At 40.4% G+C, this 144,179-nt stretch overlaps 2 protein-coding genes and 1 non-coding gene across 8 annotated transcripts in view; 2 read left to right on the top strand and 1 right to left on the bottom strand.

Moving 5' to 3' along the window:
• The first annotated feature begins 11,695 nt into the window (after positions 1 to 11,695).
• Positions 11,696 to 11,768, top strand: trnar-ccu (transfer RNA arginine (anticodon CCU)). Its single transcript has one exon. It is a non-coding gene; the product is annotated as a tRNA-Arg (tRNA).
• Positions 11,769 to 35,484: 23,716 nt separating this feature from the next.
• cfap46 (cilia and flagella associated protein 46) lies at positions 35,485 to 98,355 on the top strand. 6 transcript variants are annotated; one of them, XM_086180742.1, is made up of 61 exons: positions 35,882 to 35,912; positions 36,080 to 36,175; positions 37,770 to 37,860; positions 37,941 to 38,053; positions 41,015 to 41,146; positions 41,469 to 41,533; positions 43,044 to 43,208; positions 44,841 to 44,964; positions 45,311 to 45,405; positions 47,094 to 47,237; positions 47,434 to 47,533; positions 48,485 to 48,583; positions 49,037 to 49,227; positions 49,523 to 49,751; positions 50,049 to 50,166; positions 51,277 to 51,403; positions 51,805 to 51,920; positions 52,086 to 52,192; positions 53,154 to 53,266; positions 53,770 to 53,982; positions 55,027 to 55,228; positions 58,287 to 58,436; positions 62,813 to 62,923; positions 63,692 to 63,873; positions 65,307 to 65,438; positions 65,852 to 66,011; positions 66,812 to 66,884; positions 68,140 to 68,275; positions 68,361 to 68,544; positions 68,890 to 69,043; positions 70,329 to 70,543; positions 70,641 to 70,763; positions 70,958 to 71,119; positions 72,011 to 72,159; positions 72,424 to 72,522; positions 72,606 to 72,666; positions 73,504 to 73,656; positions 73,819 to 74,019; positions 74,108 to 74,214; positions 75,171 to 75,353; positions 75,507 to 75,645; positions 77,265 to 77,459; positions 81,300 to 81,488; positions 82,042 to 82,158; positions 83,859 to 84,041; positions 84,269 to 84,442; positions 85,369 to 85,466; positions 85,956 to 85,993; positions 87,793 to 87,971; positions 88,192 to 88,295; positions 88,805 to 88,881; positions 89,166 to 89,348; positions 93,308 to 93,387; positions 93,733 to 93,793; positions 93,943 to 93,975; positions 94,651 to 94,738; positions 94,859 to 94,971; positions 97,087 to 97,165; positions 97,294 to 97,430; positions 97,553 to 97,657; positions 97,931 to 98,355. In XM_086180742.1, the coding sequence occupies exons 3-61, from the start codon at positions 37,812 to 37,814 to the stop codon at positions 98,035 to 98,037; spliced, it is 7,716 nt and encodes a 2,571-aa protein (XP_086036868.1). In that variant the 5' UTR covers positions 35,882 to 35,912; positions 36,080 to 36,175; positions 37,770 to 37,811; the 3' UTR covers positions 98,038 to 98,355. The 6 variants fall into 6 exon arrangements, with proteins under 6 accessions (XP_086036867.1, XP_086036869.1, XP_086036866.1 ...); XM_086180741.1 differs by lacking the exons at positions 35,882 to 35,912; positions 36,080 to 36,175 and adding an exon at positions 35,485 to 35,767; XM_086180743.1 differs by lacking the exon at positions 36,080 to 36,175 and having other exon boundaries at positions 35,819 to 35,912; positions 82,081 to 82,158.
• A 35,083-nt stretch (positions 98,356 to 133,438) lies between these two features.
• The window catches only part of valopa (vertebrate ancient long opsin a), a 21,685-nt gene continuing 10,944 nt past the window's right edge, over positions 133,439 to 144,179 (bottom strand). Inside the window, exons 4-5 of the mRNA XM_086179758.1 lie at positions 142,608 to 142,841; positions 133,439 to 136,442 (exon numbers count right to left, since the gene is read on the bottom strand). Of these exons, the coding sequence (XP_086035884.1) occupies positions 136,206 to 136,442; positions 142,608 to 142,841 (471 nt within the window). The 3' untranslated portion in view covers positions 133,439 to 136,205. The remainder of the gene's footprint in view (positions 136,443 to 142,607; positions 142,842 to 144,179) is intronic.

The following is a 144,179-nucleotide window of genomic DNA, read 5'->3' as shown; positions in this document are numbered from 1 at the left end:
CTTTAGGCACTTCAGTATGGATGTATATCTGGAGACTGCAGTTACCTGGGCTTAATGGATTTTCTGTTGAAGTAATGACATTGTCAAGCATGAATCTGTTGTATCTTCTAATATCCTCCTCCTCTCCTGTCCCTTGTATGTGACACATCCAATTAAAGAGATGATAAATTTGACTCAGTGCTGATTTAGGTTACAATGTTATAAGATGACATTTAATCAAGGCTTAATTATGTGTCTTGAGTTTTGCTGAAATATAAACACCTTTACCGCCCCAGTGTATTGAAATTTTTCATTTTGGTGCTCATGTATGAATAGAACTTAAGTAAAATGTGGTATCGTTTTTTTATTAACTTACAAGAAGATGTTTCTTTTTACGCCCCATTAGGGCAAATGAGGAGACAAAGCAAGTTAGTTTGAGACCAACTTCTGAACGTCCAGATGTTGTTTTTGGAGCTCAATTTCCGTGAATACACAGAGGGATTAAGAATGTGATTCGTGGTAAGTGATGAATGGATCATCGTTTCAAACCTCGTCTCTCTGGAGCTTAAGCCTAGTTTAGTCAAAGTATGCAATTAAAAGTGCTTTGCACAGAAATGAAATTTGAAAAAGTATAATTTATGGTAGTCCACAAACAGTAGTCTGGACTATTTCCGATCATGATGACAACCCCATTACTTTCTGTACGAAAATATTGCATAAGCATACTGCAAAACATTCAAAGTAAATGCCAAATGATTTATTTATTTATTTTTTGGCTTCATCTTAGAAAAGCAGCTTGACTGTACATAGATTCTTCTAGAGAAACTGGTCGTGTTCATGGGCATTTTTTTAATCACAACAACTTTATGAGACCAGCATGTTTTGGAAGCTCTCAGTGTCCTTCGGGGTTCACATGTTGTGGTCGAGATGATGGATGCTGCCTGGATTCCTTGGATGCTCTGTGAAAAATTCTGGGTGGAAGATCACACAGAGATAAACCCAAATCAAAGAAAGAACTCTGAGCCCCCCAAAAAAATCAGAAATAACAATCAGCACTTTGAGAGGATTAAAGTCGAACCCCTAAGAACAAAGTACAACAACTGAGATCAAAGTCAGAGAAAACGAGAGAGGTGTTGTGACATCGCTCGGCCCACGGCCCCTCAAACAACAGTTACTGCGCATAAAATGGAGTTTTACACCTCACGTGTTGACATTTGCAACTGAAGGAAAGACACAATTTGATACTGATATATTGAAGTAATTTGGTCGGACACATTCGAGTTCAATACTCAGCCCTAACTCAGCTCATTGTTGCTATCTGGAGCCTATTTGTTGCTGCTGTTGCTCTCCCTGCCTTTTGCTTTCCATTTATGCCCCCGGAAGTGGTGGGATCTCCTAAAACAGTGCTCTATCACCAGATTCAACTTACTTTAATGGCAACTGAATGTTCTGACTAACCTTCCTTTGACAACAATTCCCTGCACTGGTGACGTGTGAACCAGTCGGCACAGTAGAGCGTTGGGAAGGGAACCGCAGTATCGAGGTCTTGTCTTCATTAACAACACTAACATAGAGGGGGCAGGGTTTATTAACTTTGCTACAATCAGGCATCTTTTGGGATTCTTACAGGAAGAGGAGGGTTGTTTATTAAGGTCAGTCAAACTGTTAAACAATCGCGTTAAGATTCTTGACATGAGCTTCCAAAAAAAAACCTGTCCCCATTTGCAGCACTTTAATTACCTCCCCGAGGACGTTATGTGTGCATTGCTCTTTGACTCCCCATCAACAAGATTACACACAAACTGTCCAGATGGACCGAGGAAGAAGCCATTTTAGGTCAGTGGGGATTTTTTATTTGTTTGTTTAAATTCTCTTTGTCATGGCAAGATAGGATTTTTTTTTTCCATTTACATTTTGATTCAATGTATCAGAAAAAAAAGATGAGTGAGCCACTTGTATTGGTGAAAGTTTGCATTCCTAGCAGTGTTGTTTTTGGCAGGCATTTTAGATTTAGTTTTAGTCTTAGTCTTTTGGACTAAATGCTTCTTAGTTTTAGTCACATTTTAGTCATTTCTCGCCTTGATAGTTTTAGTCGACGAAAACTCAAAAAGGTTTTAGTCAAATATCAAAGATACCTATAAATAAAAAAAATATATGTGTAAGTACTTAATAGGCCAATACAGGTTTTAGGATGAAGCACTGAAACTGATCTCACTTTCAAAGGTGAGTTTTTCCCCCTCTTTTTCTTTCTCTACCTTTTACTTTTATTATTTTGTTGCGGATGCAGACAACACACCGGCACACAATAGGAATATTGTATCACAATAAAATACGATTAGACAAAAAATAAAAGCACACTTGACTTCCATGTGAAGTAGGATGGGAACACAAAGTGCAATTCTACTGGAATATGAGGGTTGAGCAGCAGTCTTCTCTTTTCACGGCAAACAAGTTTCACAACCACAAGTCAAGTTCTGGAGACATTCAAATCTCCACACGGCCATGAATGGCTTTACAATTATGTAAACATCAAAACAAAATTCCCTGCTCTGCATATATAAAAACTATTTATGGCAACCAAACAGAAGCCACATGGAAGCACGGTAAGACCTGTACTATGGCACTAGTCAAGCAACAACTTGCCGTTAGGTAGCCTACCGGTTCAATATGACGACAGCGCTTCTCTCTTGAATGACTCTGGCTCTGTTACGATGGCCACGACTGAGGTCACCTGTAACGCTAAAGACTCTCTCAGCAAATGTTTGTCGTATTTTTTCCTGAGAGTTTGAAGCCACAACATGAGGAAGCTGTGGTGGCTCCGTCGTCTGACTCGTCTCCTCGGGCCCGTACAAGGCATTCTGTTTTATTGTCCCTCGAACTGTATCTGAAGTTCGACCATAAGTCATCCCTCTTTTTACACCGCTGCTGCTGCCTTGGTGTGTGTCTCGTCCGCTGCAGACAGGCAGGCCCAGACTCGACTGTGTGTGTGCTTGTATGTGCGCGCGAGGGAGGCTTTTCGTGCGCGTGTACTGATGATGGGGGCGTGACCATTAGGACCAACAGCCGCATTTAACTCCATTCTGTTGTTTGAGCTCTTGATTGACATTGCACGCATGTTATACTTGGCGGAAAAAAACGCATGTTTTGAAACTTTGATCGTCCACCCACTAACAATTTAGTTTCGTCTCGTTCTAGTTAGACGAAAATGTACACAATTTCGTCACATTACTTTACAGGGCTATGCTGACGTTCGTGTTAGTCTCATTTTCGTCAAGGAAAAAAGGGGTCTGACGTCGTCATTTTCGTTTTCGTCCAGCGTGACGAAAACAACACTGATTCTTAGGTTATTTTCCGCAGCGGTGTTGTGTCTGTCAACTCATGTACTCCTGCCAGGAGGTCTACAAGGTTAATCTGCTGAATTCAAGTCATAGTTGTAGCGCCACCTAGTTGCCAGTGAGCTAACATACCTGCACTCTCATCTCTGTTGAATGACAGATTAATTTATATTTTTCCGACTCGTATTCCAACCTGCCAACTCTTGCTTTGATTTGCCTTTGATTGCACCAACCTGAAGTCAGTGGTTCAGAAGACATTAGAGTGTTATTAATGTTTTTTGCTCTTTATTCAGCTTCATAAAGCAGCTCATATTTCATCAAATAGGGTGAGAGGGAAGCACTGCAGAGTCATCATAACAGTACAGGCCATTATCAACACACACCTCCCATCTATCTACAGCTCCCAATGCTGACGATGAGCCAACAACACAATAAAAGACTCATCGTACCCAGGCAACTCCCTCTTCACTCTCGTGCCCTCTAGAAGGCAGTATATATGCGTGACAACCCGAACATCAAGATTTCTTAACAGCTTCTACTCTTGTGCCATCAAGGAGATGGGCAGCAGTTTTAAACAACAGTGAATAGACTCTGCAATAATATAGATACGTGCAATAAACTCTGAACAAGTGCAATATCGTGTGCAATACCGCAAAACTTTGCAATATTTCTACTTTGATAATGTCTTCAGGTTTTACTATCTTTTTTATCTCTTCTTGCTTTTATATGTTTATGTTGCACTGTCGCACCAGTGAGGGTTTGCACTGGCATTTTATTGTAACAGTAATGTTCAATGACAATAAAAGGCATTCATTCATTCATTCATTCATTCATAAAATTACATTTTCTCAGTCATAAACAGTTCTGAATGCCCCTGAGCAGGGGAGTTCAACAGTCGGGATGATGTAACATCCACTGACAGTTTCCAAGTCCAGCCTGCGGGATGGGGCTTGTCAACCGGATGAGTTAACTTTTCAGTTTTTTGGGGTGGAGAGAAACATCCTTTGATTGGCTAGGATTAGGGTTAGGCCCACCCCATCCTTCAGGCTACAGGCTGGGGTTTTTCACAGTTTCTGCTGCTCCCATGAGCCCCAGGCAAGATCCTTTGGACATTTCACTCATCCCTGTTTTTCGCAAGCTAGGCAACATGTTGGGCCTAACCGGACTTCATTGGACCCATTAGGTGTGCATCACCAGAAGCTCTGCCTGCAGCCCTACCTTGCCTCTGACTGTCTAGTTCCTGGCACACCCGATTGGAGGAAGACAAAGTCGAGAAAAAGCACCTGCAATAATCTAGATTAGTCTGCTGCTGTCTGGGGCGAGGCAGTAACAAAACAAGGCCTCATACTAAAACATGATTAAATCATCTCATCAAACACAAGTAATTAGGGAAAAAAGCCATATATTAATAGCCACGTTACACTTATTAAAAGAGGCGACTCCTTTGATGCAGTGACAGTGCTGTCTTCTTTTATCTCAGGTAAAATTTGTCTGGAGTCATTGGGATGAAAATAGTTGAATAATAATCGATATAGACAGTTTAAATATAACCCCCTCATTGAGGGGGCTATAACATGCCAAGTTAGTAAACGGGTCGTGTCAATTTGTTCTCCCTGACTGGATAATGGGGATGTGTTTGCTCCATTGCTCCAACGTTAAATTGCCTGTTAACATACAGCTTAGTATGAGAGCTGTAAATAGGTAGATAGATAGATACTTTATTGATCTCCAGGAGAAATTTGCATATAAACACAAAATAAATAAACACACTATACACATATTGTTGCTTTAGAGAGAGTGTGAGAGAACATGCAATAGGAAAACTGTAGGAGTACAGAAGGGGGGGTTAAGCTGTATATGTCCTTCCTCTGACCTACTATATGGTATATAATGTACTTCACTCTCACAGACATCATTATCCATGAAAGCAGAGCGAACTGGTGACTCAGTTTTTCAAAAGGTTCTCAAGCAGCACTTTTAGAATCTGAATAAAAGCTCAGCTTTCAGTATCAAATCAACAGATTCTCAGTTTCCACCAAACTGTCATTACTGTACAAAAGTCCTTAAAAGCATGTCTGTGAAAAAGACTGAAAATGAGTGGGTGTTGAGGAAGTGACTAAAACAAAGGTCTCGGTGACCATGGCCGTATGGCTATCGCACTTTTGTTGCCTATGGCAGTGTTATGACAGGTCCTTTAAACTGCCATCGTTGTTTTGTTTCCATTTTGGATTGTCAATGGACACGGCACAAAAGAGGGTTTTCAGAACCACAAGCGTTGAGACAAAAAGTTGCAACGTTCAGTTAATTAACAAGTTAGTGATTATTTGATCTTTTAGCAAGTTTTTCAGTCAGTGATGCAATATTGCTATGGAGCATTAATTAGCTATTACCTTTGCTCAGTGCAAGAGACGTGATGGATGAGCAGGAGAGGGCAGGAATGTAGCTATGCTCAGGTTATGAGAGTGATGAGGCACAGGTGGTTGACTCAGGTTTCAAGTTTACTGAGGCTCAAGTGAGCAGAAGGAGGGAAAGTGAAGTGGTCTTGTCCTGGAACTTTTCTTACAAGTTCTTATTATGTAGAGACGTCTTTGGTTACGCTGCTGTCCTATTTGATGGAAATATCAAGACTGGATACTGGCAGACCCAGACTAACTAAACCGAGGACTTAGGCTTTGCCCACACAGAGATGAAAATGATCTCATTTTAAAATTGTTTTCTGTAAACACGGCATCGTCTCAAAAAATGTGTGTCTACACCAAAACACTGTAACACTGCCACAGAAATAATAATAATAGAAATAAACAGAGACGACTTGGAATGTGCACATAAAACTCAAACAAGTAAACAAACACTGCAATCTGCTATAACTGCTGTTGTTGGCAGGGTCAGCACATGCGGGTTACAGGAGACGTGAGGCTATGGAATCATCATCTCAGAAAGGATGCATATAGGTTGCAAACATCGAAATGCAATTTGTTCACCCTGGAAACCCGTTTAAAAAACAATCATATTCGGGTTCCCAAAACGCCAGTTCCACGTAGATGAAATGCCCATGCAATGAAAAAAAAACCCAACTTTTGCGGATACTCCTAAACTCGTCTCCATGTCGACAGCCCCTTGGCTATGGAAAACTAAGGAAATGTACTGGTAAATCAAAGAGAAGACACGGCTGGAAAAAGGAAGAGGTAACACTACAGGATGCCTAGACAATCTAAAAACAATTGAAATGAGAAACTGAACTTAAACTACTTATGATGTAACAAGGTTGGCTGAGGAACTCAGAAACAGGGCTGTGGCTGACAAGGATGAACAAACGAGATGCAGTTGATGGCAGAAAAAAGGAGGGAAAACAGACCTAACAGGATGTAAGACAGATAAGACACAGGAGGGAGAAGATTTCAAAATAAAACAGGAACTGCAACAAAAAAAAGGGGGGTTGATCAAATCTGAGATGGGGGAAGTGACAAAGAAGGAGAGAATACTGAGAAATAAAAAAAAAATAGTAAAACTCAAGAGTTTACAGAGAAGTTATTGATAATAAAAAAGTTTTAAAAAATCTGTAATAATGCAGTCCAGACAAGCTGTGACAACCTAACAACACTCATGGCTAATTACGCGATGGGGTAGCCCCAGCCATAACACTGACCAGAGAAGTAGTTAACTCACAGTAGACTGCCATAGCGAGACAAAAATACTAACTCAAAAGCTAGAGACATATTCTCAGCTGCAGGTGTAGCTTAAAGCATTGCCTCAACCATGGCCCAGGGTGGTGTTTCAGCACCCACACAAGCTTAGCCGGTTACAGCTGTGATCGCAGTCGGTGGTTGTTGCTGTGGTAGCTTTCTTCATCTCGAAACACTGATCACAGGTAATGCAAAAATTACTGCATGAAAACTAAAAGTATCACATGACAAAAAAACTTAATATATTGAAAAGGCCCTTATAAGTAGCGCAGGAAAAAAAAAAATTCCGCTGACTTCAAGGGCTTCATCGAGCAAAAAACAAAGGACAATAATGGCAAACTGTTCTTTAGAATCAGAATCAGAATCAGCTTTACTGGCCAAGTTTGTAGAACAAACAAGGAATTTCACTCCGATATACTAAGCTCTCTTGAAAACAAAGTTGTGAACACAAAGTACCAGTGTCAAATCAATTTCTACATTGCACCCATCCACCATGTTTTGAAGTCATCTCTTCAAGTCTGGAAATTAAAAACAGACTCGTGAACAAAAGAGAAATTCTATTCTGTAATATATCCACAGTAAATAAATTCGATGAGGGCTTGTGAAACATATGGCTCATCACGTCAATGCAATGGGTAAGTTTTAAGTCTGTCTAATCCAGTGCTGAGAGTAAAAATGTATCACCTTGCATTGCTCATCTATCATGCATGCACCATCTGTCTGAGGATTCATTCCAGTTTTTCTCTCCCCTCATACATATTGTTGCTCTCGCCGTCTGTCTCCCTCACAAGGAGATGCTGTCATTTTAATATCAGGATCCTGCCAGTGATCAGGTGACAGGGCTGTACACCATGTCAAATTAGTAAGTCTGCCACATTATCCAGAAATGTGTGGGAGACTACAAAGCTCTGTCAAGTGCCAGAGAGCCACACTAATCTCTAAACTCTGCCGCAGGACACAGCGGCTGTTTTTCTTTTTTTTCTTTTCTTTTTTTTTCTGTAACACCACGGGAAAGGAGAAGGACGGGTGACCATTCTTTACTCCCGAGCTTCTTTACTCTCCAGCTTATTCAGAGGATGGTTTTCAAAGTAAAAAACAAATAATATCCGCGGACATGACTAGAAGGGTTGTTCATTAGAGGGGACAATTGAGTATCATAAGGAGATGACAAATGCTACGCTGTCAAACGTCTCCCAGCCTCATCTAGCTTGTGCAGCTTTTATTAGACAAATCCCTCTTTTGGGAGGAGAGAACCAATCTGGTTTAGACTACCGCAGGATTGCATAATTTTTCTTTCTTTACCAGCCAGACATGTCTGAAAATTATTGTTACTAATGGGATACTGAAGACGGTGAGCTTCTTCCCCATTACATTCATCATCTGTCTAGTCATCCGTCTGACTGGAGTCTATTTCCAGAGTGTTTTCTGCATCGACGTGTCTTCAGAATCAGAAGAAAAAAAAACTATTGATCAGGAACATTTCTCTTTGCTTTGAGACAGGTGCTCAACTTTTTAAACAGGAAAATATCCAGGTGTAAATAATATCAGTAAAATGGCAAAAACAAGGAACAGCAAAGTACTGCAGATTGCAGTATTTTAATATAAATGCCACAATATAGTGCTGAACATTATCCCATAAGCCCTATTGTAGCATACACCGTTATTTCTATTTCAGCTACAACTGCTAATAAACTTCCCCTGAAACATTTAGAAAACCTAGAAATGCCAAATGATTCAATAATTTATCCACATTCAAATTAGCTGAGGGAAGTAAGGAGAAGCAGTGAACTCAGCCAGAATGTCACTGGTCCTCTGGTGTCCTCACAAGATGTTTATCCGATGAAGATTATAATTCTGTTTTAGTGTATTTTTTCAATGTTTAAACTGTTCAAGAACGCATTGCGCAGTGCTCAGTTCAACCACTTGTCGGAGGTGATGAGTGAGCAGTGGCATTGACTCTAGGGAAGAAGAAGGAGTGTGTTTTTGTCCTTTTTATGCAACTCAAAGCACTTCCCTGTGTTTTCCGGAGTCTCTCACTGTAACATATTTCATATATACTCTAACACCAGCTTTGTGCTTCCAAAGATTGCATTTTTGCTTCAAAAATAATAAAAGGTGTGTTCATTCGGGATTATCTTGCTGAGCAAAACATGTGCATCATATAAAGATACGTATCCCACAAAGTTTCTTTTCAGCAATTAAAAGATGCTAACTTCAGGGGTGGCTCAACAAAAAGAGGCGATCCCTCTTCTCAGAATCACATTGCATATCATGTTCACATTCTGGTAGTGGAGTCTTGGACAAGATGGGATGTAAGAATTTAATCGAATGCCAAAGCAGCTCCACTCAAGCAGAAGAATGTAGATAGAACTGTTTAAGTTAGCATATTTTAAATTAAATCTAATTATTTGTGGAGTACTGAGCTTCCCACAGGATAAAGAAGACTTGGATTATACAGGTATATGCATTTTAGAGTTTGTACATTGATGTTAAGTCTAATTTTGCTGTGGGTGTTCGGCAGTCTGCAGTAGAATAAAGTAACATGTATGTTCTTTTATCAGTCATCACACGAAGGGAAAAAAGATTTCCTTCCACAACAGCAAATACTTGATAAACAAATTACACTTTTGGGTAATATAACCATACACAAGAAGAATGAAAAAAAAAACTGTAGTTTTAAACAAAAGCACTAGTAATTCATCATTTTGGACTGGGCTGTTTTGGATGCTCAGTCAAACTGCTCTACAGATAGGAGCGGTACTAGTATAAAATGTATCTTCAAAACTGGAAGGCACCAAAGTCACCGTACTTCATAAACTGGTTGCGTGAACTTATTTTGGTTTAACACATGGAGAAACTGTGGTGTGATAGCTTAAACTGATATCACAAATGGGAAGAATCTTGGGCTCCCTGAATATGATATGTGCACTAAATTTGACCGTATTGTATGATTTATATTGCTTTGCTTCTACTGTATGTATTTACAATTGGATGAGTTGTAATATGTAATAATTGAGTCAATCTTGTGTGCGTATATGTGAGTGTTTGTGTGTATGTGTGTTTTCGATAAGTTTAAGTTTTGTTTTTTGTATTTTTCATTTTGTTTTTTGTGTGTTTTCTCGTTACATAAAATATGACAATAAAATGATTAATCACTAAAAAGAAGTACAAATCGAGATCTGCAAACTGCATTCACAATATAACCGACGTCATGAGAAACCACTTCACTGCTCCTCCTTTCAAAGCCTGGCCTAATCAAAGTCAAGGAGGCAGCAGGAGTACATCTAGAAAGTTCACGATGAAGAGAAGCTAGTTTTCACGGATCCAAAACACCACAAATTGACTCTTCAAAGCTCAGTGGGTGACCTACTTTTGTGCAGCCAATTATATTATGTCTCCCTCTTGCATCTTTTTTAAAGTGGGTCAAGAAATACGAGAAATCCGAAAATAACTGACGGCATTTGTACTAGTTTGTACACAGAAGGTGTGGCCTTTCCTTCTGTTGACTGATGATTAATACATTTCTTGGTTTGTGAGTGTATGTTAAAGATTAATTACTGACAAACAGGAGATTGTTGGTAGAAGTAGAGAAGTATTGAAGACATTGAGGTCATCGACTACAATGAAGATAAGAAAGTGTAGGAGATGAATATCAGCCTCTGCTCTGATGTAGTGGTTGTATCAGTCACAGCCATTTGTCTGCATTAGCCTGATTTAACATTTCCATAAAGCTCTGTTATTTTTCTATTTGTGTTATGAATACCTTAAAATCTTTAAAAGACTGTACTTTCATGAAAACAACTGGAAGCACGATAACCGTCAAATTCGAGCCAGACAGAAACTGATTACCTCTCTTTGTGTAGTTTTGTGGGAACCTTGGCGACCCCCCAAACAATCTGCTACAAAACAATTGCCTGGACATGATAAATGAAGGCGAAGCAGCTGCCTACCAACCAGTTGACTTCCTGTGTACCTCTGAGTTATGATAAATACAGCAGACCTGGTTGTCTTTTGATAATGTCTCAAAGCTCAAGGGGCCATACTTTATAATAACATAGTACATATACATTTGCGTTTATGATGCACCTACTAACACGCAAACTGTGAAATAGAAAAACTAAATCATTATAATGTGGGCTGGCTTTTGTTGTAGTCGCAGGATTCAATGAGACGTTAAAGTTTGATGGCCCTTAACGCATCACGGGGGGGGGGAGGGGTCATTGAAACTGTCCCTGCATCTTCTTTAATGTCTGGGTGTTATTATTTCAGGCTGCCTGAGGAGGCGAACTCCTTTCATGCTAATGTACGTGATGTTTCTGACACACTTTAAGCAGCTTGCCAATAAAAACGGGGAGCTTAAACAGTTTCTGACAGTGACAAAAGTGCGCTAAGGAGTGTCTGGTAACCCTGATGTAGTCACAACTTTAGTGTTTTAAGGCAATTGTTCCTCTGAATGCAGAGTTCTATGAGACTCAGAAACTTCGCTTCTTTGCCTCCTAGTTTAGCTGCTGCTATCTAGTTTGTCATTACGCTCAATCGCCTTTGCTTTCCCCCGGATTGGCAAACCAATACTTGTTAGTGTCTGTCAAATGCATGTCACTGAGTGGCAACACAATGTAGATTCATTTATATGTAGAAGTCATCTGCGCTAGGCTTAATGTGTTATATATCCTTTTACTAAGATTCAAGCACTGAATAGCCCTAGTGGCCTAATGGATAAGGCACTGGCCTCCTAAGCCAGGGATTGTGGGTTCAAGTCCCATCTGGGGTGGCTGGTGAAGTGCAAAGTGATGCTCAACTTGAAAACCTGTCTTATTAAAGTAGCATGATTTGATGTTCAGACATAATTAAAAACTACTTAATTTGGCAAGATGGACAGAGAGGAATGGGATCATGCTAATGCCTGAGTTTAGAGGATGTTGTTCTACTGCGACATGCTCAGTGTTGGCAGTAATGCCGCAACTTGTGGCAGCATTACTAACTTAGCTACATTCTGTAGTCGTATGGCGGTAGTGTCACTGCTTTCTTCGAAAAATCACTTTTTTCTGGCTCAAGTAGAAGCATCGGCCAAAAGTATATTTCCTGAACATTTAAAACCTAGGACTATAGAAGTCCAGGAGAGGAATAATCAGTGCTTTCTCCCTCCGACTGAAATGAAAATCTGAAGCACCTCCATATGATAGTGATATCATGTACCGGTCCAGTCCTTCTTGGACTTTCAGCTGCAGGAATACGAAGACATGAACTGGTGGAGTCGACTTCTCCTGTGTCACATAAAAAAATCTCGTTGTGAAGAAGGAAGGAGGGCAGAAGCTTGTTTCCATGGAGAGAGGGAGAGAGAGAGGAGAGACAGAGAGATCCCACACTGATTTCATTTGGAGCTGAAGATCGTCACTCTTCTGCTTGCTGTGGCTCACTCACTTTCAGTTTGTTCTGAAAATGTGTCTGAAAAAAATCCAAAGTGAGCATGTGTCCTACGTAACAGAGGTGCACATTAAACACATAAAAACACACACAAACCACTGGGACCTACTCTACTTATAAAATGTCAAAAATTACTTTTGTTGTGATTTGGTTCATTACAAATAAAATTGACTTCACACACACACATGCACACAGTTGAGCAGAAACACTCTGCAAACCTGCTTTTTTTACTCTTACAGTATGTGGAGCATGGGTTTGTTGTTGTTGTCAAATTGGTTATGGAGCTTTGAGAGCGGAGTGGCACCTAGCTAGTAAGTCTCAAATCAGTCATTATAATGTATTTTTGACTGTTTTTGGGAGATAAACAATTGAGCTGACATTAACTTCAAATGAAGTCGCTCACCACTTTTTGCTTATAGTTTCATTAATTTGGTACCTCAGCTGCAGTTTTGTGCCTCACTATGTTCACAGGGTTCAATAGCCGCTATCCTGCCATTGGCGTAGCTTAACAGTTAGCATACAGCCAGTTAGCGAGATGCAGCTTAGAAATGACGTGGATAAGAAAAAAAAAAAAAAAAAAACGAGTGATATAATTTTGTGCAAATGTTGTTAAAAAAAAAGAACACCTGACATGCTTCAGATACCTATGGAATTTTAAATCATTTTCAACCAGCTTGGTTTCTTCCAGTCATATACAGTGCATGTATCTGTGTCTTTGTCTCTGGCTGCCCCGTGCAGCACAATCAGAGCTGTTTCTATGTAGATTGTCATTTTAAATGCTTATAAAAGCCCCCCCAAAAAAAGAAGATGAAGAAAAAAATGCAGTGGTTTATGTTTCTGGAGAACTGATCGCAAAAATTATCGATTCCAATGACTTTCACTGTGTGTTTGATGCCGTAGGGAACTGTAGAGTCAGATAACAATTCTCTGTTGGTATCTTTACATATCGCAAAGCTGTCTGACCCATTTTTACATCCGCCAAGGAGGTTTTTTGGGCCAACTGTTTATTAGTAAGATCATGCAAAACCATGGATGTCGATTTTCACCAAATTTGGTGGAGGTTCTCTGTGACGGCCCTCTAGCTAATCAGATATGTTTTCAAATCGACACTGTTATTGTTGCCAGTTGATCTAAAGTTATTCTTGTACTCATATGTCTTGAACAGTGTGTTTGATCATTTTCCACTTACAGTTAGAAGAGTATCCCACAGTATTAAGATAGAACAAAAGTGAACAATGAGAACCTTCTTCAAATTGAGTCTAATTCTGATTTGCGTGCGGCACGGAAACCTTTAGATTTGTTAAATTACCAGGAGAATGGGTTATCAAGCAACAGAAACAGTATGAGTCTTTACTAGTTTCAAAATGTCGTTTAGAACTGAATTGAGTGAGTGTGTTTTTTGTAGAAGTGTGTGACTTTCATATGCACAGCAGAAAACTGGAAATGTCTCTTTCCCCTCCTCTCCATTCTTTCTCAAAGGCTGTAGAAAAACAATCTGCTGAGAAGAAAAAAAAAAGAGGATGACTTGGCAGCAAAGCAGTAAACTCCATTACTGTCCAAATCCCTAACAAGACACAAGACAAACAGACATCTGAGTAGAGTTTTAAATTCTGAGGTGAGGCTTAACAGGGGATAAAACTGCTCAAAAAAAATCATTTCAAGTTTCAGTTTCTGGAAGAAACACGCAGTTTACACCTCTGCTGTAAAAATCTGCTTGCTGGAGTCTCTTGTTAACACGGCATGAAGTCTGTTCCAGCTGATATCTATCCTTCCACCCTGCTGTCTCTTTTCAACTTTGTTTCCCTCTTCTGAGACACTTTGATGAATCGAAGATGAATTAACTAAGAGTGGGTATCTCTAAAAACCTGCCAACTAATAATTCTTCCATGAAATGTGTCTATGTGTGACATGTTTACAGTGTCAATATCACTCAAGTTGGAGTAACTTTGTGTGGGTGTGTGTGTGTCATAAAGGCAGGCTCATGGGCACAGATTCCCACCAGCATTATACTACAAGTCTAGGACATTTGGCAAGCAGGACTATAGCCTTGGTCACCAGGAGGAATATGCATACGAGCCTGAGGAGGGAAAGAAGCAGAGGAAGGCAAAACGCCAGCATACACTCAGAAATAATCACTCTCTCCCCCGTCACCCACACACTGAGCTCTGTCATGCTGCCACCCACTCCCTCAGTCCGAAGTCCTACTAACACTGCAGGACCAAACCAACAGAGTTCGTGGGGGAACGTCTATTTCTTGTAAAAACAAAAAGTTACATCTCCTTCCTCAAAACAAAATGGCACATGAAACCATGGCAGTAAACTAAAAACAATTTAAATGTTTAATGAGAACATCTAAGTTACATTCTGTAGAAGTTTGACCATTTTTTTCTGATTCAGTTGATGATTTATTGTCAACTAATTTGGCCCCTCTCCCCTTCTTTTCATTTTGATCTTTTGTGTTCATTTTTTTGTCACTTATTTTCCTTATGCATCTTTTTTTTTTTTTTTTTTTTACCATGGATCATAGTCCTGTGCCAGCTCAGATACTGAACCAGAAAAGGAAGTGGCACTTCCATCTTTGGAAGTAATCAATGTTATGTATAATTCAATGTGGTGGCACTCTGGGGAAAAGCTCAGTATTTTGCCGTGAAACAGCAATAATGGCTACCATCAGATTCATACAAGAGGAAGAGGAAGTCTTTCTTGTCACATTTACTTACTACGTACTGTACAGCAAAATTTGTCCTTCGACTTAAACCTATCTTCTACAGAGCAGTGAGAGGTTGCGCACAGTGATGAGGAACCAACTCCAGATCCAAGTACCCTGGAGCACGGACAAGGGTATTTAACCTAGCATTCATGGTTTTGATCTGTGCTAGACAGAAGATATGGCTACCATTTTACCCTTCATTTGGACACCCAAAATCTTGCTCCTCATTCTGATGGACTTTTTGAAAAAGTAATCAGCAGTCAGAACTAGCTTCCTTTTCTACAGTCCGTCTTCAAGTCGGCTTCTTCCTTCATCTGCCTTTAAAACAAACGACCATCCTGCCTACCTTGTCTAGTGACCTGTGCACATGTACATGAATGGACTGGAAGGGTTAGGGTCCAGAAGAATTTAAATTGAAGGCACAGCCACAATGGCCGGTGACATCATTTGTATCACTCAATCTCAAAATTCGAGTTCTTTCGAGCCACGTAAACGGACCCATTTTTATATAGCACCTTTGTAACTTAGCTTACTGAAAGTGCTTTACAATGTTGCTTCATTCACCCATTCATACACACACTGATGCTGGAGGCTGCCATGCAAGGTACCATCCAATGCATCAGGTGCAAATAGGTGCTCAGTATCTTGCACAATGACACTTACATACAACACTTTGACACACAGTAACTAGGAGAAGTACTGTAAGGTTCACACCAGTGACCCCCCTCCATTTATGTGGCTCCCGATTTGTTCTCATAGTTGATGACATTGTTGGCAAAACAGAATCGCAGAAAATGGCATCTCAAAGAAATATGAGGTAACATTAACACTTATCTCCTCTCCTGGAGATAACCTACTCCTTAGCATTCATCCTTGGTTCAGCAGCTTCACCACATTGCACTCTTAATAGTATTCCACGTGTGACTGAAAATTGGAAGTGAGAACTTGAATAGTTCAGTATGGGCTGGAGAAAAAAAACACACACACTTGTAAATTTCCAGTAATATTTTACTTCACTCGTAACCCTTGGTGCCTTAGGAGATAAAGTTAAAATATGTCTTTGAAATGGCAAATACACAGGCTATCACAAATGGCAGCCAGTGCTCAGCTTTTGCTGGTTTGAAGGCAACATCAACAGAACAACAGAATGAAGAAATGTACCGTGTCAAGCCTGCCTTGAAATTACACGCCACCCCACCTGAGAGAGATGTTTCAATTAAAACAATGACAAGGTTTGCAAGGCATTCTTTCTTCCAAGAAGTTGTTCCTTTCCATTTTCTCCTCTGTGCTTTAGGTGTTTGAAAGTGCACTGATATGAAAACACTCAAGTGAGGATTGTGAAATGGCATTTTAGTCAAATCAAATTAAAAGTAAATGCTCACGGTTGAAAGTCTTGCTCCCTTAAAGGTATTTTTCTAGTGTAGGGGAATGACAGCAGATGCTTTGATGACTGTATTTTTGAAGGAAACGTTCCTAAATTGCATGAACAGAAAGGTTGGAAAAGAATCATGTTGTGCATCTGTCCTATATCAGGCATACATGACTGTCATCGAGCCCACATGTTCTTATTTGTGAAGGAGAATGCATGAACCCCATTGGCATTGTGTGAGAGAGAAAATGTGTGTGAGCGAGCATAAGTGCGGGCACTGGCAGGAGCTGATATTCATTTTTGGGCTGCATATGGTAGGAGGACAGAGAGGGTGGGTGGAGAGGATGAGAGCGAGAAATTCTAATTTGCTCATGCTTGCATGGCAAATATTTCCGTGCTGACAGAAATAACAGGCTGGTGGCATACTTGGTGCTTTTTTTTTCCAGAGCATTCACAACTAGCGCACTCTAAATGTAAGACTGTGTCACAATTCAATGTGCTACACTGTTACTGCACATCTGTCATGACAACAAAACAAAAAAGAGCATTTTCTTCACTCAGAACTAACAGTGGGGGGGGGGGGGGGGTGGTGTTCTTTGCTGATGTCCTTTGCATCTAACTTTGGCATGAGAACCCATGCATCACTGGAGACTTGGGGTTCATGCCACATGTTCATGTCCCACTATTTGTAGCACTTAAAGAACCACTGTTAAGGTTTTTGGCAGTGTGTAATGGTTGATGCTGGGAAAAGAACAGTGGTAGACAGACGTGCACAGCTTGGTTTATTACTCAAGAATGGCATCATCCTGAATGGCACCAATTTACACTATTACACAACCATTCACACTCCCATTCATAACTACGGTTAGAGTATCAATAAGCCTAATCCCCAACTGCATGTCTTTGGACTGTGGGAAGAAGCCGCAGTACCCGGAGAGAACCCACGCAGGCACAGGGAGAACATGGAGACTCCACACAGAAAGATCCCACGCCCGAGCCGGGACTCTAACCCAGAACCTTCTTGCTGTGAGGCGACAGTGCTGACCACTGCACCACTGTGCAGCCTTCTGGATTTACCTTTTAATCAATCTTTGAATTGTTTTTGGAACAATCGTGTGTGTCAGTGCAAGAAAGAGAGATGATCTGTTATTTCGAAATCTCCTGAAGGGAACACATTCATTTCCGTAAAATTTTCAATCTAAAAAACAAAATAACTGGAGGAATCAAAATTATTCACAAATTTGAAGTACATTTCTTTGGTTTTGTGTGGAAATTGGAATTCAAGGTATTTTTACTTAACTTGGATATTATTGGCTAGTCAAAAATAGAGTGTTGTTTCTGTTAGATTGAGCAGGAAATGTATTCTTGGTTTGAATAGATCTTGTGAATTTGATAGTACATGTAAATAAAGATTATGCATTCATCAAAAGTGCAGGAACGTGGTGGCAACCGAGAGTGCAATTACATTTTACTCATCAAACAGGGCATGTGTCAGGTATGGCCTTTATAAAGGAATTCAATTTTTTTGTCATTACAAATAAAACTAAATTTTCCGCGAAAGTCACTGACGGATAATCAATCCTCACTTGCGTCTGAAAGATCTAGTACATGCCACGTATTTCTAAGCAAATTAATAACGACTGCAGAGAACTTCTAATAAATAAATAATAACAATCAGTGCGTTCCTACAATCTGGATGTTGTCGTTACACTGTGGGATTTTGGGTCGTGTAGTATTTCTTGATTACATTTTCAGCATTAAAACACATTGTGTTTTCAGAGCTAACGGTTTGGAAGTGATGTCACTGACAAGCATCAAGCAAAATATCGGCGCTCTGCTAAAATCCAAACAATACAGTAACTGTCAGTTATTGTAACATTAAATATAGTTGCATTTTGAATGTATGGCCATGGCATCCGAGAATCAAAGGATCAAAGAAGCCCCATAAGAGATGACAATATATCATTGTGACCCAAACTATTGGTGCTCAGTAACTTACTTACTTTTAGTGAGCCAAGACATTTTGGCTGAACTCCAGCATTTTTAACTTTGCACCTCTACATATCAAGGACTGACTTCAGAGTCAAATAAGGGACAAAATTAAACTCCTATACAAGATATAAATTAGACGATAAATTAAACTGGTGAGATCCCTGAGACACCTGTCCCGGGTGAACCCCGCCTCTCGCCCGTAGATGCTGGGATAGGCTCCAGCCCCCCTGCGACCCTTACTAGTAAGGAATAAGCGGAAGATGACGATGGATGGATCCCTGAGACTGCTTCATGCAATAGAAGGAGGCACATCAACAAGTCTGTATTAAAACATGTGCAAGCTAACGAATCACAGTCTGGCACACGTACAAATGTACAAGTTTGACCTTGTTGTCACTTCATGTTTACAAGCTTTACTCATATTAATTGTTTTTTTAATAAAAATCAATACATTTTGATTGGCTTTTCTTTGTTAGAGTGAAAGGTGTTTTAAAATATTATACTATATTTCAGAGTAGATGAACATGAGAGGTGGGGTCCCAGCTCATGAAAAATGTTTCATGGAAAAACAATGTTGTTTAACTAATAACGCAAGTGGAGTTTGTATGTGAAGTTAGAGTGACAGGAGAGTCAGTTCTCGGGGGTTGACGGTTTGAAGTAGCCTCCATTTTCTGCTGTTTTCCTCTCAGGGAAAATCTTTTGCTTGAAAATCAAAGCTGTGTCCCAACATGTTCTCACAGCATCATCAAGATCAGCCATTTGTCAGCAGTTGACTCCACTCCAGTTCTTCCCCTTACCAGGTGCTGTCTCTCCTGGGGCAGGGTGCCTTCGGCTGTGTCGCCAAGTGTCTTACAATGACCATCAAAGAGACGGTTGCCATCAAAATGGTTTAGAAGGGTTGTATATCTAACAGGTCCAACAGGGGGTAAGAAAACACACAGAGCACACGTTTGTTACCACACGTTTGTTACCACACGTTTGTTACCACATACTGGATCATTCTTGTGTTTCCAATAACAGCACAGGTTATAGGGAACTTGCTAGCCAGATAGTTCTGACTAAACTTTTAATTTATTCAGTTCCAGCGTGCTGTTTCCATCAACTCTACAAACAAAGCTGCGGAAAAAGCTTTTGTCCACAGATTTGTGGACATGCTGCAGCTGGACGCAGTCCACAGGATGACCCCCCCCAGGAAGTCACAGAGCATCCCTTCACACAAATGGCCTGGTCTAGTTCCTATGCAATAGCTTCCAGTAAGTGAACATATTGTTTAAACAAGATTTTAACATCCATCCATTCATTTTCTTCCGCTTATTCCTGTTAAGGGTCGTGGGGGGGCTGGAGCCTATCCCAGCAACTACAGGTGAGAGGCGGGGTTCACCCTGGACAGGTCACCAGTCCATCACAGGGCCAACACATAGAGACAGACAACCATTCACACTCACAGTCACACCTATGGTCAATTTAGAGTATCAATCAGCCTCGTCCCCTCTTGATGTCTTTGGACTGTGGAGGAAGCTGGAGTACCAGAGAGAACCCACACAGGAACAGGGAGAACATGGAGACTCCACACAGAAAGTGTGATGACAGTGCTAACCACTGCACCACTGCATGGCCCAGCCACAATATAAAGTATGTGTGTATATCTACATGCATGTACAAACCAAACAGGAACATGTAAGTTTATTAGTGTATTTAAAAGTTCTAACACACAATAAACTTAAGAACTTACATCTCTTTGTTTCCAGGACAGCCAGTCCCAGTTCCGTCTCCTTAAGGCTGAAGAGGAAGCTTGAAGACGGAAACATCACACCTCAGCCCCCTCACAGACGGCCAAAGATTGAATGTTATTAATAGGAATAGGTTAGGAATATACAGGCCAGTGCTCTATTGCTCATACAATCCCTCGACCCAGAGACCAGGCTTACAGTTAAGAGTAATTTAAGTTAATTGAAGCAGTATGTCACAAAGTTCTAGCATTCCTTATTAATTCTTGTCATCATTTTTGGTTTCCTGCAGTACAGCAGTATTTTAAATTTAAAAATGTTGTTTATATAAAACCCAGACATATAACACCAATTGTAAAAATGTCCAAACTGATCATAATTAAAAACCAATATGCCACAATCTAACCTGCTGACACTCATACGCTGTTGCTACTGCAAGTTTCGCTTTCCCATCCATGTAGAGTCAAAAAGCACAAAGACACTGGTAGTGGTACTCCTGGTTTACTGGGAAGGGGTTCGATTCCCTACAGTGTCGTGCTAACTGTTTGGCAATAACATGAAAGCCCACAATTTCCTCTCCACCAATTGTAACAGCTGTTACAAACGTCCAATATAATGTCTGGCACGTCCTACATTTACTACTATTTACAACTTTTAGATCGATAGCTGAACCCATAAAACACTATGGGTGCCACATCTACTACCAACAATAGGAGGAGCCAAGAAATTAGTCTATTCCCAGCAGGCACATATCCTGAACGGGCGTTGTACTCGTTAGTAAAAATCTTTTACCGTCTCATTCGGTTTCATTTTTATTGCTTTATGTGTCAGATACCATTTCAAACTTAAACACATGTCATGCAGCTGTGACAATAACTGAGAGGATGCATGTCTTGTGTGGTCGGGTCTTTTGGCAGGTAATTCAAAGAGGCAATAATGCAGGCCATGGAAGTGTGATGCTTAAGACTCAATGAATGAAACTTAAATAAAATGATGAAGTTGTATTGTTTTATTATTGGTTCAGTTTTTACATTTTTAAAGGATTTTTTAAAAATCAGAAATGATGTAACAGCCAGCCTATGCTGTAATAACTGATTACTTTGTGGGGAAAACTGCTGGCAATCTAGGTTCATGACTTTTATTACATTACTGGTAAGCTACTACATTAACGGCTTTAATTATATTACCTATGTAATTATGCTTTATTTTTATTAACATATTTAGGAGAACAGGAAACAGTCAGACTCCTGAAGTGGTATTTTACATACTGATGGCAACTAACACGATAGAAAATCCAGGAACAAAATGTCCTCGACACCCTGGCAATTTAATAACGCACTGGGACTGCAGTGGAAGGATATATTAACATTTCAACAAGTAATAAATAAATGAAAATCTATTCTAAAACTCCATTTAGGTATGACTCTAATCAGCCTTATGATCCCAGCATGAAAGCAGAGAAACATTCCTTTCGCAGTTTATTTGAAACTGAGAAGATCATTTAGAACAACAAAACAAAACTACACAAAGTTGGAAGCTTAATAGGCTATAGCCAGCAGTGTTTTCAGTTTGATGTCTTTGCATCTGCTGTAAGCAGCAAAGAGGCTGTCTGTTCACAGGAGGTGTCGGCAATATCCCTCTACAACATCATACACATCAAGCTGGGATCTGAGGACCTGGGATCCGTGGGGTTTAGGCGCATGGAGGGAGAAACATTGTTGTATCAGACTGGATCAGTTCTCCTCGAAAAAATAAATGCTGTGCACAGTGTATTATAGCAATATTCTCAGAGAACTCAACTTTCCTTATGAATTCAAGAAAATGATACTGGTGCTAACTGTATAACATTGCTGCATGATTGTAACAAGACTCCATTTTCAGTTTGTTTTTGTTGTATTGCCCCCAATTTAATGAGCATTTCTTCTTTGCATGATAATAAATCTTTTGCACAGGGGCAGTATACCAAAAAAAAACAAAAAAATAGAGGCTGTAATCAGCACACAGGTGTTCTCCACGATAGGGGCCAACACAATGTCTCGACAAATCCTCCAGACATCTGTAGCACTTCCACACTTAATCAGGGAGAGTTCAGCAGGCTATGTTGCAATCTGTCATGTCAGCTCATCAAATGCTGCAGTTGTCAATGTTATTTTGAAAAAGATAAGCTAAGTTTAGTTGCTTCCAACAGTTTGGCATCACAGCAAATCAAGAGTATGACAGAGGGTGTGTCACAACACCAGTTCGGGGTGGGAACATTCGTCTGTATCTGCATGAACGTTTGTGTCATGCAGCTAACGAAGTTCATTGTTTGAACAACAAAATAATCTCTAAACAGGCAGTTTACAGTGACGGAGGGCATTAACCGAGACGAATACCTGTGTTTTTGTGTCTGGCAGTACTCGATGAGGTCACTTGTCAAGTTCAGCCTCATGAAGGTAGGTTGTGCACACAGGTCCTGGATTCCAAAAACATCTCTGTTCTCCAGTGTCATAAGTAGACCAGAAATGTTCTCTTTGGAGCATCTGTTGGATGTTCTGGACTGTTTCATCAGCATTTTCCTGTCCTGAATGTCGGCAAGCTTCAGTTAGTAATTTCATTCATTCTATGTTAAGGTGGTTACACACACACACGATTTAAATTTGATTATGACTTCTTGAATTGTGATAGATGGTTTTGGTAAAAAAATACAAAATAAATAATAATAATTACTGTGGTGCATTATACGACAGGTCTTCCCCCTGAAACTTGATTGTTAGAATCACGTCAGGAAGCACCCTGTGTCGACTGGGATTCTTAGAGTCAAGTAATCCATAAATTCCAGTTTGTCCGTTTCTTCACTTATCAGGCTCCAGGATAACTGTTATTTAAAAAGTATTATTCTCTCCAAGAAAAGAGGAAGAATATTGCTTATGTCATAGATTTTAAGTTGAGTTGAGTAATCTGTTTGTTTCAGGTGTTGCGTGTAGCATACATCACTGCTCTTAAGAGGTAGTGAAAGTCCTTTGAAATACTAGGAACAACGGGAAACTACCACTTCTCATTGTGTCAATTTTTACAGAAACAGTCATTTACAACGCTGCAACCAACATTTCTCATCAGAGACAGCTTTACTGTATGTCTCTTTAATCTTCTACCATCTTTATAGCACTGTCAAGCTTGTGTATGCTGAAGAGAAATTGCTGGATGCACGGGTCACGACTGGACCGCTCTGATAATATGACATGACCATGACAGTTTGGTCAGAGTAAACCTGATCCAAGGAAACTCTGAATGAGGAAGTAGCAGCATGACCTTTGATGGATGAAGCAGGCAGAGAGCACTTAAGGTCACTGTGATGTCATTGGAGGAGGAGGGTGAAAAAGAAGGAAAAGTCATCTTTTGGGGATGTGCAGGGCTCAGAACATTCATTGCCCGAAGGATCCTCAAAAGAGGCAGTTGAGCGACAGAGTTATGGAGGATGTGGACATGAGAGAGCAAGGAGAGAAAAAAATGAAGAAGTGAGAGATGGAGGGGGGTGAGAGGGCATGGTAATAGTCTGCGTAAGATTGAACTTGATGTCTTAGCTCACAGGGGATAGACTTTCAGGAGCATAGCAGCCCATCTGTGTCCTTACATAAAGTGTTTCCCTCAAGTGGGATTGTGAATTGAGAGGGAAATGCCCTAATCTGTACCATTCAGTCTGGTGAAAGAAAAGCGTCATGAACCATAAAAAAGCTCCAACCACCCTGAAGGGCATGGGATGACAGAGAGGTATCACACGTCCCTCTTCCCCCACCCCCCCCACTCTTCTGTTTGATGCCTTGATCCCTGCAAGGCTTTAGTCAGTGTATTTACGGTAAACACCAAGTATAAAGACACACATGCAAAGCTTTGTTTTCTACTGTCTATGCTACATTGGGATATAATTACAGTAATATGATCACAGCTTGTTTCATTTTTGGAGTGGATCTGAATCAAATTGTGGATCCTGAAAGCTTCAAGCAATCAGGAGCTAATAGGTATCAGCAGTGTATTTCTAAACAGGTTGTAAAAAAATTTACCTCAAATTCCATGTATGAGACACAATTAAAGACGGATTGAATTATTAAAAATTATTCTGGATCTGAGATCAAAATACTGAGACTTTATATTTTTATATTTAGGAAATACTGTGAGGATTAAGCTCCCAGAGATGGTATGGATTGTGTTCTGGATCAGTGATCTGGAAGACCTATTTCTGACGGTAGCCTCCTCCTACTCTCTGGGTGCTTTCTAGTTTGTATTGGTTTGGACTGAATACACGCACACGCACACACACACACACACACACACACACACACACACACACACATCATATATGTATATATATATAAATAAATAAATAATTGTCCATTGCAGATCAATGTGCACAATTTTGAATTACTGAGTTATTTTTTGGGGGCTAGAAATTACTTACCAATATTGCATGATTAAATTGATACATTTGTGAATACATTTGCATAATTAGATGTCATTGCATTAATTAACATCTGCTTAATTGTGCAATTTTTCTAAATTTATTGAAATTGCAAGACTGCATTCAAAATAATGCCGCCGTTTCTGCTACATCTTACAGTAGGTCATGATTTATATTTGTAAGATTGCACATTCTTCTTAAGAAAAAAAAAATTTTTTTGGACTAGAAGGGAAAAACTGTTGAAAAACTCTTTTTAATATGCATTTATTTTGGAGTTGCTGCATTGTGAATAATCCATGAGTGCCAGTGGGATGCCTTATTTTGGTGAGGTCCTTGAGTCAATCCATTGGGCAAACAGCCAAAAAGCAACTTTAAAGGCAAAGTACCAGCCAGTTTTCAGAAATATCATGAGTGTAAAAACATTATGACAAGATGGCATCATTATTTTTTCAAATAGGTTACTTTTTTTATCATCAAACAAAAAGCAGCTGGAGAGACGACTTGGAGAGAGGGAGGCAGCTGCTCTCTTTAATAATCTGAACTTTGTAGTCAGAATAGCGTAGCAACAACTCTCCATCCGTCGCTGCATCGAAACGTTATCGGCCTGATGTCCAGTTGCTTGATATCACGAGTTCACCAGTTCACACAGAGCAGAATCTGTGGGAAAAGGTGAGGAGGAGAGGAGATAAAATGAGAAAGTGTCATTGGCGAGAAGGGAGGTTGGAGGGAGGGAGGGTCTCGCTTGTTACCATGGTACCGGAGCTCAGCTATGTTGCAGAAGTATTAAATAACACTGAGGGTCCTTTTGCTTTTGATCCAACTCTTCCAGACGCAGGCTGCTCCTCCTCCACATCCTGGCAGGAGCAGCACCTGGCTGGAAGGATAGATCTGCCACATGAGAAGAGACAGAGCTACATTCAAGCACACATTCAGCAAATACGTACATGTTAGATAGGAGAGCTTTTATCAATGTACAAGTTTAGGTGTGTTCCTTTTGTTACAGTTGATAGCTCTCTTATAATTTGCAGTTTTCCTCTTCCATGTTTGATATTTTGAATTACTAGTGAGGAATTTTCCTTCAAGAGGGATTGCAGAATTAATGGAATTCACTGATGCTACTGATGCACGTGAGTGGCAGCATTGCAGGAGCTCTTCTTACTGGGTTCCAGAACAGCTGTAGATTGGTGGCAGTGCATCAAATCAATTTCACATGTAAAACATAATAATACAAAATAACATGACCATACTAAAATGTTCATAGAACACCAAACAATATAGGTCCTGGCAATAGACTGATATATAAATGTAAATTAAATAAACTAGACTACTGATCCATTGTCCTCCTTGTGTATACATTATTTCATTCGTAGGGGATTTGCATTTAAACACACGAAAATACTAAGTATTGAAGTCATGACATATGCATGAAGCTCTTAAATACTTACATAAAAATATGACAGTGACAGACTGGCGACCCATCCCCCATACCCCGCCTCTCACCCAATGTCAGCTGGAATAGGCTCCAGCCCCCACCCCACGAACCTTTACGGATAAGCGGTATAGAAAATGGATGGATGGATGGAAAACATGCATTTATCCAGGGAATTTAGAACACTTACAATGCATTCTCAAGAGAGTGGAGAACAACATGTCTGTAAGGTCCAAGCCACAAAGTTGGCAGGAAGAAGAAAAAGCTCCAAATGTCTTCCAATTTCCTTGGCAAGGAGAATATTTTTACAATGCAGTAGATCAGCTAAGAATTGGCAACGAAAGTTAGCTGCATGCTGTCACACATGCTCACCAAACCTAACAAGCAAACACATTTTTCATTTCAATCGGTATGGCCCTCAGGAAAAAAAGACCACGCCTGTACTAAAGTCATGACAGTTCATGCAACAGTTGAGACGCTTCATCTCAAGTGTCACAGTGAGGTGACTGCATCATCAGATCCAGGGTCTGGATTAGCATAACATGAGTGGATGTAGCTAAAATGACTTAATGTGTGCTGGGAAATGCTGAGGTACTTCCTGATTGCGACCAGCACCACTGTCATTGCATCTCACGATTTTATTTCTTCTCTCACTTCTATTTATTTCTCATTGAAGTTTTCATGAATTGATTGTTTTGCCTAATTTGTATGCAGTTCAAATCAAATATTTAAAGAGAGAGTGAGAGAGAGATATAATGCTAATTCCTAATTGGATGCAAGTGAGCACACTGAAGAGTGAAGATGAGGTTCTTTCCATTATTTCCAGTGAGGACATCCTAACCAGCACTGTGCATTCTTATGAGGGCATCTTGTCACTTATATTCAAAAAATAAATCCTATACAGCACTCATTTACAGAGTGAGTGAGCAGAGTGGCACATCAAAATAATATTCTCATTCCCTCCTTGTGCAGCAGTGGTGCTCATCAAAAATGGAGCAAAAAAGATGGATAAACCCAGGCAGAACTTGTAACATTCTTTGGGTTCTTTGTCTTCGACAGAAGGGAAACATCAGTGAAGTAAAGAGAGAGAGACATTGAAAAAGAGAGAGAGAGAGAGAGAGAATGATGTTTAAAGGCACCTTACACATCATCCCCTGCAGATTTAATGAATATTGTGTATGCTGTGATTAAGGTCAATCAGCCGGACTTTAGAGGACTTTTGTTGTTGGTGGTTTTGTTTTTTAACAGCAAATATTCCAGTGTTATCTTTGCTTTGTGAGTTTTATCTTATTTGATTTCATTATTTTATTTGTCTGGTGCATTCTGTGAGCTCTCCACTCCTCCTGACCTGCAGAAACACCATCCATCCAGTGTTCCAGGACTTCACGTTTTACAAATTGAGCGCTGATTTCATCATGTTGCATTACAGAACACTCGAAACTACTGTAGCAATTAAATCAAATAAAGTCATAAGTATTGAAGGACAGCTGTCACCACCAGACAGACCATCTATCAAAGTCTGTTGCCAGGTAAATAGGCTCTCAAAAGCCTGAAGAAAAGTAAATTCTGATGAGGAGTAGCTATTTTCTGTGGTGGTTAACGCACAAGCACCAGTACATTAAACATGAAAGAACATGAATGATAAGTCCCTGGGTGAAATGACTCTGAATGTGGTTTATGCAGGTGGAGCTGTTCTGAAGCACTGTCAGGCCACAGAAGATGGGAGTTGGAACCACTAGCGTGTGTCTTTAAAGAGGTTTATTGATGCCTGTCAACGGGGAACTAGAGTGTTGCTAATCACAGCTGACGCCCAGTCTCTATGCCAAGAGGATGACTTTGAGATGGAGGTGTTGGAATCTCTTAACATGATCAATGAGCGCAGCTTATTCTCACAGCAATCTAAATGGAGAGACGTCTTGAAGTCTTTCAGAACGCCGCAGCCTCGAGAGGCTGTGCTGCTGCTCATTGTACATCAGAAAACTGTTGACAGGATGAAAAAGTCTGACAGCTAAGATTGTTACCATTAATGGGGCAAAAGTTGAAAGGGAATTGGTTTATTTTGTTGCCCTGGATGAGATTAAGCTTCAAAATGCTTTACTTCTTCTTCTCTGAATGGCTCTGAAACAGCTAGAAGCACTTTTTGCACAGTAGAAACTCATTGATTTGAGAAGCTATAAAAGGCTGTGAGCATGAAAATGTGAAAGAGCTAATATCCTCTCCCTCAGCTGAGTATAATCAGTAAGTGGTCAGAACCAATATTTGCTTAAATAGCTGCACGTTTAGTCAGATAATGTGGTTGAAGTGCTGCTTCATTCCTCTTCATCATTCCCTGTGATGTTGAGTGCATTCCATATGGCCTTATAAAATCAACTACAATTAGGCTACTGTATTAGAGTATCCACAGCCAAGCAGTAGTTCACAGCAGTTTGAACAGAAAGTTGTTCTATAATCACTACAGAACAGGTTGGATAAGAGTCAACAAACATTTGGAGTGATAGCTCATTATGTGAGGTGACAGTTTACTTTGGCCCCAATAATCTTCCAAACTGTAATTGAAATTCCGGCAAATCGGAATGAAAAACACCCAAGCGACTCCTCTAGGACGCAGCTCTGCTCAAGAACGGTCAGTGATGCCAAAAATGTTTGAGCTTTTTCAAGCTTCTTGGAAGGATTTTGGGAAAGCTAGAATCATCCTCTGGCTGAGCAGGCTGACTTCCTCCTGGCTCCTCACACCGATGAAAATGAATGAAAATTAGCTTTTCAAAATTTGGTTACATTTCTGGTTCTTTGCGGCTCTACAAAAGCACAGTGCATGTTACATTCCCATTTGGACTGTTTAAGTGTTGGACTCTGAAGTTGTCAATATCATGGGTTCATTAATTGTTATGGTTTTTCATTTGTATTCTGTTATTCTCTTCACACTAGCCTGTCCGCCAGTGACGCTCCTGCCTCATCCTGCACTTGAAGACTGGTGTGTCACATTATCTCGCATGACACCAAAATCCCCTCAAATCCCAGGTCTGCTCCTGGTGTCACACCCCAGCTCTGCTTATGACCTTCAATTTGATGAATGTGCAATTGAATGAAAGTTCAATTAGCCAGGCAGGCCTGTCTTTACTTACAGTATATTAGGGCATCGGCCCAATCATGCAACACTACAAAATTACATCAATTCCTCACTGCACTGTCTATAAATTGTCCAAAATGCTGCTGTCAAACAGTGCACCAAGTCTAATCTCTTTATCTGGCTTCCTGTTAATTTTAGAATACATTTTGGTGCTCACTAATAGAGCCCTACATGTCCAGGCTGCTCCTTGTACACAGAGACTCCTCCACCAATACACCACACATGTCCACATAGGTCCTCCTCCCTGGGTCTAAGCATTCCTCAGACCCATTTCAAGTCTTAGGGTGACAACTCCATTCAGTCAGCTGTCCCACAGGGCCAACTGTTTTCAAAAGCAGTTAAAAAAAACAAACCCTTTCCTGAGATTTTTTATATCTTAATTTTGTTTTTTATCAATTCTGTGAAGCACTTTGTGACCTGCATCTGTGAAAGGTGCTATATAAATGTATTTTGCTTGCTTGTTTTACATTATAAAACTTAGGCGAGCTTCCATACTAAACATATGCACCATTCAGATCAAATGGTCATGAATAGTATGAAGCATCCTAAAGAAGCCGTGAGCAATTGCTTGAGAAGTGTAAAGCTTCAACTTTTTGGCTAAAAATTCAGTTTGTAGAATCTTTGAATTAGGTCTGTTTGATGGTGATTCATCCAATATAGATGCATGGTTACTTCGTGATTTTGTCACACTAACTGACTGACCAAAATTCCATTTCATCGGAAGACTGAGCAGTCATTCATCTTTCGTGCATCTACTCCAGATGAGTCTAGGAAAAGATCCTCAACCTCTTTCATCTGTTGACCATCTGCCGTAAAATTAAAAACACACATCATCACCACCATCACGTCTGGTAATGATTGAGATGTTTTTGAGGGACCCCGACCAGAGAGAAGACATTTTTTATTTCGATAGCTAGGAGATAATCACAATCCTAAACAGTTGCACAATCAACAGGCCAATATCTGCCGTTTCTTGTGCAGTTTTTACTATCTTAAAGCTGTCAACGGGGCTGCCTAAAAGCTTCAGAATCCATCAACCATTATACATGCATCTATTTATTGTCTCATTCATCTCGCATACAGTATGGTAAATCTGTCTTTAAATTATAAGATTCATGCTTGATTATATGCAGTTTGAGCATCGCCTCTGTTCAAACTTGATATAAATGACTAATCTCTATGGACTGCAGCCAAATCAGCAAATGCACACACTGTGTAGAACTGGGCATCATGTCAGTTATTGCTAAGTAGACATGCAGGGTGCTATCAAATCCGATCCCCACGCTGATGGTTTAAACAAATCAGTGGCATCCATCATCTGCAATGAGAGCGCGGGCAATGAGTCAATACCCACATTAGCCACTGGAACACATGTTTGCATAGATAAGAAACAGTGTGTTTGACGATCCGGCTCTGACACTCCAGATTATTTTTCAAATCTTGGACCGTTTGGATGGCAAATGGGAAACCCAAGTCATCTTAAGGCTATGTACGCTATTATTGTGGAAGGACACTTGAAGGTGACAGAAGCAGTTTCCATCTTCAGGCTGAATGTCTCCAATCTAAACAATTCAGTGGGTGAGGGGATTCCATTGTCCAAAACCAATCACTCAAGACCAAAGTATCCACCCGAATCCGATGTCTTTTTTGGTAGCAGACAGATAACAAGCATGCAGAGTTAAACAGAAATAGACAGCTAGACAGCAAAGATTGACCTTATTCAAATTAGGAATATCAATTTAAGTGTTTTAAATGTGTTTCTCACAGAATGTTCCATTCATATTCTTGTTTACATGCTATCAAGCAAAGTCTGGCTAACTAATAATATGCTCTTTGGGTTTTTGCCTCAAATTTGATCTGAAACCATTTCTGTCATATTGCAATCATGCATTTTGGGTGTATCCTTGCAAATAACGAATATGTCATGTCCTGACCTTGTTCAGGTTAGGGTCTTCGGGAAATACTACATACATATTACATGCAGTATCTTATATCCATGTAGACTCTGTACAAGTAGCCACACAGCTCAATATCACCTGTCCATGGTGATATTTGGCTACTACTGCAGGTGGTCTCCCCATGAAATTCATTGTTTTGATCACTTTCAACCAAGAACCTCATACTTCATGTAATGATGCCGCATGAATCAGTCAGCTCAGTGGAGTCACACAAGAAGTGCCTGAGAAGCAAACCTGACAATCTGGAGGGGAAATAAATGTCCAAGTAAAGAACCTGCACATGATTGGTCATAAGTGTGGCTCATAAATACGTTGGAAAGGAGAATTTTGTGCGCCAAAACATCCATGAGGTATAACGAATCTCCACGGTGTGATTCACACCACTAATTACCCCTATCTAATTGAAAACATCGCTCTTAAGGGGAGATGAACACCACATGTACTGATGTGTGAATGAAAAGAGATGCTTTCATGTTAATATCCAATAGATTTATTGCCTGAAAGGAACTGAATCGGGCACTTAGGAAGGGAAGGGCTTAGAATTTAGCCTGAGGCTCATTATCCAATCAATGCCTGTTTTTACTGTAAGGCGCTTTTTTTTTTCTTTTTTTTTTTTTGAAGGGTTTAATTCATGAGAAACTGATTATATCCATTTCAGTGTGGGCTTTCTCAGCAACTACACAGCAGATTTCTTGAACTGCATTAATTTAAATCCTTCACACCTACTTGTGTCTAAAATTAGAGGCTGATTTAATTCCATTTTCCTGATGGTTGGTCCTGCTGATTAGGTCCAGACACATGACATTAGTCACTGTCTACGGACCCGTAAGTGTATCCTTTAATAAGCGCTCTCTATCATTTTGAATATCATAGATGATATAACCTTGAATGTATTTACATGCACATTAATTCTCTGATTACTGCCTGATTTTTGATGTTACCAGATTATTCAGGCTGTCATTTAAACAGCATACCACAATATTATTCACATGATAAAGATTTTCATTGGAATATAAGAAATCTGATGAATATGGCTTTTTTGCCCAATCGTCTATTTTATTCACTGCATGCATTCAGATTTACCTGATTGCTTTCATTTTACGCATGTTGATGAAATGTAAACATGGTGGGCGGCAGCATTAAAACACATTTTTGGAGTGAAGCAGAGGCAAACAGAAATACTGATGCTCAGTGAAATGAATATGAACATATGCCTTGTTTTGGAGAAAATATAAGAATGACAACATTTTTTTTTTTAAAGTACCATCACATTTTCTTCAGTATGTATGAAATGTCAATAACATCTGAAATTGTTTAAACAGAACACAGATAATACTGACTCCTGTAAATACTGACTATCACACCAATCAGCTGCATAAATACTCATCCTTTAAGTTTTAAGCAAACTGTTCCTCTAATGCTAATGAGAGCTAAATCGTCATGAAAGGCTGTTTAATGCAGTATTCTCTGGTGCTTTGGATTGAAGTACTGATTCTTATCAATCATAAATAAGTGTTTGGTCTCCAAAAGCGTGACATATTGTACTTCTTTAAGTAGTAAAGTATAACGGGTCTTGCGTGTATGTGGAGGAGCCACTGGTCTGTAGAAGTAGGGCTAATGCGATCCCTGTTTGGCTGCTGCCATTCTTGTGTATGGGAGCTTCACATGTACAAAATGCTCAATTATTAATGACCATTTGTGAGTTGATTAATAATTTATTTGATCATGCTGACTTTACATCTTAAGGATATGCTTAAGAGATGTTTCAAGTCAGCCCATCAGGGGGTCAGATAATGCAAAAGAGTTTACATCACACAATGGCTTTGATTCATTATGAATGAGAGGTGAGCTGTGTATGTATATGAAGAGTTTAATGAAGACATTTTATTTCCTCTTCTTCTCTGGGGTTTTAAAGCTGTTGGCTGTCCATATATGTTGCATTACCACCACCATCTGGATTTCATATCCACGCCGTGATACCCCAAGGTGATCCTCCTTAAGTCTTGTCTTACTAAAGATTTTTGGGTCAAAGTGGGATTTATTGTGTGTAAAATTGGCACTGTTACCTACAGTGTTGGAGCGCATTGACACAGTCTCTATCCTGATGTGCACCTCCCTGGAAATGTAACTACGCCTCGCACCAACGCCGACTGCAACAGGCTCTTAACACATGGCTCTACAGTATTCCACGCCATCTCCTTCTCTGGTTTGAGTTGTTGCTGGTGTTATATTTATTTCAGTTAATTAAATTTTTGTTTTAATATTTATAAGCTTAAACTCCCAAAACTATTCCTCCGTTTCAGCTACCATTGTTAGTTCTACATGAAGACACTCAACACAGAGGCATTTCTAGTTTTCTGTCCTTTCCATTCAAGACACCGGTTTTGTCCATGTGCTCCATTTCAAAATCCCTTTCTGTAAATAAGGATTTGCCTCGCCAGCATGCTCACCAATAATAGAAACTGGATTTAAAAAAAAAACATGAAAAAGACGGGCTTCATTTTGCTCATCTGAATGTGAGTTAACAGTGAGTCTCCTGGTATTAAACATAAATGCAGTCTTGTGGGTGCCTGTATTTAGCTCTGGGGGTGCTACTGCTGGAGTGATTAATGTAATTTTGCTGCTGGTGCTGCCTTCTTTATCTTTGCTCTCCACCCTGGTGTGTATCAGTGTTTCTGACAAGATTGTGTCATGTGATCATATCCTCATTAAATATGGCTTGTATTTGTGCTTTGGTTTAAAGATAACTCCCAAGCACAGCCCATGAATCTTCACTTAAAGGCATTTCAATTTCATTTCTCCCTTTCCCAGAGACCGAAAAAACGCTGAATTTCATTTATGATGCTGTGTTCAGACACTGAATGGAATGAAAACTTGCTATTATCCCTACTGGTGCTTGACATTTATTCACTGGAGTTCAACTCATTTTTCAATGCTCTAAATTACATCCTGAGAAAAAGAGTCCGGGGTTGTTATTCAAGTAATCCTTATTTAAGTCTTTCTTTGTAAATATGAGCCATCCCTCAATCTGTTTATGTTAGATATTGGGAATATAGAAAGAAAAAATGCTGCTCCTTTTTCAAGGCATAATTTCAGTCGCCTAGTTCCAGACTCTGAATCAGAGTTTTCAAATATTCAAGAAGTGATAATAGTGAAGTGAAATGAAATATGCCATTCTGAGTGTCAGGTTACTCTTTTAGTACTCCAAGTGCCAGTTCTTTGCTTAATAGCTCCTTTCTCCACTGTCAGTGAGGTTGAATCATCAGTGCTGCTTAAAAAAAATTGTATTATAAGAGTTGTTAGAATAATGAGTTTACTCAGAGATTATATCAGTGTGTTACTGCAGGACCAATGGATTGTTGTAACATAGTCAGCACAGCCAAAAGCATTTTTCATCATGTCGCACCATCTGTGTTGGCCAGATTGTCTAGCAACTTGTATTATTTATCCAGTTCCACCACTCACCTGCTCAGACTTAATTATATATTACAATCAGAAAACAACTAAATGCTCCTGTGGCTTTTATGCATCCAAAATTTCCAGAAATGCTGCTAAACTCAACAGAGGTTCAGATGAAATAACAAAACATAGAAGCAAAAGCACTGTATATAACTTTGCAGTTGTGAAATTTCAGCGACACATAAATGTTCTAACTCCAAACATAAGTGGGTCAAGTGACGGATGAAAAATAATTATATAAATATCAAATCCAAATCAAAAGGCAGAATATTCTCTTTGTGTGTATTTTAAACATATCCCATGATGAACTGTGCAAGAGAATTGTTCCCACTAAGGAGTTTTTCTGCTGCTCTGAAAAACTGACAGGTAATACATATGCAACATTTCCTCACACTGTCCTTGAACTGTAAAGACAGAGCTGAAATACATATAAAAATTAAAAAAAATAAGTTAAAAACACTCATATTTTGATATTGGTATTGTTAAAATGTGATTTCCTGTGAGGTTAAGCAGATTACTGTTTTTTATAAATTTAAAAAATTACCAGCGAGTTCTCTGTGGGCACAGTTCAAAGACTCTCCAAGTACAGTCCGAAGACATGCAAGAGGGGAAGAGGTTAATCCATACTCTAAATTGACTGTAAGTGTTGCTGCAAGAGCCAATGGTTGTCTGTCTATATGTGTTGGCCCTGGAATGTACTGGCGACCTTTAACAGGACAAGCAGTAGAAAATGGATGGTTGGATGGATGAATAAAAAGTTAACATTTTTAAAGTGCAAAATTTATTTTTATTTTGAAAGTCCAGAGGAAGTAGGATTATTACAACGAATCTGATCGTTCATTGGCTGAGGAGGGACGGTTTTTAAGAGAGGCATAAAAAAACATACTGGAAAAGTTGGCGTGAGGTAAATTGGGTGGCTTGATGAAGAACGTCCTGACAAAGTTTGATAATGACGAAAAACTCTGACGAAAAACTACGTTTTATGCAATCAATAAGATTCTCGACCCGAAGTTGGAAGTCGACTCGAGTGTATACGGTTGGCATTGCTTAACAAAGTGCCTGGACTCCGAAGTAAGCAACACGTTAGCTAACCCAGCTAACGCCTCTGGGCGGACAGGGGCGCTACAACCTCTTGCTGAGGTACGCCAGACACACATACGGGTACTGTGGGGCTGTGACCACATGTTCAGAAGGGCAAACAAACAGGGTATCCATGGTGACCGCCACCATTGGAGACTGAACAGGACCAGTGAAACGGTAGCTTAAAGGAAAATACCGAATCAAGGTACCCCACGTTTATTTTTGTGAAGTTTAGGCTGTTACCACTTAAAAAGTTTGTGTGTGTGTGCGTGCGCGCGCGCGCGAGCGTGCTGGGTTAATTCAGTCTATCTGGGGTAATTGTTTTTTCGTTCTCATAACAATCGTTAATTTAATTTCATGTTTATCCTACAGAAACATATTGCTTTCGCACGAGGGAAAAAAAAAAGTTTTTTCCGAATTAATCACGAGGAAAACTAAAAACGTGCCCCAATTTTCGGAATTAACGAGGTAATTATCTTTTATAGTCAGACGTCATTACGTCAGAAAAACGAGGTGAATGCAAGATGCTCCCTAAAGATGGCACACACAAGCAAATCATATTTTTTGATTTAAAAATATGACTCAATTGTGATGTTTCTTTTATTTCAAGTATGAATTTCAAAAGTTGAATACTGATTCTAGTTGTGCTGACAGAGGTAATAATCTCTATAATATTTCATCACCTCAAAGGGTATTTAAAGGTGTTTGATTCAGAACATAAGGCGATATCAGAGACTATAAGGGACTGAAGACAACGAACATGTACACAAATAACTAAAAGAAAAAGCTCCGGTTCTGTCAGTTAAATCTAAAACTGGTATCTCCAAGACCATTATTTGGAGAGCTCCAGTAAATTACCTCCCCTGACTACTTTGTCCGGTCACATCAGTTGGGGATCTTGGGTTGACCAAGTGAATCGAATTTGCACATTGAGTGGCCTGATTTCTCTTGATGCACTTTGAAGTTAAAAGTGGAAGATCACGAGAACGAAGAGAGAGAAAAAGAGTTCACCTTTACATTCCTTTTCGTCCAAGCATGATTCATGGTTGCCTAATAACACTTTCTAACTTCAGATGAGGACACAGGGTGTCACTTGAAATAAATCATTTTCTGGGGGTCATTCGGTCGTGAAAACAGAGAAAAATAAGGGGGGACTTTGATAGTGACAATATGCAGGCCTGGAAAAGTTTTTTTTTTTTTTTTTAATAAATAAAATCAAGTCAGAAAATTTTGGAAAAGTCATTGAAATTTGCCTCATAAATACCTGAATATTAGAGTACATGTGGTTCGGTTCAATGACTGAAAAAAAATCTCTTCTGGTTCATGTTGATGTACTTAAATATGTATTTTATATTGTTTTCAAGCCACGTGGCCTGTCATTTATTTTATTCAATTGTACGCTGGTAAATTTTCATTTATTTAACATGTGAAAATAAACATTTCAGAGAGTGTGTGGTAGGGACGGCACGGTGGTGCAGTGGTTAGCACTGTCGCCTCACAGCAAGAAGGTCCTGGGTTCGAACAAAGGGTCTTTCTGTGTGGAGTCTCCATGTTCTCCCTGTTCCTGTGTGGGTTCTCTCCGGTACTCCGGCTTCCTCCCACAGTCCAAAGACATCAAGAGGGGACGAGGCTGATTGATACTCTAAATTAACCGTAGGTATGAATGTGAGTGTGAATGGTTGTCTGTCTCTATGTGTTGGACCTGTGATGGACTGGTGACCTGTCCAGGATGAACCCCACCTCTCGCCCGAAAGCTGCTGGGATAGGCTCCATCCCCCCTGTGACCCTTAACAGGATAAGCGGTAGAAAATGGATGGATGGAGAAAGTATAGTAATGAAACTCCACCCCAAAGGCATTGAAAAATAATGTGAAAGTCACAGACCACTCACTGAGTCAGTCACTCTCTGGGGGGACCCCAAGTGACATGTAGTATCTTACATAAATTGCTTTGTGATTTGAGGGCATGCTAACATGTTTGCCTGACAGCAATATCAGAATTCTGTCATTCATGTTACATCTACCTTGGGCTTGACCTTTCACTATTATGTCATTATCTTATAGCCCAGATTAATGTAAACTACCTGAGGTTACCGTTCACCAGACATGGACCTGGACATACGTCAGTTTCTCACCAAGGCCCAGAAGCAGAGAGGTATGTGTTAATTTATGGGCGGTTAAATTTTGAAGGAGCTTTGAAAGTTTTCCTGTACTGTTTTATTTTTTTTTACACAGACTCTGGAGCTTTGCAGTCGGCGTACAATTTAATGACAGCAGCTGAAACCAGCGGTCAAACTCCACAATGCAACCCTGAGTTGTACGTCATGTGTGGAGAAGCAGCTTTGCAGGTTCGTTAAGAGTAAAGACAGGGATGAGTGAATCATTGTAGTTGGTCATTTCATTAAACAGTATTGACATACTGTTTGCTGGGTTGTAGCCAGAATATCAGACCACTGTGGTCATGAATTGTACTGCAACTCATTCCCTACATAACCAAAGTGAAGTATTCTTGCTAGTAAGGACAGTAGATTTTCCCAGGAACAACACCAGAGAAAATAAGTCTAAAATGACCCCAGACAAGGTTCCTGTCACAGCAGACATTTATGTCATTAACTTCCAAATGTGGGAAAATGTTCTTTGGTCCACACACATCCATGCCAAAGCACATTTGCTACCAGGGCTATGACATGTTACTGTGAAAAGGGCCTTTTGGGACAGTAAAGGTCACATTGGTCTAGCAACAGTACGCAAGCACTCAACATACACACATACACACATTTAGCAGGAGACTTGTCTGGTCTGAAAATTGACAAGTTATTTTCTGAAGCCCAGACACTTTTTGTAAATGAGGCAATTTATTGGAAACATTTTGGGAAAATCACCAAAATTGTATTTATGTAATTAATTTGACAAAAAAAAGTGCTGATAAAATTTTCACCAATACTGCAAAAATATAGTATATGGACACATATCAAAATATTTTCATTTCAACATCCATAAACCTAACACATTATATATTGCTCTATTTCTGCTGTTGGTTTCAGATGAGATCCTGCGCTGTCAGGAGCAGAATTTTCTGTTTTGATGTTTTACAGCTTTTGCAAAATTGTGGGGAAAAAAACAACCCGCACAACTCAAAACCACCAGCAGGTTTTAGTTTTCGGCTTTATCTCAACTATGATTCATCTCCAATTATCTCAGTTTCGATTATTATACGATTGATTGCCTTGCACTAATACTATGCCGTATTAATTGTGTCTCTCGAGTTCATCTGAATACAAGGTCACTCAGTTGAATATTTATACTTGATATATCCTCCAGTATAAATATTCTCTATTGTTAAGTTACATGCTATTGTATAGTCAGTGTAGACGATGCAGCCCTTGACATTGTCTCACACTCGGCATCAGACTACTGGGTAGTCAGCATTAAACATAGATACATATAAGTGCTCTGAAATCTGTGCTCCGAGTGCTGTGAATAGTGGATTCATGTTGTTGTGATGAATGGATTTCATGACTGCTGAGATGTTGTATAAGACATGACGCTTCAAGCAGCCTCCAAGAATCAAACAGTTGTGTCTTGAGTGAGAAAAATGTAGAATTCGTTCAGTGAAAATAATGCAAATGCCATATTCTGTGGGGATTGCTGAAAAAATGTTATACTGCTGGCTTTATTTCACTACAGCTATTTGGGCATGGCAGAGCAAGCACAGGTGTAGTTGATGGCATGAGTAATGGTTCCGTTCTGTTTAGAATGTTCAGAATACGCAACACCGGGATCATACTTATCATTATGAACTGCGCCTGTGTAATGGCCGCTGTGAAAAAGGCTTATGGACATATAGAATAGATGGAGATACAGAATAGAGCTTTTAGAGTATGGTTGTTAGTTAGATGAACAAAAATCATTGCCATGTTTTCTACAGGCACCTTATTGATATCCGTTAAAGAGTCAAGATAAAACTTCTGCAGAAGTAATTGTGACCATAGATTTCATGAGCTTCACTCTCACTTCAGGCCTCAGTGCTCAGTGCTGATCTATGATCAAATAAACTTTTGGTTTGGCTGTTTACATTTATTGTATAAATTTTGTTCATGTCAGAGTCCAGTGTTGACCAGCCCCAGTTATGTACTGACCTGCATGAGCGCACCAACAATATCAATTACATCAATTTGCCAACCATATTTGCCAACCCCCAGTAAGCAAAAAATAAGTCTTACGGAAGTAACTTATGAGACCTAGTTTTACTTGTATTGTGGTGTCCCCTAAATACTTGTGAGGTCAAACACCTCGCTGTCCATCCATTTCATAACTTTGTTGTTGCTGCCTTCCATTTTTTCACAGACTACCTCCTGTCTGCACAGAATACTGACAAGTTGTGCTCAAGAGTGATGTTCAAGTCACATGAAATTCAATTTGATTGTTCAGACTGAGGTTGGACTGCAAAAAAAATCAGATCTGTATCTGATTTAGGACCACATATCATAATGGCCCAGATCTGATTTGAAAAGATCAGATTGCAGGTGATTGGAGGTGTTTCCACTGTCATAAAAAGTGCTCTGAGCAACCCCCCCCCCCCCCCCCAAAAAAAAAGGATTTGATAACAGTTGTCTGCAGTGTGAAACATTGGTATGACATCAGGGTTTTTAGCTAGTAACTTCAGTTAGCTTAAGCTAACTATCCTCCTGGGGAATGAATATTCACCAGTGTGGACTGAATTGTCCTAGGGCAAGGAAAACATTTGAATAATGAAACACATCGCTATTTCATGTGTTCTTTTTTTCTCTTTATCTGATATACAGAAAGTTTTCAGTGAAAACACTGCTTGCCCTGAAGTCTAGTCGGCATCCTCATTAGAACTACATCACAATGTACTTCTGTTAGAGACACATGGAGATCACTTTTGCATGAAAAATATTCGTAGCCTTTCTTCATTATTGCAGTGTTTTCTTGTTTTATCATCCTCCTGCATGGGGGGAAAAAAAACCTGAATAATAACACAATTAAAGCTTACAGCCTGACAATTCTGCAAAACTTTAAGGTAAGACACCTGACAGCTGACAGAAGTAGAGCACAGCACTTACTCTCTGATGTGCAGCAGCCTGCAATTAAAACCTCATCATCTGTGAGGTTATATGTATATATGTGTATATATATATATATATATATATATATATATATACACACATCCAACTCACACACTGTACATATTGGACTAGTTTCAGTAGTTTGTCCACATTGAATAAAATATTTATTTTGTTTGGTCTGTTTTCCTGTTTTTGTGTGGCTCTTTTGCTGTGTTTCAGCTGAGCTGTTTGGAGATAGGCACCGCATGTCTAAAGCTTTACTTTGAGCAGAATCCACCGGCTAATCAATTTTCATGTCGAGCCTACCTCTGCCAAGCCCAGCTGAAGTCTCCCCCGGCCACTGGGAGTATTGTGAGTACAGTAAATTGGACACGTCTCCTCCAGAGGTTTGGCTGTGTTTGTTAGTCGGTGCTAGTTAAGTACACAAATGGTTACTGTAGAGATATACTGTACATTTTTTTGCACAAAAAAACAAATATAGTTTTCCCAGCTTTCTAGGCAAACACTTGTGGTTTCAGTGTTTTTTCTGATGCAGTCTTTACAACATATTGTTTTTGTAAATACATTGCTTTTCATCAACCCAAGTTCTTAGTAAATAATCCATCTGATGTTTTTATGTTTGCACAATTTGACAAGGTCTCACTTCTCCATTTTTGTGATTCCTTTATTTTAGGAAGACTTTCAGGAGGCTGTGCTGTGTTTTCTTAAAGCAATTGAAATTTCAAAGCACGAGTCAAGGTATATAACCTGTTAGAAGTGTGGCGGGCTTTGTTCTGTCAGGTTTGTGGTGGTATGGAGGCAGGAGCCAAATGCGGCAAGCAGATGACAAGGAACTCAGAAGATATATTAATCAAAACAACTGAACTTACAAAATAGCGACTCATCCGACAAAACTAAACGCACTGGATTTTATTAAATTCTATTTTTAATTTGTCAATTCAGACAGGGACCTTGCATGCTAAAGAACAACGATGCATGCAAAGTTGAATGTAAACATGCTAGTTATCATCTGTTGTCTCAGTGGAGAAAAAAGCAACTCTGACGAACATCGTAAATTATGTCTAAATCTCTGTAATTGCCACTACATTCAAACTAAAGTACAGGCTGAATGTGCAGTTATAAGGTGCAATAACAGACAAATACAAAGGTGGGATACAGAAAGACTCAGGAAGTAAAACAAATAGGTATTTGAGGGAAGTGCTTTTCCAAGTAAAACAGAAACTACAACATGACACAAGGAAAGAACAAGGAACAATACAGAGCAGCTCAAGAGTGCACAATTATGTACATAACTATTTCATACTCTTTCATGGCATTCCAAAACTGAAAATTGACAGTTCATGAGTGAGTGAGTGTACCTTATTCTTTCTGTATCAACAAAGTTGACTGTATTCATGCCATATCTCTGATATTACTCTGCAAAAATGCAGAATTGAAGTATTGTGATATTATTCTTAGCGTGACTAAAGTACCATGATAGTATCCTAAGTTTCTCTGACTCCCACCCCAGTCATTGTACCTCAGTGTTATTTCACGGTTCAGACACACAGATAATTCTAGGATGTTTGTTTTGTGTAACACAATTACTTCACCCTGACCTCTCATTCACCAATGGCTCATCTGAGGCACATGTTCCTCTAAATGTTGTGAGCAGGATCAAAAGGGTTATATATAAAGATGCGCTAACATAAATTTTGCAAATGTATTCCCCAGCTCTGAAAGCTGTTTCAAATATAAGCTCTGTCTTTGAAAGCAATAAGCACTCAATCTGTTAGCTAATGAACTCATAACCTGTCAATAATATCAGGTTGAAAGTAGCAATCCCAATTAATACCAAAGGGATTACATATTATACCCATCCAGCCCAGACTAATGCACAGCATGCTCTCTGGTGAATAAATTAGCAGCATTCACATAGTCTGTTTACACAGTTCCCTTTTAAATAACACCTTGAAATTATACAACGCACACACACACACACACACACACACACACACACACACACACACACTGGTGGTATATATCTGTTTTACCTATATCATGTTGAAAGGCTTACACTGGGTGGCTGTTTCGTGGCTCATTGGATGCCGGTTAAAGCGTATTCATTCTCAGTTCGTAGGACTCTCACGTCTGCAGTTGATACCCGCTCTGAATTGAGTTGTTCAATTAGATGAAGTGCTTTGCATGCGGATCATAAATAATACAACATGTTCTGTTTACATGCTTATGTTCCATTTGTTTCTTATAGGAATCATTTCATGGTGTTCAATGCCTCAGTGCTGTACTTCCAGGCAATACGTCCACTTCTGCGGCCAGGGTGGTGCCGCCACCTGGTTTCCTCTCTCAGACAGGTGGTCCAGAGTCTGGAGGAAGTGTCAGACCAGGATCACATCTGGAGGGCTGAACTGATGATGTAAGTGACCCCACAGTGCCCTCTTTTGCTCATACTACATTCACAGCGATGATGTATGGAGCTAATTATCCAGCAGTTCTATGTTCCCACAGCTTTCTGGCTTTTCAGTTAATTGGCTTGCTTATTTTCAGCGTAGATGTGGGGAATTTATGCTAATATAAGCTGTCTTGCATTCTTGAAAAAGGCTTCAGTTACGAATGGTTGTTGCATCATTGTTCAGAGGGTATATTATATACAGTTTGTCACAGTCTGTGCTTGCACTCTTGGGTTGTTTCATGTTCTTTTTCTTGTTCTTGAAAAAATTATTCTTTTTGATTTTTTCTTTGTATCATTTTCCATGTGTGTGATTGCTAGTCTAGATTTAAAGCATAGCCTAGCCCTAAAGGGAGTGACACAAGGCACAGAAAGTGGTTGTAAGTCATATTTTTCCCAAAACATACCTATGAATGATTGCCTCTTTGCACCATGTGCTCTCATTATGCACCAGCTCAATGCCAAAAGGAAGCCGAACATGTCATGAATGGACAATGTACAAATAGCACCATCCGCTAACCGCGTTTCACCCTCCGAGGTATATCACCTTAGTAATTTATGTGTAAACCTAACCTGCTTTGGTGCAGCTTAAGATCAAGCATAGATATTATGACGTATAAAATCACAGCTAACTGAATGCTCTTGGAAACTGATGCCCCCTCATGTAGACATCTACAGTGTGTGTGGGTAGCCCAACTCCCGTTGTCCCTTTTGGCTGCTGCATTAATTTGATAGCCATTTCCTTTGTTCTTCATTTGAGTTTGTGCTAAGCAGCGTTACAGTGGTGAGGCAGCAGAAGAGAAGGTCAACATAATCAGATCTTTTCTAAACTTTTCACATTTGTAAAAGTTGCGGGCTGAAGACAAACAAGCTGAATTAGTCATAGTCACAGCACCACCAAGCGGTTACAGGAAGTAAGTCTTGTGTATCAAGCATATGGTTACATCTAAATTACACTGTTGGTGTCTTTATTTGATGTACAGGATCATCATTTATCCTAAGTGTGTGTGTGTGTGCGTGCGTGCGTGCGTGTGTGTGTGTGTGTATTTATATGTTCTCTTGAGCTGTCTTGTGGGGGTAGGAAGTGAGAGTTGCATCACAGTGCACACATTAGTTGGTAAAATCCAGCTTTAGGTTTTCCCCACCCACTCTCTCGACAGATCAGCCACCCACTGCAACATGCACAGGGTGAACCACACATGCATTGCTGCATGCGCGAGCACACCAGGGGCCTTGGAGACAGTTTGCATGCTCTGGGCTCCTAAATTGTATATTGAATTGCATTGAATTTAGAGTAAGTACTAAGGTGTACTTAACCAGGGTGAGCAGATCTCAACAGACCAAATGTTAAACAAAGAATATATTTGTGTGGGGCACAGTACAGACAAATAGGTAACATAAAATGTTAGGGATGACATTGGATTTATTGCCAGTATCAGCTAACAATGAAATATCCATCATCAAGAATTAACAGATGAGGGAAGTTGGCTGGACATCCACCAGAATCACCTCAAGCATTATCCTGCTCATAACATGGTCACTTACCAAAGACAAGACAAAGACCATCAGACTCATCATTTGCTGTCCGTTTCTTTTAAGGCATCTGATTGATTGTCTTATGGACTCTGGTAAAACGGAGGATGCCGGAAGTTTTGCCAAAGTTACTGAGGAATTTATCAAGACACACACTCCCCATCTTTTTCCCAAACTCTTTACCTCATTGGTAAATAACATTTCCTTGTTACACACTCAAATGATGCAGATTTTGCAATAGTGCAGTAGGATTTTTTAACACATGTAAAAATGTCACCCTTTCATAGTTAGAATTTTGTTTCTTTGTTGGCATTTGTTATCTAATGTGTTTTTTGTATGATACAGAAGAAACTGAGAAAGAGTGTCCTTTATTATATACATAATGCAGTTTGAATTACTTATTTAATGCTGTTATGTTGTGGTCAGGGTTAATAATCTTTTTTATCTTGAGCAAATGGAAAATGCCGCACATATAAGTGACATATTTAATGATAAAGAATAAAGTGTGAGCGCTAACTTTTGCTTTCCCTCCTTAGGTAGAACACAAGCTGTCAGAGAGAGATACTCTCCTGGAAATGAGCAGGAACTCTGCCACTTTAGAAGTCATTTACAAAATACAGCAATTTAAAAGGTAAGGTTTTGTTATGTTAAGTCAAAGCCTTATAAGCACTAATCTTTGGACATTACTTTGCAACATTTATTTTTGTGGAATTGTGGGTAGCCTATTCTACATATTTGTGATTAAAATAATGTAGTTAATGTGATATTTTTAGGGGGGGGGGTAATTGTGCAATGAAGTGGACACTTTTGGGATTGACTACATGTTTGCATTTCTCCAATGCTGCCTGCACAAAATAGGTGCCAGTTGGTTGTATTCTTTGTCAAATATGTCATCGTTGATGATCTTTTCAACGATATGATTTGTCCCATCCTCTGCTATGTATTTATAACCGACACTCTATTTCCTTTTCTGTTAACATTTTTATATGTGTTAAGCTTTTATGCCGAAACTTTTTTGTGTCAAAGGAACAAACAGACAGACAGGCAGACAGATTGAACAAACTACTCTGGAAAAAAAGCTTACTGTCAGTCCTCCCTTGAGTCAGAAGATAGAGACCCTTCTCTCCTGTGTGTGTGCATTAGGGAGCTGAGATCCAAAGAGACCGGCTGACTGAGAGACCTGTTCTCCAAGACAGTCTTTGCCTTTATTAATAGAACTAAGATTGTGTATAGCATTCATCATCAAATAACAATTTAAAATTGTTAGGTATTCTAATTTTGGAGAAATGTATTCACAGCTGGCGTCACGGTGGTGCAGTGGTTAGCACTGTCGCCTCACAGAAAGAGAGTTCCAGGTTCAAGCCCCAGCTCAATCACAGGGTCTTTTTGTGTGGAGTCTGCATGTTCTCCCTGTGTCTGCGTGGGTTCTCTCCAGGTACTCCAGCTTCCTCCCACAGTCCAAAGACATCAAGAGGGGACGAGGCTAATTGAATGCTTTAAATTGACTGTAGGTGTGGCTGTGACAGTGAATGGTTGTCTGTCTATATGTGTTGGCCCTGCAATTGATTGGTGATTCATCCAGGGTGAAAACTGCCTCTTGCCCCAAAGGCAGCTGGGTTAGGCTCCAGCCCCCCTCCCCGCCCCTTCCGCCCCGCCTCCCTTATCAGGATAAGCAGCAGAAAATGAATGGATGGGTATTCGCAGCTACTTCCTGCTTGCTGCTACTGAACATTTCCTGAGCAGTATTACTTCTGGACAAACCAAGAACCTGCACCTAATCTAATCGCTGGCTTTGGAAGCTCAATTGGCGAAGCTAACTAGCGGTCAGGTGGTCTCTGTGGGTTTCCCAAATGCAGGCACAAAGAGGAGGAGGGTCTCTGTTTTCTTGTCTGGCTTTGGAGAGCATGGCTTTTCCGGAGCCTTTTCTCCCCCAAAAGTTGTTTTTTTTCCTTGTTTTGGAAGTACTGCATACATTACACCTGGTTCACTGCACCATGGATCCACTCTGTCTCAGCTTTGCACAGAACATCTCTAGTTTGAGTATGTGTGCAGCTTCTGTAGTGGTATTGGAAAAGTCAGCCTCTGTCACCACATCCTTTCAGCAGACATTTACTCAACATGTCATAGCCCCTTATGGCTCATCAGCTTGTATGAACACAGACAGTATGACTCAGATCCAGCCATCAGCATTACATGGCACCATTTAGTGTAACTACATGAAAGGAGGAATGACAAGACAGATGCATGAGCATTCTTGGACACAAATGTTCATGTATGTATGTATTCATATATTTAACACATTTTCTTGTGTTTTTTTAGTGTATTGGGAAAAATGGATGAGGCTGAGCTTGCAAAACAGGATTCAACCAAGCTTGAGGAGATTTTCCATCTCCTGGTAGAATGTACCAAAGCATCCCCTATGAACTCTCTCCAGATTAGAGCACCCATCCAACCAGCTGACAGGTCTGTGACTTGAAATTTCCTGATGAAATCTCCTCTCCAACCTTACCTTTGTTGCTCCTTGTCCTTTTCCTAAACCTCCCATCACTATAAATCCCATATGGATATCCCACACGCAGTTCATGGATTCCTCATGGCTCAGATTACTCTGCTGAAGTGTTGTGAATTGTATAAATTATGTGTTATCTTGGATTTGCAGAATTGCCTTCCTCTTGGAGTTGGCTGTGCTGGCCTTGCAAGTGGAGCATCAGAAAGTAGCTGCCGACTGCTTGAAAGAGCTAAAGTCAGTGGGAGAGGCTGTGAGTGTCCGATATTCTCTTAAAACCTCCGGCAGTAGCAGGGCTCCACTGTAACTGTACACATCATTACTACTTCACTTTTAAGTAGGCACTTGACAATAGATGACATTAATTAACTAGGCATATGCTGCTGAAGAAACTCCTGCATTTTTGATAAGTCTCAGTAAAGTAGAATGTATTTCCTGGGATAATGTGCTTTTTTTCTGGATCGTGCCCTGCATGTTGGATGAAGGATCAGCATTAAAATGGAATGATTTCATCCCAGTGTTCTCATGTCATAAGGAAAACTTTGGAATTGGATTTTAGTCATTTATAAGTTTTGATATGTATGGAAAAAACAAGTGTGTATGGAAAAAAAAAAATTGTCTCCAGGCTGTCTCCCACTTCTGTTTTCTAAAACATTAAAGTCAGAATTTCTCACGTTAAGATTAGCTGTAGCAGATTGAGTTCTCAGATCTCAGACATCTCAAACCAAGGGTGATTTCATTCAAAGAGCAGGTGATAATCATTCACCACTACAGTAAGTGTGGCAAATGAGCTGTGGCATTGCTTCAAATAGTAAAAGCGTCATGAGGATATTGTCAGAGGGAAAGGTGTGAGACAACGGGCATGTTTGTAGTCAACGTGGCGTGAGTTAGGTTGCGCTGCAGCATATGGGTCAGTCTCGTGGTTTCAGTAAATAACAGTGGACAGGGCTTCAATTTTTCAAATGTTTACATCCTCAAATTCATTATGTTCAACTGATCTTATGTGTTGTTAGTTTTGTGAATTTCTTAATTATGTTTTAAAATGTATGGCATTTTGAATAAATACACGTGGCAACCTTGTCACACAACTAGCAATGTTGCATTTACAAAATCTATAGTACTTTGGTATTAAAAAAAACTATTTTCTCAGTGGGCTAAAACAAGAATGATATATTTGCATTGACTTTTTCCCCCCTTTTTGCAGAGTTTTGGTCAACGGATTACACTGGAGTGTATCAACTGTGAAATCAATCTCCTGAAGAAAGAGGCAAAGATGAATGACTATTCCAAAAACAGTGTTGAGGTACTCTGTCATTTTCTGGAAATATCAGCCATGTGTCAAATCATGTTATCATGCAGGCGGTCGTGTCATTGGCACAATTTTGATTAACTGCTCAGTCGCAGGTCCTGCACATTAACTCCTATTAAAGGCTGTAATATTGTCCAGGAACTCCACTCAAATTCTCTGCCTTAAGCAACTGCCAACCTTGCTCTTCGTCAGCTGGTCATGAGTTGTATTGGTGAATTTTAATTATGACGTAATTATATATAGTTCCGGTCTCTATGAAGAAGAAAATTCCTGGGGGTAGGGCAAGATCTCATTTTATACCACATCATATTTTCCTGTGAAAACATTTTCAGACTTGCGCACATGTTCAGCCTAGTTCAAGTAAGCATGCCATGGTATACCACAGGTAGATGCCTCTTGTTATTTCAATTGAGGAGATCTTCTCAACATGTAATTGTTATTTCATAGGCGCGGCTGAAGGAGATAGGGAAGCTGGACCAGTTGCTGCAGACTGCAGTGAGAGAGGGGGACCCTCAAGCTGTGCAGACAGTGTGTGCTACCCAGTGGAGCTTTTGTCTACCCCTCTTGCAGCACAACCTCAGGAGACGCATTAAGGCACCTCTGTTCAGAGTGGCTCAAGCCCTGGAAGACATGCAAAGGTTTCCTGTGTTGTTAAATGTATCATTAATGTATCATTAATCAGGGTTGTGTGTGTATAATTTACTTTTTTTTGTTTCTGCTCTCTATTGACCATGTGTTTAGTTCAATTCAAAGCAGCACTGAATTTAAATGTGGCATCATCATTCTGGAATATTGTAACTGTAATTTTTGTAATTTTTTTACTACTGCAGCTTTCTGTTTTTTTTCACACATTTTTAATTATTCATGCTCAGATGTTTGTGCATTCATAGTGTATTAAGTTTCTGCTGTTTTTTTTTTTTTTAATTTTTACAGCATGTTGTTGGAAATGCGTTGTCAAGTCCACTCAGAGTTGGCAGTGATGGAAGAGGAGGAGGGGCGCCTGGAGGCTTCTTCCACTAACCTTCAGAAAGCCCTGCTGCTGGATAACAATGGAACATGGCGAGAAAGCCTAGCATCAGCTCTTCACCTCGTGAAACTCCGAGGGACCCTCTACCAAACGCCCTCCCGGAACGAGGATAAAGCAGCCATGCTCATGCAGCAGGTTTTCAGCCCATTTGTGTTAAACAGTTTCCAAATTGTAACGGTTCTTAAAAGGTACACAAGGCTTTAAATTTTAATGTGCTGATTAACTTGGTGCATCAGTTGCAAACACAGAAGAAATAGGGCATTCAGTCCCCCGCAAATGATCTGTTTGTGTGTGTGTGTGTGTGTGTGTGTGTGTGTGTGTGTGTGTGTGTGTGTATTATGCACTGCTTGGAATCACAGAGGAAACTGTACCCATTTATGTAACGGTATGGATGCAAGTTGAAATCCTGAACCCACTCTCTCTTTCTGTCAGGCCAGAGATGTGCAGCACCAACACAATACAGATAGTCGTCCCGTCCTGGTGACTGTGGGTCAACTCTTGGCCCCAACGTATTTTCAGATGGCATTGGATGCTGATGACCCCTCTAAAAGTACAGATTTCCCTTCCTCATATTCACATACAATACCATTGCCCTTTGAACACCTCTCTGACTTGTATATGGGTCTTCTCGCTTTTCATCCTCCGATAGAGAAAAGCTCTAAACTAAATGTGACCGAAGTCATCACATCTCTCTGTTGAGCGTGGACATTTAAGGGAGGAATGTGCAAATGGCAGGATCAGATACGATCAGTATGGTTGAATGCACAATCCCTTTTGCTGTCTGACTTTGGAGTGCATGTATTGAAAAAGAAGCCTGTCATAGGAAAGAAAAAAAATCACTAACAAATCTCTGGAAGAATTAGCCAATGATAATAAAGATTATTAGCGACATATAGATTGTTCATGTCTTTAGCGAGAAAACTGGTTATGGGTTAGTGGCTGGTGATGACTGAACACAATTAAGCATTAAATGGTAAGCAGTACTCTAACTAGAGCATTTTCTTCCTTAAACACGGCTTTCAACAGACACAGAATTGTCTTTAGGGCTGAATAGTTTATTACAAATTTTAATAAGACTGAACACTCCAAATCATAACTGCAATATTTGCAAAACGGTAACATAACAGCAGTCTAAATGAAATATTGTGGAACTGCCAAAATATTCTGGCTTGCACGCTTGTTTATTTGTTCTACAGACTTAAAACAACATCATTGTTTGGTAAAGATCCCCACAAAATCCCACCATTGTAACAATTTGATGTGTTTTCCACACCGCTCAGCACTACTTTTCTTCATAATCCAATATCTTTAAATAATTCCTGAATGAATGGTAAAGAAAATCTGGATCATGCCTTTTAGTCTCTTGCTTAGTCTGATTTTAATCTGGTAGCCCTGCAGCTGTTGACATCACTGACAGAGTTAGCGATGTTGGAAACGGACCATTTTATTGCTGTAGCCCTTTGGCTTTGTTCTCTTCTTGGTAAATTTGTGCCATGCATATACTCGCCTACTCAGTCCATATCATGTACAATATACAGAATGTACGTAACCTGTGCTCCCAAAAGACTTTCTGTCATGCTTTATAGCTATGAAATGTACGATTTTTAAGAAGACAGCGCCTTCTTTAAGAGCACTGATCAAGTTGGCCTTGCCTGACTAGTTTCTGTAGATGGCGGCAGATCTGGACTGGTGGCTCGGCTCTCGGCTGAGGCTCAGCATCACTCTACATTTGTACAGAAGGTGGATGGACACTTGGAGCAAGGACCAAATACAGACCACAAGGAGAGGTGTGTATGTGTGTGCACATTTACACTTATATTGTCTGAAGTTTCCCAGGTTATCGTTTTAGTTGTCAAGCTCCCCAGAAACCCAACTTTTATAGCTTATTGAGCTCATTGCTCCTAAATTTTACTGAACACTAGATACTAATGCGTCTTTGATCTATTGCTCCTCCCTGCAGTTAAAAGTTGTTGTGTGACTGTAGAAGTCTGCAACCTTCTATAACATCTCATTATTCGTGGCTCAGAGCTCCTCAACGATTCCCCAAAGGAAAGGTTTATTATTCATGGACCTACAAATAAACAACCTTAGATAATAAACAATGTGCTGTTTTTTGCCCTTGCCATGCCCTCCACACTTTTAAAAAAGAATCATCTCTGAAGTTCTATTTATTTCTTGGCTCATGCAGAATGAAGTTGTGGGCAATGCTGGTGAAGACAGCCAGGAAACAGGGAGTCTGGGATGTGTGCCGAGCTGCTTGTCGATTCTGTTTGCGTTATGATGATGGAAGATGGAAGGCTGACAGTAAGATGATGAATGATCCATCGTAGATTATTTTATGAAGCATTTCTAAGCTTTTACAGAGAGATATTAGATGTATATACAGACAAAACAGATATATACAGTAGGTAGATATATGATTATTAGAGCTGTTATTATTTCCGGACGTGTTTTATCACTTACTTCCAGAATGTAGCCGCTCAGAGGAGGGAAGCCGTACAAAATATTGCAGAGGAAACCGATGTTCTCTGAGTGTTTTGCGTCTTTTGGCTGAAGTTTGCTTCATCAGCGCCGAGGTATGTGCCTCATCTTCTGCCACCAAACATCCACACTTTTCAAATGTTCACTTAGTAGTCATTAAACACACATTACTTTTTTTAAAACATTTTTTAACCTGTTTTATTTTTAACTGATTATCTTGCAGACAAAATGACACAACTATTGAAATAGAATTTTTTTTCTTTTCATCTCGTCCTCCAGACGTAATCAACCCATCGTCAGACTTTTTCAAGCAACTGAAGGGTTGCCTTTTTATCTTCTAAGCTAGCTCGGTGACATGTACTCAGAAATCTAACAACATATCTAAGGTTGCAACTAGTTGGGAATGTAACTGCAATATTTCTGAAATGTTATTGATAATTAGTTAAACACTAGGAATTTTGCATACATGCTTGCGATTGTCGTGGTCCATTGGCATTATTATGTTATGTTTTTAGTTTTGGCCTCTGTTCCATTTTCATTCACACAAGATCCTCACAACACCTTCGTAATTCCTTTAAATTTGGCTTAAACATCCACTGGTACTTATAGATGAACTAAGGAGGCACACGATGAGTCGGCATAAACCACAATGTGCTAACTCTGTTTTTGTTACCGTATTGTCTTTACTGCCCAACAATATTTATTTCAAGCTTCTTTGAATGCACACGTTTTTCGCTCGAGCTCTACTGTAAATATATGTACGACAGGAGACTGCTGGCAGTTGCAGAAATGCTGATCCATCCTTCCATCCATTTTCTACTGCTTATCCTGTTAAGGGTCACAGGGGGGCGAGAGCCGAACCCTAACCCCACAGGCACAGAAAGATCCTGTGTCCGAGCTGGGGCTCGAACCCAGAACCTTCTTGCTGTGAGGCAATAGTGCTAACCACTGCACCACCGTGCCACCCACCTTCTATTATGGAGTTGCCCAAACAGGATTTCAGCTTAAGTATGATCTTTCAAAGTGAGGAAATAAATGTTATCCATTCTTGCCCAGGCCACCATTCAGAAGCTGCAAACCCAGCGAGTGGAGCTTAACGGTACTGCAGTCCCCCCACGCGATGGAGGAGTTTTTGTGTCTGAAGACGATCCAGACTGGATCATTTACAGGTGAAAACAAACACACACACACACACACTTTTTGATCAAACTCTCCCTCATTGAAATCCTGAAAAAAGAATGGGTGCACTGACAAGGACAGGCATTGTTGTTGTTGTTTTTTTGATGATAATAGAGGCTTTGCTCCTCTTCTGGTATGTACAATTTTTTTTTTGTAGTCTTACCATGAAATAATCAGGAGGTCTTTTCAGAAATGCTGGCAGTGGCTGGTAACTTCTTTTAAAACTTGGCTGGATGGAGATGATATTGTGGGCTTTTAAACTGCAGGCAGTCTTATTTCACAATTAAATTTAGTTCCTCAGCAGAGGAGGTTATATTGTCACTCCATACAGTAGGATTGTTTGAGTGTTTGCCTGAAAACCACCTCTGTTCTTTATAACTTTCTCTTTTAATTTATCTGCTTACTAGATGCACGTGTAGTGTCTTTCTTTTCCTCACAAAACTTTTTTTTGCCATTCCATGCCTCCTACTCTACCCCTCTGCCTATCACTCAGTGACTGGATACAGGCTCTGTCAGCCTACGCAACCTCCAAGTTTTTGCGAGCAGCTGAGCTTGGAGCAGAGATCAGGGAGCCGTGGGTTGTGGCAAATGCAGCTATTTACCTATGGAACTACAACAAGCACTTACTGGCTGCTGGGGAGTACCAACGCCTCCTCCCCACCTTCCAGAGTCTGGTGGAGATGCTGCAGAGGACAGGGTACTCAGGGTAGGCCTGCGGTGTCATTTAATATTGCTTTTATTACAGCGTAGGGCTGCTTTATATAGTCAGGCTTAATTTTAAAGTTCACTCGTATGTACACTATTTGGACTATTGCAAAAGGTATTATAGCCTAGTGGTAAAAAGAGTAAAGCCAGGGCATGGAATAGAAATGTCCTTAGAAAATGGCCAGATTACTTCAATTTAGTGATGTGTTAGAGCAACAACTATCGCTGGACTGCTATTATGCATGTGAAGCTGCCGATTCAGTTTTTGTTTTTAACTGATGTCATACATGCAAGGATGAGATTTCAGAACTGGAACCTGTATTGTTAACTTTGAAAATAGACATCACATCTCCCCCAGCTCATCAATTCCTTTGATCAGCACCGACATCATTTCAGTAATGCCATGTGTCTATGCCATGGAAAGGGAAATGATAAGGAGCAATGTGTTGGTTCAAGTGTTACAGGCACACATGCTTGTCCCCACTTATCCTCATACATTATTATTATATAAACTGTCAAAAATGTGTAACTCTTCTTTATCCACGCTGAAAATTGATCAGGGATTGATAAGAGAATTTACAAAGAACTAGACCACTAAGCAGAATTGAGAACATGAAATTAAATAAAAGAAATCAGTTTCCATCCATCACCAGCAATATGTACACTTGCCCTCCCCAGAAGGGTATTTCTGAAACAAACTTGACTTTAATAATATTTGTAAATTCATAGCCCATGGCAAAGAACCGCGCTCAGACCAAAAAAAGAGGGAGTACATGTGCTCCTTTTGTTTTGGCTTCAGACGAAGGAGTGAGTGTTCATGGAAACAGACCAAACTGTCCTTGGGCGTAGCAATAATTATGTGAATTTTTGGATTCAGTGACATTCTCATGTAACAATGTGGCTAAGGAGGCATAGATTTGTCCAAAACAGTGATAAGGGCTTATACTTTCAGAAGGAAATAAAAGATAAACACAAAGCTATTTTGGACCTCTTTTTTTCTCCAGATATTGTCAGTTTTAAGTGTTATTTTTGTTGCATTTCTCAGGAATCGTACTCCATTTGTGCTGCTGTGTGTTGCTGTGGCTCGAGGCTTGATCCAGCCTCTGTGTGGGCAAGACAGCAGCGAGCTAGCCCCACCAGGGGACAAGGGCAGAAAAGGAGCTCAAAGGGGGACAGAGAAGGCTTCTAGTGTCCCAGGGGCTTCCTATGACCCTGCTTCCCTGCAGGATGTTCGCAAAGCATTAGAGGTGTGTCACTTTGTATATGTAGGAGTGAAGCGTGAAAAGTTTCACCTGTGTGTGTCTGCATGTGTGTTTTTGCATTACTTAGTTTATAACAGTTTCAGCTCTGTTACAGCCCCAGCTACATTAATTCTGATCTTTAAATTTCCCTTTAAATGTGCTTGCAGCTTTCTTTTATTTGTTTATCCAATTGTTTAGTTGACTGGTGACACAGAAACATGATTTAGAAGAGTTACGCTTCTAACAAGACCCATAGTCTTTATATGTGTGCATACAAATTCAATCACATCATATATATTTGTCATTAGAAATTGGTTAAAATCTCCTCTTGCAATACATGCATGCTTAAATTTCTTGTATAACCATTTATTTGCATACAAACATTGTAGGTCACTATAATTGCATGAGAATAAAAAGATATAGCAATACAAATTGATTATGAAAAGGCAATTTCACAGTAATTGATTCTGTCCAAAGCTCTTGACAGTGTAAGAATGAATCCTGAGGAAAGATTGATGAAACCAAAAATGTGGCATGTCAGTCATGCATGAATGAAGGGATTCCATATGAGTTTTTCTGGGGCCTGCATTTAATCTGTGTTGTTTTGCACAGATTCCATGCAATATAATCCAACATGTGGAAGTCTGTTGATTAGTTATTTCATGTTGCAGCATTTACAATCCATGCCGGAATGATTGGGGCATTTTTAGTTGCGCATTTTAGGTTTCAGATTTGTCCACTGTGTAAGCAATGCTGAAATCCCAGCATTCAATTCTGAAGAGTAGATTAGAGTCTTTGAAAGGAGGTGAAATGTGTGTGCACTCTGATTGGCCAGTTGGGGATTGGGTATTGGTTATTTAAAATTCCTGTTTATGTCAGTACAATCAGCAAAATGCTTCTAAGCAATTTTCAACAACCCTGACCTGCTGCTTTAATGTTTGCTCATTGACTTCCCTCCATTGGCTTCATGTTAGGTGGTAGCCCCTCACACTGCAGCTAAAACATTACAAAATTGTCAAACCTGTCCAAATGTTAAAGTCTTTCCTCTTCAAGATGATTTCCAATAAAAGGTTTTGTCCATAACTTAGCAAATGTGTCACCAACACAAATTAGACTTCTGACACTCCCAAAGGCAGCTCTGCTGCTCGCTGCTTGTACTAATAAACTCACAATATATCTACTACTCTCAGCCCGACACATACACATTAAGATCAGTAGAGTTTTGTCTTATTTCCAGGAAAAACACAAGCTGTTACACTGTACAAATTCACTTTACTTTCTTTTGCTTGTAAGGAGTATGCATTGTAAAATGTAACAAGCAAAGCATCATTTCTGAAGCAACTGAACCATCGGTTGTGAAGTACACTGTGCATTTATAAAAATGAATGTGGTCTGTATTGATATAAATAAAGATAAATAACACTATGCAGTAAAAGAATGGCAATAAACACAGTATGAAAAAACTGAAGTTGACCGTATGAAAACACGAGTGTTGATAATTGACAGTAAATTATTGTCATAAAAATAGATAACTGCATTACAGGCCAACTATAATAGTGGTTGTCAGCATCACATGGGATTTGCAATACAGTTTTAGCCCAAGCTTGCTAATATGCAAACTAATGTTATAACATGCACCATAATGGTCTAGCATACATAAACAAAATTATTAAAATCCCTAATTATTCATGTGTCTTAGGCCAGCATTTCAGTGCTTTGGGAATAGTCCTGGGTTGCTGGGAATGGCATTAATATGCATTCTGTTGCTCCTGATTCTATTTGTTGTATACACACACACACACACACACAAAGACTGAGTCGCCTGACTGGGGCCAAGTGAAAAGTATGTCGCCTAAATTAATTTACTTTTCACAACTGGTGCACACACCCCTGTTTGCCACAGACACTGGCAGTGAGGGACAAAAATGATTAGATGGGCAATGCAGAGTGTTTTATCAATGCTTGAAGACAATGGCTACATTTTCCATTGATTTTTACCTACACCAGGCATCAAAGGTGTGGAAGCGTAACAAATCTGGTTATCTTGGGGATCAGGAACTGGATCCAAAATGGAATCTGCTGCATTGTCAGTTATTTTTCTCCTTTCTGCCTGCCGCAGCTGTCAATAAATCACATTTCCTTTGTTGTTGTTTTTCTGTTCAAATATCAACTTCATCTCCAGATGAACTGTTGATCTGAGAATTGTAAACTAAACTTTATCGCACTTTTCTTCTGAGAGAAAGATAGAAAATAATTTTTAAAAATGCGTTTTCTGGGTAACTGCAGGGTCAGATTCAGTGTTCAACTTGGGCAAAGTCTCGCTGTATTGCGGGTCTGCTATGCACTGCATGTCTGCTATGTCTGCAGCTGACAGGAGCCTTGGGCTATAGAATGCTCTGGATTTGCAGACTCTTACAATGATAGAGTGTAGTCATATCATACAGTATGTATAGTATCCATCCATCCGTTCATTTTCTGTACTGCTTCTTTGTTGAGGGTCGCGGAGGGGCTGGAGCCTATTCAGCTGACATTGTGCGAGACAGGGTTCACCCTGGACAGGTCTCCAGTCCGTCGCAGGGCCATCAGGAGCAATTAGGGGCTCAGTATCTTGCTCAAGGAGGCTTTGACATGGTCACAGGAGGAAGTGAGGATCGAACCACTGTACCACTGTGGATAGAGTTCGATTTTTCGTGTCGTCACCCATCATTAAAATCATGGCCTAAGTCCTTTTTTGATGAAAATTAGTTTTTGGTCTAAATCATCTCTTGATGATGCTGGCCATCTCTGGTAAAGTTGCCTAAATCCTTAGTTGAAAGTATCATGCTCTTTATGCCCTGTGGGACAATGGCCTATGTCAAGAGGGGGCTCTGCATTTGGTTACGTTTTTTTGTGTTTTTGACTTAGGCCATTATTTTAATCGGGTGACGATATGATATATGATGCAAAATCCTGCTTTGTGTAAATATCATGTTTTTCTAATCCAGCTTTTCAGACTGCTTATACTGTATATTTGCACCTTGTGGAAAAAATACAAGCTCAGTTATATTTTCATAATTTGCCCTAGCTGTGTGACTACGCCCTCCGCATATCCAATGGCAACATCCCAGGAGAGAGAGCCCCCATCGCAGCAAGGAAAGAAGTCCTGGCCACGTGGGTACAGATCAAGAGACTCCTGAAACAGCAGATTGGCTCAAAAATGGACACGGATGAGGAGGTATGGCTCTCTCTGTCAGCTCCAAACAGACGGTGGCTACTAATCAATATCAGGGCTTCTAATTAACACTTCAGAGCTCAGTCGAGGACATTATACTGTAGTCAGTAAAAAGTATTCATTTCCATTTGTTCTTTGCAGCTTTATGTCGTGACGTGGCAGTTAATTAAAAGGTGCCAGGGGCTGCTGTGCTGGATCACATTGATGAAGTTGGTGCAGAAAAGAATGGAACAAAACATTATAGTTCCTAAAGCAGTATTCATAATGATAAGGGGAGCAAAGTCACCCCATATACTCAATAATGAACAAAGAAATAAAATGTGAGTAAAATCAATAGTATTCCAGAGTGAATTTTAGAAAGGAAAATTAGTATCAGCCCTCCCTCACGGCGATGCTGCTGCTGCTGTTAAGCTTCTTATTCACTTAACCACGCATTGCTGACATGTTATTCTATGCTGTATTTTGCACATTCAAATATATGCAACTTATTTAATGTTGACACAATTAAGACAAAGGTTCCAAACACATTATATTATCAAAGTGTTCAGAGCCACTTCTGTGCTGACCTGTTACACTATTTTCTATGCCACCTTATCTGTTGCACCAATTGTAGCATGCAGTACCCAGCCTTTGCTCCAGTATGTAATGGCACCAAAAACCATTCACTTCTCTCAATTCTAACTCCCTCTGCAGTCCATTGACTCTTTACTTCATGCATCTACTACATCACTTCACCCTTTTTTTCCACTCCTTTATTTTTGCTCACATTAAAATAACTGCTAGCTCTCACTCCTCCACATCTGTTTACTCTTGTTTGCACAAGAGTTTGTTGTGTTCACTTGGCTTCAGTCGGAGAGATGGGTCATGTTACCTGTGATCCCGAATCTGGCGCAGTCATTAAATGTGGGATCCACAGTTTTTCAGTTGTCAAAGAAACTGCTGAAGCAAGTCAGTTACTGTGTGTATACACACAGTCTTTTCATAATCTTTTTATAAACTCCTTTTAGAATAGTTTTAATTCCTCCGACCTATATGGCGCTTTGCAGACAAAATTTCAGTTTTGAAAAAAATTGACAAGTGTTGTCAAAACTTCTCACAGTAAGCAATATGACAGAAAATATAAAGTTCTGCAACAGTGACAAAAATCAAACTTTTTTTTTCAAAAATGTACATCAAACCATACATTTAGACTTAAAACTGAGGTGCAAAACAATATTTTAGAGAAGTCTGGTTTACCCCTCCATGTTTTGAGTTTTATCTAAATCAAGCAGCACATCTGCTTTAATATTCTTCCTATGGCACTTCAATCCGTCCATGACAATGGTGAGAAAATGTTCACTTCACACTGTACTATGACAGAAGCACAACAAAAAGTCTACCACTTGGAAAAAAAGACAATTTTCCCCCATTGCTAACGCACGTGTTTTGACTCACAGTGTCAAAACTCTTCACAAAGGGCAAATGAGACAACACTTAGAAGCTAAGCGTCTGACTTTTATATCAAAATAAAAGTAGGATAAAAAGAAATCCTTCAAAATTTTGCAACAAAATGATACACAGGTACCATTTGAATTACTTTTCAAAGCAAAACAAAATGACAATGTACTCTGCTGTCATTTCTCATACACTTTCCTCTGGAAGATTTGTTCCAATGTAGAATCTCTATAAAATATTTCAGTGGACACAAATAGAAAGGGAGGCCGGCATGTCTCAGAGGTATAGTGGACATCTAGCAACTGAAGGGTCACTGGTTCGATCCTCACTTCCACCGTTGACCATGTTGAAGTTTCCTTGAGCAAGATAATGAGCCCCCAATTGCTCCTGATGGCCCTGCGACAGACTGCCTATATGTACAGGGTGAACCCTGCCTCTCGCCCAATGTCTGCTGGGATAGGCTCCAGGCCCCCTTGACCCTTAATGGTTAAGCAGTATAGAAAATGGATGGACGAATAGAAAGGCTTCAGTCAAACATATACACCTTTATTTTTGTCTTTACAGTTTTTGCAACTGGCTGGGGGCTCATGGGTTGGCTGTGAGCGCCCTCTAATGGGCCGTGAATGCTTTCAGGTTGAAGCTCACTGTTTGTGAGTGAAGTTGTTTGTTGTGAAGCAGAATATTAATTTGATAATTTGACGAGAAGTATATGTTCAAAACATATACAGTACCAGTCTTTAAATAACGAATTGTTAGTTTGTTAGTTGGTCAAATCCATCTCCAAACAACAACATCAATTTGAGATGCTCAGTTGGCTGTGGTGTGGCAAACGTGGAGAAACTCTTGAGGCCCATGAACCCACAAAAACCCATAAAATTTTGTTGAGTGGTGCAAGCCTGGGTGGGCTGGGAGTGATGCATGGGCAGCAACATTGTTCCCAGTACCACCAGTGCCTGGAACCATTTTGTAATCTATCTGATCTGATCAATAAAAGCAGTACTGCAGCCTAAAACATATACCTATGTAAGTTGAACTTTCAGGACTGACGCAGACAGACTACTGCACATACTTAAAAAACAAGCAAACAAACAAAAAGCACACATGCCAACCACTAGGTGGTGGTATGATCAAGATCAATGTGTTTAGGCTTGTAACTATCACGTACAATATCCCAATATATTTAACTTGATGTCTGCACATTTGCTTAAGTCAACTGAATCTCTGGAGTTATGCTACATCCATTTAAGGAGTGAAACCTTTTTTGATAAATCACAAACTTACTTTTCCAAAATCCTCCAAGATAGTATGTCCATTCAAACAGAAACTTTGCACGGTGGATCGATGAAAGATCATGCCAAACATGAATCCAAAATTGAAAAAAAATGCAGAAGTTATAAAGGGAACAACTTCCTATCAGATTGATTCCAAACAGGAAGTTGTTCAACTTCTTGGTAACAGAAGGTCCTATTTTCCCCGCAAACTCAAAAAAAAGTTATAAACCAGGTATTGAATTTCTTGGCAACAGTTTGTCCTATTGACATTAAACAAGACCCAGTTGTTTCTCCTGCCATAATGAATCTCCCGAGGCCCAACATCCACTAGGTTTGATATGTGCGAGGCTTAGACCACGCTCATACTTGTTTTCAAATCCAGTTTTTTTTTGTATTAATTTAATTACAGGGCTCCTTTTCCAGTCCCTTGTCCTCATCCCTCCTCTCTCTTCCTGTCACTCTCACGGTCTCAATGTTTGCAAAGTTCTCACGAAAGAGGCAGTGAGCTTATGTGAGGCTTATCTAGAGTGTCAAAGTTCAGACTGATTGGTGTTTCATTAGTGTATCAAAGGTTTTCATGGGTGTGTGGGGGTGTCTCTAATTCCAGGTAGTGTTTTTATGCCCCTGCGCCAGTGACAGCTGCAAGATGAAGACATAATGTTTTCTGGGTGTCCGTGCTTCTGTATGACCAGTTTTTTATCAATGCGATGCATCTGGAAGATGCGTTTGCCTCAAATGTCCACTGGGTTTCAAGGATTAACTGAAAAGATTTTGATGGTCAAACAAGGTCACTTTGAAAGACATCCAACCATTGTGCAACATTTCTTGTTCATTTTCAATAGTTTTCCCAATAATTGCACGATTCAGTTTTTTCATATGAATGTAAGAACATTGTGTAGTGTTTGCACGATGACTGATGCTGCTGACTATGACTTAATTCGTTTGTCTAAGCTTTTATATGGATAAAATGGGACTTTTTAGTGCTTTTATTTTTCCACTGGGAGGGACGGACATCTTTATATACTGTAAGTAGCAAACAGAAGAAATGTCTGACATGTAATCGAATGCTCACTGACTCAACTGTTAAGCTCAGTGTCATAACATAATCAACTCCAATTCATAATAGATCTTGTGTGATGGTCCACCCACACCTCCTCCATAATTTGCATATTGAATTAGATGCTGTAATCCATCATATTGCAGCATCGACTGGTATTCGCTCATGTCCAGATGTCACAGCCTCCTTTTGTACTCTTTTTGAGTGGCACAAAAACATGCAGAGAACATTTCAACGTTTTGTCAGTTAAATGGACTCTTTGATTTGTCTCTCTAACCATTTGTCAGCCAAGATTCTGCCTTAGTCCCTTGAGTCTGATGGGCTTTTAGTTACCACTAGTTTGTTTTTTGGCATGAATTTAAGAAATGCAGTGTTAATATAAGTGGCTCTAATTGCGATCAATAAATCATTCAGCAATGCTATTTCCACACAATGGCAAGTCGTACATTATCAACATGCCATGTCTACAGTATTTGGGACACGTACGATATGATAATCACACTGCAGGTGCATGAATAAGCAAACACTAATAGATGAAAGTGTCTTTTCTATAATTAAGCAAGCGTCGTACACTCAGCAGAGGACTGCACTGAAGTTCTATGCCCCCCCACTTGCAGTGTCAGAATGAGGAAGTGTCTGCGATGACGCGTGTGCTGGTTGGCGTGGAGATGCTGCAGTGCAATAGGAATCCCAGGCATATGGAGTTCTCCGTTCCCAGTCTTACGACAGTATGTACTCCTCTGTTCATGTTTTCCTACTGAACCCAGATGGCTAGAACAGATGCCAAGATGACCCATGAACCCTCTCCTCATTCTGCTGTCAGTAACTGCCTTGACTATCAGGGTTTTGTTGCTTATTTAGACATGAAATGAGATGCGCTGTACACATTCCCTGTTGGAATTCCTCTCCCCCAACTCACCAGGCCCCATGACCCTTTCCCACTGCTTTAGCTCCTTTTATCCTTTCTCTTATCTTCCTTTGGATCTCTGCTTCTTTTCTCCTCATTTTCATTCACCCCTTCTACTCCTCTTATCTTCTCTTTCAAATCCTTTTCACTCTTTCTTCCTTACCCTATAACCCCCCATCCTTGTCCCCATTTTCCTCTCCCTCTTCAGCTCGTTCATGACTTCCCTTTTCTCCTCTTATTTTCTCCATTCTTCAATTCCCACTCTTCATACCTTCTTCTCTTTCCTTGATTACCTCCTATCATTCTTTGATACCCTTAACCTCTTTGCGACCTTTTCCCCTCACCCCCTCTGCATTTTTCCTTTACCAGCCCTATTTTCAATCCGATCTTTTGTCTTTTTTTTCCCCAACACTGTCTTTACCTATCTACTTTTTACTCACTCCTAATTGTCTCTCGTACCCTTTGATTTTTTTCATTTCCCTCCCTTCTTTTCATTTCCCTCTCCTGGCTCTCCTCCTGTATCCTCCCCCTCTCCTCTCTTTTCTAACACCCTGTCCTCCATTGTCCATGCTCTTCTTTTAACGTAAAGCTGGTGAGCATGGCATCTGAATGTCGCTGGACTGAGGCTGTGGTGGAGTTGAATGTGTGGTGCCAGCTGGCTGCTTTCTGCCATCATGCTGAGGAACACAACTTGGTGTTGTACTGCACTAAGAGAGCTCTGCAGCTGGAAGAAGTAGCATCAAAGTGCCTCACAAACATGCCCTGTGTTTTGTAAGTATCTGATCATTTATTTGCACATTTCAGTCAGATTATCAGAATAAACAATGGGAACTTCATTCAACGTAAGAGTGTGTATGCTTTGTGATGAAGAGATATATGCTTGCCTGGCTCTCCGAGGGGCAGGTGACATCTTGTGCATAGTTCACAGTACTGCAGTTGATGAATTAGAGAGCATTTCTTTTTCTTTTTCTGAATGAAAAATTTGCAAACATTAAAATTCAGGTTGGCAAAATAATGTAATCATTTTGATCAACCAGAGAAAAAAAATGCATTTGAAAAATGTACCAGAGGGTGAAATTTACATTTTTCAGAAATCATATTTATGCATTTGGTTGCCTGAAGGTCTTACAGTTGCCTCTACGCAGAACAACTGAAAAGTCACCATTTTCACTGAATTGTGAATGGCTTTGTCAGAAATACCCCCCCCCCCCCCCCCTGCGATATTGGTTACCATCAGACCCCAAAAATAGGCTCTTGAGATATGCTTTTTTCAAAGTGCTAATTTTGGCATTTATTTTCAATGTCTGTTCTTTTCATATTCTCTCCATTTACCACAACCCAGAGACTTTTTTTTTTTACATCAAAAGGTGATAAAATATGGTATGAATTATTGTTTTTGTGTTAATTTAAAAGCAGTTAAAATGGAAATTTGACCATGAATTCAAGGGAGCAACAAACAGCACTAAAGTTAATCGTGCCCTCATACCTAGACCCCAGGGATGGATTAGGTTTATGAATGAGAGCAGCAATATTCAGCTTATATTTGTGATTGATAGCATATCCATCATTGCTCTGGAGCAGTAAAATGTTCTCAATGCTGGAAAATGAAGATTTCAAGCTCTCATGTTTTTTTAATGACATCCATCCATCCATCCATTTTCTTCCGCCTATCCTGTTAAGGGTTGCTGGGAGGCTGGATCCTATCCCAGCAGCTTTCGGATGTGAGGCAGGGTTCACCCTGGACAGGTCGCCAGTCCATCGCAGGGCCAACACATAGAGACAGACAACCATTCACACTCTCAGTCACACCTACGGTCAATTTAGAGTATCAATCAGCCTCATCCCCTCTTGATGTCTTTGGACTGTGGGAAGAAGCCGGAGTACCAGAGAGAACCCACACAGGAACAGGGAGAACATGCAGACTCCACACAGAAAGATCCCATGCCCGAGCTGGGGCTCGGACCCGGAACCTTCTTGCTGTGAGGCGACAGTGCTGACCACTGCGCCACTGTGCCCCCTATTTAGTGACAGTTTCCAAAATCTTTTTGAAGAGATATTTTAAATGTTTGTCACACACAAAATTGATATGTTATTAGTTGTCATTAATTGATTTCAGAATGTAACTACTTAGAACAAATTACAACTTTTTTAGTTTTACATTTGGGTCGATTGATTGACGGCTACTGAATTCCTCATATCTCTAGGTATGGTTTGCCTGCATTGAATGAGATGTTGAGCAGTGCAGCCTGCTTGAGGGGTTTGAGCTCCATCCAAGGGTCTATGGGAGAGCTACGGCTTCACCAGAAGGCTATGAACATGCTACTGTCAAGTGTCAGGTACTGTATACAGTTCATTTACATACTAACTAGTCCCTCATGCGATAACACATCATTTCCTAAAAGCTTAAGTCCCCATGTATTTTTTTAATTGGAATCCAGTTTTATGAAAATAAGAAACCCAAAGTACAGACACAAGTTTCCACCCTTCTCTTCCCCTCCCCACCCCTCTTTGTTGTAATGCAGAGAAATTACACTGGGCAAGCTCAAGATACTGACGTCAGAATAATTTTAATGAATTAACAATCAGGAATCTTCTAGAATCAAGAATCCTCTAATGACTAAAGGGACATGAAGCCAGTCAGCCACGATGTGACATTTTGAATTTTTGAAAAAAAACAAACAAAAAAAACAGTGATACATTCTCTTTCAGGCATTTAGAAAGCATATCTGCTCGCTTTGTCTGTTCGCAGGTTTGCACAGAAGGCTGAAAATCCAGCATTGTGTGTCACGGTTGCCAGACATTACTGGAATGCTTGCCTACCTCTGACACACACTGCCGTAGACCGACGCCAACTCAGAGAGCCTTTGGAGACCATTCTTCAGGCCCTCATCCATACTGACAGTAAACATGCAAGTGTATAAGTCTCGCTTGAGCCAATTTCACACATACAGTTTAATACTTAAATCATGGTCATTTTTCATGAGTATAGGGGTCTGAGTTTTAATTTTTGTTACACAAGGCCTTGTAAGATTTCCATAAGTCCTGCTCCACACACTGTAAGCCACATTCCTATGGTTAATGATGCAGGCTCCAATGATTATACACTCCAAAGATTAATTTGAGTTACAGTCCGTCAGTTCCTTGAATAAAATTATTGAAAGTTTAGTCATGATCTATCAAAACACTCTGCCAGAACCTACCTTTCATGTGTCGTTTTTTTCATAATTTTTCTTTTAATTTCTTTAATTAAATTAACTTGAATTGCTTTCAAGCCACATGAAATATGCAGCAGAGTTCCAAACACTTTTGCATTGAATTATTGATTAAATTGGTGAGAGGGGTTTCTTTAGGGTGCTACAGGGGACACCTTGTGGTTGAGCTCAGGAGCGAGAAAACATCTCTCCAGTGCTGCCTGTGGACAGGAAACACAGCCAGGGGGATAAACAGAATTCAGAATGATGTTCCTCAACATGGATTTTTCCTGACCTGACACTGTTCTTTAGGAGTGCTTTGCAGTCACTACACCTCACATCTCAACACCTCAGATGGAATACTGATTTTCTAGTCACTGAGTCTAAATGGTGCTTTAAAGATAAGGGGGCAGAAAGTAAAATATCTTATACATCAGTGAGCTTTCACAATGATCAATCGTCTACCGTGACTGCGTAGGTTTTCTTGCAGTATGAATCTTGTTGCTTTTCTATTCCAGAAACAAGGCAAAATGAAAGGTTTGTCCACCTTGACAGCGCTGCCTCTTGGGAGTTCAAACCCAGGCGCATCAAGTGAGTGCTACAAGGAGTACCCCCCTTTGATTATTTTGAGGCTAAACCACTCGCAAACTTTCGTTTCACTCTACGCATTTACTCACTGCTCTATAAAGTGTAAGTAGTGGATGGGAATTACAATTTTATCAATATCATCCTGCCATTTTAGTTTGAAATGTCCATTCAGAAAATTGAGTTTCACTCCTTGTGGATTCCAATCTTATGAACACACTTACTTATTACAGATTATAGGTCTGATCATCAGGGTCAATAAAAACCTTAAACAAGCCATTGAACATGAAAGCAACAATTTCTAGGTTTGGAGAAGCTCTTGAAAGGGAAATTAAGCCAGATTCTGCAAAAGTTGTTGAGATTTGCCTCCCATATTCCTCCATATTGGAGACTCTGTGCCTCAGTTAAAATTGACAATAGCTTTAATAAGTAATCAAAACATGTTTTTGACCAACCATGTTGCTTGTCATTAATTTCTGTTGAATGTGTTATACATTGAAGAATTGTGTTACAGCAAGAAGGGACTCACAATAAGAGTTCAGATTGAAGTCTGGGTTTAAATATTTTCTTCATGTGATTTTGGGGCTTAACAGACAATCAGAAAGATTCAAACCTTTCAAACTTCAAGTAGTGAAGGAGTGCAAATGTTTCTGTAAGTATTGGACTTTCCTCAGTGCAAACACAGCAATGCTTGATGGGTACATAAGATGGTAACTCCACAGGTGCATCAAGTCACTGGATTGAGGCTTAATTGAACAGAACACACCAGGGTTCAGTTGGCAGCAGATCAAACCATTAAGAATGCAACAGGCTTGAAAAATCAATACGATTCCACAGAACCAATACATTCTCTAACACACACACACACACACACACACACACACACACATATATATACACACACACATATATTTACTCTGTGTGTGTGTGTATATATATATATATATATATATATATATATATACATACACACACACATATATTTACTCTGTGTGTGTGTGTGTGTGTATATATATATATATATATATATATATATATATATGTATATCTATCTATCCATCCATCCACATATATGGTCTTGCAACAGCTGAATTTTGCCATGGATTTCTTCTGTGTAGTGTTCATGTGCAAACAGACATGTCAGACTATGGTCATTATAATTTTGCTCAGTGTGGACAAACATGAAAATGCACTGGTAAAAATGTGTTTTAACCTTGGATGATGTCGTCATCCTCCTCTGTGTATGTGCCTCTGTGAGTAGATGAAGAGGACCTAACCCTCAAAACAGCCATTTATAGTTTGTTGCTCCATATCCACATTGATAGAAGAGACTGGAAGGGTGCTCTGCAGCTGCTGGATAATGCCATTAGAGCCATGCCTCTCACCAGACACCAGCTGTGAGTAAACACTCTCTTGGGGATGGAGATACGTTAGGGGTTGGATACGTTATACAAAGCATCATATTGTCCTCTGTTTTATCAGACCTCTCCTGGAACATCGTGTACAGATGAAAGCACAACTTGGAGAAAGTGTGCTGATAGACATGCAGAGGTTGCAGCTGGGAGGAGAGCAGTACTGTTCATCGATGTGGCGCCGGCTGGCACTGTGTGCTTCCAGTAGAACCGAACAGCTGACCTACTACCAGAAATCTATCACCTCTCTCTTGGTAATTCTTTTTGGACACATTTTTACTTATCTGAAAGCAGATGCATCATCAAATGAGAACAGATGCCGGAATGTACTATTTTGGAGAAGTCTTATCCTTCCATGTATTATTTTATTTTTTATGTGGTCTACTGGTGAGTGAGACTTTAGTAGCATCTTGTGGTGATGTGATGTCATTACAACTAATTTCTTAGAGCCTCTGTTGCTCATGCTCCTCCCAACTGAGAAAATGTTTGCCCTCCAGAAAGATGACCCCTTCCTGTCAGCTGTCAATGCAACACAGTGCCATCTAAAACATACATTGATTCATTTTACTTTTGTGTTTGTGTTTGGTTTATGTATACAGAGTCCAGAGAGTCTGTGGCAGAAGGTCAACCTCCTCCTAGAGTTTGGAATGTGGCTGTACCATCACAACTTCTCTAAAGCGAATGCCCAGAGCCAGGTTCAGTGGGCCACAGACATCCTTCTACAGCTGGAAACAGAAGAAGCTGAAGGGTCAGGTAATATCGTCCTCATGTCTTTTCATTGCATCATGCTTGACTGAGCCGTGTGAGTGTCTAGACTCCTCTTTAACCACACTACTGTGCAGGTTAAGCCTTAAAAAGGAAAGACACTGCATAATTAACAGATTTTAAGAAGTCCCCTCAAGCAGGGAACGTCAAAGTGGGGGTCATCAAACATGGGAAATTATTTCCAAAAATTAGAAAATTGCCTCGAGGATGGCTGTTTGGTGTTTTCAGAATTACATTGTTTAGAGAAAAAGAAACCTACTTTATGAAATAGCACATGGGTACCAACAAAGAATCGCCTTTTTAAAAGTCTGCGTGAGCGATCTCTTTATTATCCACCGTGAGCCCGTTCAACATTCCACAAGACATTTTGAACACCCACATAAAAGAAAATGAAAACGACATTGACTTCAGGAAAAAAGGCAATTAAAAGCAAATTTGTTCCCATAATTGATCCCATTCAACACAAGTGTGGAATGAATTACTGGCCTAAATGACCTCGTCAAAATTTAAATCCAAACTACTGCTAAAGTTTCTATTGACTACCCATCAATAGAGCTGAAATGTATAGGGACAGAGCATCAGCATACAGTTTTTAAGCACGTGGAGTAAGTATAAATGGTTTCTGCAGCAGTGATTTATGGGGGTTGCAGGATGCAGTAGAAGTTTTCAGATCCCTTACTGAAGTAAAAGTACCCATACTTTAATACAATGTTAACTGACAGACTGAAAAATATTCTACTTAATATTTTAAGCTAAATAAACATAAAAAATGATGCATGAGTTCCTGAGACCACATATACAGTGTATTCAATGTGCTTCATGCTTTATGAATACTGCATTTAATATTGTACTCTCACTACTGTAGGGGGAGGTAATTTGACGGGCTTTATGCGCAGTATTTTCAGCTTTTTTGTCTTGTGGTTCCCAACGGCGGCAAAAGAGCCACAAGAAAATTCTCAGGGCTCGTGAGATGGTTCTTGATTTTTCTTGAAATACTGAGTGATTTGAACCGTTACTGCTGTGAGATTATATTATCAGTTTAGAAAGGAAATGCCTCTCTTGAGAAATAGCTATTAACTCATAAATATCTGACACAGCCATGCAGTGTCATTTATAATCACTTCTAATTGCATATTTCAGTACATTCATAGATTTAATGCATTTAATTCCATTCCACCTCTGATTTGCTAGGATGTAACAAAGTTGATGAGTTAATTGTGTTTTCTGTCAAACTCCTGCATCACAGTTACCTTGATCTGTATCTTTCTTTTAGAGGCCTGTAAGACTAAAAAGAGAGAAACAACTGAGTCCCAGATTGGAGTGCCAGGCTCATCCTTCTCACAAAATTTATCTAATCTGAGGGAGGTGCAGCAACTGGATAGTTTGGTTCAGGCTCACATTCTGCTGGCCGTCATGGCGGACAGAACTTCACCCGAGCACCAGCTTAACCTGCTCAGAGCATACGTCTTCGTACTCCAGATATGGCAGGTACTACATCTTTGCCTCACGACCACTCAGTTAAGACACTTTTCTGTTCTTCACGTGCGAAAGTGTGGATCTGTGCTCTTGGTGTTTTGCTCTACAGGTATCCATGACAACAGTTTGTGAAATTTCCAGTGACGTGTCACAGAGTCAACCAACCCAGCATCTCTCCTCTGCTGCATACAAAAGTGGCAAAGACAAGAGCAAAAGCAGAAAAGGGATGGATGTAAGTCTTACAGCTCAAATGTTTTGTAGAATCTAGTTAAGAGTCATGCAGTTAAAACATAGGGGAGACAGATTTGAACAGTAAAATCATTGTATTATTATTATTATTTTTATTATGATTATATACTGAACTTTATTTGACTTGCGACAGCAACACAAAAAAATATCAACTGCCTGTCTCATGTGTTTGACCAGCCTCCTTCTGCTGAGGAGAAACACAAACCCATCGTCTTGGATCAGGCATTTCCCTCCACCCTGGAGGACTGGGCTCGATACGCTTGTCCTGATCGAACCAGACAGATATTCAGAACCAACAGCAACCCGCAGTGTATTAATATCCACAGCATTAGCAAGCAGGCAAGGCCTCATGCTCCCTCATGTATCTGTTATATGATCTTTGATTGGACTTGTTTTCAAGAAGGAATTGTTTCCACTGACTTTGTTGGATCAGCTGCTAGATTTATTGACATTTCCTCAAAATTATGATTTAATGCTCATTATCAATTTTTTGCGCACCACATAAAGATGTCGGCACGTGCTGAATGTCCTGAATGATGTTTATATTGTATATCTCCACCAGAAAAGACGAACTAATAGGATGCAGCAAGGTTTGATAAACAAGAAATTGGAACTGATGAGCCAATTTTAGGTCTTAATAACAACACATAGTCATGCACTGTTCATTTGTTCGGTTGGTTTTGCAGTCTTCCTCCCAATCAGCGACAGAAACTATGCAAATATCAAATGTTCTGCTCTATTCAGACATTATCAAGTGTATTTTTCAGATTACTCTTAAATTGGCCGTAGGGGTGGCTGTGAGTGTGAATGGTTGTCTGTCTGTATGTTTTGGCCCTGCGATGGTCTGGTGACCTGTCCAGGGTGAACCCTGTCTCTCGCCTGAAAGCCACTGGGATAGGGCCCCCCCCCCCCCCCCCGTGACCCTTAACAGGATAAGCAGTAGAAAATGAATGGATGGATGGATTTTTCATATTTTGATTATTTACATCATACGAAAAAATTGTTTCAGACTTTGTGTATAATAGTGGTGAGTCAAGAAACTCTAAAAGTCTGTGTAGAATTTTCACATCTTATCTAACTCCTCATTTTTTTCAGTTATTTTCAGTATTTCTTCAGTAATTTCGTTCAATTCTCAGCCTCACAGCTCATGATGCCTTTTCTGCAGGAAATGCTTTTTCTTATGTCTTTTTTGCTTAAATGACCTGACTTGTTTTCTTTTCTTGGCTGTAGACTCAGAGCTTGTTTCACCTCAACCTTCTGGAAAAAGAGCTCCACTCCCTCTCACTCAGCCACCTGACACTCCCCATAATGCACCTCGCTGAGACCATCGCACATGACCTTTTGGCTAGACAGGCACTGTCTGACCTCTTCAAACTCAGGTAAATACTTTGATATATTAATAATTTGTAGGGACATTAGCAAGCCTTGTAGGAAGATTCAGTTACATCCGTTATAAATGGTGGAAATGAATGGTCACGTCACAACAAAGATGTTTTTCCTAACCTGTCATGGTATCTGAATAATTAAAGCTAAGTGGTTTTAAACCTGGCTGTGTTCTAGAAAATATTGTAATCATGAATAATTTAGCTTATGTAATATATGGCAGCTAGATATATCTGCTGTGGCTCTTTTCACCATATTAGAATCGTGAGAACCTGCTGTCAGTTGGGCGTGGAGACTCATTCGCCATATTATGGGAAGCTCCCTATTCTGAGTGGAATCCAAGAGCAAGAACAAATAGGGTAATGTAAAATTTGACATAAAGATGTGAAGTTTGTACATTTTGTTTGAATGATTTATGATATGATATTCTTTGTGACAGCAGGGCCCACAGAGTCATAGCAATTGCGCAGGAAAGGAGACGCCTTCATAAATCTTACAATCAGGTCAGCCAGCTTCATCGGAAATATGTGTATGTTTTTGTTCTGCATCTCAAGTGCTTTACATCATTAAAAAACAAGTAACCCTTCAAAAAGAATAAACAAATTACCATTGAAATAAATATATCTTTTAGAGAAAAATAGAATGGACCTCTTAGCAGAGATGAAATTCATTGAAAAAAACTTGGAACACATGAATCACTTGAAGCAGAATTTAACAGGTGTCGGTCAAAACCATTACGAAACATCAAACAAAACATCAAACAAAAAAACTAATTTACTCTGGTTTTACTGCAGTTTAAAGTAGAATGGGTGGTGTGAAAAGATGATTTTATATAGTGATGACTATAACAATAAAAGCTGAATTTTTTAAAATAGAATAGCTGTGTTTGTATAATCTTATCAATGTGTGTTTGTGTGTGTGTGTGTGTGTGTGTGCGCGCGTGCGCGCAGTGTTTTCTCGCTTCCACCACCTCAAGGGATAGTGTTCATAGCGCTGGATCAAGAGTGTCAGGAGCAATATTTTGGGCATCCTTTGCAGAAGTTTGTGATCCCCTGGTTTAGAGAATGATTGGCCAAGAGGCGGAACTAGAATAGATGCTTTAAGACTACTTTTGTTATGTAATACTGAATGATAGATTATGTATAAGCTTCATGAGTCATAAGATAAGTGAATTTTCTATTTTGAAAAATACAGGAAAAGTTTAAAAAAAAAGTATAGACTGCCATAGTTTTGACTCCAGTTTCTTCGCAATAAATTAATTAAATCATTCTTTTAAAGTAATCCCCTTTTTTATAAGCTCATAAAATGAAGAATTGTCTATAACCTTGGTTGTTTTCCAGAATGCTGGCATGGGTGAAAAGGTTTTGCCATGGCAGCAGATTGTGGGTGTGTGTAGTCAGGACATTTGGCTGGGCAAAGCTGAAGTTTGCCTCAGCATGGGACTCTATCAGCCAGCCAGGCAGCTCCTAGCAGAGGCCCACCTGGTGGCCACGGTAGGTTGAAAGAGACGTCTGACGTACTGTATAAAAGAGAAACATCAGAAAAAGTATTTTACCATCTTTGCATACCAGGCTGAGCAGTTATATTTGATACTTTTGAAACTGACCTGTAACCCTTCATTTACTCCAGATGCTCAACAAATTTCCTTTATTTAGGAGCTTGGAGATGAGACAGCAGTCGCTAAGAGTTTGCTCAGTCTGGCCATACTGGCTTGTGAAGAGCAGAATCATGCCCAGGCTCTGTGCCTTCTGGACAAGGCTTGGGCCCTGGGTGGGGACGAGGACTTCTGGTACAAGCTCTCTCTCACCAAGGTCAGGGCTGTAGTAGGCCTGAGAGGTCAGGACGCACAAACCCAGGTACAGAAAATATACGCACCCTCCACAGTAAATTATCTCCAAAACAGGTATACAAATAGGTGTCTTTACACAATTATTACTTTGACAGATTGATCAGATCATAAAGCAAGGTTCCAAGGCTCTGAGGCTGGTTCTGGAGCGGCAGATAAACCATGGTCCGGACATCACATTCTTGATCACATCATTACAGCTGAGGTAATGTCACTCTTTTGTAGTCAATCCTACAGTGAGTTATATTTTAAAGAGGTACGGCTGACCTCAGAGTGGGCCCTGTTGTGTATATTTAAAGCCCTATATTAATTCAATACCAATTTTATTCTGGTGTTGCATGATTTGAAGTTAAAAAAAACCAACTCTATTTATCTTATAACTGCCCTTCGCCCCTCTGTTCATCTTCTGTCTGGGATAAGTTGTTTTAACATCTGGCTCTTTAAGGGCCCCCTGCCTAAAGGCCTATTTTCGTCTTGACTGGCCAACTTCCCGGCACCTGCTGAGGGACTGCGCTCTTGTACTTTACAGTGTGCTGCAAGAGTATGACACCGGACAGGCATCCGTGACAAGCTCTCAAATTTAAATTAGGGAATTTTATTTTTGTTTTGGGCTATACAAACAACATTTGATTTGATTTACCATGGTACGAATGAAGAAAACTGCTGCTGTCATCATAGGAGCTTGTGCTGTTCAGGCTTCTATATATGCACAATTTACTGTTTGGACCAGGGGAAATTTTACTGCAATGGAAAACAATCAGTCTCTCCCTGTGCACCTCCTCCATTCATGTTTCCCATGAACGTATATACACGAGTTGGATAAACGCAACAGGCAGAGTGAAATTGTAACCCCATGTATGTAGCTACCATTACATGTTTTTACGCACACACTAATTAAATGGGATTAAATTAAAACTGATTTTTGTCTTTGTGCATCTGTCCAAAGTGTGTTGTTCTGATTTAAAAATGGATGAATGCTTATATAAGTGTGTCAGTCATTGTAATTAACATTCTCGGTCTCCACAGGTATATCCTCTCTTCTCATTCTGTGTGCCTTTGCTATATTCATGAATTTATATTGCAGACTCTAGCTTGAACTAACTAATTATAATGTATTTAAATCACTAATAAAGAAGTATCAATGTTTGTACTGTGTTTCAGGGGTGCCATTGAGTGCATTCGTGCCATGAGTGGCCATGAAGCCGGAGGGACACTCAGTACCAAGGACGTCCAGAAGCTAATAGCAGCCTGTGATACTCTAAGACAATGTGCCAGTGATTTCACTAAACTGCATTATAGAGAAGAAGCTGCAAAGAGCAATGAAGAATGTTCATATGGGCTGAGGTTAGACAGGCTAAAAAAGAAGAATGCCTACTGCTTACATCCACATTATACTGTACTGAATATGTGCTATCTGGCTGACTCAGTATTTGCCAACCAACCTTGGTTTATGTTCTCTGTCTTGATTAACTCCTGTCCTTCATGACCCCCCGAAAGAGTCGCAGCCAACAACACTGGAGATGCGTGGGAGAAACGACGCTTCCTGCTTGATTCGCTCTCCCACATGCAGTTAGCCATCGTGGACCAAGAGCATGTGGTGATGAATGCTCAGAGCCTGCTCCCCCCTCAAGTGGAGGTAATTAAAGGGCATGATGTCACATAGAAAAGACTGACACCGCAGTCGTTCTGCAGCAGGCTACTTGAAATTGAGTGCTGTGAAAATGAACTGGGCTGACTTTTCTAAGCAACTACCTGTGTGTTTGCAATTTCAAGTACAATGTGAAAATTGAATACTGGTCGGCATAGAGTGCCTCAAGATTGACATGTTTTTGGAGGTCAACCCACAAATTGGTATCACCATGGCTTCCCTCAACCAGTGAGACTTTTCTTTAAAGTTGAAACTACTGATATGCGAATTACTGATGTATTGAATGTCTTAGAAAAGATGTTCAACTAAAAACTCCTTGTCATTTGAAAACTGTAAAATCACAAATCCTAATTTATTTCTAGGTTTTATGACTCCTTTTGACGCCACTCTATTCAGTTCCAAACTAATGAGTTGAGTTTCTACTGAGAGTACTCAGAGAGTGCATATCTCAGGCAAGCCATGTGACTTCATAACATCCAGTTGTCCAGATCAATTACAGAATCGATTTGATTGTCCCTCATCCTAAATTCTATCATCATATTTACATTTCATCAAAACCCATCCACATCTTTTGAATCATCCTGCAAACAGAAAAACCAAAGCCAGATTCAGTTTTTTAAAGCAGTCATTCAGATTAAAGTCAAATTTAAGTGATCTAAATTTGAAATTCTGTGTTTACCGACACAAATTCCTTCCCATTAGCAGATACATTTTTAGCATCTGTGATTACATTTGCCAGTTTACTATTTGATAATTGGGAGCTTAGTTCTGGCTGAGATTGTTCGCTTAGTTGAGACTTTGTGTTCTTGTTCTCCTTAAACTAATGCAATTCTTCAAATCACAGAAGTAATGAATGCTCTACGTGCCTCGTGTATGAACTGTATATGTGGGCTGCAGGCCATTTCTCAGCCCACAGTTTAACAATGTTATGAGACAAACAGATAATACTGTAACATGTCAACAAAAGGAAATGACATTTGATCTACAAGCTGTATGAGTTTGTCCGTGGGCTTCAGTACCAGATATTGATATAATTTACATGTTGATGAATCACGGAAGAATTGGAAGGTTGATGAACAGCCCATACACCTGCTGCAGATCCATGTCAAATTGGGTTTCTGATGAAACCTCTTGTGACTTGTAACTCAGTCATCGGAGGGGCAAGTGGTGGCAGTGTGCGTCCAGCAGGTGGTGCCGTTGCCCTAGTAAGCTGTGACACCCAGGCTTACTGGGAACCTCAGGCAGCATCTGTATTGGTAAATGATGAATTAACAGGGTGGTTTTTCTCCTCTGTCCTCATTCAATGCACCCACAGTTAGATTAGCTTTGACCCATTTGTCAGTTTCCACAAAAGCTGGTCACACATCTCACTTAAGTCACAGGCATACTCCTTATTTCAGCCCATTCATGCCCTCTAAAGAACACTGAAGAATAAAATCCTGCAATTATCTTTTGAGCTGCAGCATAATAAATAGAAGGCACTTCTGATTGCAGGTGCTCATTTCAACCATAAAAAAAAATGAACTCGTGGCCTTTATCATTTGTTTGTCTCATCTCATACAAGTTCATGTGCTCATTTTTGTTTTTTTCTGAATCTGTCCTGCTAGAGTTCAAAACTGTCACTGTCAGCCGTGCGGAGGCTGCTGCGCTTGCGACTGGCCCTGGCAGAACTGTGCCTGGCAATGCTGGAGGAGCGCTGTGAAGAGGAGAAATGCCAAGCGCTGGCCTGGAAGAAGATTTCTGTTGATGTAGCCCTCGAGGAGTTTACACGTGGCCCACCTGAGGGCAACTCCACAGAAGAGGTCAGGCAGTGCAGAGGCACTTAAAGCCTCAGCCAGATCATATGTGCTCTTCACTTAATGGCATGTATGTGATTGATTCTGTTTACTAACCTGTTGATAATTAAAGACAAAATTCTTACATTTTCATAATTCCTAACGAAATATTCTGTGGACCTTTTGAAATGCTGGCATAATTCAAATAGCTGGATACCTCAGTTGCAAATTTGTGTAGAATAGAAGGGCTCCCTTATACTTTTACCACCAAATTGGTGCAGGTTCTTGGACCCACGCAGTTTGATTTTCTGGTCCTTGGTGATGCAAACTGAACCCACCCAAGTTCTCCTTAGTTTTAGCTAAACCATTGCGTCATGGACCGAGGATGTCACTCAAACGCAGAGCAGAGCCATCTCCACATCTAAATGAGTGACATGCCATTGAGGGACACAAGGGAAAAAAAGTAGGTTTTGGTTTTGCTTGCAATTTTGGGGCTTTGGAACACATTCATTATTATAGTTATTATAATTATGAAAAAATGATAAAATACTACCAATAATGATAGTAATTAAAGGATTTTTTTGGTTTTAATTTTTCCTGTGGAGAATCATAGAACTTCAGAAAGGGTCTCCATGTCTTGATAAAGGATTGTGAGGACCCCTTGGGTGTACACATTAATTCTCTAGCCCTTCGAACAAGTATAAGAAGTAAGATTTTTAATGCATAGGCAGAAGTATTGAGGTATGTATTGTTTCCATCTTGAAAGGATCAAACATGTTGCAAAGAAAATTGTAAAAAATACAAAATCACATGAGTTTAATTTGAAAAGGCAGCATGGAAATCCTGACGGGAGCAAAGACTGGGCCAGAGTCATAGAGACATTTGGACACCACCCGAACATTTACATTCAGTCTGCTGGCCAGCTGGAAGCCTCAATAAAAAAAAGAAAGAAGAAAACCCAACACAACACATTGTCATTTGAGAACATAAGCACAGCTCTCCTGCAGACAAGTTTTATGCGATTCCTTTTGTCAAAACTCCCTGTAGAAAATCCGTGATGCAACTGGTGTCTAACTGGCTGTAGGTGCCGATGTTTTAGTAGGTGTTTTAGCTGAACGCAGCATTTTCCTCTACAGATTTGCAGATATGTCACTTGCTGATAACAGCCCGGGGACCATCAAATATAAAGCTGTAGTTTGAAATGTCTTTGTGAGCATAAATGAAAGCATTAGCCAAGCTACATTGCCTGTTTTATGAAAACATTGTGATATAAGAGAGAAAATATAATGTCAAAGAAATTTGGATGATCCATCAGTTTTGACAAGTCAATATAGAGCGACTGGGCCTTACTGCAACACATAATAATATTAATAGTTTTCATAATAATGAACAGACTACACATCACTCTGGATGGCAGGAGTGCTTTGTGCCCTGTTACCTTTCTAACAGCTGTCCCTCTGGCTCACTTCACACCTGGCCCAAGTTCACTTCCTACAGCTAGATTTCCTTTAGCCTGTTTATGGGACCTCCATAAATAGAATAAATGGCTTTGGTTTTATGGGATCTCCTCCAACCACCCAGCTAAATGTAATGTCATGGAGTCAGTTATTGATTGCTCTGTCAATTCTGATCATTTTTGCTCTTAAAACAGATTGAAATGAGGTCCTGTGAGGTTCTAGTTTTGAACGGCCGATCAAACAGCTTAACATTAAAAAAAAAAAAAAAAAAAAAAAGTTGATGCTTAACGTCGCGCCAAGCTCATTTATCATCCAGAACACCTCTTGAACACTCGGGATACTATCCACTTCATTTTTAATGTTGTGGATGACACCTCATAATCGAGGCACCTTTTTAAGACACACAGACACTTGATTGATGATGTACATTTAGTTTAAAATGGACGTATTATATTGTACAGTTGCAGGGAGTGACAAGTTGTTACAACTCTTAAGTTAAAATCCTGATCGTAACATCTTTGGGCACTTTTCAAATAGAGCAGGTTTACGTCAAGTATTGGGAAAAAAATAACATTAAGAATAGAATAGAATAAGAATATGCTGTATATTCTTCAAAACGTCCATATGATCATCCACCAAACTCCATTCATCCTTCCATTTTCTATCCTTTTAAGGGTGGGATGGAGCCTATCCCAGCAGCTTTAAGGCAAGAGGTGGGGTTCACCCTGGACGGGTCGCCAGTCCATCGCAGGGCCAACACATAGAGACAGACAACCATTCACACTCACGGCCACACTTGAGGTCAATTTAGAGTATCAATCAGCCTCGTCCCCTCTTGATGTCTTTGGACTGTGGGATCCTTCTTGCTGTGGGGCGACAGTGCTAACCACTGCACCACCGTGCGACCCTTTACCAAACTCAGAAAATGTAAAAGCTGATTTGAGGACTCTGTTGTTGGGGTGAAAGCTTGCACATAACGTGTACAATTCCACTATGATTCAGATTTTTTTGGAGTATGACTCTGATGTACATATTTCTGTATTTGTATGGAAACAGTCACGCATCTCCATGGCAACGGGTATCCTGCAAGTCTGTATAATGTTCAGATGTTAATTTGTCTGAACATCAAACATTGTGGGTTTGTGTTTGGTTGAAACAGTGGACTATGTGCGAATGAAATATTTTGTTGTCCAGAAATGATGAAAAGTTATAGTTTAAGGGAATTGCATTTGGTTACATAATGCTGTAAAAAAAACTGCATTCACTTGTATTCAAACTAAAACTGTAGAGGATCTTGCTTAGCTTTTAAATAGGAGGCTAAAACACAAGAGGTTATAATAAACATTAACAAAATGAATGTTTTAAGTCATTGAGTTATTAGTAAACAGCCCTACATCCACTCAAATGAGTCAGCAGAGCTGCACCAAGCCGTGGCCCCAACTTTCCCACCAGTGTGTTGAATTCAGACATCACTGCCTGGGATTTAAATGTTGGGTGAATGTTTTATCACCATTTATTATATTTTTGTAAGATTTCTTGCAAGGCTGTTTGGTTTAGTCGAGCCCAAGTTAATTGTGTCCGTAAACTAGTTCAAAAGTTGCCAAAGTTCTTCAGTGGGCATAGACTCCCTAAGCCGCCCTCCATCACCACTGATCCTCAAAAACAAGAGCTTTATCAAGGGGGGTTGTTACTCATCAGTCTGTCTTGGATTCATTCTCTTCTAAAACAGTGTAGTTCTAAAATAAAAGTGGATCTCTAAACTACAAACACTTGACAGCTGGACTACATACAACAAGAATCCATTTTCAGTGGGTTCATTGCCATTCAGCACACTTGAGAAGCCAAACAGGAGGGCAGCAAATGCATCAGCCGACACTCTGAATAGGAAATTGCACATTTGATATTAATAGTTAAGATAAATAAGGAAGAAAGGGCATGAAGGTATGTGAGAGTAAAGAAAGGCAGTCTTTCAGCATTTCTTCTATCAGTCTGAATGCCATAATCATGAAGAGCTCCTATATGAGCATAGCTATTTGTCATATCATGATTTGTATCTTTACAATTCTCACCTATTCACGGTTTCACTAACCAATTTGTGTGTGTGCCTCACTTTTGTCGTCATATCAGACACGTAAAGGCTGTGGCAGCACAAGAACTCTTACATTTTTTCCACAGCATGCTGCTGCTTGAGTTCCTTTTCAAAGGTTATAATAGAGATTATCATAATTGTATAACAGCGAAAAACTACTGCTGACTGAGGTGCTTCATGAAGAGAATTACATAAAAAAAGGATAATCAAATGAAAATACAACAAGAAAATATGGAACAAGTGGTGCAAGTAAAGGAATTGCTTGTACTCCATATCCTCATTTGACCTCCCTGTCTTCCTTGTTCCTTGTGTCCTGCGCAGGAGTGGCTGAGTGTGGGCAGCACTTTGGGGCAAGTGGCTCTGGGCCAGCTTGCTGCAGTCAGCTCTCACTCGCTGGACGACACAGAGACCCAAGCTCGCCACCTGAGTTTGATGGGAAAGAACCTGAGACTGCTGGCTGCACAGGAGGACCCCATTTATTTGTCGACTCTCTGGGATAGAAACACTCAGGTAGAAGTCGTTAATATTATCCAGACACATACTTACAATAACTGAATTTACAAATGACCTGATATCTGTACTCTCAACCTCTGAACTATACAATTTGAGCATGAAATATAGTCCAGTCCAGCGAGATTCCCCACAAAATATCAGGTTTGTACAGCTTACTGATGACATAAGCATGCTCGGGGATGCAGCAATGGTACGAGGCAACCATGCCAAATTTGCGTGGGTTCTTAGTCGGACTGATTGTCACAATCATGAGGGAATTTAATGAATGGATCATCTGGGAAATCCAGTCTAAGGCAAATCTGTCTAATAGTTACAAAAATAATAAAACATTTTATCCCCAAAAAATAACATACCAGAAAGTAAAGTACTTAATCCTGAGGCAGTCACACAAAGTGTGCACACATTGTGAGAAGCTTACTGTAGAGTGATTAGAAAGATGGATGTCTGCATACATAGTTTAAGACAGAAAAGCTCTGGTCTTCATGGTTTATGATCATGAGGGGATTTAAGACTAATCATTGTTCCGTGATCTTAAAATGACTTTGTACAGAGAGACGCCCAGACAAACCCTAAAGCTGCTTTCATACAGGAGGAGAATTCAAGGACTAAGAAAGACTCAAGCAGAACAGAGCCAAGAATGACCTCTGCCAAAAGCGCTGAGCTGCAGGTACATTCCTTCTGACAAGTGACCCCTTCACTCCTGACTCATCTCTAGTCTAAAATCTTACTGATGTTCATCCCGCAACTCACATCGCCTCCAGTTAAATCTCTTGCTCTTCTTCATAGTTCTCATCTTAAAAAGGTCAGAGCAGAGGCTCAAAGCCTTAAGCAAAATCAATCGGGAGCAGTGTATCCTTCAAGTGGCCACATTAAGGAATATTAAATCACGTTCACTAGGTAGTATTCTATGATCTGCATGGTCTGCTTTGAGGTTTAAGTACTTCATTTGATTTGTATGGCAAGAAACTTTTCTTTGCCTTAGTTTTTTTTTTTTTATCGTATTTGGGCAAATGCCATATTACAGTATCACCTGGTTGAACTGCACACGAAGGCTAGAGCCTGGGAACATTTTGCCCGTTTGTGCTGGAAAATCACATCAACGCTATATTGAAATTTCATCGTTCATTTCCGTTTCACTAAATTAAAGTAAAAGGACTGCAAATAACAGCAAGACTCAAGGTGAAAATATTTTGATTGAGAAAAAATGACTGTGACATTACAAAGTTGAGCTGGGATTCTCTGATTATGAGATCTGATTAAGTTTCGAAGGCCGTAAGAAAATCGCTGCCTGATGGTTATATGCCGGATACGTCAATGACTATGACATCCAGTTGGACAGTGAGAGGCCTCAGTCACAAATTAGGTTATAAAGATGTAACTGCAACAGAATTTTTCAACTGCATTAGTAATTTCACCCTCTAGATTTGCTTTTCATCCACAAAAATCTGATTTCACTCACTTCTGCACAGCAATGACATACAAAATTGGAACTGTTAAAACGAACAAACATCTCTACATTTCAAACTAGAAGGTGTTTGGGTATGTGGTACTACAGGGAGGACTAACCACTAGTTGTGAGTTCTGCCCATTGCTCTGCAGTCTTGAATATAGATTGACGATTTTAATCATGCAGCGCTCATAGACTCTTACAGCCCCAAATGTTATCAAACCAAATGGATCAGACTCAGGCAGTAAAGCGAGTCATTGTGAGAAGGTTATGTGACGCTCAGAGCAGTTCAGCCACTGTTTTTACAGCGGAAACTGTACCAGCAAAGGACACCATGGCTGGCACAACTACATCTAGTCAGCCATTTGCCAACTTGAATTTTGATTGATAATCTAATTCTGCTGCTCTTTTAATTTCCCAAATATTATTGCAGCAGTTAGCTCAACTTGTGATGTTGTCAGGAGTCATTTCACAGGGTCATGTGACACTCAGGACAATTTAGCCACTGTTTTTACAACAGAAACAGAGAGTGGAAGGACCAGTTCACATCAATATAATCATAATGTAACTCAGCCTTTTAAGTTGTGAGTATTGAGGTGACATATAGTGTTTTACCATTTTATAGATAAGTGATGATAACATTGAATGAATGAGCTATATATTAAAAGTTGTGTTATGCTTGTACATACATGTGCTCTGTTCATGTTCTGGTCTCCCTGGCCGTACGTATCATACATATTTTACTCGTGACAACTCCGTCTTAAGTGACTGAAGATTTAATGGTCATGTTTTATCTGAGGTGTCTACTGTATGTATATATATTTGATTGATATCACCTGGACTTCAGTCATTTATGTGTGTGTGTGTGTGTGTGTGTGTGTGTGTGTGTTTATGTGCCTTCATGTCTCTTGATTGTACAGCAAAGGAGACGCAAAGCTGAGCAGCTGCTGTCTCAAGCCAGGACCATCCTGGCTAAAGCCGTCAGTCTGTGTCTCCAGCACCAGCTCTCTGCCTCCATCCTCACTGATGCTTCACTTAATATGCTTGAGTGTGTGGGCCAGGCAGATTCTGAACTAGCAGGACAATATCTCGCCTTGTTTCAGGTAAATTGGGGTAGTGCAGCTGTGGTTATGTTTTTAGACTTTTTTTTCTCCTGTCCTTCTCGCAAGTTCTACATTTAAATTATACTAACTTAAAGTGTTTATGTACAACTTAGTTTTTGTATCTTCCCCCACACATCATCCTGTTTTTCTTGATAGTATTCATCAAGATGTCGTTACCTACTATAATTCCTGCGATTACCTTCATCCATCTTGTGTGTCATCCCTAGAGCGCCAGTACAGTTGCCATGATGGCTGATGTTCTATGTTCCGTGTGTGCCGACTCCAGCGTGTCCCAGCTCTCCGCTCTGCTCAGCCTCTACAGGAAACGGCTCCTCTCTCAGGAGGAGAGGCCCAGCAGCATGCTGAAGAAAGTGGAGAACCCCCCCACCAACATCTCCAAGGTACCAGGTCACCACCAACCCACCGCAGCGCTCATGATTAATGGATGCTGTCATAGCCAGCTCGATAAATCCCCTTGATGGGGGGCACGATATTGGGGCTGTTATAGCTTTTGCTCTCAATGTACTGCTGACTCCAAAATGGCACTTAGAGCTGCAGCTTACTGTTTTACCAAAGTTTTTTTTTTTTTTATGTCATACAACCACACACACAGCAGATGGTATGTGGGTCACCACAGTGAAACTTACATGTCCAAGTTAATGTGTTGGTTTTGCTTACACAAAAATGAACATCTGCAATATATTAGAATGATTATATTAGTCATTTAAATCGTCACCAGTATAGCTACCCAGTTAATCATTATTCAATCAGAATTTCAATATGGCCTACTGCAATTTTCAAATCGCAGGGAGGTGCGTATTTGTTAAAGGCTACTTGTGTGTTACAGGACCATTTGAAATTAATTACTGTGATACCGCCTACACATTAAATCCTACTGACTTAAGCAAATATCTTTATTTGACACAGAGCCCCACAAAAAATCGAATCATCATGTGACTTTTTTAAATTGAAATTAAATACTTAAATTATACTTCAATAACTATTTCCTTTAATATTGTAAATCCTACTGCAATTGCAAAATTGGTCTGAAGAATTTTCAAAATCATGGAGCCTATAGCTGCCAGGAGGCGTTGTCACCTTGATTACTGTTTAATTATCCTCATGACTGTACAAACAATAGTCCAAATGTCACTGTAATCAGTTAGATTGACATAATTAAAAGTAAATCTGAAATAAAGTAGAATTATACATTTTGATTAAGTGCCCTGTGGTTTATGTGCACCACACTTGCCTCATCTTTTATTCAGTTTTCTAAAGAAATGCTTGTGTTTGTGTTCCATGTGTGATATGAGCCTCTGATCTCTAGTCCTTCAGCCAGCTGACCATCAGTCCCAACCACCTTAACATCCTGAAAGAGCTTCCACCCAACTTGAGGATCCTGCTACTTCAGCACTCTGAACATGGGTAACCTCATTTCATCTTTATCTCTTTTTCACCTAGTGTCTCTTTCATTGTTGGCCCAGCCTGACAGGAGTATTGCACTGCAGGCTTGCTGTGTGGGAGTCCTACCACTAGAGGGCAGATAGTTTGAAATGATAGTCTGTACTATTGGATGGAGTGGGAATGCCGCCTTATTATTTAGAACAGATAGGAACTCCTGTGGGTTTCTCTTCATTTATGATGGAAGTAGCACCATTACCTCTGTTAAGGAGGTGCTGTTTGTCTTAGCAGGGTTATGCTAAACAACCAGGCTGATTTTCATCATCCCAGACAGAGACAGTTTATAGAAAACATAAGATAAGGGAATAGAGAAAAGATATGATAAAGAAAAGATTAAATACAAAAATTAAAGACAAAGGGGGGAGCTACTGAATATGTCATTAATTTTTACAGTTTATGCTGTCTTTACAGGTGAAAGAATAAAAAGCGTTTGTTTTTGTGTTTTGTCTTTAGGTCAGCACTTTATGGAGCTTTCTACCAGATGACCAAAGGTAAATTCAGTAAAAAAGGAGAAAAACATCGCAAGGTACTGCGGGGGTGTGAAACGTTAAAAAGGATGCCACAGGTTGACGGATTTTTGTAGTCCAAGCGATAAGTTAGCATCACCAAGGGTTCCCTCGCCCAAAAAAACAATGGGATTTTTCCTAAAGAATTTTGATTATTGCAGAAAATCAGCTCTATGATTAACTAAATTTAATGAGAGTTTTTTTTCAGAATTATCTTCACAGATGAACACCACTCATGATTCTGTATTCTAATTCTTCCACTTGTTTTGCAACTACCTTTTTTTTTTAGACACAGAAAGTAACACATTTCCGAGTGCAATACTCAGTGACATGTTTAATTCCATCCATCTGTCCATCCATTTTCTTACGCTTAGTTGGCGGGGGGGGGGGGGGGGGGCTGGAGCCTATCCCAGCGGCATTAGGGCGAGAGGCAGGGTTCACCCTGGACGGGTCACCAGTCCATCACAGTGCCAACACATAGACAGACAACCATTCAAACTCACAGTCACACCTGCGGTCAATTTAGAGTATCAATCAGCCTCGTCCCCTCTTGATGTCTTTGGACTGTGGGAGGAAGCTGGAGTACCAGAGAGAACCCACACAGGAACAGGGAGAACATGGAGACTCACACAGAAAGAGCCCGTGCTGGAGCTGGTACTTGAACCTGGAACCTTCTTGCTGTGAGGCGACAGTGCTGACCACTGCACCACCGTGCCACTACATGTTTAATTCCATAGAAAAAATGTTTGAAATATCTGGTTACCGGACATTCAACAGTACTCACTTATATGAGGGTCTTAGGAGTCATTCCTACACCACTCCATTCATGTTCAAAATAAAATAACCAAGTTATGTGTTTTGACGTCGTATCCAATTTGCTCCCCAGCTCAAGGAAATGCTGATGGCAATATGGACCTTTTGCTTAAATCAGACGTGGTCAAATTTCATCTTAACACCTGAGTACAAACAGTTTGAAGAACTTATCTTGTGCCCATCAATAGTTTTGCTCTTTCTACATGCTCCAATCAAAATTAAATAGGCCGAGCAAGTCAACACACAAAAAAACACAACTTGCATTTTGTGCTGTGAAATATTCATAAAGGGGATGAATAGCTATCGTGATTTGCATTCTAGAAATACAAAAGACAATGTTCTGAAATAATTTAACAAAACATTTTTACATTTATTTAACGTGATGATCACTTCTTGTCATCTTTAATGAGATCAGCTGACCCAAAAGGTATTATAACATCATGCATGCAATCCTTTATCTTTATCACACATTCGGTACTAAGTAGCATGTAGCATTGTTGTCAGCATTTAAATGGAGCCAAATAAATTTGTTATGCCCATGTAACATTTAGCTGCAGGCACATGAAAAGTTCAGATTTAATGAATACAAGGGGAGAAGAAGTACAGAACAGATCACCTGCATTTTGCCTATCGGCCTGGCATGAGACGCTTGCTTTCGTTGTTCATCACAGACTATTAGCATACGGTGTTACCTCCTCACATGACCTTTTATGGAACTAGTCTGACATTAGGAATTTTAGTAGTGTGTGCGTGCATGCATGTACAAATGTGTGTGTTGAGGGAGTGATAATGAAGGCATGTTCATGAAAACAAAAAGACAACGATGAAAAAAGACCAAAGATGAAGCGAGGAGAGCGAGATCTTACGAAGCCAGAGTAGTAGAGGCTGAAGTGCTCACGGGGACCAATTACATGGCCTGTATGTTTGTGTGAGTATGCATGTCTGATTGGGTGTCAATTCTGCTATTGTAGGTACTCTGACATGCTCCAGGGTGGCAAAGGTCCCAGTCTACCCAGAAGCTCTTCTGGCACTTCAGGAGAAGACTCGGGCCTTTGGCCGAGAAACGAAAAATGCGCTCCTCAAGAAATCCTGTTGGCACGATGCTGAGGGCAGAGTGGATGTCCTTGAGCAGAATCAAGTTTTTCACCTTGTATGTCTTTTTTTTTAGACCTTTGTATTTCTTTCACTCTGTAACATTTTACACCGTAAGCCTCATAAATAAGCTCACTCCGCCACAGTTACTGTCATTGCCTGTCTCCTCTGGCCTATTACTGAGATATGGGACAGCTCATCTCCAAATGAAAGTCTGGTTGATAATAATCAGTGACCTGTAAAAATAAATACCACCTGTCTTCTCCTCTACTACACAGAAATCTGCTGCAGAAAAAAAGTTAACAAATCATTTCAGAGAAATTGTTCAAGAAATGGACAAATACTTGAACCCACTTCTCATACAGTTGGACTTCTGCTTGAGGTACGTCATCAGATTCGATCAACATTTAGTTCTCGGCAAAGCCAAATGTTTGCTTGACTATGAAATCTATCAAAAAAATCTTTTTCATATCCATTTTTATATAATAAACACATGATCTGCCTACCTACACAGTACCACATAAAATCAGGTCATAAGTGCCATTTAAGGGCTGCTGCCCTTTGTCTTTCTTGTGCTCTCTGTGTGTTCAGGGAAAGAGCAGAGAATGCGCTCTTTTGGAATGAGATCAAATGATCAACTTTATTTTGTTACTGTCAAGACTTACATTGCTTGAACATCTTGAACATAACTTGTCCAACACAATACTTCTGATGCTAATTCATGTTGATTTACTGAAAGACCATTCATGTCACCTACAGAAACGTTTTACTGCGATGGCAAGTACAGTGTCCACCTCATGCCTGACATGACCACATGGATAGTAACTTGCAGAAATGAGATCATATAGCTCTCCCAATCCTGACTTGTCCCCTTTCTCTCCCGGCTGTCAGGCCTCAGAGTCCATCAGTACCCCTCTCTGAGATGGCCGATGCCAAAGAGAAAGAGGAGAGAAGGAGCTCCAGTAAAGGTTCAAAGCCCTTGTGTTTATCTGTGTTAATCGTTTTAATCAGGACTTGAAGTTTCCAGCAACTTCACTGTTTACAAGCTGTTTAGTGGCAAGTTACATTTTGCAGCATCACTCTTAAGGACACAACTGGGACAGTTGATTGGGGATGTCGTGCAAAAACAGCACCCCTAGAAAGCTAATTTCTTTGCATCAGTGGGGTTAGCTTATGGCTGAATAGCCACAGAATTCATGTAAACCTATGTAAGTGGTGATTTAAATAAATGTGTGTGCATATTGTTTCCCAGCACAAACAGATAAAATGCCAATGGAACCAGGAGAGTTTGTGGTGTTGCTGGCAGACAGGAAACTGCTGGAGTTGCCACTGGAAGCCTTGTCCTTGGTGCGGGATGAAGGGCTGACCTCTGTGTCAAGAGATTTCTCCCTCCAGCTTCTCCACAGTCGCCTGCTCAGAGAAAAGTCAGCGAAAGGTATCTAAAAGTCAAATTCACAGATTTACACATTTGTTTCAAGGTCTGCCTCAGGATTCATACACCAACAACCAAGTGATGGAAAAAAACAAACAAACAGCTAAAGCGTATCCTGTGGCTGGGGAAAAACGAGTGTAAGTGACATACAAATATGTGATAGTAATATAAGAACAGATTTGTATATACATATATATATATATACACACAGTAAAGTAAAATAGAGTAAACAAAAGTAGGGATTTTGATGACTGTTACCAATTAGTATCGCACACAGTTATCCCTGTGTGTGCGTTTGCTCTGAGAACGAAAAAGCATGATTGGGTGACACATGAATTATGACAAATTTCCATGTCAGGCAGGTTTGAAACCATGAGGGGAATTCCTGCTTTACATTCATTCTGACAGTTTTAGCTACTCCAATTGACAGCCGGTTGAAATGATTATAGTACTAAGAGCCCGTTTAATTGCTTAAAGAGTGTTTGATCAAGATTTACGATCCCTCATTTCCACAGAATTTTCTCAGTTAACTAGTTCCATAAAATCTCTTGTTGTCCTTGAGGTGATTAACATTTATATTCCTGTATTATATTCCTGTACTATATTATTTAGTGAGAGGAACTTGTGTCTCTTGAAACGAGGTGTATCAGATATTTGAAATGAATCTTTTGGCAGATATTTAAGATTATTCATGACTATATTTTCATTAGTGCATATTTACCATATTTTTTTAGCTGAGAACAGACTTGTTCCTTCTACTTCGTGGTGGGCTCTCTTCCCAGAGGCCACAGTGGTGGAGCTACAGTAGCCCGACAAGATCAAATCAGCACCTTTGCATTGTAGCCTGCTCCTGTTTGTTTCCTTATTTCTTTTTCATTTATTATTCAAAATTTAATCCTAACCAATTTAATGTGCGCTCACTGTCTGGTGAACCTGGCCCCTCGACTGTCATGATGACAACAGCTGAAGTGAGGTTTCTCTCACTGTGTTTTGTTTTGATGAGTTATTCCTGAACTTCATCTCTGGACAACATGCATAATGTCCAATATTAGGCACTTAATTATAACTCTTCCAAATATAGGCAATTCCTCAAGACTTCATTTTTTTTCTTTTTATTAATTCCAAAAGAAAAACCACCTGTGTTATGCCACAGTTCACTAAAAATATTTTGACAATTAAATGGAAAGAACTAGAATCTAGAACAGTCTTTAGAATCCAGTGTCTAAGATTTGATCACTGTTTCTTTTTCACTTTAAAAGTTGTGTGCTTGTTGTCACAAGGACAGACGTAGCATGAATCACTATGAAGATGTAGTCTTTCCTGAACACAGCGAGATCTGAATTGGAAGCAGACACAGAGAGTGGAAATGGTTGTGAAAGTCAGCTGGATTAGCACTGCAGTGCTGTTACACAACTCTCACAAGCTCATTTCAGCGCATTACACGAAACACAATATGATGTATAAAGGTGAGAGGTGAACAGTAAGGAGTAAGCAGCAAGTTCTACAAAGAGCGTAACTCAAAGGGTTTTAAACAAACTCATGAGCTACAGTGTGGTGTAATGTCTTACTTATGAAATCTATGGTGGGATATTGTTGACTGGCTATTTGCCTCACATAGTGAAATTCCTCATCATATCCAAGTAAACAATGTAAATTCTGTAAATGCTTCTTAGTGTTAGTTGTTAGACTGCAGGCAGCCATGCAGAGAAATGGAATTTCTTCAGGAGCAAAAGGTCATTTCACATCCTGCTGGCATGCAGAAGTTCATGCGAACATCCGTGGGCAACACGGCCTGCTTCGCTGAAGTAGACATCCAGGAAGGGTGGCCCCTTCACTGAGCCTGTTAGAGCAGTTTAGAATCAGGACAAATCAAGCAGCTGAGAAGCATTAAACAGCTCTTAATGTCGTTTAAGGCTACGACTGGAAAAAAGGGAAGCAGCCTGGCTCTGTCTGAGGGTAACTGCTTTTTCGCCTTTTTCTCAGCGGTATGTTGACATAATTGTAAACTATTTTGTAGACACAGTGGAAACAGAAAAAAATGTCTTACTCTTGCTTAATGATATTAATCCAACTCATTATGTTGTTATTGCTTATTGCCATCCACAGTAATAGAGGTACTTATGTATGCAATATGTGCTAGAGCCCCAAAATGAATATTGAAATAAAACTGTGACTCATGTTGGAAGCACAGTGCTTAGGAAATATAAATGCATTCCACATGCAAGGGTAAATCATTTATTTCTGAATTATGATTTGTAAGATAAAGAGGATCTATGAATTATTGTAAATAAAGATAATGTATGGATGTATGTATAAAGACAATGCTTTTATTCCTCCATAATGGTGAACAGACAAAGATGAAAGGAAGTACACAGATAGAAAGAGAGAAACCAACCAAGACAGAAGACAATTATTTCTAAAGAAAACAGGATTTTGGCTTTTGTATTGTTCCTTAATTTCCCAATTGTAGTCAGTTCCTGATTTCAAAACTGTTACAGTCCAAATGGGACTAACACTTTGAGTTGGTGTGAGTGTTTCTATTGTTCTTAAAGTCACTCTGACCAAACTGAGCATGTCATTTTGACCATAAAGAAAGGACAGTGATTACAATGCTTTCAATTTCTAATGTCGACTAGAAATCTCAACACCCATAACAGCTCTCACAATAGTTATTGTCCTTGTTGTGGGCAGTGCTTTAATCTCAGGGTTTTATTTTGGAGGGGTATGAGAGCGAGTCCCAGGGAATATGTAAATACTGCCTCAGTCCTTGAGGAAAACATGCACATTCATACTGTGGAACGAAAGTGTAGTAAAGGGTAAAGAGCACTGATTCTGACACTGCAGATGGTCTACTTTGTAAAAGGTTGAGTTATTTGCATAATTTGAGGGAATGAGGATTTGGGTTTGTGTGTAATATTCCACATGCAGGAAACCATAAGAATATCTCATCTTTCACTCCCGGGAGATGGATGATGAAACAAGTAAAAGTAGATTTTTGTTGTTGTTGTTTTTTCTGGGATATAATTACCATGATTTTATTTTAATCTGCTGTTTACTGTCGTTCAGTAAGGTATAGTACCTGAAACCACTTTGGAAAGGGCTAGTTGTTCTGTGCAGGACTTTGTGCTAATTAGTTTTGCTTCATGCTAACTATAAAAAGGCTGCCTTCAGGAGGGAAATGTTGCATATCTGTCTCAAATTTTACTAGTCACCAAGTAGTAGTTCAAAATATGACGATGTGCACTTGCCAAATATCAAGACAACTATGTAAATATGACCAAAACTTGAAAAAAACACATGAAATGTGACAACTTCAACAATATCACTAAGTAGCTGGGGCAGGAATGACTCTAAAATCTTGAAATGGGGATGATGGGAGTTTTGAATGGGTTTTTGGTTGAATTTGAAGAGTTTAGGAACAGGTCTTAAAACAGTGATTACTAAGAAGTGGCTAAACCGAACTATGAACATCTTTGCTCCAAAAACAGAAGGAACAAGAAGCTAGTTGTGGTGATATCATGCATCTGTGGCTTTCTTCCTCCAGAGCATAACTTGAGTTATGGTGTTGATATGTGAAGATTATCTTGTTGAACAAAGCTTGTAAGTCTCAGAAACTTTTGCCTGCCACAGAGCTCGCTGATGGTCGACAATCCAGTGTAAAAATCTAACTTCCTGTTAACTTCCCGGTTGGCCTACAAAAATACAGTATTGCCTAAAGCTACTTCACCCAAGTGCATAATTTCAGGTCTGGCTGAAAATTCCAAAGAAACTGATCCTGCGAACTACAACATTTTACATACAAACAGATGTTATGAAACTTGTTCAAATTGAATTTAATCATTGCTGAGGGTCATAATAATGCCGCAGCCACATGGAAACTTTCTTCCCCCTCCCAGCCCTAAATGCTGTCTAATCTACCTGACCAATGAGTGTGTATTAGTTCTTCTTCCTGTTTGTTGCAGTTGAAAGTTACAACAAAAAGGAGACCAAAGGTGGCAAAGGAACCAAGGACAAGGCAGATCAAAGCCAATCCATCAAAGGGGTGAGTTCAGTTAATTAATCTGGAACCGCCAGATACAGACAGCATATTACTTTTTCCTGCCGTCAGCACTGGCAATTATATATGTACCTCCTGCCTTGCTTTTAAGTGTGGTTTTTCAATCAATTACATAATGTGTTTTCGTAAAGATGCTCCTGTATGTCTGGCTTCTGAACATGTCCTTCCATTTTGATCCCATTTCCTGATTTCTCCCCCTTAAAGTCCAGTCTCACCTAATTTGTAACTGGTATTTATAGAGACAGACATCTTTGTACATGACGTAAGGTGTTTTCAACTCACTTTTCCTTAAACTGTTATAACTTGTACATTTTTTTTCATTTTACCCAGAAATCTACCAGTCACATCTTGCCTCCTCACACCTTCCCGGTCGACACATGTAACTTCCAATGTATCTTTTCTTTTTTTTTTTTTGAGAACGTCATCTTTAAATGAATTTAGTCAAATATTGTTTTTCTCTTTTATGTTAAACCAGCTGTTCTTCCATGAGAAAAACTCATTCTCGGAATGTAAATGATTAACCTTAACATTCCTCTAAAGATATTGTCAACCTTTGCAACGAGAACTGCTTTGGTAAGTGAATTCAGTTAATATAGATATTCTTTCCATCGTTTAGGTTACATCATTTATAGAATGGTTTGTCATTTACTGCATTGTGGATGAATGATACTTTACTTCCAATAGTGTGTAGCTAGCTGGTTCTGTTCTCGCAAGGGATGCATGATAATATTGGCCCATATCTGCAGACAGTGACTTTTTTCATACACATGTATCACGCAATTGGCCATTTATATCAGCACAGTTTCAAGCCAACAATACAGTAATCACACAAGTAAGGGCATCTTCAAATTTTTTCATGATAAAGAAAGGGGATGCTTCTTCGGATTTTAACGTATGTTTAAAAAAAAAAAAACAATTTTCAAGTTTGTAATGTTTATTTAAAGTAGTTTTAATACATGTGTTGATATTGGACAATAAAAACCAAATCAGCTGCATAATATTAGCAACAAAAAAAAAGAGATCCAGTGTCGTGCATCCCGTTGTCGCGTCTGTAACGTCTGCAGAATTAGAATTAAAGGTGTTCGTCGATAATAAAGAGGCAGTGATTAATGTTTTGGCATAATGTCTCCTTCTTAGGACTCTTAAGACTTTCACTTTTGAATAAAAAATATTTTGTGGCGTCACATTAAAGCAAGGTTTCATTATGTTTGCCCTGCATGAAATAAAAATTGTCCGTATGTGCTACAGAGGGGATTAATCTAGGTGAGAGGGCGAAGATTCTGGAAACCCACACACCTCTGCTGGAGGGCCTCATGGACAGCAAGCATACACCCAGGTTAGAGCCTCTCAGCTGGGCTAGTCAGTGCAGCACAGCGCAGCTATTGTCTGAAATACCTGCTGTATTTGTTAAATTACACTACACTAATCTCTTCTCTTCCTCTCCATATGTGTCAAGTGTGTGTGAGATTGAGCAGATGCTGTGCAGATGCAGTGGCTTCATTTATGTGGGAACGGAGCGCTTCATGGCAAACATCGCACCTGACAAAATAGCAGCCCTTGACCTGTCAGGTACCCCCCCCACACACACACACACACAAAACACTACCTCGGTCATGGCAGGATGTTTCTTAATAATTTCCATCTTTTTTTAGTCTTCTAGAGTTAGAGTCTTCTACATTACAAAAAAAACAAAACACGCATCTTCATTTTATCCTCAGTTTTAAATCCTGAAAGAAATGGAAAAATGAAGCAAAAAGAATGAATGAATGATTGATTGAAATGTGGAGCATCGATGTTAATGTGAATTATGTAAACAGTAATTAGAACAGCATGCTTAATCTTCTCAAGCACAATGTTTTATTCCCTGAGTGGTTATGAATAAAAATATCTGTTCTAAAATGAGGAATCTTTAAGGTTATGTTATCAGCTACTAGTTTTATAGCTTTACAGTGAAGGTGTGTGAGTCGCAATCATGTTTGGCTCCTTGTAAAATTAATTAAAGTAGGAGTGCTCACATGTGAAGATGTGAGCACAATCTGGAACCTTCAATCCTAGGTGTTTAAACCTACATCCAGATAAATCTAAAGAATATTTTTAAAGTCGGTCAGCACTGTCGCCTCCCAGCAAGAAGATTCCGGGTTCAAGCCCCGGCTCAAGATAGGGTCTTTCTGTGTGGAGTCTGCATGTTCTCCCTGTTCCTGTGTGGGTTCTCTCTGGTACTCCAGCTTCTTCCCACAGTCCAAAGACATCAAGAGGGGACGAGGCTGATTGATACTCTAAATTGACCGTAGGTGTGACTGTGAGTGTGAATGGTTGTCTGTCTCTATGTGTTGGCACCGTGATGGACTGGTGACCTGTCCAGGGTATTTTTTAATTTGGACTATGATGTAAAGAAATACAAGATTGGTCAGTAAATGCTGGTAAAAATGGAGGATTTTCAAGATTCTTGAAGAAATACCTCCAAGACCCTCTGTTTTTTCCAGTCTTAGTTGATAAAAACTGGATCAATCCTTGAGTTTTTTCCTCAAGGAAATCTTCATCAGTCAACATGTCTTTGGTTATTGTAATTTATTTACAGAGAGGGAAAAACAAACTCCAAAACATGTTTTTCCCCTCTCCCTCAAGCTCTTATACACTTGATATTATTGACATCCTGCCCCAAATCACCTCTCAGCTCTTCATGCCTTTAAAGACTTTTCACAGAACATCTCTGACCTCGCCGTCATCGCTTGTCTCCTTCTTCAGCTGATAAAGGTAGTCGGAGGATCTGATTGACAGCTTGTCAGGTCGGCCTTACTCATCGCCCCGAGTCAGACATGTGTGCCACCCGTTAGTGCTGCTAACTATAGTGCGACGGGCAACATGGTCAGAATTCCAGCTGTTAGATCACACACGTCTGACAATGACATGGTAATTGGAATCAGGATATGATAAGGTGATGGCAGATGGGTTCCTCGGAAGAACAAAAAAAAAAAAAACGGTGTCACCATCTGCACTCGGATCTTATCTGGGAATTGCGTTAGTACACTGAATATTTATGTTGTGCAGTTATTGTTAGGATGTTCTAGCGTTACTGAGACATCAGACACTCATCACAGCGATTTGTGGTTCTGGCCTCAGGCAGAGAGGAGGGGGCAGTGGTGTTTTGGGGTCTTCCGACTTTGACATTGACTGTAGTTGGCTGGAATAGGTGCTAGAGGCTGCTGAGCTAAAGAGGAGATGATGGAGGGCCTCTCTGACACACACCTGATGTCAGACACTCTGTCAGGTGAGGTCTAAGCGCTTGTGTAGTGATACTAAGAGTGTGTCAACTAGGAGTGTTTTAAATGCTCAAGGGTCCTGCTACAAGTCCCTGTGGTTCTGACAGCGTCGGTGTCCTTTTTCCTACTAAATCCTAGAAATAAGATATGATGAGATGATAAGAGGCCAGAGGCTGTCAATTATAGTATGCTGAAGTCAGTGTGTTACTCTGATGCTCACATATCTATTATTTTAAGTGTAAACAGTGTGTTTAAATGTTGACAGCCACTCATTAGATCCCAGTTGCTGCTTTTATGGTTGGTCACTGAAGCTAATCGGCTAGCTCCATGCAGACTTCGCAGGCATTTTGCTGCTGGCTGCTGCTGATTTGCTCCTGTTTTGTGAAGTCCACACACAAATAATAATGACATTTGCTCTCCTCAGACTGTCACATGGCTCTGCTCTTTGACCTGATCCAGAACAAAGTCCCTGTCGTCCAGTCACACCTCCATACACCGAAGAGGTAAAAAAAAAAAAAAAAGAGCTCTAGTAGATTTTTCTCTGGGTTCACTCACTGTCATGTTCTTTTCTAGTACAGTGTGACTAGTTGGAGGTAGGGTCAAACATAACCTGACCATGTTCTTCATGCAGTCCTGAACGCTGTGTCCTGGAGAAACCCCTGGACACTGCTCTGCTGCTGAGCCTGGCTGGTGTCAGCTGCGTTATCCTAAACCAGTGGCACAGCAGCCTTCAACAAAGCACATGCTACATGGCCAGTGTTCTGGACAGTGAGTTTGACACACACAAACCAATAAAAGTAATAGAATTTATCACGTCAATATGAAAACTTGACCTTGTAATTTAGTTGCTGGTAAAATTGAATTATGGATCTGTGCGTGTCACACTCTAGATCTTCTGAGGGTTGGACAGACCTCTGGCCAGGCCGCCCAGAGCCTTAGGAATGAGGACATTCACATTGCAGAGGCAGCACATGACAGGCCTACAGAAACATACGGTACTGTACCTTCAACCGTCTACATCTTATTACCTCACATTGGCATTTCTAGTCACTGTAAATGCATCTATTTGCCTTTTTTTATGTAAGAGCACCTCAGACATCTGCACATCTCTGTCATTTCACAGAGAAGCGTGAGTCATGCAGGAAAAGGACTGAAGAAATGTCAAGCTGAATAATTAGAATTCTGAATCCCACTAAGCTGGATGCAGAATTGGCTGTAAATGGAAAGCACAATTTAACTGATCTTTCATTTCTTGTGTTTCTCTGCAGATCAACAGCTCGTCTGTGACTCAAAAGATCTTCACCACAACACAACTCTCTCCCCATCAGCCTTCAACTGTACTCTGTATGGACTCCCTAACTTGATTGCGATATAATCATCTGCTTTCTGTCACTCATATTATTGCTGACACATACTGTACGTAAGCTGGCTTTTCTAAATGTCACTGTGATGTTTTAGGCATTCCTCCAAAAAAAATCAACTAAGGACATGTTTTTTTCAAGTAAAGCATTTAGAAAAGGGACTGCGTATTTCAACGGTCACCTCTTTGGAATATCTTCTTCTAGGCTTGACTTCAGGGAGTTGGGATTTGTATTTGAATAAAAGTGGATGTAGACATAAAAGATCTTTTTAATTTGCATTTCTAGTTTGAGGATATAAAATGTTAAATATGTTCATTAAACTGCAATTTGGTGATGTCATCACCCTTTCCACTGGCTTATTTAATGGTACCCTTTGCAATACTTGGACTCCTATACCAGATAACGTTCAACCCGAATGTTGCCCTGTGTTTCCACTCAGACAGGGATGTTAAAAGAGCAGCGCAGAGTAAAAGAAGCAGCTTGTGAATCTTTTCCTCCAGGGACGACTCAACGTTCACCTCTCCAGGCAGCCAACAGATGTCCGTCGCCTGCTGTTGTGATCAGAAAGTTCAACATGCTTGTACACAAACACACCCCTTTACATAAAGCTCCCATTCAAGACTTGGAATTTATTCCTGAGCCGGTTAAATAATTCAGACAGTGGCAGGTAGAGCACAACTACTACTGCTATATTGTCACGAAAACACACGTCTGATATCCAGAGGACTGTAGAACTGTAGGTGGAGGATATTCTACTACTGCATATTTGACCTTTGTGTCCTGCATGAATGTATTTAGGTCAGTCAGAGAGAGCTCTTCACCAGGAATCAGACTTCTTAGAGACAGGAAGCTGCTGAGAGAGCAGGAGATACGAGTCAGACCCCAGTGATCGCCCTCAGACACAGCTAGTACCATAACCACCAGGATTTTGGAGCCTTTGACTGATGGCCGTGGGTCCAAAGTGAGTGACTCAGGTGCTGACGGAAATGTGTATTCAGGCTAAAAGTGGACAGGTCAGTCCCATTGAAGTACCGTGTATTCTCTTCAAATTTATTTAAATCAGCAACATTTCTTTGCAGCACTTCTGACCTGCATGCCAATTTATAAATCATTAGTTCCTTTTTTAAAACTGCAGGGGCAAAAGGTCTAAAAATATATAGAATGGGGGAAATCTAGTGTGTAAATGTTTCATCCAAGAAAATATAAAATGCTGTCAAACGTTCTTACAATACCAGATTTTTCCTCTGCAGCTTGCTTGTTTACATCGACTCTCTTCACAGCTGACATACAGGAAATGACTGGAACCGTCAGCACTGTGATCAATCACTAGTACTGGCCTCAATGACCGATCAATGAAAACAACAATCTGTCACTGAATACAGCAGAGATCAAGCGTCTGCTGTGCTCTGCTTTCTACTTCAATAGAATGAGTCAGAAGCAGCCTCAAGATGGTGGGATGCTTGAACCAATACACGGAACCCTGAAAGCCAATGTCCTTTGACCTGGATGGATTTGGTCTGTCACCTCCAAACTTTGTTCTCATCTTAGCAAATCCATAGATATCCAAGACAAACTGGAGTGCAAGGAAAACACGGTGTGACACAGTGAGGATCAACAACCTCTGTATAACCAGACTGTGTGGCACAGTTAGCATGCTTGGTCCAAAAAGAGTCCCCTGGTGTTTTATTCTTTGAACACCACAATTCTCTCTCATCATATGACAGTGACTTCCAACACCTGTGATGTTCAACTTCTGTTTTTATAAACTCAGCTGTAGTGAAAGCAGAATCTAACATCGCTCCAGCTAACATCACTTCGATCGACTGATGGAGAACCAACTTGAGGCTTTTAGTCTAAATGTAGACGTTTCCTTCTGTTGGAATCAACACTGATAGCGGACGCATTGATTCATGAACATAATGCTGCCTTTTATTGATTTTAGTTTTTCTTCAAGGTTTTATTTGAGGCCATTGCGCCAGTGTGAGGTGCTCCACAGGCTGTATTTTGCCCCTGTATTCTTTGTCTCACCTCCCTGAACCAAAAGCAAAATACATTTACACAAAACTCCAAATGACTCACGTAGAATGATGTAAAATCCCAAACTTGTCTTAGCTGCAGCTGAGCAATGTTGTGCCTGTAGTTTTGTGAGTGATGTAACTAGCAGTGTAAGCAAGCAGCAGTGACATTGAAAAAGTCATTCGTTTTGCAGGTGTCTGGTCAGAAACCACAGACAAACGGACCTGCCGGAGGTTCTACATGACAAAGTCAGAGGGTCACCGGTCTGTTGCCCTGCCGTTGAGTATTAATATCTGTGCTAAATTTGACAGCAACTCTCAGATGAGACATTTCAGTGAGGGGAAACCAAAGAGAAATGATAGCTCCTGTTGTGTTGTGTGTTGTTTGTGTAAGCGATGATGCTGCATGTGTGGCACCAGGGACAAACAGAGATAAGATCTGGAGAGGAGAAGCATCATTTATAGGATATAGAATGTTAATGTCAGTGTTTCATTCTAGCTGCCCTGTTTACGCCTCACTATTTCTTACTACACAAGATAATCCAATAGGAGTGTTTTCTCTCTGCATAGTTGAACTTTACCCCAGAGCCTCATGGGCTGGTGGGCACGAGAGGCAGCGCTAAGGTAAAGCAGGCATCTCCCCCCTGAATCTGAATGTCGAGCTGCGTGACAGGCAAGGCTGATTGATGCATCTACAAAACCCCACCTGCTTCCTTATTCAAGGCCTGCATTACCATAGAGCAGAGCTGACGGACGCCTTTCAGAGCAGAATTTGGGGATTCGTTGTTTTACATATTAGCAACATCATCAACATCGCTGCTTGTTTTCTCTTGTCTGCTTCTACAGACACCTGACCGTTAGCAGCATGTACTGCTGGTGTGGATGTGGAAATCCTTTTTTTATTGGAGCTTTGGGGAGCAGAGAGAACAATTTTTTTTGCTCCAAGATATATGCTGTGGCTATTTATTAAGTTGTGGGAAGAAGTTGTAACTCATTAAGAAATACAAAATAATTAAATTGGGGGAACAAGTTATATCTTGCGGACATGAGTTAGTTAAAAAGAGGGGAAAGGTTATATTTCCTTGCCTCAAAATGACTAAATTAGGGAAGTAAATTACAACCTTGGCGCTTGAAGTCACCAAATAGAGCAAACAAGTCATATATCCTGGCCTCAAAATACTTATTTTCTCTGGATATGCTTTTACAGAACTCTCTCTGTCTGCTCCATGGCTCCCTATTATTTTTTTCCAAAATTATTGTCAAGCCTTTTGACCAAACCTATTGCCATCTGGCTCCTTCTCACCATGCCCTAAGGTCAAGTTAAATATAACAGGAAGTGATCAATCTGTTCTACTTCCTCTAAATGGAAACTGGGAGGGCACAGAGCTACAGTAGTAATCAGGCTTTATTTTAACCATAATTCCACAGCAGCGTGAGATTTGGGCTCCTCACATTTGGTCTCTGTGCTCATAATCATGTTATCCATGCTACAAAAATGCAATGAGATTCTGAAATCATGTTAGAACAGCAAGGTTTGAGAAAACGTGCTTTTATTGATTTTATAATTGAATGTGTTGTTCTGTCTCTGCTCTGATTTTGTTCAAGTGTTTTCAGTCCTTCATGTGTAAAATCACATGATGAGCCATTACAGTCCAAAGACCTTGGTTAGATTTTTGCATAGAAGTTAGAAGGGCATGGAAAAAAATGTTTTTTTCTGTCACATCACTTTTGTTAGAGAGGATATAAATGATTCAAACTTTGGTTTTCCACACACAGACAGCCAGAAGACTCAGGTTATGTCAACGATGATGATCTTTCCGTGTGGAGATCTGAGATACTCAGAGTGACAGATTTCAAAGAGCACAATGTCACAGAAATGCAGGTCTCACTCGCCATCTCTCAGTCTTCTCTTTTCCTCCTCTTTTGCTGTCCTTAATCACACGGTGTCCAGCAGAGTTGTGGTGTTTACTGTACTGAGACAAAACTAACCATCCATCCATCCATTTTCTATACCGTTTATCCGTTAAGGGTAGCGGGGGGCTGGAGCCTATCCCAACTGACACCAGGCGAGAGGCGGGTTCACCCTTGACTGGCCACCAGTCCGTTATCATTGGGAGCAATTAGGGGCTCAGTATCTTGCTCAAGGATACTTTGACATGGTCACTGGGGAGAGTAAGGACCGAACCAGTGACCCTTTGGTTGCTAGGCAGCCACTCGACCTCCAAGCCATGCCCCCCCCCCCCCCCCAAAATGAACCATTCTGAATCTAATTTACATTCCACAATAACAACCTTTCACACTCACTTTGCTGCAAGGAAGCTGCTGTTCTGCACTGGACTGCTGCAGTTCTGTGTTTTCAGGACCATTTACTGTTAAGATTTTTTAAATGGGGGCAGTACTGCGGTGCAGTGGTCAGCACTGTCGCCTCACAGCAAGAAGGTTTCAGGTTCGAGCCCTGGCTGAAGCACGGGGTCTTTCTGTGTGGAGTTTGCATGTTCTCCCTGTGCCTGCGTGAACTACAAGTTCACCTGCAATGATTTGTGTGTCCGCAGCTTCTAATTGTAACAACCCAAATATCAACCAGCGTTTTGTCAGTCTTTTTAAAATAATGTACAATAATTAGCTACACAAAGTAAGCCAACGTCAATACTTGTAGAACTAAGCTAGCTGACATTTTTGCAAACTTTGAAAACTTGAGACGTTAACCTTTTATTTAAGTTTGTTATCCATGAGATGGGACTGTTCCGGTCTGACAAGTCTGCTTTAGGGGTCCACCGCTCCCAACAATTCTTCACACAAGAGCAGCATCCCTCTCCAACAAGATATAGTCCCACCATGATGGGTTTTTAGTGTCGTAGTTGCAGCTTATAATGTTCTTGATCTGCTTCACACCTTCTGAAGGAGGGGGGGGGGGGGGGGGGGTCCTGTTTTTTTTTATAGATGAGTCTGAATATTAAAATGTTTTCTCCAGTTTAGGACAAATGACTGGGCTTCTATTGTAGTGAGTGAGTATCTCAACAGTTTCTAATAAGTTTCTTAAATTATTGGCCCCAAATCAATTTATAAAACACTGAGTCTCTTCACCAATTTCTTTCCAAGTTTTCTTAAATTTGTTCTTAAGAAAATTTAGGTTCTAAAAAATGTCATTTAGATTTATAACATGATCTTAAACCACTGAATTGTTGCAGCCGTGTTCTCATAATGATGAATACCGTTGTCCTTGTAAGTTCAAAGTGTGTGTCAGCAGTTCCCAATTAACATGAGTAAATGCCTTGCTGTTCCCTGAAAAAAAAAAGGGCAATGGACTTCAGGGCCAAGTGTAGACACACACACACACACACACACACACACACACTCCAGGAGGAAAAGTTTAAAGACTAGTCAGACTACAGAGGAGCACGGACTCCGAACATAAAAACATCTTCAATAGAGATGAAGAAGTGCAAACTAGGCAGCTATATTCAACAGCAGGTATAAAAACATGCATGAGATGAGATTACCTAAATTCCATGAATACTGAACAGTGCAAAACTGATTATATGTCTGAGAAGTTGAGCTACAAAAAAAAAAAAATCTCGACTGTCTACAGATTTATTTTTTCTTTCCCCCAACTTACAACGTAGGCTTTCAGAGGTTTGATAAGGCCCACTGAGATCTGTATCATGCAGCCTTTTTCTCTCGCTCGCTTGTTAATTTATTGCTCCATAAAAAGGTTGTTGAAGACAATAAGATGAACACAGTCGAAGAAACTTGATTTATTCTCCTTCATCTCTTCATTTCTCTTAACGGTGCTTTATTTTTGTCAATACCGTCGAGGGCAGCAGGTGTTTCGAGGATGTTTGATGACATCTGACTTCCATGACCTCTGACTTATCCATACAGTCCTCATATTTGGAGCAGTTGAATTCATAATGCTCTTTTGACGACTCAAGGACAGAACAGCTAATGGATCTGAATGCCGCCCTGATGACATGAACGCACCATGTCATGTCATGCAAATATCAAACATGTTTTGGAGAGATGCACCACTTAGATCTTTCCAGTGTCTCTCGACACAACAGAGGAAGCATTTGTTCGCCCTCGACCACAAAGTGGTTAGACCAGGAAGTGGTTAGATCAGGAAGTTGGCTCCCGTGTTGGAAGGAACCTCTGTGTATTGCTGGTGTCAAAAGGGGGTAGAGGGCAGGGTTGGAAAAAAAATGCTGGTAGTAGGAATCGATGGTCAAAAACACAATCAGGTCCTAAGCAAGGAAGGGATGAACTGAATCCGTGGAAGGCAACCTTTGTCACATTAGGGTGGGGCCAGGTAAACAACAGGTGAGAACCAAAGTAAAAGAGCATGAAACACAAGGAATGAGGAAACAGACCGTAACCTGGGTTGCAGAGCAGGATGTAACACATCAATTTTGGTCTTTCTCCCTGACATCGCTGCTAGATGCCCCACCCCCCATGTATAGTGCAACACTTGATTGTGCCTCAGCGGGCATGAAGGTGAGTTCACGTGGCCCCGCCCATTAAACAGATTTCTTGCTTTTATATTTAGCCGACTGCAGCAGCATGGGGAACGGTGTCCTGGATGAAGGAAAGACTACCGAAGCTGCATTCCATATGTCTTTCCTCTCTCCTCCCATTCTTTACTTTGTCATGAGCGTGGAATGTGACTTGTTGTACAGTGTGTAGTTTTGTTCGTATGTTAATTTTTGAAATACGCAGTAGCATAGTGATAAAGTTTGGAATGCATCATGGGAATTCTCATGAGGAAATCTCTGCATTCTTCCCCTGGACCTTGTTCAATAACAGAACTGCTTCAACCAACGTTAGCCTCAGGGTAATTGTCTCACACTGTCACGATGGACAAAAATCTTCCCTCTCCTGATTACCTCCATCAGTTATCTGCAGATTTTGCGTTGTACTTTCACCTCCTTCAGTGTCTCATCACAGTGGGTGTGTTTAGGAGATTAGGATTCTGACTGAGAGGCCTGAGCTAAATAGAATATTAGGGGCCGTGTAAAATAGCTACTTAGTCAAGTAGAAGAACTTCATTTACTTGAGGCTGATTGTGTTTTTATTCGCAGTGCCATGATTGCTTTTTCATTTTGTTAACCATCCCATCACTGGCGACACAGGTCCGCTGGGGTTCTTTCATTCTCATCCATGTAATCTCCATTTTTCTGGTGTGAATGCTGATGGGTGCAGGTATATTATGGCTAATTTTAGATTCCAAGTGTGTGCTGGATATCTGCTTAGCTTAGCTAAAAAGGATTTGTTGTCAGTAGTGATGCGTGGATTGCGGTTCCATTTGTGGGTGGGGCGTAAGAGAGTAATCAGTGGCAGATGGCTCACAGGCGGGTGACACAAGACGTCTTTAATGAGGAAAATATTACATTCTCCTCAAGGTGAACAAACATTTAAAGCTTCGTTTTTCGTAAGGCCTCAATTAGCCGACTGCACTCTTGCATCTGTGGGTACCTTCATATTCAGCAAAGAAAGGAGACAATTAAAAAATAAATCAGAAATCCAAAAATACAGTAGTTTCGTCTGTCCTGTTCATAAAAAGGTTGAAGCTCTGCTGCCTTCCATGCTGCAGTGTTTCAGGAGCAGGAATGGGACAGCATCTTGAATCTCAGGTAAGTTGGTGTGTTCCTTTAAGTGATGTTATCAGAGAGGGTTCTTAAAAAGTCTAAAATTTAAGGCCTTAAAAACAGGTAGAACTCCAACAGAGGTCTAAAATTTCATTTTGTTAGGTGTAAAAAATGCTTAACCCTCATTCATTCCTTCAAACAAAGACGGCAAAGAGTTATTAATGTAACAATTAGGAAGAAAGCAGACCTCAAGGAGTGGAATTGTAAGACAGAGCACACTTTGCTACACACACTAGCCTAGCTAGCCTCGCTACTTGATATGCAAAGTTTGAGGTTGGCATTAAATTAATTACCAGACCTACCTGAAGAGGAAAGGCTTCTGTCATCGGCACTGGTTGCTGCTGATGAAGTGCTTGGCCTAACGTCACATACGTTATCAAATATGGTGCATTGCTCGACTGTGTTTTGGCAGATGTTTCGTTAAATTAAGACATGTTACCGCCCTTACATGCCACAGTTTTATGGCATCTGTTACACATTACAGTCTTCATCCTTTGGAGTGAAATGCAGCCAAACCTTAGAAAACAGAAAAAGTCAGGCACCGAAATGAGGCACGGAACTCTTTGTTGTTATTCTGTCTGGTTACTACCGTCTACTGTGGAACCGGCACCCAACCCTACGGCTGAGTTGTCAGAAAAAAGCGACAAGTTGACATTTTTCCTTTACTTACTCACTGTAACAGGTACAACGGAATTAACTGCAGTCTTTGTTCAGTGCCAAAAGAGACATCATGGAGGTAGTGACCATGAATAAATAAATACAATTTTTAAAGATAGTATCGCTATAGGCATTAACATTAAGAAGTGCATAAAACCGCACACACATCCCACCCATACGCATCCAAACTGTTAAATGTGAAACAGACTTGCTTTGGTTGCACCAAACTCAAAGTTTCACATTCACTTATGACAGACAAACTCAAATGGCGATGGAGGGTCGCGTCTCCTCGTGGTGGCAGTTTTCTCCTGTTGGTACATTGAACCACCTGTATTGTTACCTTTTGGGATATTAAAGTATTTTTTTCATTTGAGTCCTGTTTTCCACCGCCACATATCCTCGACAGCCACATTGGTTGTTACCTTCGTTTAAAAAACAAATTTCTTGAGTGGGTGTTTGCTCTTAAGATTTCACCAACCCTGTGTGTATTTCAGCCCAACACCAACCTTGTCACGATCCCTGTCTCGTGCTTCCTGTTTTATTTTGTAGTCATGTCCTGTCTTCCTGACCTCCCTCTTGTGATTACCTTATGTGTCTCACCTGGTTGATTGCCACACCTGCGCCTTGTTCCCTCATGTATTTAACCCCTGTGTTTTCCCCTGTTCGTCCTGGTTCCATTGCGTTTTGTGACGTTCTCTTAGTTCGTGTGTTGCGTGCTTTGTTTCGTCGAAAGTCTCCAGCCTCCGTTTCAATAAACCTGTTTTGTGCACCTCAACACTGTCTGCAATTGGGTCTCCCTCATCATCCCACCACAAACAACCCTAACAAGCCTGAGTGAGTGGCAGCTTATTTTGCATAACTGTCATGAGAAAGTGTCTTGTTTAAAAGGGATATTTTGTAATAACAGCTTGTGTTGGATAATAACACTGTTTGGAGTCTTGGTGACCAAAATATTCATTATTTCCAATTCTCATTTTGATCTTTGTTTTACATTTCGGCATTTAACTTTAAAGTATTTTCTGCTTGGTTAATCGTGTGTGGAGTGGTGATGTAATTTATGACACAGCAAATTTGAGGAAATGTGTGAGGATAAATATCTATTGTTCTGAGGAGTCTAGCGCTTATGCTTGCCACCCGTCCCTTGAAATACGGAATCGTTTCTTAATTGGGAATTAAAAGTTTATTCCGTATTTCACAATTGTCCCATGCACGTCTGTAACACACACACACACACCCGCGCACATACGTGAACACTGAACTACCAATAATGAACAAAATAAAGGACAGGAAATATTAAAGACAGCAAAATATGTTATCTGCCTGCCTGCCCTGTACTGCACAGCCCAGCCCCTTTGCACTCCACTTCCTGGTCACCATTCGTTGCCTAGTTACCTCGCCCGCTCTGCTCAGTGCACCGCCGCGTGTTTTGAAAACAACAAAGAGGTCTTCGACTTCTACAGCAGAGGCTTCGTTGCCTAGTTGCAGATGCAGAGACCTGACCTACTGAGATCTACATAAATGTATAATAATAATGTTTCTGTTACTAGTTCACTATGACCACGCTCAGGTTCAGGCTGTCTGTACAGTCATGTTTACATGTTCAATGCTAATAAACCACTTTAAATCTAAGCATTTTGTTTTTTCATATAAAAATAGATACATTTCTATGCATCTTAGGAGTTTTGGGGATGTCCCCTTTTTTTTCACCTCTGCGGCTTCGGGCACGGGGGGGGGGGGGCATCCCTTATTTCTTTTTCTGAAAGGTGGCAACCCTACTAGCGCTAATTGATTCATTACTGGGTGTGTGTGTGTGTGTGTGTGGGGGGGGGGTTCCATTCACTGGGCAGAATGTGGTTCATGGGTATATCCATAGTAAGTGAGACCCCCTGATGTTGGATCTAAGTGAAGCTGAGATTGTCCTGAGGCCCCACTGGACTCACTCATACTACAGCGCTGTGTGAAGAGACACTAAAAGTTGGGGTGTGTCCAAACCAGATTCTCCACGCTCCAGCTGCCCAGTGTCTGTACCAGATCCACCCTCACTTCGCAGGTAAGAATCCTTCCTGCTACAGACACACATTTTCCTGAGGTCTTTCATATTAGAGCAGCCTACGAAGGAGGAAGGTAGCTTTAGACATATGAATTCTATAAGACTTGAGTGAATCCAGAAAATCAGGGATCGTATCATGGGGAGGGCAGGGAGCTGGAGAGGCTAAATTGAGTTAAAAATGTTCTTTAAAAAAAGAAAAAAAAGAAATACCTTTGGGCCTCCATCTATAATCTCATCTCTGGCTGTGATTCTCCTGCTCTTCCACACAACCTCTTTGCCTTCCATCACGCAAGGAGGATACATGCAACTGTAGCGTCACATATGTTATGTGGGCTGTGCTGACTGACTGGCAGGGTCAGTTTCACAAATTAACCAACCAGCGGCGTGCCAGTCAAAGTTGGAGAAACACTGATGGATTGTTGATAGCATCATGCAGATGGAGGAGTAGCCCTCGGGCAAGGAGCTGAGCTCACGCATTCCTTTGGGGATTTTGACTCAAGGCCACTCTCCCCCATACTGGGACGTCACAGGAGCTCAGGAGAATACTGGCTGGCCCTCCACTGGGGACCACATCAGGAGGTGGTTGTTGTTTTACCCATTTTGCAATGGATCAAAAAGGTTTGCGGGATCTTAGGAAACTTTTACAAAATCTTACAAAACGAGAGAATTGTTCTTTTTTTCACATTTTCCTTCCTCTCCGTGACCTCTGCGGCGTTTCTTACCGTTACGAGTTTCGCCCCCCCCAAAAAAGTAAAGAGAAACATTTACCTACATCACCTTGTGAATCTCTGACCTACATGGTTTTGACAAGTGTCAAGTGTAACAAAACCTGCCCATTATAAAAGACCTTATTTTTCTATAATGATAAACAAGGAAATGTTGCTAATTGTTATCAGATTTTCAAGCGATACAAATTAAAAAGTGCATCCAGTTTTGTGGATAAAAACAGTTAGCTGGAGAACATTCCTACGTTAATTCATTGGGACGTTGAGCAGAGGCTGTATATTCAATTTGTGTCACAGTGAATCAGTGAAAGCAGTAAGAAACAATGCAACACTTACATAATTACATTGCTATCATCTTCACCAGGCAAGAATGATGAGCTTTGTTGTTCCCTGATCCTGTTTTGCAGGCTTCATTATCTGTCTCTTTGTTCTGAAGTAACATTTCTGTCAATCAGAGCTTTGTATTATCCAAAACACAATACTTTCATTACTTTTTGTAATTGGGCCAGTTTGCGTACCAAAGCCTCACTTTTCTTTCTATAAAGCCCCTTTCACACTTCACCGAAAACACGGATGAACACTGGTGTTTGGGCACTCTGAAAGTGTCAACTCGGCATTTCGACCCGCGTCCACCGACCTCCCAAGCGACCCGGTTGTTTAGCGGCTCTGCTTGGCTCGCCTGCAGTGTGAAAAAGGCAACCCGCGTTGTCTCAGGTTTGCCACGATATGACCTGTTGACGTACATCTACCTTCCTGCTGCATTCTAGTTTTGTCACTGTGCCACCTGTCAGGCTGTCATTGTGGAAGCTCCATAAAATAAATAAATAATTGGGCTGGGCTGCGCTGCAAGAGCTGCTCACTCATCTCTCCATAAAGTTTCGGCCTCTGCCATAACCAAAACAACTAAATAGACTACAGTATTCAGGGTGGATTACTGTCATAGTTTAGTATCTGCTGCTTTTAGAAGGTTGTTCCACAATCTACTCATATGTCATTTGTATGGATCCTGGAGCTAGAGACCAACCTTGTGACCCCCCCCCCCCCCCCCCCAGGATTGCTTTAGGACACATTGAGTTAAAAGAAATAAGAAGCAATAATCATTTATTGAACCCCCCGCTCGCCCTCCCGCCTGTCCACTTCAAATTATCGACCCTTCGCTTACTCAGTCATTAGCAAATAGTTAAGCCTTCCTTTAGTGTTCAGCCAACTGTGGGATCATTATTCTTCACATGCTTAAACATTTACTTGAAGGTTAAAAAAATAGTGGGATCCATAAAGTCAGCACCATGTTTATATAACACAAGGGCCCTCAGTGAGCTGCGTGGGGCTGCTTCAGGCTGCTTGAGGAATAACTCATCCCAGATCCCCAGATCCCTTCAGTCCTTTCATTCCTCCATTTACTCACATCCACAGTTCTTCTTGGTTCTGGCCCCTGTAATATCAGCAATATTGCATCCTTTTGCTGTGCAACCCCCCCCCCCCCCCCATCCCTTTGTCTCTCTTTCCGCTCATCTTTCATCAACACCTCTGGACCCCCATTGTCCCAAGTGCCCCTGCTCTCCTGTGCAGCATGTCGCCTCCTCTTCCCCCTCCACTGAAGACATCACTACCAGCCCCCACATCGCACATGACTGACTACAGGCCAGGTTAAAAGAGAGCTGGAGAGGCTTCACCTGCGGAAGGTCGCAGGTCATTTTGTCATCAACCCCAGGATCCTGAGGACCTGTGCTAGCCAGCTGTCTATTGTACTGAAACACCTCTACAACCCGAGCCCAAGTCTGGAGAGACTGCCAGTCCTGTGGGAGATGTCCTGCTTGGTTGCAGTTCCCAAGAAGTCAACTTCATCTGACCTGTGGGACTATCGACCCATGGCCCCCACATCCCATGTGATGAAGGTCCTTGAGAGACTGATCTTAGACCAGCTGAGGCCACAGGTGAGGACATTGCTGGACCCTCTATGGTTTGCACAGACACCCCATTTAGGAGTTGAGGATGCTGCATCTGCATCGTGGTGGAGGGACAGTGAGAATCACATTCTTTGATTTCTCCAGTGCTTTTAACACCACCCAGCCACTGCTCCTAGCTGTGGGGGTTGGGTCAATGGCTCTGATCTCCTGGACTACCTGACAGGCAGAGCCTTGTCTGGTCTGGTGGTGGTCAGTGATACTACACCGCATTCCAAATGATTATGCAAATGATAGTCAGGGTATAATTCAAAAATTACTGAACAAACCTCCCCGTGATAACGGTGTTATTTTTTGTAATATACAGGACACAAAAAACTCCAAATGCATTGTTCCAAATTATAATGCACAGCACAGTTTCAAAAAATATTCAACATTTTATAGGTTTTAAAGAACAGAAAACATCATTTGTTGAATTTGTAGCATTAGGAGATCATATTTACTGAAATCAAAAGCTTTTTTAATCAAAACCACCTGCATAGGCCAGGTTACATGTTAACATAGGACCCCTTCAGTGATATCAGCTTCACGGTTCTTGCATCCATTGAATTTGTGAGTTTTTGGAGAGTCTCAGCTTGAGTGTCTTTGCAGGCTGTCAGAAGAGCCACCCAGAGCTGCTGTTGTGATGCAACCTGCCTCACACCCTCATAGATCATTTGCTTGAGGATGCTCCAGAGGTTCTCAATGGGGATGAGGTCAGGAGAGGATGGTGGCCACACCATGAGTTACTCATGCCCATAGCAGCCAGTGACAGAGGTATTCTTTGCAGCATGGGATGGTGCATTGACATGCATGAAGGTGATTTTTCTACAGAAGGCACAGGTTGTCTTTTAATGCCATGGAAGAAAGTGGTCTGTCAGAAACTCTGTATACTTTGCAGAGGTCATTTTCATGCCTTTGGGGACCTTAAAGGGGCCTACCAGCTCTTTTCCCATGATTCTGGCCCAAAACAGACTCCACCACCTCCTTGCTGACATCGCAGCCTTGTTGGGACATAGTGGTCATCAACTACTCTATCCAGGGTTGCACAGCACTCATCAGTAAAGACTGTTTTAAAATTAGTCTTCATGTATTTCTGGGCCCGCTGCAACCGTTTCAGCAGAGAGATCCTTTTTCTTTCCAATATTGCTTGAAAACTGTGACCTGCTTCATAATGTGAAACATCCTTCTTTCGTAGTTTTCCTTACACCCGTCAAAAGTTATTATTATCAAAAGGTGTCCGAGATTGATTTCAATGATCCCAAGAGCCATCCATGAGTTTAATTGAAAAACAAAAAATTAACATTAGTTTGACACTTAAATCCTATTTGCATCATAATTGAAGAACACAGTGTAGAGCGCCACGATGGACTGTGCTTTCTCCTTTCCTCTTCATCTGATACACCTCTGACTTTCAGTACAATTCCAAGTCATGCCACCTGCAAAAATTCTGATGTTTCGGCAGTTGTTGGATGTAGAAGAGAGGGAGAGGAGGGGAGTATAGGATGCTGATAGACATCTCTGTGGAGTGGATTGAAAGGAATCACCTGAGGCTGAATGTCAGTAAGACCAGACAGATGGTGATGGACTTAAGAAGAGGATGCCTTAACAGCTATCACAGATAAAGGGTGAAGTGGTGGAGGACTACAAATACCTTGGTGTGGTGATCAACAGAGATCCAACACTGATGCTGTGGACAAGCAGATGAGCCGACAGTTTCCTGAGGAAACTCAAATCCTTAAAGGTATGCAGCAAGAAGTTGGAGATATTCTACCAGTCTGTTGTTTACAGTGCCATCTTCTTTGCTGCCATTTGTTGAGGTAGCAGCATCAGCGATACCAACAGACTTAATCCCATTATTAAGAAGGCTAGCTGTGTGTCTCAAGCTAGAAACTTTTTAGACTGTGGTGGAGAGGAACATTAAAGAAGATGCTATTTCTCATGGACAATTCTGAGCACCCACCACCACCACCACCACCACACACTGGACAGAAAGTAGAGCACCTTCTCCAAAAAGGAGTATCCCAGCAGCCTTCGGGCGAGAGGCATGGTACGTCTTGGATGGGTCACCAGTCCATCACAGGGCCAACACAAAGACTGACAACTGTTCGTTCTCACAGCCACGCCTACGGTCAATTTAGAGTATCCGATTAACCTCGTCCCCTCTTGCACACCTTCGGACTGTGGGGAGGAAGCTGGGGTATCCGGGGAGAATCCACACAGGCAGAGGGAGAACATGCAACTCCACACAGAAAGAGCCCGTGCTCAAGCAGATACAGGAAGTCTATCCTTTCAAATGCCAGCAGTTCACTCCTCACCTGACTTTTTTTACCACTTGCACCTTACAACTTTTTTGCATAAACACTTTATTTTTATTGCACAGCTTATTTTACTCCTTCTCCTTTTTATTGTATATACTGTAGCGCACTTTGCCATATTCTGAATGGCAGATCATTCCAATGGTGTGACTGATTTATGGATGTGTGTGCATTTATTGGCTGCCTGTTACAGATGCCTGGCCAAAAATGCATAGATTATCACAGAGAAGGAGTCTGCACACTGTTGGACCCTGCTTGGGTGCCAGAGTGGGAGCTATTTGAACATCGTGTGGACTCCTTCCCTCTGATGAGGTTTCATAAATCAAACAGTGACTGCGTCACTAGATGATTTCTACACAGGTTTGTCACACCTTGATAAACGAGGGCCATTGTATTTACTGTACAGGTTTTGCTCAAACGGCTGAACTATCTCAAAAATAATTTGCCGTGTGGATTTCTCAAATTACTACGCACCACAGGATAATTTGTGATTATTGTGAGCTATTAAATTAACAAATTAGTGCAGCTGAAAAAAGAAAATGGACCAATATGCCATCAAGGACAAAACAGAGACAAGTACTTGAGTTTAGGTGCACAACGACGAAATGCAATTATACTTTCATAGTATTACACTTCATGTAATTTGCAGAAATATATAAAGACACCCCCCCAGGCATTATGAATTCATGGACAGTGGCTGCTCATTTAGCTCAACCACCCTTTGTAGTCATTTGAGAAGTGGACATCTTGGAATGGAGACTGAATCAAATAGATGGAGGGTGTGAAACCTCTCGATGGCGACCCCCAAGCACCCCCCTGCGCCCTCAATTTAATATTGAACCTTAGCAACATACACGTTCTGAACAGCGATATTACCTGTTTACATTTACATTTTTGCTTGGATATTTATGGGGGTACTAGCAAGGAAAAAGTAGGTCACTCAGGATGCAATCATTTCCAACATGCTGCACGCTATAATGAGGTCATGAGTTCTTTTTAAAATTATGTCAAAATGATACTCAGTGGTTAAGGGAGACACACTGTAAAAGATTGAATTATATTTGAATGTTTCAACAGATCAATTTTTTAGTAGGTGCAGGTTTGGAGAAATAGAATAGAGTTGGAGTGTGTTCTTCTTTCGTCTTTCTTATTTTGGTTGCAATTTTCACCTGACTACATTTTTGGAGGACGAGGTGCTGAAACAAAATCACCTGTTAATTTGAGACACTGGATTAGAATTGCATTACATCCCATCAGCCTACTGCACTGGGCTCCGCCCCCCTTATGATAACATTTCAAACAATGCGGGTAATGAAACATCAAGACCATGGAGAGAAAAAAACCCACAACCCACCAATAGACGGTGCTGAACTTCTCTGTAAAACCTGGTTATTTATATAGCATCTGTTCTACTGTAGTGATACTCTAACACTTTGACAGATCCACTTGACGATGACCAGGGAGAAGACAGCTTTTACCACGCTGCTACGTTTTAACAGTATCCTACTGGTAATTCAAGACTTGTGAGACCCCTAGAGCTGGATTTATAGTTGCGCGCTGGGGCTGCACTGTAGCCTAAACATGTTACAGTCACTGGGCGACCATATATACTGGTCTAGCTGCGTTTCGATCCCTGTTTGTTGAGTTTCTTACACCTCTGATGATGTCTGCAGAAAATGATCCAGAATTTTGAGTTTGAGCTAATAAATATATAAATCTCAGAATAGAGGAGGACATGGTGTGGAGATGAGTGTTTGGCTGCAATCTGGGTCAACGCAATGCGTAGTTGCATTTTCAAGGATGTTCACATCAGGCTTGGTAGCAGTGGGCACCTCCACCATAGACCTGAGGCGCAACTCCAAATCAAGCTACAGTACAGTAACATCCGTCAGAACTGCCAGTATAAAAGACACTTTGAGATGACAACTGATGCCAGCACCAATGGATTTTTGCCTCCTTGCTGGTGCAACAGTGCTTACACAGGTCATACCAGGTATCAACAAACTCAGCAGCAGTAATTTGTTATCTTGTTACCCACAATGCACAACCAGGTCAGTGGAGGAGCCAGGAATCCTACCTTTTGATTCCCAGATGGTCACTCTTCTCTCAAGCTAGCTAAGAACAACACCTATGATATACTGTAAATCCAATTTTTTCCAGGCCAGAAGTGTCAATTTCGACTTTAATGCATGATGAGGAAATTCTAGGCCAATATGATACTTGAGATAAACAATTCAGCCAATGATGAATGTTAAATACTTTGAACTCACACTCTGGACACTGGCATGTTACTAGAGTCCTGGAGAAAGCAGTGGATGGAGGTAGGTGGTGCAGCATGTACCCAGCACACATCTATTGGGTCTCAAAATTGAATTAATGAGACAATGGGGGCATATTGGCCGCTACCACTGTTGAGCTGATAAAAAGCGGCACATCTTTATTATAATGACAGAGTCATGTGTGACATTAACTTCCTAACTGACCATTAACTGCATTCACAACCCGCATGGCTGATGCAGCAAGGGAGATATATCACTGGTCTACATCATGATGGTAACAAAATAATCACAGGAAAAATAATGATCATTAGAACAGCAGGAGGCTATAAAGTCGCCATTGACAGGTGATCAAATGAGAAGTGTAACAGATGTTTCTAAGCCACTGGAAACATTTAGAAAAGTTATATTCCAGTCTCATATTTACATTGGATTTCTGACTCAACAGGGACGTCTAAGGGATTAGAATCTGTTTTACATTTGACATTGGAATTTGATTGTTTGGTAAGGGGCATTGTAATGGTTAGAGTCAGTGTAAGAAGCCGGGAGATCCTCATGAGAATACAGTAGAAGCAAAAACATTGTACACACACACACACACACCCTTGTCAATTGAAATCAATTTGTTGTAATTACTTTCAGACCGCTCTAACCCATTTTTTTTTATTAAAAATATTGATTTCAATGACTCCTTACAAACCCAGGAATTATAAATGATTGCAGGGTTCCAATCAATTGTGTCTTATCACATTAAGCTTAGTCAGAAGGAAAGAAACTATTGGAACAATAAATTAATGCCAATGTTTCTCTAGGCCTGCTGAAGCTTAACAAGGTCCTAACAGGCCAAAGGTGGCTGGTAATAAACCTATTCTTCTCTCTTATCCTGACTTTTACAGACCTGATTTTTTCCCCTGGGACTTGTGGCATTGCTGTTCAAACAAATGATAAAAGCACATATCATCTAAACAGCAAGTACTGTAAATGCAGGCCTCCATTTACCATTTTCTTAATACTTTCTCTCTAGAATAATGTAATCTTGTAAATGTAAATCTAATTCATGACAAAGTAACTATCATGCCAGCAAAGCAAACTACGTTACTTGTTAAATATGCGATGGATAAAATTTGCTTTGGGCCCAAACGGGAGTCTGTTTGGAAGAGAGGGACACCCAGCTTTGGATGAGAAGCTAGTGAATGTTTCCATCTATCATTTCTGCAATATTACAGCAGTATTTTCTTTTAATATTTAAAAAAAAAATGCACTCAGAGTACAAATGGATGAAAACTGCGGTAGCTTTTTGTCCGCCGTAATCACAGAATTTTCTCCAGAGTGCTGTGCACTATAAAATGCTAATATAATAATGCGCATGAAGTAAGGAGAAAATGATGCCAGTGCTAAATGAATGCCCTGTTGAAACAGAGAATGTACAACCTGTTAGGACAGAAAGCCATTCCTACTAGCAAGGCTTCATGACAGAGACCTTACAATGTGTTGGTCAACTGATAATGATTGACTTACAGAAATGACAAGCCTGGGCATTTTTTTTGCCCAGCAGAATGAACGATAAATCGAGTGCACGGGGGAGAAAGGCCACACAAGATTAAAATATAATAGTTGTTTACGTGGGGCGACATGGCAGTTGTGGTGTAGAGCGTGAACGGATCTTTTTGTTCCTCCCTTCCCAAGTACTTAAGCCCTCCACAAGGAAATGGCATGGTTCACAGCCAGGGTCCTTCTCATTAGATGGCCATCTTTGATGATGAAGAATGATCAGTGTGAGGCGGTCTCAGTGAGGCTCACTGGAGGACCATCTCGGATCTGTACCATCTGTACTGGTTCCATTCTAACTAGACGGTGTGACTTGCCATTTACTCTGTCAGAGCCAAATCTCCACATTCCTCTCCCAGAGCAGCATCACTCAGGGAGCCACACCACTGCAAATGATTTGTAGGAATCAGTGAGTTTCTGATTCTGCAAAGGTTTGATTCATGCTACACTTTCACTCCAACAAAGAACATGAACTGAATATGACATGTGCCACATGTGGAAACTGTTTCTACTTTTGGATTTGAAAGCAGCAACCTCCACAACCTCAACTAATACAGTGGAAATGCTCTTATGAAATGCACTTTCTAGACTCCGATGAAGTGCTTTCTAATCTCCTACCTGGATGAGGCAGACTTTAAAAATATGGGGAAACCAGCTTGATAAAAAAGGGCTTTGAGTTCCTGCTTATGAATCAGACAGCGCCTTTTAGAATTACCAGCTGTCTCGTGAAAATGGGCAGCAAAAGATGGAGGAAAAACTCCTTTATATATCCTCACGGTCATTCAAAATGCTGGCACAACACGTTATTTGAAATAATATTTGATTTTTTATTGTGAAACAATTCAAACAACATATAATACTTCAATTACTGGCACAACTTCGATATTTTGTACAGCTTCCTCTGAATAATCAACTTTTCAAGTTACAAAAGCACTTTAACATACATTAAACATTAACAGTTAATACCATAAAGTGAAACTAAATTTTTAAAAAATGATAATTTAAAAGCTTACTGATTGGGAAAACCTAAATCGTAAGGAGTTACACCGCCTGGAAGTAGATGCATGGACCAGTTTAAATAGTATTTCCTTATATTTGATATTAACTTATCAAAGTAAATATTAAAAAGGCATATTGGTCCAAGCACAGAACCTTGTGGAGCTCTATAGCTAACTGGCGTAGACATGCTATGATGTAGCTTTAGTTTTGCAATTGCTTTCAAGAATCTTTAAGAGAAAGGGATGAGGTTTAATTACTGCTGCTTTAAAAAAAGACTGTTATGTAGCCTGTTGATAATGACAGGCTGATCATTTTGGAGATTGAATTGAGTCTTAAAGTTATTTATAACATTTGTGTTTGAAGACAAAGTCAGGACTCTCAAGTTTTGAACAGAGTTCAGAGGGATTTTAGTGGCGGCGTGGTGTGTGTGCGCGCCTCTTCCCTGACATCTTTGAAATAGACAAATGCAATAATTAATTGCTTTGTTTTCTGGATAAAATAAAAAAAGGAAATAGCCCAGACCAACGGTTTCACAAGAGAGGATGTGCCTGTTATTAATAGGTGCAAATTTCCTAACAAAACAGGCATCAGCATAGCTGCTGAAAAAAATCTAGCAGTCATTCAACTGTTAGCATACCAGCTGCCTGGACGCAGATCATCCCCAGCAAACAGAAATCACTGACGACATGACTTGCTGTATCATAGGATATGGTCTTCTCCCACGTCGATAGGTAGCCTGAGAGCCTTGGACAATGACAGTTGTCCTCTTCTGTCGTTGCGAGCCTGTGTCGTTGGCTTGTAATTAGATGAACTGTAGCGGAATATCTAAATCTTGCCTAGATACAGCAATGATGTTTTTGGATTGGCTGTTCGGTAGCTATATTTTATTTTATTTTATTTTATTAGCTGGTGTGTGGTAGGGAGGCCCTTCTGAACTCTAGAAAAAAGCTCACAAACTAATTGCTGCTAAGGGATCAAACTAACAAAGAGCCATACCTCTATTGCACCGTCTGGCTGCAGTGCTGAAGAGAAACCTAATGTTGTTCTTGTTGTCCTCCATTACTGCTTAGTAAGATGCTGCTCTGGTACTGTGGTTGCTTGCTATTGCTTTCAGTTGGACAAACTTCGTTTTTGTTGTGTTCACCATGGAGCTATAGAATCTTGAGTCACGCGAAATATTTTTTTCTCGTGGCATGCAGTCAAGGAAAAAGAAATTCAGGAGGGCAGAAAATTGTCTACCAAGAGGATTCTGAGGAAGAGACTACCAAATGTTATTTACATGCTGTAACCCACTAACAAGCCAGTTGAGTCGGGCTCTCATTATCGCTATCCACATGATTAAGATCAACTTCAGTAACTTTGTTTAAGGACGGAGATCGATTAAAAACTGAGAATTCAAATAATTTATTCCAGGTGATGAAGTATAACCAAGTTTAGGTTGTGGATTCATTCAAGACAGTCAAAAAATGGCAGCAACTCCATCTACTCGGGCCAAAATACTCGTCTTTGCATTGCCAGGTTTCACTGAGGCAAATAAAAATACATTACTACCCATGTGGATTATAGTTTAAATGGTATTTACATTTACTTTTAGCTGGTCATTATGGAATTTGATGTCATCCACTCTGGTCCCGGAAATGTAGCAGACTTCTCTTAAAAAAATAAAGGTGCCGATCACCAGTTTGTTTCTGTGACTGAGTGGGGAAATCTTGTTGGAGGCGTGAATTGGTGGCTGACCCATAATGAGCCTCCTTCAGTCACCCAGCCTCCTGCCATTTCTATAGCAGCTAATAATGGCTCATTGGTACAGAGCCATCTCCAGGTCGAACTCCATCTTGATAAGCCTCACCTGCAGCACCACAAAGACGATACATTTAATACATTTTATCCTGTGCCTCCTTTAGTGATACAGATAAGTGGAGGAAGAGGAAGAAGGAGAAGCAATTCCTTGCTGCTAGGCTGGGGAAGCCAACTACTGTGAGAAAAGGCAATGACAGTCCCTAAAAAGGGAAGAGGGTCTTAAATGCTTTAGCCAAACAGTAGATTTAGTGTTTGCAGTTAATTTGGTTGATACATTTCAGACTGATACTAAGCTAACAGGGTTAAAAGCTAAAGCAGCAAAACACATGATCAAGTCAAATGAGGCCATAGCTCGCAGCACGCAAGCAGAGGGCGAACTCAGGGCAGCATCATGGTCAGTCTCTGGTGCAGTTTGTGTCCTCACAACAGTGACCAGTTACAAACTCCAACTACTGTGACATAGAGAGATTTACTTGCATTGATGAGCTCATTTATATGCAAAAGTTCCAAATTATAAATATCTAAAGTACGGGTTTTATTAATAGAGTGCCATATATTTCAAGTAAAAATCACTTTAGCATTTGAGTTCAGTAGAAACGGATGAAACAAAAGAACCGCCAAAAATATACTTGATGCTCATGACTCTCAGGATGTTTGATGTCCTACAATCTTGTGAAAGTAAATGTAATTAAACGCAGACTTGAGGCTACATTTTCATCACTTTGCCATCTGCTCATGACAGGTGCTGAAGCACAAATTAGAAACCGTCTTCAAAATCAAGCAGCCATTGACGGTGAAGGCACTGGGATTGTGGAGAAGTGCAGCTGTGCACACATCCAAATGACAGCAAGGAGCTGTTTAATGATATTTCGACTGGCTTCCTTGACACAAGCAAGATTCCTGGATGACAGCAAGCCTGAGCAGATAACAAGGTGCATTCAGGAGGTGACTGATTGTGAGCCACAGACAAGATGTGCAAAGTGGAAATTTTACTGTGAACACATTCAAACACCAACCAATTCCTTGATATAACTTGCCATTTCTGAAATGAATGCATTGTCTTCCACAAATTTTAAATTAATTGGCAAAGAATCACAATTTATTTTCTTATAATACTGCTCAAAATACATAAAGAATACAGTTTGTAATCACAAAGAATGTGTAAAAGCCTCCCCCTTCCCAGCAGAGAGAGAGAGATTCACTTGACTAATTATTTTAGAACCTAATTTAGAATATATTTAAATTCATCACCCATTCCTGCCAAAAATCTATCACTGACATTTGGAGTTATTTTTAGTGTCGTCTGAATCACCCAAAGGTACCAACAACATGGGGGCTTTTCAACCAGGTCCGTTTCATTTTCTGCCTCTTTCCTTTCTGCTGGGATCAAATATTAATGCTTTAGGCTTGACAAAATGATGACAGCTTATCAATTAATGATGGGGTTAAAAGTGTGGGGGGATATAGAAAGCCCTAATGTCCTTTTTCATCCTGTGGAGACTGATCTTGTGGAATATTTATACACCAGCAATTAGAATCAGCAAAAAAAAAAAAAAAAAAAATTATTGACAATGACAAATCACTCATCGTGTAAAAATGATTGTTACATTCATGGCATTGTTGGGTTGCCTTGAGCTTCAGTGTAATCTTTTCCTGGTAGGGATTCCCATGGGTCCCATGTCCCACCCCACACAATTTACTTGTAACATTACTCACATTTGTCTCCTTGTTTGTGTAACATGGTCATCTCCATCCTCATGCAGAAAGCTGTTAAAAGGTTATTTTTTGTTTGTCTTTTAAATGTATTCATAGCAGTTATATATTTCTCCAAAAAAAAAGTTTAAAAATTAAAAAAAAAAACTGTTTGCACAGTGGAATACAAGGAAACTGCACACGCCACAGAAATACAAAGGAAATGAAACAAGGGCCCTTTGAGTTCTGGTGAGGAGACTCTAGCTAATATCTCCCCACTCGATCAAAAATGATAGACCAACTAAAGATTTGGACCCAAACAAAGAAAGAATCACTTGGAAGGTGAGAGTGTGCTGAGAAAAAAAATGCTGATGAATACACAAAAATGTCAGTCAGTCCATCCACATCGAACCAGCGACCCTTCGGTTGCTAGACGGCCACGTTACCTTCGCCATGCCGACAACAGCACGTAGTCCAGCAAAAATACCTACAAGTCACAAGTATGTCAGTGACGATTCTTGACCCTACACATGTTCTGCCAAGACAGGTTTGCCTTCTGTTCATAACTTTTCACTCAACCCTTTTTTTAAAGCCATGGTGGCAGTGAAACGCAAAAAAGACCAAAACCAAGTCAGCAAAGCTTCGACCTTACTTGAGACATGTCGATGTATATCTTGCGGTCACACGTTGTTTCATAAACGAGGGCCAGTCACCAACCACTGGGCTACTGGGAGTGCACAAATTTCTCCGTTACTATTCTGCTTCAGATCTGGCAGCAGCTACAGCCTCAATCAGAATCAGAATCAGAAATAAATAAACATAAATAATAGAAAGTACATACATCTATAGAAGAAGATATAAGTGGGTATCCAGTCATGGATGAGTAGAGAATTAAAGGACAAAGATACATGCCTGTAACAGACGCCGTCGCCAGTGTTTCAGCCTTCGTGTTGTAAGGTACCAGATATGCATTGTGAATTTAATCGTGAAGATCAAAGGACAAAAGTGAGACGGTTTGTGGGTCTAACAAAGTAGCACAACTGTTCAATAATATTTCCATACGTAGTATGATGTTGCCACTCGCGCCATCATTGACCACTGAGTTCTTATTCTTCGCCAGTCAAAGACAAGTGAAGCAGAAGAGACACTGACTTCACAAGCTACGTTAGAGCTGGCACCAGCTCGTGCAGAAGGACCTTCAACGTGTTCTTGTTGAATGTTGGTGAGATTTAATTACAACATTTGACAACCAGTTTTCTTTGTGGTCAACTGCAGCACCACTTACATGCAAAAGTCCAGCATTACTTAACCGAGGGAAATATTCCCAGAACAGAGGCATAGAGAGTCCCCCGCACGACAGAGCAACCACCAAACTTTCATGTTCTTGCCCAAAACCTGCAACTTCTTTATCATTTTTAACATTCAAAACTGATAGAAACTGCTCTACTATATTTGTTGGTATTCCAACAAATATTCCATTGTTTGTTGCAGTATTTGAAATGGCAGATTGAGACAGTTGCATTGAGAATTTTTAGTGCTCCAAAAAAAAAACACAAAAACAAAAACAGAACCACAAGTTATATTTTTTTGCAGTGGCGGTAATACATCGGTACTTGGGAGGTAAATTGACCAGCAATTGTCCCTAGGATTCCTTCAAAGCCTAAAGAAATTAAGCTGCATTCTTCAACCTCTCTGGCTGGAACACATCATTTCACCACCACTAATTTGCTAATTAGCATGGAAACGGAACTTCAACATTTCAGTCCTGTAACGTTCACAACCGGCGAGCCAACTAAAGGTGTTGACCCCCTGGGGACACACAGAGCACCAAGCAGGAAAATCTCCTTTCATAAGCTCGCGGGCTGATTGTCACCAGCTGAAGGAGATAGCATCGCCGCAACTGATCACTCCTGATTAGAGAGGCTGAGTGAATCAAACCCTCCAACCATAATAAAAGAACTGGTGGTGGCCACAGACGCGGCTCTAAATCAGTGGTATTGCTGCGTGTCTGCTAGATGTGTAGATGGGAAACAATAACTGATTTATAAGGTCATAATTTTTCAATGGGTGTTTCCAGGTTGATCTACTGCCCTCACTTGGCCTGAACAAATAAATGCGAGCAGCTTTAATGGTTGTGCTGTTAACATAGAAGGCGAGCAACTTCTATTTTCTCCGCAGAGGAGTTGCTGAAACAACAAGTGAAGAAATATTTAAGGTCATCAATACGTGTGAGCCACTGTGAGCCGTGTTAGTTTTCCTGCTCCCAGAGATGATTGCACTCTTGTTAAAGCTCTGAAGACCCATGTTCCTTTTCCCAGTGCTGTTTTAGAAAGGCTGACGTGGAGACATGCCAGGTAATTTGATGGTTGTTAATTTTATTATGCTGTGTTGACATGGGAAGTCAACTGATCCAGCGCATGTTTAAAATTGAATTGGCTGCACTGTTCCTTTAGAGCCTGTAATCCCTTCACATCACATATTTGGGAGTATTTTCATAGACCTCAGATTCAAACGACTGTCTTGAAACTTTCTCTCTGATACTAGGCAGGTCATTAGTTGGTCATCTTTTTTGATGTATCATGTTTTTTTAAGCCACACTTCACCCAAAAAGTGTATTTTGCCTCCAGGTACTCACAAATCTTGAGCTCACGAAGGCGCTTTTCTCTTTTTGTTGTTGTTTTGTTTTGTTTTGTTTCCCTACTGGATATCTTCTTTATGACTAGAGAATGCAAAAAAGAGCCAGCCAAGTGCTTTCAGCTTGAAGTTAATGGTGGTTTAAATGATATATATACATATTTTTTTTAATGATGCTAATTTTCACTTTAGCCTACACAAAAAACATCATCCCTGCAGCCCTCTAAGGTAATGTCAATCTTAAATATATAGCCCAGCGGGGTGTACTATGAAACAAGTTCAACATAGCCAGGCTTTCTTTAATATGCTGGCTCGACAAACCCTAAACTCGCAAACTGAGATAATTGGTATCACGACGGTGGCTATGATCCTTCTTTGTCAATTCAGGTTTTCTGCCTCAGGCTCTGTGCTCGTCCCCATAAAAAAGGGGTGTTTTCGTGTCATTTTACTCTTTGGAAATGGTTCGATCACACGCCACCTGCTTCAGTCAAGAGGAACAAGTGACTATAATGGACGATGTCAGGTGCCACCAATGGCACATGAGGGATTCTCTCCTTTCGGATGGTGGTGATGTTGTGGAGCACCACGCACGCTGTTCAGATCTGGCATTCCTGCTGAGGAGCGACCCTCAGACTGCGGAGACAGTTAAATAAGGCTTGATGATCCCATAGGTCTTCTCAATCCTCAGCCAGCATTTGCTGAGGGCCACATTAAAGCGCTTCTCTGGTGGAGTCCTTGGCCCATCATAGTGCCCTGTTAATAAAGGGAGGGGAAATTACTTGATCAGTACCACAATTAAACAAGCAATTGTATTAATTGTATACATTTGCCATACCTTGCTCAAACTGATGACCCAGAGATGACGCCGGAAAATGCGTGAGTCATGAATCCAGCCAGGCCATTTTGCCTCCACACTTGTGACAGACAATTGGTGGTCACAGGTAATCTGTAAAGGCCTTGAGGTTAATTTTACAATGAAAGCACGAAAACAAGGAAAAGGTATCAGTTAAAGCTTTTAAAGGGATAATTATACACACACACACACACACACACACACACACGTGTATGTAATTATTCAAGTCAAGTCAATTTTATTTATATAGCACCAAATCACAACAAAAGTTATCTCATGACACTTTACAAGTAGAGCAGGTCTAGTACCACACTCCTTCAATGAATCTACACCCAACAGTTCTCCATCAGCAAGCACATCCTGCAACAGCAGCGACGAAAACCTTCCTTTTAACAGGCAGGAACGTCGAGCAGACTCAGGCTCAATGGGGACGGCCTTCTGCTTTGACCGGTTGGGGGGAAAGAGAGCAGGAGAGCATATATATATCATATATACAGTACTATACTGTATAAGATATATAATTGTGAAAACTTTAATGTGCAGCACTATTAAAAGCTTTAGTGTACCTGCATGCTATATACCACCAATCACCTTACAAAAATGAGCACCAGGTAGTTTACCGGAACATTGATACTATGAAAGGACTTCCTGTTCATAAAGTCGCCCTCATGTTCCCCTAAGGCTCCGCCAATGGGAATGTGAGTGCAATCTATTGCAAGTATTACCCAAGGGAATCCTATGAAAGAATTAGATTTAGACATTATATTTCACATGCACGTATTTGTCATATTGATTATTAATATAGTGAATTATAAATGTATGTTACCTGTGATTTCATAGAGGGCCTCTTTAATAGCCATTGTGGGCAAAGGCCAGGGACTACAAATATATTCAGTAGTCCAGTGAGAGCAAGTACAACTTAACAAATAGCGCAGCATGCAGCACTCTTGCTCAGACTGTCTGCATCACCAACATGCGTGTAGGTTCCTGCGGCAAAAACCCCCGCAATGATATGCACAAAGTTTGTGCTATTCTGAGTGCATGGCTCCTTTTTTGTGGAGTTCCTCACATATGGCTGCTCCAGCAGTTTGCATAAGTAACGTATTCTCTCAGCTGAGAATCTGTAGCGTTCAAAGAGAATGACATCAGGAATAGATAGCGGATTGCTCCAGTCTCTGAATACTCTCTCCCTCTGGAGAGAGCCTTGCACAATGATTGAGCCAAGGTCCACCGTATTATTTAAAAATGGTGATGCCATTTTCAAAAGAGGTGGTGAAAGGGCAGCACTTTTTAAAGTCCATTTAAGCCTAAACTCAGGACATATCAGTTGCCATGGCAATCTAGCCAGCTTAAAAGAGGGGCACCTTCGAGACATTGAAAACCCTGGTTTTAGTCTCAGTATTCCTCGCTAACCCACTAATGTCGCTTCGTAGTACGTACACCCCGCAAGAATGTCCAAACTTTTCCCCTCGGAAGGTAAAAGTAACAACCTGAAAGCCAGTGGTGGGGGTGCAGGCCAAAAGTAAACAGACAACTGTGTTTTTAAAATGCCAAATGAAAAACATTCCAAGCTCCCTTTTCTTTTCTTTTTTAATTGATAACAAAATTTTATTTAAGCTTCTAAGATAACTTTAACACTACAGATGTTGGAAACGGGGATTTTAATTTCTTAAACTGATTTATGTTGCAGGCAAAAGTAAAAGTTTATGCCAGGCCAATTCTGGTTTTCTGGCCCCACTTTGGGCAGCCTTGATATAAACTAATATTCACATTTTCATCACCCTATACCATCCCTTGGCCCTCGCTATGCATAGGACCTAAAACTGAACACAAGATACACTAGAAGTAGAACTATGTGATTGTAAATTGGATAAAAACAGAACATGTCAGTACTTTTTCTCAGCAGTTCTTCACTATAACACCACATGTAGACGAACAGTATAGACAAGATTGCCAGTGAGGCCCAGAAATGATAGTGGGAAATTATCACTCACATGCTTGACATGTTCTAAATTGCTTTCACCTGCTGAACAAACTTTGTTGGCACCTGGGGGTGAAATTGATTTCACCTGGATGAAATAGATTTTCTGCAGCTGATTTTTTTCTCCCGAGGACAGCACAATTAGGATAGCTAGGAAGAAAAGGCTGAAAGCATGTATACATAGAGCCTGACGACAATAGCCATTTCATTTTTTTTTTCCTGACATTTCACGTAGTAGTTGGTGTGTACTTTTATCTCAAATGGGAACGTATTTGATCTCTCTTATTGACACTCTTTCACACACAAGCGATTCTTCCAACACCCTTCCTATGTTCCTTGTGCTTACCTTAATAGCATGTCATCTAATAACAGTCTTCACCATCGGGAGAAGCTCCATCAGTCATTTTCATTTTGGCCACCAGTCACCTCACTTCAGCTACTTTGGTAATGATGATGAAGACCACCCCCCACCCCCAACCCCCCATGACACATGAGCAGCCCTCTGTCACCAGCAGGATACAGCTCCATTTCGCTGGCAGTGAAGGATCTGTTGTGCAGAGTTTAGTGAAGAGACATGCTTCTGCCAGGAGAGTGCGAGTGTAGCTCCATAACTCTTCAGAAGCAAACAGCCTTCGGGTTCCATCTTGATTTGATCATTGATCATATGTTTTCAAAAAGTCTGGTACAATCTACTGAAAATTCCCCTTTTGCCATCTGGGAAGAAAGAAAAGATAGAATGTGGCCATCTAAGGTGCTTTCAAGATGATCATTTTTCCTTAAGCAACAAAAGGCAATGGATCCTAAATCACCTTGGAACTGGTAAATCATGCAACACAGGATATTAGTTCAGCTGCTCAATAAGATCTTTGCAAATCCATTGAAACGTATCATCATCAAATTCCTGAAATGCAGCTATCCAGCCATTGTGAAAGAAAAGTATTGTAATCAGCCGATCAGAAAAGCAGAAATTGCTTTCTCCTTCGCCTGTCGATACACTGGAAGCAACATTCTCTATGCAAAATGGACTGTTCCTGATTGGTATCATTTTATTGATTAGCATCCACGTTTGACTGCATCATTGTGCTGTGGTGGGAGATGATAAATCACAACTGATTGTGTGCAGAAGGAGCCCCTCTTTGACAAGTAATTGTTTGATTCTGTGTCCTGAGGAGCGGGGATGAAAGATGTTGCACTCATGTGCAAGAAATAAGACGAAAGTTGGATGCCAATCATTGTGACCTGTCTGGATTTAGATGCAGCAGTGCAACTGAAAGTAAAGCTGTTTTTGGTCAATGGTGAATTTGTTGGACGTTTCAAGTGCTTCCTGTTTTTGGATTCAACGCTATATCTTAGAGCAGTGGTTCTCAGGGGTTGGGACCATCAAGGGGGTCACAAGATAATTTCTGTTGGTCATCAAATGGGTGTGTGATTTCAAAAGGTACTATATTTGTCGTCAAGACGCCAGCAGTAAACCTTTTGACCAACATGGAGGCTACAAAGTGAACTGAGTGGTCAAACATTCTCTTTCAAAAAGGTATCCCTCCCATTGACAAGTATTTGCACCCTTTTAGGTACACACTGGTATCTCAGTTCCTTCCTGTAGAACTGTGTGGTTGGACTGATTTATTTTCCCAGTTAATGCAGCCATACCAATGTATTTCTATCTTTTTGTATCTTTTTTAGTACATGTTTTGGCTGTGATAATCCAACTAATTAAATAAACATAAAACACTTTAGGGGCTGCACAGTGGTGCAGTGGTCAGCACTGTGGCCTCACAGAAAGAAGGTTCTGGGTTCGAGCCCCGGCTCGGTCACGGAATCTTTCTGTGTGGAGTCTGCATGTTCTCCCTGTGCCTGTGTGGGTTCTCTCCAGGTACTCCGGCTTCTTCCCACCATCCAAAGACATCAAGAGAGGACGAGGCTAATTGATACTCTAAATTGACTGTAGGTATGAATGTGAGTGTGAATGGTTGTCTGTCTCTGTGTGTTGGCCCTGTGATGGACTGGTGACCTGTCCAGGGTGAACCCTGCCTCTCGCCCGTAGCCGCTGGGATCAGCTCCAGCCCCCCGCGACCCTTAATAGGAATAAGTGGAAGAAAATGGATGGATGGATGGATGGATGGATGGAAAACACTTGAGCCATAATTGAAATGGTTGTTTCTTTTTAAGGGCAAAAAAGTAGCAGAGAGCTGGCATGGGGCAGAAAGGGAGCAAGGGTTCTCTGGGGTTGCAACTTAAGAAGGTTGAGAACCACACACCTATAAGAACTCTGGAGGTCAGCAGTAATTGTTTGAACCAAGAAATAGAGCTGAATAGCTCTTTTAACTGAATTTGAACCATTTGATCTAAAAAAAAATTGATAGTACATAAAATGGTCTCTCTACAGCCCCTTCATTTTACCCACCTATTGTTCTTGTGAAGGAGATGGACGACGCCTGTCACTGGTATGAACACTTACTGATTTATGAGAAGGTGAAAGTTCAATGTATGAGAAAAGACGAGGTTGACTTTAACGTATGAGCACCATCATGGAACAAAACAAAACAGAAAGATACTGACAGTGTTATTTTACGTGTGTTTATATTTGGATGTATATGGAGGGTTCCAGCTATGTGTAGGATTTCAAAATGACATGTCTTGTTATTTTAAATTTTTATTTCATTCCATCATACAAAACCCGTTATATCAATTAAACCCCTGCCATTGTCAAGAGTTTTCTGTCAATCCGTTTTTTCGCCCTTGTACAGTAGAGGGTGTCATTGCACACTTTGTGCTTCATTTAAAGTTCCAAAAACAAGCACAGAAGAAGCTCCTGAAACTGGAAGACCGAGGAGATGGATGGATGTGGGGGGGTCCCCGGGGGACGTGTAGTGTTGCACCAAGCCAATTTAGAAGCACTGTACTTGGGCTTAGGTGGCGGGTTGACGTGCTGGTTGTCCAGGGGGTTCAAGCAGCCCCACTTGAGCGACTGCTTTTTTGATTGAACACAATTGAAGTAACCATGTTATGGTTACAATTTTTTTTCTATTTCATAATATGAGCTAGAAAAATAAAACACATCAAATCAATATTTTCTTGTAAAGCCCTTTTTTTCCTCAGTTTTGTTTGTCTGAAGATTACAGTTTGTGATGAAAGCAACCTTCATTCATGTGTTGAGAATAAACTTACAAAGAAATGATGGGGGGGGCAGGTTATTAACAGAAAACAGAGCCTTTGTTCTTTTTGATACATTTTTTTCTGATCATAGCAAAAAATATTCTGTGGGTGTTGAATTGAAGGTGTATTTGATGACTTTTTGACTGAGGTACACCAACACTTCCCTCTCATGCACACACAGAGGAGGCACAAATGTTATCTAGGCTATCTGTCATTGGCTGGTTTCACCCTCACATCCACATTCTCATGCACGATCTGTTTATAAAGATTCACTGTATCATCATTTTTATCATTAAGCTGTTTATGATGTTGATGCTTGAGCTCTTATTTTGATGTCGGACTTCAGCTTCAGTTATTAAAGTAATCCATCCCACAGACAAGGGAACTCCCTTCACAACACTAAAAATCCAGATGAAAATGAAGTTAACTAGTCGCTTGTAACTCATTCTTCATGACAGAGGCTTGTGGTCAAGGAAACGGCGAGCATGAAATGATCCTGGTAACGGAGTAGGAAGAAATAAAGTGATTTGATGCAGTAAGGGGAAGAAGCAGAGACGTGGTTAAACATCTCTCTTGACAAATCTAATTTGTGGAAATTATACTCTCTGATTTCATTCGTTGCAATGAGGTAGAAAGATGGATGGCAGGAGGATTTGTGGTTTGGATCACTGAGTGTAGTAACAAGTGCTTCTACGCTCTGGGATTTTCTGCGCTCACTACATTGAGGTTAAGGGATCGTGAATTTATGGACTGTTTTTTGCTCTCCAGTGGTGACTCATCTGTGTTTAAGTGATTCTTCTTCAGGTGTTTTGGAAGTTACAGAGGAGCTACAAGTGTGTTGCCAACACCCTCTGGACTTCAGGAGACCCTGATTTGCATGTTGGCAAAGCAACTCAAGATGAACTCGATTCATATCCGTACAGTGGCTAGAAGGTTCATGCAAGGTGCAATGTCAGAGGACAAACCGAGAACGCACCAACAAAATAAGGAGAAATCATCCATTTTTACAGCACATGCAAAGCATACAGGAAATGCACTGCAGATACCCTAAACATATCCAAAACACATGCAAAGCCCAAAATGCTGCAAATCTAGCCACCACAACAGAGGTGCTCCAGGCCACTAGGGGTAGTGTTGAGCAGATGTTTATAACCGAGGACAAGTTGAGCAAGAGCCATGAACATATTAAGTCTATGCAAATACAGAGGTAATTTGCCTTTTTTTAAATTTTACTTTTGGTCTTTCTGATCATGCCTGGAGCACTTCTATTGTAGTGGCATTTTTTTTAATGTTACATATGTTTTAATATAAGCCTCTGTTTGCATTTGTCTTTTTAAATTGCAGCGTTTGTACCTAAGCTATAGACGGATCAATTGCGGATGTATCTTTGTAAATATACAGTATTAGTACATATGTACAATATACAGGGTTAGCGGGGAAACTTGAGAGTTAACAAAGATGGAGTGAAAGTGGTTCTCTGTTCAGTCAACTATGGTAACTTATGTTTCAGACCTAGCCTGTTCTGGAGCAGAATAAGATGAGATCTGATGACAAAACATAAAAGCACGGCCTACTGACCAGTCATGTCTCAGATAAGGTGTTCCCACCATTCCGAATGGATCCCTTGGCAAGTGCATCCTTGGGTTCTTCTGATGAGAACCCCTATTAACAATACGAATGTTGTGGCCCAGGCAGTACAGTGATGCAGTGGTTAGCACTGTTACCTCACAGCAAGGAGGTTCCAGATTCGAGCCCGGCTCGGGCACGGGGTCTTTCTGTGTGGAGTCTGCATGTTCTCCTTGTGCCTGCGTGGGTTCTCCAGCTTTCGGCTTCTGGCTTCCTCCAACAGTCCAAAGACATCAAGAGGGGACGAGGCTGATTGACACTCTAAATTGACCGTAGATGTGACTGTGAGTGTGAATGGTTGTCTGTCTATATGTGTTGGCCCTGTAATGGACTGGTGACCCATCCAGGGTGAACCCCACCTCACACCCAAAGGCTGCTGGGATAGGCTCCAGCACCCCTGCGACTCTTAACAGGATGTGGCCAACAAGTTGAACTGGCCATGTTGACACAGAAATGAAGCCACTCATGCTGACCAGCTGTTAGCATGAAGGAATGTACATATTTCTGTGTTTTGTTCATGTGCATTTCCAGTGATAAAGAGTTACATCCAGCATTCCGAGCAAGCTCACCCAGTTATTCAGCAAAGAAAAAAAACACACACACACACACACACACACACACAAATCAACGTGACATTTATTGAATTAGAGAAATGTATGATTTCCAGAAGCTCAGGGGGTGGCTCGTTTTGCTGGTCTAGCTTTATTCCTCTTACCTTATACACAAAAGTTACAGATTTTAATTGATGTCCTTTGAGTGCTCCACGTAGCTGGAGGGAGGGTGTCATGATTATACAATGTGGCTGTGTGCCGTGAAATGGGTGAAAATTTTAGAAGATTATTATCATAAGACTTTTTTTCCCCCTGAATCACTCAAGTTTACATCTACCATCTCATGAGTGATTCAACAAGTAATTGCTAAATCTGTAGTGGGACAGATTTGATCCTTCGGAAATGAAATGGGAATGCATCATCTGTCAGAATGCATTTTTGGATTAAACCCTTCAGTGAAAGTGGTGGAGTGGGGGGGGGGGGGGGGCACCAATTGAGATGTCCCAGGGTCAAAGAGGATGCCAAAAGAGCCTTCTCACCTTTACATGACATAACTCTGGCAGAAATATCAGAAATATGTATTTGTGAAAATAAATCATTGCCGCATGACATTTTGTTGTTATATTTTGATATAATGTTCAAAAATAAAAGAACTTTCCCTCCCTCTAATGCTTCAAATGGTTTAGTCCTGCACCCTAATGTAAGATGTGTAATATCAAGCCCGCCCCTCCTCCCTCCAGTTGTCAAAAGTCTTTAAAAAAAGAAGTGGGGAAATAGAAAAAAAAAATAGAAGCCAGGGATTTGGATAAGGATTATCCTTGTGAGATCATCTTGTCCTGGGCATGACCAAGACACAAGGGGAGCCTGGAAGAGACCCTTACACTAACAATAAAAACTATTAAAAAAAACAGTTCTGATTAGGCCTATCTTTATTATTACAGGTGAAATAATATACCAACAGAACAACACAATGCATATTTGCTTTTCCAAAAAAAAAAAGCTTAATACAGACATTTTTTATGACCAACATGCATATATAACCTGTAAACATATGTAAATCATATTTTTTTTAATGCACAGAAGGACAAGTATTGACATGCTTTTATAAGTACAATACAACAACCAGGTTGGAGCATCTTGATATTCATGGTAGGGGGGCAAATGGAGCCTTTAACCCATGTTCCCTCCCCTATCAGCATGCGGTCTGTAATCCTGCATTACAATGTAACACTGGAGGATCCTTACGATTTATATCCTGTCTGATCTTCAAGGTAAAGTCATGAAAACAGCACCTAAATGTCCACTACATTGCTGCTGCTGCTGCTGCTGCTGCTGTGTGTGTGTGTGTGTGTGTGTGTGTGTGTGTGTGTGTGTGTGTGTGTGTGTGTGTGTGTGTGTGTGTGTAAATTGAGGGGAGTCTTGGCTAAGGTAAAATGAATACGTGTTGATGACTAGAAAACACAAGTAACTCACTATACGGTAGTATGAGTTGCACTGGGACTTTTTTGCCTTAGTCACCTTATATCAGATTATTTCATTTGTCCCTGTAGAATGCTCAGTTGGATTGTTTTTTATTTCACCCATCTTTCATAGTTACTGTGATTTTTTACTTTAGACTTTTAAATATGCGACGAGCTCAAAACTGGGTTCTTTGTTCTCTCTGCTACCTTGACATGTCTGCATTTTAGAGCAGGGACAAAAGAAAGGAAACAAATGTGTCTGAATATTTTTCACAAGAGCCTGCAGACTTTGCGAACCACTGCATGTTTTCAAAAACTGTTTATATAGTAGTTACATTTAATCAAGCAATGACGAGATTTGATTTTGTCTGTTGAGGCTACTGCTTCAGAACATTTGCAGGACAATATATTTAGGTTGTGGTTTGATGTGATACTGGGAACACAAAACCACAACTCTATACATAAATTATGAGAACACTTTTAAAGAGGGGAAATGCTGTCATACAAAATGATCAAATTAAAACACAACATGACTTTTCTGAACAGGTGCAGCAAATTCATATGAATCTGAGATATGCCGGGAATAATTTAACATCAGTAACCGAATGCTATGATTGCTCTGAACATCGGAAAATTCCACAGGCATCTTACATTTTACATGATTTTCTCAATTAGATGCTGCCAAAAATCTGGATTGCCTCAGGACACAAAAGTATACTGTGGATGATTAAAGTGTTTTTTTTTAAATAGTCTAATTTAAAGCTGCATCAATCAATTTTTGTCAACTACCAAGGGAGAAAAATGATAAAATAAGCTAGCATGTTCATGTTAACCACAGAAAATATTAGCATTACTATCTTGTTTGTTCTCCTTCGAGTTGTGAAGCATTTTTAAAAATTTAAAACTCCATTAATCAATTTTTGTCATCTAAAGGTGAGAAAAATGCTAAAATAAGTTAGCATGAAACATTCTCATTTCAAAACATTGGAGAATGAGCAATAGTCACATCCATGCTGCTTACATTTAAAATATTGATTTATAGCAGCTTCAAGTTAAGTTCAGTGTTACCTACACCAGACTGGCGGAACATGATTGGAACACATACTCAGTACACAGCAAACAGACACTATACCATTACTTATTTAACATTGTAGATCACTGTGAAACATAGAGAATACAACAGTGTTTGACATACATCGAGTAACAGTGAACACACATGCACCACAGACTCAAGTATAAGAAGTTCTGTCACTCACTGCTACATCTACTGTAGTTAATGCTGAAGTGTTCAGCTGTGTGAGGGTATTTTGCCTTAATATTGCTATTGACCTGTGCTTCTGATGGTATTACTCACTGCTTTTGTACAAGACTGCCTAGCGAAGCACTATTGTGCTAGTATTGTCGTAGCAGTGCCTATGCAAAGCTTATCATCATACAGGCAGTGGATTGCAGTCCAAACGCGTGTGTATGTGTGTTTAGATATGATTGTGTTTGTGTGCTTGTAGATCCTCTGCTAGCACTTCATAAATAAATTGTCCTCCTATACCAGCAGCCGAGGCAACAGGGACAATCTGAGTCCCACTGACCATCTCAGGAAAAGATGAAAGTTTTGACCCACGCTAGAATGAAAGTGTCCAAATTCAGAAGAGTGCTCTGTCTTCTTGATGCATGGAGATGAATGAAGATCTGCTGCCAATGCTCAGAACTGAAACAGCATAGGAAAACAATGTGTTTTCTTCGGGCGCTTTCACCAGACTTCAAAGGCGAGGACAAGTGGAAAAGCTGGATGCACTGTGGTATTTGAAAAATACTGACTTGCCCCAAGTAATGGATGTCAGACACTGGAGGTTTATCTGTCTTTTTGCATGAGGATATGAAGGCAGACTTAAATGTAATAAAGTGCCCTCTAATGTGGCAAACACTTGGGTGTGCAGATGGTCCAGAGAGAACATCCAAGTTCACCATCAGGAGTGTCAGGCAAGCAAATATTTACAAGATATCTAGCAGGTAAAGCTCTGAGAGTTTCCGTCCTTGGTGCTCCATCTATTGTGCTTATTTTAATCAAATACTGAGCAAACTATTGCAACATGCCGGAGCTCTTTTTGATGTCTCTGTCCCATCTCTCCATCAATAAAAATGAATAAAGTTCTGTTCAAGTCAGGACAGTTTTTGAAACACACTGCGGTGAGTTTACAGAAGGTTAATATGGACTTTGTGGGTCACAGGAGAGTTCACTGATTGGGATCACGTTCACCATTACATCGGACATACTTTGTTCTCTGGGATGGGGAGCTGGGCAAAGGAGCCATGGTCAGTGGGCGACTCGTCAGACCTGGGCGATGCTGTACCACCCACAGGGATACGGGCCGCAATGGCTGACATTTCTCCTGTGTGACTATCGGCAGTAATTCCAGGTCGCTCTGACGTCTGGTTCAGGTTGCTGTCTGGGATGGTGCCCATGCCGGTGAAGAGATGGATGAGGCACTTCCTGAACTGGACAGAAATTAAAAAAAAAAATTTAAATCAGCTGGATGGATTAAAATGATTTGAAAATGCAATGCGTAAAGGCCATTTTTATAAGACAAAAGAGTTTTTAAGTGACAAAATGACAGAAACTGTTAAATGTTATCAAACACGTTTATTATCAATTACAAAGATCGGTAGGGTGTTGTTTATGACAGAAAAAAGGAAAACATTGCTCTTTCAGAAATACTCACACCCATAACTGCAGTGACTTTAGTTGTTGTGCTGCCACTTCTAATAGTAGTAGTAGCAGTAGTAGTAGTAGGTGTTCTACTAATGGATTCTCAGGCCAAGAGAACTCAGCGGCCTACTGGACTTGCTGTTGAGACTGTACCAAGCAAGGACAATAGGGTACGCAAGGTGGAACTTAAAGTGGTTCAACAAGCCACTCCTAAAGCGTATTTGCAACCTATCCCAGAAGTTGTCCTACTTTTCCCAAAGGACCCTGTGTAGTGGTATAAAATATTACAACAGATGGGGGGCGTGCTACCTCTTCTAGTATGCACACTTTCACCTGAAGGTTGCAGTGGTATGTTAGAGGTTCGGCGTTGGATGTTATAAAAAGACAGACAACAGCTAACCTCTCAAAAGTTTCACCTTTCTAAAGAATTACAGAGATTATATGCCTGTAAGTATTGTTGATTGTCATCATTCGCTCTGCTTTGTGTGTTGCTGCATTGTTTGTGTTGAATGAAGCTGTTTGTTTAACGAGTTAAAAACGATTGTGGTAGCAATGCTAATTTCCGTTAGCTTCTCTATGGCGTTTTCCATAATGTGTTCGCATTAAGTTAGTAGACTTTGAGTGGGGCTAACACTGAAAGCAATACTTCTGTGTGAACAATACTTTGACCACTCTAAAAAATTGTACATTCAAACATATACCAAACTGACATTGCATGCTCAGGGAGGGCAGAATAGTTGTTTTGGGAACAAAAGCCTTTTACTGCCATTTTCTCACTAATAGAAACACAATCATTGGTTTCCACATTACTTTAAAACCAAAACCCCTAATTGAACTTTGCACAGCTCAAACAGCCAATCTGTTACGCCCTGGGGAGAAATCGTGGCTGTTGAACCTTGATGACCTGTCTGATTTAACACAAAAGTCCGCTGACTCTAAACACTAGTTCTATCCAAAGTGCCAAAAACACCTTTTTTTTCTGATGTCACAAAAACCCAAAAGCTGCAATAGCATTTTCGTCGATGGCTTTGTTTGCTGTGAGTACTCACACGTATGCTGTTAAACTACTCACTCTCCTACTTCCCTCCAACTTTTCTCCTCACATAATTTTTTAAAACATTCCTGCTGGAAGAATAAGGTCATAAGATCTCAATCTTAATGGTAAAATGAGCAGCTTGACACAAATTTAGCATGGCCATCCACTGCAGATAATTCAACCCGATTTATAAGGCAGGTGACTTAGTTTTTTTAAAATAAAAAACAAACAAACAAAAAACAGTTTAGTTCATTTATATATGTACAACAAAATAACGTGGGTTGGAGTCTATCACCCTCAGACTAGCCACAGTCATCGTTACTGGACACAAGAACTGAACATCTGTAATTAAGGGTATAGTTGCCAAAAGTACAAAGCACAGAATTTACTTGAGTCAAAGTTGTAAAATTGAATCTCTCACATCTATTTAAGTACTGGGGTAAAACAAAGTAAACAGTAAACTAACAAAGTACTTCTACTCAAATACTGCCCTTTGTTGATCAAAAGAGAAGCAGAACAAGCAGCGTTGTTAGGGCCTGAGCCCCTGCGCGTTGTCAACTTGTAGTTCAGGAGTTAGAAGCCAGAGTCTGATGCAGAGTGAGAGCAGAGCTGAGAGCCGGCCCTTTAAGAACCCCTCCCCCACTGCACTGTCTCTCATCTGTGCTGGTGTGGAGAGCAGAGGAGGATTAACAGAATTGTAGTGTGTAAAAGTGAAATAACTCAGCATACATTGGTCAAAAGTGACACATAATATCATATTTTTGTAGGGATGTTTGTCAGGAATGCAGTGGTGTGCTTTATAAAGCTGTGTGAGTTGTAGTGTACACGTGAGAAGCGTTTGTTTGAGAGTATGCACCATGAAAGGCCACGGCCTCCCCATTGGTTTCCATTGTAAGCGTGAAATGTGTCTGCCCGACTTTGAGGGCTTGTAAAATGGATACCGAGTGAGTTACTACAAAGTCTTTAAAAACATTTGAAGAGCAGAGTTGTGTGATTAATGTGTGTAAGTTTGGAAGCGATACCGTTAATGCTCTAGGAGGAGATAGATTTTGTTGGGGGGGTAAAAAAAGTCCTCATTTTGACAGTTTTGTCCAAATTGTGGACATTCAGTTGTAGATAGGTGAGGGGTCAGAGAGTATGAATTTTGCGTGTTGATGAGACGAGTCCAACGGTGTTGGTCCCATGTTTGTGGGACATTCGTGGGAGGAGTTACAGCGTGTCAAATTATCTTTAAATGATCTTGTAGTTGTGTGGCTCCGTAGGTGGCGCTATTGACTTTTTAGTTTTTTTAGTTTTTTTTAGATTAGTGAATGTGTAGCCAGACCGGACAATTGTGCCGAATTTCAGTGAATTTCATGCATGTTCAGGGGGTGAAATTAGATTATGCACGTTATGCGCATAATGCGCATATTGCGCGCGCTCACTGACAGCAAGAACAGTCTAGTACCAGGATTTGAATGGGTGTGTATGTGAAAACCGGCTCTGGGCCGTCTGGCCGAGCGGCCTCATGGGTGTTGGGGGGGGGGGGGGGGGGGGTGCTGGGACACTGTTTAGTGTGTGTTTTTAGTGCTGCTAATGTGTCTGAAGTACCTTCAGGCTCAGGCCCTAATTCCTGCCTCGTGATTGCAACTACTGGCCAATAAAAGTGTTTATATACAACACTGATGTCACACTGAAGCTGAATTATGACCTTTTGAACATAAAATGGCATCATTTTAATCCAAGTTTTGTCATAATAAATTTATGTAATCTTGTCTAATCTGTTGTGAGCATTGCAATCATTTAGCTGTGAAGTCACAATGACCTCTGACCCCCCTCTTGTGATGAACTCATCCTCGAGTGCAAGTGGATGTTTGTGCCAGATCTTTCAAAGAGTTCCTGAGTCACCACAATTAGAAGAATGTGACCTTTTCCAACCATCAACATATCTAATCAACTCAAGTGACGTACAAATAAGAGGTTTGTGCCAAAATTGAATAAAACCCTTCAACCATTTAGTTAGAACGGAACGGAGCAGACTGATAGAAGAACAGCCAGATAATATGGTACCTTACCTCCAAGGCTGTCACCAATGAGAACATAAAAAGAATATCAACCACTGGAAATTGCACCAAAATTCCCTGCACGATTTGTTCCATCTTTCAGAGAAAATCCTCTGAATGACTTGCTGTATCCAGCAGTTCTCCACCATGATGTTCTTTTTTCAGATTCAGTAAAGAATCAAGCCTAGGGCTGATTTTATGGGCTGGTACATCCTCCAGGGAGAACTCTGCATGACAGACGGATATGGTTCTGGACAGCTGGTCAGCAGTTTGCACTAGTCCTGCAAGTTGAAGTGTAAGAGGCACAAAAAAATGTCTGGAGTAACAATCTGACACACTCTGAGAACGGTCCCAATTGTGCTATAGAATCCAAAATGGCTGGTTGCAGGGGTTAGGACCTACAGATGTTGTCCAAAGGACAACTGGTGAACCATTAAAAGGGACTTGGGTGCCCAAGCCTCAGTGTCTCACATGGGGAGGCTTGCTCGTCTGGTCCGAACCAACTGAGATGCTACTTTTGCCCAAATTACAGGAGAAGTTACTGCTTTTGATGAAAGACAAGTATCAGAACACAGAATTTGCCGCAAACAGATCGGATTTGTTTTTTTGCTCTTCTACCAGCTGACTTCAAGAGTCATATAGTTTGTTGATCAGATTATCTGCCAAGTATTTTGTCTGCCCTTTTCCAGACAGTTTCTATGGGTGACTTCCCACTGATTTTGTGAAGAAATGAAAAAAAAACAAAAAAACCCCATCTGATTCATCAGGTTAGTGCAAATTAGAGGGAAACAAGAATTGAAGATATAATACTTCAAGCCCATTTGTGTTGGTCTGCTCGGTGGATTTCTAGGTCAGAGTCGTTGACTCTTTTGTAAAACACAGGTTTGGGATTTAACAGCACAGTAAATTTCTCTCTTAAGAGGATCTTCATGTTAAACTCTTCGAAAACACGTAATTCTCCTCCAGGAGTAGTGTCAACAATAATCTTTTACTGCTGCTTGAATGAGTCCCTTTCTCATCCCATGACGAGAGCACGAAGTCAAAGAATATCGCTGTCGTCTTTCTCAAGTGTGACTGAAGCAGTTGAATATCTTCTGATGGGAAATGTACTTTTGCTGTGCCCACACTTTAATTCTCCTACTTTCAATAAACTCCAGCTGGATTTGAAAGAGAAAGGATTATATTTTTTGTATATTTTTACCACAGGGATCAACATATTTTCCCTGTTACGGCTCAGCATCAATGGCAAAAAAATAGTTAAGTATTTTCCAAACAAATTAGTCAAATTTTACTTTTTTTTTTTTTTTTACAGGATTTTACTCCCTTAGAAAGTTCCTATTGATTAATGATGTAAATGAAAGCCTCAAGTTAAATGGGAAATACATATAATATGAGAGAGGGGAGCAGTAGTATAGATCATAAATAGACGAGCCTCGAATATCTTATCTATAACTTTAGAAACCTCCTGACGTAAGTGGCTCCCTCTTTATAAACGCGCAACATCAAGCAGATGTAGTCATGTATCATGGATCTCCCATGATTCTAGTTGACGTTCCCCTGTTATGTAACTAAGAGAGAGAGAGAGAGAGAGAGATATCACGCTCAAGCAATAGAGGTCAATTGACTTCTTTAAGTACTAGCACTTTGGCTCGAGCAGCAGGAGCTCTGCTCAAATCAGAATCTGCCTGCTAACCGTGCTATTTACATCCAGTCAATGTCTTAGCAGTGACATTGGCTGACCCATTTAAACACAGAAGTAGGTCAGTCAGACCAAATGGGGCTCCCAGACATGGAATTTTGATCTGTTTGTGAAATTGAGATAAAAATGTGGAATTAGGGTTTGTTTATCCTCATGGACATCTGTAAATCTAGTTCATCAACGCTAAAAATTACATCGTCCAAAATGATCATTAAGGTAAAACCAAAAATCTGAATGCAGCTCTAAATGAACATTAAAAGAAACCCTCATGATGGAAGGATTCCACAAGGTAAACGGGTTATGTATGAGCACTGGCCAGAGAGTGCCAATCAACATTATGAACAACCCTCATTTGTTTATTCTGAGCTTTTTGAAGCTTGTCTTTTTCTTTGTCTATTGTTGTTTTTTTCCATTTTGTTTTTTGTAGTTATAGCACTATACCAGGCTATGCAAGCACTCCTACTACGACCATATTCTGTTTGAGGTGATCAGAAAAGACATGGTAGTGTCTCATTCAGGGTATTTTCCTTCAATGGATTCATAAACACATTTCGGGTCGATGTGGGTAGAACCACAAAACCACTGCTGCCCCCTGACATTCACAGATTTAGTTTGACTTTTCAGGCACACTAGGCCTGTCCAGAAGATTTATCCTGTCTATGGTGTGGAAACGTGGACTGGATGTCGTGCGTTGAGAAACTGAATATGATCTCTTCTTACCGATCATAAACTCAGTCGTATTTACCCAAATAGTGTGTGTCTCAATCATATGGGATCTAACTGGATGTCACAATTATATTCAATTTCAGACTGATCTTCAGCATTGGCCTTTCAAACATCACAAGCAAAATAGAATTACAGTATGTATTTTTCAACAGAGCCACAAGATAGTGTGGACAATTGTACCCTCTGTAGAGCACAATTCATTTATTCATACATCATGCATTATTAAGAGACAGGCTGAGTCCCAACAACAACAGAAGAAACATCTCAGTATTCTGGAGCAGCTTTTATCCACTGCATAAAGCGTCTCAGCTCTGGCGAAGGAAGACATTTAGCTGGCAATCAATACACTTCAATAGCCAGCTACACACAGCACTAAAAAATACTTAAATATACCAAAGAGATGGGATCAAAATATGATGGCTGGAATGTATGAGCAGAAATGAAAAGTTACCTGTTTGTTCATGAAGACGTAAATGATTGGGTTGTAAACGGCAGCTGTCTTGGAGAAGAAGGCAGGAATAGCTGCCAGTCTGGGGTCCAGTTCAATGGTTGGATAAGCAGTGACCAGTATGGAAAAGGCTGCGTACGGTGTCCATCCCACCATGAATGCCACAATCATCACCACTACCATACGGGTCACCTGCCGCTCTGGCTTCTTGGCGTTGGCGAGACGGCCATGAGATACCTGGAGGAAGATGAAACTCATCATACGTCATGTACTGCACATATGTTCGTATACAAAAGAAGAGGAAAAATGATAGCGAATGGAAGGAATATGGCAGACACCCAGCTGCAGACTGGCCTAATGTCTGAAGACAAAAAGCATCAGCTCATCAAGTTTTTTTTTGTCAAATGAGGTATAGCAACAATTAGCTTCATTCTCTGTTTTATCTACATAGCGCTAGACCACCAATGACAAAAAATACTGAATTTAGCTGAAATGAGTCTTTTTTTATTGGTATTTTTGGAATATTCCATGCACATTTTGCATTGCACTCTTAACATTGTCAGGAAATCTACTCAGATGGAAGTGCTAAGACCAAAGATGTCATTTTGTATTCCATCCATTGCTTGATTCCTTGACATGACCTGCAGCCTGTAACCACCCTAAATGCAACTGGACAGGTTCGGGAGGGTTGTGCTACGGTTCACCGACTTGAACTAAATAGTATCAAAGATAATTCAAGAAAAGTAATGATAAAATTGTGTTTGTTTTATTGAGTTCGACTCATTAACATGAATAAATAATGGTGAAACTCAACTACAAAACTTAATGAATACAGACATCAAGAACAGATGAATCACGGAATCGTTTGATGATTAAGAAAACGATGCACATCACATGTTACGGTCTTCACTGTCAGCTGATCTCAACCCAGTTAAACACACATGGACCAACATACAAGACGGAGGGAATATCACATGGAAAAATATCTTCAGTATGTTGACATTCAGTTCATTGTATTGATCCAGGTTAAAAAATATGGATAATACATCAGTATATTTCCCTGACATTTCACCATATTTTGTGAGGTACGCCAATGACACATAAGCTGAAAACTGGCACAGCAAGCTCCTTTGATAGTGTACAGGGCGTCTGTGCAACGAGCACAAAACAGCCATCATTACAGACGGATCCGTTGTCAAAATGTTTGTAAGCAAGAGAGAGAGAGATTTCAATGCTTGCAGTAATTAAATAGTTTCTTACCTATTTCAAATTGTTAAAACAATAGAACATCAATAAAGTGAAATCAATGATGGGCTGCCACAAAGAAAAGGAAAAAAAAATCAATGTATAGGAAACACTGGGTTATCTGATACATTGACCTCAGGAGAGACACAAAGAAGGAGAAGAAACCTAGTTTTATACATCTGGCACTTGGGAACTAGAACTGAACCATGCAAGCAGTGATGAGTGAAACCCCTTAATGTTTAGATTTTGTATAAAGAAGCAAACTAATCTGTGCTCTGTGGCATAAACGTCACCTCCTGCATCCACTAGGTGGCGCTTAAAAACAACACA

The sequence above is a fragment of the Aulostomus chinensis genome, chromosome 16 (genome assembly GCF_037954235.1).
Source record: "Aulostomus chinensis isolate RoL2024-O1b breed Wild chromosome 16, RoL_Achi_v1.0, whole genome shotgun sequence".
NCBI lineage: Eukaryota > Metazoa > Chordata > Actinopteri > Syngnathiformes > Aulostomidae > Aulostomus > Aulostomus chinensis.
The sequence above is the reverse complement of the archived record's forward strand: the minus strand, read 5'-3'. Positions and strand labels throughout refer to the sequence as shown.

Excerpts from the sequence above, each read along its gene's own strand:
- cfap46 (XM_086180741.1), top strand. The coding sequence starts at position 37,812 with ATGGACCTGGACATACGTCAGTTTCTCACCAAGGCCCAGAAGCAGAGA. Across the intron at positions 77,460-81,299 it reads AGGGCAACTCCACAGAAGAG|GAGTGGCTGAGTGTGGGCAG; the intron begins GTCAGGCAGTGC and ends TGTCCTGCGCAG. Across the intron at positions 84,443-85,368 it reads CCCCCACCAACATCTCCAAG|TCCTTCAGCCAGCTGACCAT; the intron begins GTACCAGGTCAC and ends TCTGATCTCTAG.